Source organism: Battus philenor, unplaced genomic scaffold (genome assembly GCF_028537555.1).
Source record: "Battus philenor isolate CCGP_79_NKW_IND1 unplaced genomic scaffold, ilBatPhil1.0.hap1 SCAF_15, whole genome shotgun sequence".
In the NCBI taxonomy this organism is placed as follows: domain Eukaryota; kingdom Metazoa; phylum Arthropoda; class Insecta; order Lepidoptera; family Papilionidae; genus Battus; species Battus philenor.
The window spans coordinates 11,536,632-11,658,527 of NW_027181677.1; the positions used below are offsets into that span (position 1 = coordinate 11,536,632).

The following is a 121,896-nucleotide window of genomic DNA, read 5'->3' on the forward strand; positions in this document are numbered from 1 at the left end:
GGTAGAGAACGAGGGCAGCGCGTGAATGTAGCACCAAGGATCAGAGCAACACAGAAGAGAAGACAGAAGCGCGACAGTATCCCTTTTGAATTGCGACTGAACCGTGGCTATGTTGGCAAGGACATACAAATCGCTCGCTTCGGGACTATAGCGATGCAACCGCGCGACGGCATCGCTACAAAAACTCGCCATGTAAGAGGGGCCTTGCAATAGAAAATTCGAAGGTGGATTTATTTATCACAAAGTGACCCAGTTTATATTTCTCGGTCCACTCTGTTTCCGCGGACTCGTTTCAACGAAGCTGTAACATCCCGCAAGACTATCAGCGTCGACTTCAACAGAAAAAAAGGTTACCCAGTTGATCAGACCAATTCTTTCGTACACGATCTCAGGATTTGTTTGTTGACAATGATTCTGTTTTACAATTTTAATCAGTACGGTGGTAAGAAAAGGACTAATATTTAGCCACTTCCGCACATGCAGTAGTAGTCGTGGAACAAAGTGCACCGCCCGCCAGGCCACTGACTCTGTGTTTGGCACTTATCGGTGTAACATAACTCCTGAAGATGCCCCATGGAGGGGTGAAACACGTGTTGAGTGATTTGGCGGTGGCAGTTGTGTGATTCGTATTGTTTGCAGCATACGCATTTATCAGCGGGCTGGCGGGCGGTGCACTTTGTTGTACGACTACTACTGCATGTGCGGAATTGGCTAAATACTGGTCCTTTTCTTACTTAGGATTGACTTCCGCAAAGTAACGCCTGATTCCATTGAAAACAGTACGATGGTCTTACATTTATTCTTTTCACTGTGTCTCAAGTCACCATACCATCAGGTTATTAGGTGATTATGCGATATTTTTTGTAGTTGTTGACTACGACTACGTTTCTTATTAGAAATTGATGAAATTCTTATTAGTCTAGCGGTATACGTTTAAATTAAAATAATGATACGACTAAAATTTAAATGATGATGAAGTTTCTCCGACAAGTGTTCTTTAAATTGTAAAAATTAAAATCTCTTTTGTCGAATTCGAGTTTGTAAAACGCTATAGTTTTAGCGCAAAGACGAAGCAGGCGACCTTAAAAGAAGACGCACAAAAATTTTAAAAACTCCCGTGAAACAGGCCGCCGGTTAAAACTGTACAAAGGTTCACAAAAAAATTGTAAACGTCGGAACGGAGAGTCTGTTACGCACATTTTCGCAGCCAAAAAGGAACGGCCGCGATCGTTAAGGATACAAAGCAGGACCTTCCGCGAAAGTGCATCCAGTTAATTAAAACCATAAACCAATTACCTTAATTACCAGCAAGTGGATATCGACTTATCCGCGACACTCGAGCGATGCATTCATTGTCCAAACGCCGCCGTACTCTAAAGATGTTTTAGTGTAATTAAAATATAATTGTCTTAAGGCATAAATGTCTAATTAACTTCGCTTTTTTACATTGTGTAAGCACCACATGTACCACACTATAAAATTTTAAGAGGATGTTGGTCCAATTCCTAGCGCATGTATTATGATATATTTAGTAAAACAAGTTACAATTAAGCAGCCGTTAGCAATTAAGTTACGAATATTTGTACAATACTCAACTGTATTAAACATTTTTAATTTATTACAGAGTATTTCACAACGTGCGTAGTTAATCCTGGTAGTTTTTGAAAATAGCCCAAAAAAAACAATAATAAAAAATCTTTTGAATTTCGAAAAAAATCATTTAGTAATCTTTCTACTTATATTCATACTATCATTCGCTGAAGAGTCTTAAGTTACGTATGAGTAAATAATTGTATAATTCTTAACGGTATTAAGCATTTTAAATTTAATACAGTGCTTTTGACAACAAACAAAGCTAGTTAGTTTAGCTAGATAGTTTTAAGAAATAGCCAGTTTAATAGTAAGGTTTAGAAAATGATTTTAAATTTCGAAAAAATAATTCTTTACGAATCATCTCATGTACAAAAGTTGGCGGGAAAATTCAAAATTAATTTGGGAACTACAGATCTAAAGTCTAAACTCTTGTTATAATTACATAATCGTAACCAGTGACGTCATCAAGATGGTTTTTCCCAATGAATTACATAACTTCTTTTAACCTTTTTTTTCCGCAATATGACCCAAAACCGAATACAAAACAGCTAAAACAATATTAACAGTGCCATATGTACCATTTGTTGACACAAAATTGAGTCACCGTCGAATAAAAAAAATGTAACAAACGACTTACAGAGGCTGCACACGTGTGTTCCTTTGGCTCGATATCTGAAAGAAAATTAAAAAAATTACATCTATTTTCTAAAATAACCTCAAAGTTACGTGCATTTAAAGTTCGAATTTGAATAAATGAAACTTATTCGTTTTTACTGCAAATACAAATCTGTTAACTGTAAATACTAGCTAAATATTTCTTGTCATTATGGCCACACAAAATTAAGGAAAGTTAAAAAAAAAGTAAAACTCTTCGTCGACTCTATTCCTATAGCAGCAAGTTAAATTGTCAAATAACGTGCCAAGTAACAAGAACTCGTAATCTTTGACCCCGTGTCTATTTGTCTGGATGTTTATTTGGCAAAATGTCATCATTTTTAAATAACTTCTTAACTAGTAAATCTTTTTTTTGATAAACTCATGAGGATTTACGCCTACACATTAATGGCAAAAGCAATAAGTCATTATTTGAACACAAATATCCGATTACTACATAGAATTTTAATTATTTAAATAAATTTAATAATCTTTTTGGATTCCTTTCTTATATTAAATAGTATATAATTTTAAATATACGTATACGTATATTTTCGGCGTCAGCCATTTTTTTTCCACTGTAAAAAGTCGGACTCGTCGAATCGTAAATATTTAACTAATAACTTCTTTCTAGATATTTCTTCAACATTTCTCTTTCCTTCGTTTAATAATTTATGTTTACGATTTATTGTAGAATTTAAAACATATGCTGGTAAAATGCAATTATAACCTAACATAACTTTTGATGTTACTTAATAGCTATTAGGTTCCGGAGTGAAGACCTAATAAATTGGATATATACCGCTTCCAACCAGTCTTATTGGAAATCTATCGAGGGAGGCTTATGTCGAACAGCAGACTGTACCAGAATTGCATTGTATTTAATGTTAATTTTTTGGATTTGAACAGGTAAGAACTGAAGAACACGCTTAATCACGAGTTAAATATAAATAAGTTAAGACGCATCCTTACGTTATGACTGACCAGATAAATTTTAGATTTTCTGGTTTTAACTCCTCGTTGCCTGTCAAGATTTATGACAGGAATGTCATGCCATATGCCATCTTCACTTCACATATAATCGATATGTTTGTTTGCAGTATCACAATCTTCATATCAACCGTATATAAGGTAAATAAAAATATTGTAATTAGCTGCGCCTTACCCGCTTCGCGTGGCCCGCACCATCCATTTTTAGTAATTTTAATATGCCAAAAAAAGATTGTCAAGTTTTATAAATACGATTATAACAGCTATGGACCAGAAATATGTATGTTTTATGAATGCCCCTCAACCTCTCTTGCAGGTTTAGTTTCGTAAAATCGATTCGTAGCTGACATTTACTTACTAAAAAATATTTCTACCAAATTTCAAGTCTCTAAACCTTATGATTTCAAAAATATTGTGATGAGTAGTTACACCTATTTCGCATTAACCTGTATAAAGTAAGTACTCTAAAATATGTTACAATTATTCATTTTTTTTCTATTAGAATGCGATAGCTAAGCATAGTTAACAATTATTAATTTTAACATGTACTAATCCGAATTTTTAAAACGCTTTTTCATACCATATTTTTATTATTATTTATAATTTCTGAAAATATTGATTTTTGAACTGCAGAAGAGCTATTCACCACCCTGTCAATCATAATAACAATCATGTGATTAAATTATTGTTTTTAACAATGGCATTGACAACGTTTCAATAAACATTACAATAAAGATTGTCACTGTAGTGTATTTGCTTTTAAAAATACATGGTATAGAATTAACAATAGCGATTTATTTTACCAAGTAGTTAATCTTAGCGAAGAGCTCTGCGAAGGATTTTAACTCGATCAACGATAGTTATAAAAATTGGACAACAAAAAGCGAATTTACTTATTAGACGCTCCGGCAGTAAGACAAAAATGCGTATAAAACACATTACGATGCGACCTTAACGTCTACGCCACCTGATGTGAGTTTTTTAGCTACAGGTGTGGTTTGGGCGCGCAAAATGGCGGCCCGGTGCTGCCACCTTGCGGGCGTGACAGGTGGCCACGCACGCGCCGACATTCGGCAAACGGAAATTCCGCATGCTGTCTATGATAACAATTACTTTAATTTCCAACCGTTAACAACATTGTTTATTGTTCTACGACATCTATATTCGCGGGCAAAGGTGTTTTAAATTGACAATACAAATAATGTTACCAGGTTCTTGACAAATGATGATTGCCATTTGGCACTTATAGCTTTACCGAGCTGGAGATGGCAGATTGTAAAAATATAAATACAATAACCTCAATAACTCTCCTAGAAATCTCTGCGCTTGTCGTTGCATTATTTATTTTACTGGATGCTTCCTAATATACTTATTTATTTATCAATTGTTTTATTTATCTTCATAATAAGGAATACAAAATATCAGATGATATAGATTACAAATGAAGAATGTACAAAGTGCGGCCTTATTGCAAACGGCGATTTTTTCCAGAAAACCATTGAATGGACTTTGTTAATAAGGATAAATATAGCGGGCTATTATTATGTGATAGAATGTGTTTGTAATGGATATACATACATAGCTTAGGCTAGTCGTGCACTGCCCGTTTCGCTAACATAATTAATGCTCTTAGTGAGTGGAATTTTGTAAAATCCTTAATTAATATCTACTCTGCAAAAAAAACATTCCTACATAAATTCAATTCTATTAACCATACCACTTTAATTCGAATTTGTTAAAAACTAGAAACAAATCGAATTTCTGTAATGAAATTCTATAATGGCATCCTTCAACTCAAAACTACGAGGGTTCCAAAAGCTCACAACAAACTAAGACGTAATTTTACCAAAATCCTCACTACAATAGTAAACAATTTCATTCCTAAGCTTTATAATTATTAAAAAGATACTTCACATTAGTCGTCATTCGATAACCAACCGCTCTTGTCGGTAACTAGCTCGGATCGTACATCACAGGGGACGTAACCCACCCCCCCACCTCCCTAACATGCTTGATAGAAGCGTTCCTAGAGTTTCTTCTGCAACTTCTCCCAGCGCTAACACTTTCCAAAGAAGTAGTAGTAGTTGTTATTAGCCAGGCAATAGCAACCGGCTAAGCCGAGGTGTAATCCTCTCGAGCTCCCTGGTGTCGGAATTCTAAGCAGATAATACCCAACGAGTGACAGCCAAAACCGAGGTGGTTACCGAAGCGTTCTAAGAGCTCGGCGGCCTCCTAATCCGGTAAAATAGTAGTATGTAGCGACCCAAGACGAGGCTCCTTCAGGACCCTACGAGCTTAGCTACTATAAAGGCCTTAGACTAGGCGCTCTCTGCGCCCTGCCACCTGAACCCCCAAAATCTGCAAATGCCATTTGACAGTATTTCCTTACTGTCGGTCAAATAAAATCACACTAGGACAGAATTTTTCAATAAGATTTTGTTTGATGAATTTCTTAAATTTATTACGAAACAATTTAGAGATATACGTAGGAGATATTGTTATATGTCGTACACAAAAGAGTGTCTATTTTTATGAATACGCTTATTATAAAATTGTTGCGCAAGTTCGTCTGCGATCCAAACACTTTGAAATTTTACTAGATTGGAATTGGAGTTGGAATGGATTAATTTTACAGGATTGGAATTATTCTGTATGCGCTGTATGTGCGCGTGTTAATGTGGAAGCAAATAAATTTTTATCTATCAATTTTAGATCAGCTTTAAATAATAAATTCTTTCATTATTTACCTTTATTACCGCAGAAAACAAAACTTGCAAGGTCACTGCATCCTGAAGCTGTATCGATTATCTTTTAAATTTTAAAATTACCTGTTATTCCGTGTAACGTCAGAGTAACAGGCTTATTAAAATTGAATAAATTGATTATATAAATCATTTATAACGATGCAATTAATTTTGAAATACCTTTACTGTAAAAAATTAATGTCAATATTATATATTCGAAATATTGTTTATTTGTGTTGTATTAATTAAATATTAAGGGTGCGAAAATGAGTTAAAAATAGTTTTAACGAAGAGTAAAAATAGCGTTTTTAATCAACTGTTTTGTTTATTTTATTTTTCATCCAGCTATATTTACAGCAGCGAATTCAGAAAATATTTTTTGTGCGGATTTTGTACTCTGTCGTGTTTGTTACGTATATGGTTTCAATTGACCTTGGTACCTACTTTTTAAAATTTTAATTCATATTAATCAAATAAAATACTGAAAGAAATGTTAAGTTATAAAATTAAGTCTAATAAAAATTTAAAATCTAATGTACTTTTACATTTATGTAGTAAGTAATGTCTCATGTGGGGAATGTTACAGGATGATACAGGTGAAGATTGTCTCCGAAACTGTTCACTGCAGCCATGAAAGATGCCTTTAATGTCCTGGAATGACAAGGATTCAGCATTAATGTCAGCTTCAAATTCTTCACTCATAGATTTGCTGACTACATAGTTTTAATTGATTTGGCACACGATTATAATCACAGGATTAGGAGACTGGTAACCTCTCAGATGCGGACCCTTCATAGAGTGTCTTGGCTGTCACTCTGTACGCCTTTGGCATGTTCGACTCAGTCGGTTGTTTTTGCCTTACTAGCATTAGTGTTACTTCGGAAAGCGTTAACCCTGATGGAAGATGTGGCGGAAGTAACTCCAGCAACGCTTCTTCTTTAGTATTCTTCTCGAGGCGCACATATGTGATCACTGGAAACGAACCTGTGTGGATACAGGATAAAGAAATTATTCGGTCGCCGATCTTCAAGTACGCGTACTTACGCGAGCGTCACAAAAAATCAACACTTATATTTAGATACATCATATAATATTTCTGTAGTGTTGCCACTATCTAGAATTAGGGTTAATATTGAAACCGCAACCTTAGAGTTTTTATTACAAAAAATCGAGTGCCAAGTGGAACCGACGATAAATGTATTGGCACGAATCGATTATGCAACGGGTCAGTGATTTAGTGCGAGTCAAAAGCAGCTAGCTTGCGTTGCGGACACCGCCGACAACGCGGCGCCCTCTTCGGTCGATACCGCCCCTACCATTTGAAACTCGATCGTAACTCACACCATCCCACTCGAATTAACCAAAATTCAGAGTGATTAGTTAAAGGTGTAAAAGTTTTAATTGGGTGAATGCATAGCACACTTAGCTTTAACGCTATTAAATATACACCTATCCCCCGATTTACACGATAGATACGTTCCTGAGAAAAACGTGTAAATCGAAAATTAAAAATTTTCAAGTCAAAACCGTGTAAATCGATGATTGTGCTATTTAACAGTTGTGATTTTTTTCAATATATTTAGGCGTACACAGAAATAAAAAAAAATGCATTGACAAGTTAAAATATATAACATAATACGGAAACACTGTTTTTTTAAATTTAATTACAATTCATTAAACAGAAAAAAAAAAGAAATTACTCTCATTCTTTTTTTCGGAATCGAAAGTCCGAATTCACTTTCATCACTCGAAGTTATTTGTGCTGTCGATTCGATATTTGAAGCAGAAATATTTACATTATGAGAGATGGTAATAAAATCGGTTATTAAAACAAAAAAAAAACTTATTTGGAAAACCGTGTAAAAGCGAAAACGTGTAAAATAAGTACCATGTAAATCGGGGGATAGGTGTATTTCCAAACCCAAAGTATAAAGAAATCACTATGAAATATGTTACATTGATTTATAATTTCTATTGAAACGCGACAGGCGAATAAATTCTCTTGTGAAAAGTCTAAAGGAGGAGACAGCAAACAGTAATTATTATTAATGTGTAGTTATTCCATTTATTTGAAAGCGTATCTAACATTCATCATATCTAACATTAGATATTTATTTTTTTAAGATTTGTAAGTAAATAACTTTATTCATTCATTCAAATGCGTGTCATATTGTATGTTTAAATAATAAAATATTTAATTCAGAATTGTGCCAATGGTAGGGGACGTTAGTTGTGATTCCGCCTGTTGCCAGATGTTAGTTTGTTTACTTTCCTTTGTATAAAATACATATGGCTACTGCAACGGCTGCACTGACTCGCAACGTATCTTGTTGCTACAATAAACCAAATAAATAATATGTTATTTGATTTATGTAAACGAAATAATGTAATTTTCTTACGTACAAGCGCAACAATTCACATCTGATACGTTTTGTTTCGACGCCTTCGCATTCTTTTCCTGTCAGCAACTAACAAACAAAGTACACGCGTTTAGAAATCATAAATTGATCTTTCTTAAACATCAAAGTCCGAAAGATTTAACCATAATATCAAATACAAAGCCATTACTTGATTGCATTTAGCAATATATTTTGTGGTTATATAGAAAAGTAAATATTATCAAAGGTACTTTTATTTATAAATAAAAATAAGCAAGACGTATCACTAAATATAAGACGTAGTGGTAGAAGTAAAGAGAGTTCTTACAAGGCAGAAAATTTATACAACATTACCACTGGGGATAGATTTGACTTTAAAAAAACTATAATGTCGTAGCCGTTTACATATTTTCACTGCAAGGCATAGACCTCCCCAAAACATGTCTATGGGGGATATACGACAATCCGCTTACTTGGATGGCGATCGTTGTGTGGTATTATGGTACGCAGTGGACGCTGCCACCCATCCTCTGAAAACTTGTTTGTGAGCAGTGACAATCTAGACAAATATTTAATGCATAAAGTGTGAAGCATTGACCTACGATCGCAAAACTCAAATCCGACTACTTGGCCATCACTCCTCACTTTTGTATGTATTCAATTAAAATCCAAAATTATAATATAAATAAACTAAATGAAACTAATTTTAGAATTAAAGAGTTTTTACCTAATCGAAATATGTGGAACTTGGTCTGTTGATTTATTTCTTCTTCTTTTCAGCCGATGGACGCCCACTGCAAGGCATACGCCTCTCCCACTCTACGATAAAAGGTCCTGCGCTGTCTGCATCCAGTTACTTCCTGCGACCATAACTATATTCGCTCCACCTATAGGGAACTTACCCATGCCTCGTCTACCGGCTCGAGGTCGCCACTCGAGAACCTTTCGGCCCCAACAGCCATCGGTTGCATGGGCGAAGTGGCTACTGCCACTACGTACGTGCAATTCTTCGAGCTACATCGGTAATCTTGGTTTGTCTGTGGATCTCCTTGTGGCGTTCAGCCCCTTCTTACACTCGGTACATCTCATTCTCTCTCTGATGCGCCGCGCTTCCGAGCAGACCTGTCGCTTCAACCGCTGTTCAATAAAGGAAATACTTGTAATTTAGATTGAGGTTTATTGTTCTGTGATATTATAAGTTTAACTATCCGGCAAGTGTTTTTCTTTACATCGAATTATCTTTCACGGGACGAGGGGCCCGTACTAACGACTACCCCTCATCCTCATTTCTGATTCGATCTCGCAGCAAAACTCCTAACATAGTCCTCTTTATTAAGGCTCTACTGGTTAAAGTAAGGTGCTTAATAAAGCCTACTTGAAATAATAAGTATTAGCCTCGTTGTTTTATTAGCACCGAATTGTGTTCATAACGGATTAATTGCAACGGTAATAAGTGGTCGCAGTCATGCAATATTTGACAGTCTGCCAAGATGGCGGACTCGGGCGACGAAGGACAATTTATAATTAATCAACTCGCACATGGCCAATTCGTTACGCGCAATTCAGTTTTAATTGTAATCTTATTAAATTTTATTACCGGATCAGAGCGATTGTTGACGACAATTACTCGATTAATTTGAAAAGAAAATCCTTAATCAATCATCTATACAATAGGATGATTGACAAGATTTAAAAGCTTTTAAGGGGTATATGTATAGTTCATTTGTCAATCAAGCAATCAATTTAAAATATGTGACATTAATTATTTTTTTTTCTGTTGGAATGGGACAGGCACATAACTTTTTATTAACTTAATATTAACATGGTGTAATCCGAATAATAAAAACATTATTTTTCTTACTATATCAATATTGCATCATCATAATGCTATAACCAATCACCTTGTATTAGCTTTTGTCACGAACGACATTATAAAAATGTAATTAAAACGTAACGTAATATTCCTATTATATATTTCACATGACTTTCTTCATAATAATTATCTTTTTTTTAATAACGATAAGAATATACATGAACTGTCGTATAAGCAACTGTAGTCGTCCTGTCTCCTAAGACCAGGGAGACCACCAACATCAGTAGACCACGGACTAGACACACGCATACAAGAGGGAAGCCAATAGGGAGAAACTTAAGAAAAAAGGAAATAAATAATCAGCGAAACGGCGTAACAGCTCCGGAATAAGAGCGGCTTTCCTCATCACCACCCGGAAGGATAAAGAAACCGGATATCCGAGTTACACAGATGCGTCACATAATATCTAAGTGACGCACGAGAAGGTGCTGAACTAGTGGTGGGAGAAATCTTAATTCTAGCTCGCAGATTAGAGCTCAGAGCTAATACACAGGCTACCAAACAAGGCTAACAGGCAGACATCTAAAACTAAAGAGAGATCAACTTTCGATCAATAATATATTGATGAAACGTTGACGTAATTGCGTAGTTCACAAAATACTTCGTCGTAAACTATTGAAATAAACGCAAAAATAAATAAAACTTATTTACACTCTTTTCTTAACAGTTTTTGCATCAGTTTATATTATTTGAAACACAACTGTCTTAGTATTTAATGTTAATAATAATTTTAATCATCATATTTTATTAACTAACGTTGTGTCTAAATTTTGCTTATATTTTTACTATCGTACTCGTGTACCGGATATCTTTAATTGTAGGGCACATGTACTGAATAAACCTTATTGTAAAATTTCTTCAGGTTATTATTCACTTGAACATTTATAATAGCTACTTGTGTGCGTTATAAGAATGTCAAAAGACCCCTGTTTGGTAAAAACGAATCAAATTGAGCTTTCGTATCACCCAAAAAACTTACTTTCTGAACCGTGTGTCTCGAGGTAAATAACTCCATATGGCTGGCTACTGGTGTCATATTGTAAAAAGCTAATCATTACTTGCATCATTAAACTAAAGCTTAATCATAAGTAATATCAACATCGAAAACTGTCTTATGATAATTGTAGATATGGTGCAAATTGCGTTTGGTTTAACCAAATAAAAAAATTTAATGAGAAAGTTATGCAGGAGCATCCTTATGGTACATGAGAGCTTCTCATCCGCAGCCGGATATGTGGACGTTAAACTCTACTCTAACCTCCTTGGCCACCAAATTCAAATTTTGGATGATCACAATGATTGTTAAATGTTCAAAATGACATATGTCCTGGGCTGGCATTAGTGTGCGACATTTACTGCTATAACGCGGGGTCACGTGGCGCCCAAAACAAATGATCCACAACGGCCTTAAGGATCTGAAGTGGAGACCATGACCATGAACCTGCGAAGGAGGACCACCTTATGGGTGGACCGGTCGAATAAAGCTAAACCCAGGCCGCTTCCAACCAGTCTCATCGTATGTTACAACAGATAAAATAATTTTGATGATAATGATGATATATATATAAAACGAATAAAAAGATAAAACTTGGGACGCTTCAGCTCTTCTCTAATCACAGAAGCACTTCATCAACGCCCTCATAACTTCGGCAGTATCCGAAAGTGATCCAGTTATTTTGAGAAAGATCGTGAGGATTTTAACTGGTAGGAGTCCGGCTTTCGCTGCCCCAACAACAAATGTATCCCATAAAGTATTACCAAAGGTACATTAGGAGGAGACTACATGATCTCCTCAGCTTAAAACTCATGTACAGAAGTCGCCTGACTTTTAATCTGAAAAATATAAATAAATACTGAACAGACCGTCCCTTAATCTGACTAGAAAAAAATTCGTCATAAGATTTACATTTTTTTGGAGATTACAAATTCTTCACTAATAGCATGGTTTCAAATTCTGAACTAGTTTCATAATTTCCATTTATAACATGTTTTAAATATATGTCAGTTAATGTTTGGGTAAGAACGTATGTGCTAGGATTTACATTTTTAAGTGATTACTGCTATAGACATCTATAGTTGAATCGTTGATATTTAAAACTTAGCTTCGCACCGCTAGATGGCGTTATTAAAATAAAGCCGTGGTGGAATACTTGAATTTATGACACATGAATTTAAATTTTAAAAGTGTACTATGTTTTTTTAATTTTAATTTTTTTTCATAATTTTATTTAACAAATCTCAATATTCATGCAACATTATTAAACTATTATATACAAAATCTCTATAAAATATTTTGTTAATAGAAAAATAGAGTTTAATATAAAATAATGCAAAATAACAATTTATAAAGATGAATTTTATGTAACCATAGGCCATTGTTACATCATTGAATGAAACAGTATGTCGCGATAGACTGAGTCAGAAAGCACGTGCCTCTTTTGTGACATGACCAAAATTTGTAACATTTCCATTTTTAATTATACAAAACCTTCTTTAAACGCTTACCCGCAAGACTATACCGTAAGTTTTATTAAGACTTATATTTAAGTTTTAATGCCCATTTAAACTTAAAAATAACTAACATTGTGTTAATAATTTTTAGACTTAATGTTATTTTTGCAGATAAAACATTTTTAACAGTTTATACGAGATGGCGCTGAAACGAGTTCTTATTGTGAATACAACATTTCCTGCTGTCGGATTAGAAATATTAAAGAAGAAGTGAGTATTGAATTATAAGTCTACTGGCCTTAATAAAAATAATTATTTCTCTTTAACAAGTCATTTATACCAGTGTATAATATTTTCTAATATTTATAAACAAGTAAATTATTGAATCTCAAAAATTAAAACGTGTAATGAAACAGACATGTTATACACTCAGCGCAGGAATGTTTTGTTAACCAATAATAATTAACTTTAAAACGTCTTATTTTAAATATTAATTTAATATATTGTTGTTTATTAGAACACAACCTATTGTCCTACCGTACCTTGACTATGAACCAGAAAGCTTACCAGCAATCAAAAATGCAATCAAAGGTTCCGATGCTGTTATATGGAACACGAAACATCAGCTGACGGGAGAGATATTGGATTTAGCAGGTACCAAAATAAATATATGTCATTATTATGATGTACAGTTAACAAGTATTTTTTACCCGACTTCCGGGGGTGCGAAGGTTCCGGGCGCTGGGGGTGTTAAGCCTTAAACCTTATATAAGATAACGATGATGGAAGGCTCCCAGGGATACATCTGCTCTGGCCACTTGATACTACAATTTAGCATACCGGAACAATACCGAGTTGGGAAGCCGTGGAGCTCCTAGATCTTCCAGACGGACTCTCCAAGGATCTAGGTTCAGGGGTCCCCACGAGGGGAATACGACTTGGCCGGTCACTACTCGATAATAAGCATTCCGACTCAAGAGCACCCGAAAGACTCGAATCTCGACTTTATCAGTTGTTATTATCTGGCTAAAAATACTTCCAACTTGGAAGGCGCTGAAAGCTAGAAAAACGGGTTGGCGAACCTTGTACACGAGCCGACCTCGATTCGGACCAGGCCGTTTGGTGTTAGAACGACTGTGAAATGTTTTGTAGGATACTAGTCTTAAGTTCGTCGCGTCGATTGGACACGTTTTAGTACCAGGACGACGCGGGCCCGAATGTGCCAGGTGTCATTATTTTGTAGGTGGTGGTACCTACAATCGATTTCCATTTTAAGAACTATGCGATCGTTGCCAGTTCCAAGTCTGTGCGATAGAAGCACTCAAACGAGTTCTTATTGTAAATAAAACATCGATCCCACTCTCTGTCATTTGAAATTAGTAGGAGTCGACCTCAATAAATGTAAGAAAGTACAGACAATTGTACATATTTAAAAGGAGTGCAAGTGACAACTAACTTTTTTTTTCGTCTACTTCTGACGAAAAATGACGTTTCAATTATTTTGGGTTTTCCAATGTATATTTTCCTAGAAATATAAACAGTCATAAGTAAGGGTCTATCTTTTAGATCTATTGAAAATCGTGCCATAACAATTGCTTACTTTTGTCTATATCTATAGGTCCCCAGCTGAAAGCTATATCCACAATGTCATCGGGAACTGACCAAATAAATATGGATGAAGTAATCAAACGAGGTCTTCCTATTGGCAACACCCCGTGCGTGCTGGACAACAGTGTAGCCGATATTACGATCGGAATAATGATAGCAGCTGCCAGAAGATTTAAAGAAGGAATCGATGAGATAATGAGGTAAGTATACATGGAAATGTATTTGCGCCCAGAATACATTTTTCTTTTAATCTATGTAACACTATAGTAAATGTATATATCATTGTGTGATCGTGGGATAGCACTCGCCTCTTGGACAATATTTTCTTTAAGCGCCGAAGTGCTCATTGGATTCGTTTCGTAGATCGTAAGATCCAGTGACCTGGGTAGCCAGAGGATGTCATCCAAACTACTTATGAATCTTTCATTGACGAAACCACGAAGAAGCAACATAGGTTCTCTAGCCGTGTGAGGTGTGGTACTATCTTGTTGAAACCATAAATGCGAAAATCAGGATGTTCTCTTAACCCTTTCGTTACCAGCGCTGGAGTTAGCCGGCGTCCACTGGACGACCTTTGTGTACCAGCGCTGGAGATAGCCGGGATCCATCTTATAATGTGGGTTTATGTGTTTTAATATTTATGACAGCCAAATAAATTACTAAGAATTATCCTTACTTCAATTTTTAATTAATGTACCAGTAAATATTAGTAGTAGTTATATAATTTTTAAATGTGTAATACCTAAATGAGAAAATTCTAACATCAGCCTACCGCCATGCAATGTGACACTTCGCGGCACACATGCCAGGTTCAGTAGCGTCACTTCGGCGGAACGGACTGCGGTAAGGAAAGGGTTAATGACATAAAATAATCCTTCGATATTTGCTTATAACACTGGTCACAATTATTGTTAGCCCTTGTTGATTTTCGATTTTATAGCAATAGCCGGTTTTTAACAGATAACTACACATGTTATTTTTAATTTTCAGAGGCGAATGGAAGTATGGCGTGCAGTGGACCCTCGGACAGGACATAGCTGGAAGTACAGTGGGAGTGGTGGGCCTCGGAGGGATCGGCCAAGCGGTAGTGCGAAGACTAAAAGGATTTGATGTAGCTCGATTCTTATACTGCGGTCGTAAAGACAAACCAGAAGGTACATCTGAATATTTTACACCACAGGATATGTCATATCGTAGAGGTACAAAACTTTTTTTTTGTACAGTAAGCGTGTATAAACCGCCTACTAGGTGGATGACGTAATCAGGGTCGCGACAAGATGTTGGAAGCGTATAGCTCAGGACCGTTCATCGTGGCGATCGGTGACCTATGCCTTGCAGTGACCCTCTATGAGCTCATCATGATAGACATGTAGTTTGACAATTGGCCATATTCAATTGGTGCTGGACGCTGTTAGCCGATCTGCCTTTTGCAGCTTTTTCGGACTCAGTTTGGCAGTGATGCGACAAATGTGTAAATTATTTTTTGATTCACACTTAATAAGTTAACGACACTATCTACATTTATAATTTAATTCGTTACGTTATTTCCATCTTATTTTGTACTAGCTGTGGCCGCGACTTCCTCCGCGTGGAATTTAATCATACAGTCAATAGATCTTATTGAAAATAAATTAAACAAATAGATAAAATTTTAAGTATGTTAAAATGATTTTTACACTACTTATTACTTAACACAAAGATGCTTATAATTCAATATATTATTTTTAGAGAATTTTTTATATATTTGTGAAAACTTTTAAATGATCTCCGCATATTTATGTTCTGTAAGTATATTTAATCTCGCTATAATTTTTCTGAAAATAAAATATAAAGTTGTGAGCAATTTAATGTTTGCAATATTCAATTAAAATTTTACAAACCTATCTAATGTAGACGGATTTCCAGAAGACATCAGAATTTTATATATATATACAGTGTTTTACTATTACTATTGCTAATAGTGTTTACCTTTAATGTTAATTAGGTTGTGTTCAGATCGTAAAATTATTACAACACGGTAGTGCGTAGATATGGACAAGTGTTCACAGCCGTATTTAAAGATAACCTTGTAAAATGTTATCGCTTAACAATTCGCTCGCAATTAAAAAAAAACTAACTAACTAAGACACACACAAAGTGACACATTAAAAAAAAACTTCTAATTGAAATGTATGTCGAATATAACATAAACTTTTTTCTATGACTGGTATTAATTCTTGTCTATTTAATGGAATCAGGCGTTACCTCGCGGAAGTCCATCCTAAGTAAGCAAAAGGACCAGTATTTAGCCACTTCCACATATGCAGTGACTGTGTTTGGCACTAATCGGTGTAACATAACTATGGGGATGCCCTGTGGAGGGGTGAAACACGTGTTGAGTAATTTGGCGGTGGCGGTTGTGTGATTCGCATTGTTTGCCGCATACGCATTTGTCAGCGGGCTGGCGGGCGGTGCATTTTATTGCACGACTGACACTGCATGTGCGGAAGTGGCTAAATATTGGTCCCTTTCTTATTTAATTCTTGTCCTAAATGGACAGATTCCGAAAGTTTAAATGTTACAGTTTTAATGTGTACAATTTCTAGAATAGATCATCATCGTTTAAGCAGACGTCTACTGCTGGACAGAGGCCTACCCTATAGATTTCATATAAGTCCATTTGGAGGCGCCCTGAATCCGGACACTTCCGACAATCTAAACAAGGTAATCCGTCAATCGTGTGAGTAGACTACGCTGCGGTTGTCGATCCATGGTTTCCCTGCTCAAAATACTTCTTATGGCATCAGTTCTTTATTTCAACTAGTAATTTCTATTATTAATTCATTTGATTAACAATTACCTTTTAAAAATATAGTTTTTAACAACATTGAATTATTATGTGTAGCGAAGAATCTGGGTGCAGAGCGAGTGCCATTAGAAGAATTGCTTAAAGAGAGTGACTACGTATTACTATGTTGTCCGCTTACGGGCGAAACCAAGAATCTTATCAACGCCAACACCCTCAAGCTCATGAAGAAAAACGCTGTTTTGGTGAATATTGGAAGAGGAGGTATGAATACATATAATACATAAAACACTAAAATTCGAATTACTGTCCCTGCAAACTTTGTACTACCAAAATTTATGTCGGTCGCATTCCAAAAGAATTCCAGATTGATCACTTTATACAGGTAAATTTTACATGGGTGTTGCTTGAAACCTTTATACTGAACCACATTCTGTAACTAATTTAAACATCCTATTCAAGTTCGCAGAAAGAACTCTACTTTGGCGAGAAAAATAAAAGCCTTTAGGATCTCATCATCATCACCTAGAGGACATCGACTGCTAGATATATGCCTCCCCGATTAATTAATCTGCCTGGTGTATATTACAAAAATCACTTAAAATCGCGATTGAACAAAACACAACAGCGGCGACTATCTGTCAGCGTTTGATTTAAAATCGACGTTCGAATTTCAATTAAAATGACCAATAAATGAACCAACACTAAAAAGTATTGATGAACGTAATGGCCAGTAATATTTAAAGTACGCACTTGAACGCTATACCATTTTATCAGTGTTACCTAATACTCGAAAGATATATTATCTGTGATTGACAATATTTACTGAATGCTAAAAAGATATTTTACATAGAAATAATTTAATACGTTCTTAAGTAAGAGCTTTGTTTAAACGAATGTTTTGTATACAGAATATAAATAAAAATATACCTCACTTGCTGCCAAATCATGTACGGTACACTCCTTCCAAAAATCTTCAAAAACTCCACCCAAAAAATTGTTTCAGAAATAATGAATTATTTAATCATAGTATAATAATAAAAAGAAATTTTGAATTCCGAATTACTACAAGTAAATACTATTCATTATCTGTCACTACATAATTTGTACTGCCAGATGTTACTGTCCTTTCGCATTACAATATAAAAAAAATTATATAACATATTTCGGAACAATTATTTCATATAGGAAGATTTAAAACTTGTTGACAGATGAGATTCACCCATTTTAAAGGTTTTACTACCTGTTAACAATTATCATGTATATAAATAAGTGTTATTGTACAGGACTTGTGGATCATGAAGCGTTATATAATGCACTAAAGAATAAAGAAATTTTTTCTGCGGGCCTCGATGTGGTCACGCCAGAACCCCTTCCCAATGATCACCCGCTTCTTTCACTACCTAACTGCTGTAAGTATATTAAAAATAAAAGAATTTCTTTTTTAAAAGATAAGGATTGTATTTATAATAGATTTTATTACATAAAAGACATAGACCTCCCACAGACATCGCCACGATAACCGGTCTACTGCATGCATCCAGCGAATTCTCGCCAAGTGTGTGTCGTGGCTCCATTAAACGGGGAGCTACTATTTTTCCACAGATTAAAAAATAATTATCTGCTTAAAATTAATATTATGTTATCGTTCATATATACCTTCTGTATTTAATGGTATTATATGTAAAGATTCCGACATAAATAAGATTACTTTAAATAATTGTTATTTATGAACTAAAATATTTTACTCAGTTATAGTGCCTCACCTGGGCAGCGCAACAATTGAAACAAGAAACGCAATGGCGACTATTGCAGCGAACAATATCCTACGAGCTTTAGAAGGACAACAAATGGTTTGTCCTGTGTGATTTTACTTATTTTCTGGCAATTATGTGATGCCAGAAACAAATAAAGTATTTTTTATGTAATATATATTTATTTGTTTTTCGTTTAACTCCTTTCATGGGTGGACAGGATTCTTCTTAATGTCTTCCAATGTTTCCTCTAATTTCCTCCACAATATCTCTCATTCCTTTCCATATTTCCTTCTAATGGGTGGTTGTTAGTACAAGCCCCTAGTCCCGTAGTAGGTAATTCAACGTAAGCAAAACACTTGCCTAGCCCGTGGTGCAGCGCGTCAGAGAGAAAGAGATACACACAGTAAAAAGAGAGAGTAGAACGGTAGATGCGTTCTTACATAATGAGTTTGGTTGCGTTCTAATGAACGCCACACTTCCATACATACCTCACTTCCATCGCATTACCTCCAGTGTTCTACAATTTTGCGTTTATTATTTTTATTTCTTTTTTTTATTATTTTCATTATTCTTATAATTTTGTTGTAATATATCAAAAACAATCATAACGAGTTTTTACTTCTACATTTTTAACTCAACGCAATCATATCAAAAGCGAAAGGAAAACCTTGGGTATACTGAATGTATAATTGTGAATTTAATTAATAGATGGATTAGGATAAATATTTTATTCGCGGCAGTATAAATAGGGTAAACTGCTCTATTACCGCGGTATGATAAATGGACATTAATTACTCACACACGAGATATTTTCCGATGCAATAATTATAATTTGATTCATCTAGATCTCGTTAGTACTTCGTCATTGAAACAATTATCTAAGTTATCAAGCTTATATTATTGTGCATTGAAGCATAAAGATTTCAATTCTTCGTCGTCATCATCGTTTCAGTCGTAAGACCTGCCTGCTAGACATGAGCCACACCCGTAGATTTTCAATAGGACTGATTTAAAGTGGCCTATATGCCACGACTTCCGACAATCTTCACATGCTCATCTGGTACCAAGGTACTGAGAGGTACGGCAAGACGTACTAGGCAAACTATTAAATAAATTAATTTCAAGTCATGGATTACATCTCTTTTTGACTTTAAGATGAGTCTATCGCCTGGTCGGATGATAAAGATAAAAATATTCTTTATTCAAATAGGCTGTTACAAGTACTGTCGAATCGACAATCATCATAGAATGTGGGTATAGTCAATCCTGAAGGAAGCTATTACAGACTCGAAAGGCAGTTCTGCTATGAGCCGGCGAGAAACTCAACAGTTGCTCTTTACAAATATACTTTAATAAGGAGTCCATGACAATAATTAGATTCCTGAATGAGCATAAACATTTTATTCCACACATCAACATTATTTTTGTATTATTGGATAGAACAATAAACTTTTTTCAATAATTTGTTTTTGATTTTAATTTTATATTTCCCCAGTGGTAGATCTTAAATTGTTGAATTTCATTTCATGCATAACCTCCAATAGCTTATTTTTAGTTATATCTTACGACAAACCGGGAATACCGGAGCATAATGAACCCGGACTAAAGGGTTGGCTGGACGAGCACCGTATTCCCGATTATTATAGTCTCCCGATTTTGCTTAGCGGCTTCTTTTTTCGCGATGACGTTCTCGAAGGAGACCAGTGCTGCCCATATACTTTTTTCTAGTACAGCCGCTATTATTACTAGCAGAGAAAGGTCTTGCACAGTTTTTTAAGCCAGGTCTTTGCTTAAACACCCCAGTGAGACATTCGACAACAGATTAGCGGCATTGTGTCGTGGTTTAACGTCCAACTTTTAGGTACTAACCCAAAAACCCTTGTTTTTAGTGACGTGCATATTTTATCCCGTCCGAAGAATAATCTTTAATGTAACTGCACCTAATCTGACTAGGTTAATGATACTGATCAATAGATATTCTCTTTGTTAAAATATCTATCATGAAAAAGAGACTGCATATATTCTAGCTAAATCCCACGTTTTCATATTTCATTTAGTAAAATAAAAGCTAAAAAAATATTCTTTGTTTCCAATGAATTCAGAAAATAAAGCAAATGGCCTCAAACATTCCCATTATGACTGTAGCAGCATTTAAGAGAATTATATTTTATTAGGCGATATTTCCTTAAGCCCGACTAAAGGATAATTACGAAATATTTTAATGCAGATCGGAGTTTATGTCAAAAATAATATTTTTATAAACATTGTTATTAATATAAAGGAAGCAATTTTAGACGTATACAATACAGGTCATAGTAAATCTTATACGTTGACTTGAAAGTGAATGTTATCGTAATGTTTATATATTCAATTCTGACCACTTAAACCGGCAAGCGGTCAGTTTTAACCCTGGCCCTGTACGCTCCGGCCGTCCGACATAATCTCGTTACAGTTTAACTGATAACGATTTGTTATCAAAGCGATTTTTATGCAAGATAAAACAATGGATAACAACATTCGAAGGCTACTAACTGTCTTAGTTATCACGTCAGTATTACAAATAGCACGGTCATTGGACGACGGCTTGCGAAAAAATATGACGAAATCACTTAAAGTTCTCGTTTCTTCAAATGATTTCCTCGATAGTGGAATAAAAATTTTGGAAGAGCAGTACGTATACGTTTCTTTAAAATTACTAAACATAATTTACATTTCTATCAGCGAAACATTTTATTTTGTTTAATTATTTTGCTTTAATTTATAACATTTTACACTTCATAGTTCAAATTTTTCCAACTATAATATTAGATACTAAATTTTTATTATTTCACAATCATGAGTAAAATTTTAAATTATTTTCTTAATTGCACAATATAAGTTCTTATTAGTAATATAGGTTAAATCGTACAGACTAAAAACTAAATGTCATAAGCACATGTTCATAGACTGCTCAATCCAGTATGTGATATCGATACCAAAAAAATCGTTTCTTCTTCAAGTTAATCGATATATTTCTATGATTCGTTTTAAAATTGTGTTTTGTTTATTTTTAATTATAATTATAAATTGTATAATTGTATGGAGTATTTTAATAAATTTGAAAACACCATTCTAATGCAAATAATACCAAAATAATCCGAGATTAAAAAACTTTTTATATTTGTAAGCATTGATATACTACTTTCTACTTATTTTTTTAAAATTCTTATCTGTAACTCTATTATACTCATTAGAAAATATTCACAAGGTAAACAAGGATTTTTCGATCAGTCTAGGACAGACAATGACCTCACCTGCTATTTAATATTGGCAATGCATCGATGTTAGAGCTCTTTCGTCACTAGCCTAGTTTTTTTTATTTCCACTATATTTTGAAAACATTCTCATTCAGCCACAAACAATTTAAAAGTATAGTGTTTATTTATAATGTATTTTGTTTTATTTTAGTTTTACAGTTGTAAGATGCCCTTATAATAACTTCGGCGAAGAAGGTGCGACGAAGTGTCGAGAGGAATTGATAAACCTAATACCAGGATGCTCGGCGCTCATATGGGTGTCCCACTACCCAATTTCAAAGGAATTGTTAGATAAAGCCGGTAATTTTATTCTAAAATATTCATCTAATTAAATAGTCATGAATGTCAATTTAATCATTTAATTAAACTATTCATTGTGGACGTATAGAAACGTCATCGCAATATTGTCGCCAACGTTAATCTTCTTGACAGTTCTCTTGAACGTTCTGTCAATGTCAGATGCCCTTTTTTCTCCTTTAATGGCGTCAAATAAATGCCGCCTAAGTGAAATGCATTTTTAAGTCCGTTTATTTTTTTACACAAATTTAAATTATCCATTATTATTAACGGCACTATTTTTATTTTCAAAATTTAAATGATTTTTTTCGAACTTACATCCTTTCGACTAAATTCATAATTTAAAAAATATTGAGGAAGTAAGAAAAAATTTGCTTTTTAGGTTATTAGAGTAGCGGTAACATTAACTGTCGAGCAAGATTAAATTAAATTTTAAACTGCTGCCCAGGTCCTCAGCTGAAGATAGTGAGCACGGCATCAGCTGGGTACAACCACTGCAATGTACCGGAGCTAAAAGCACGTGGCATTAAACTTTCAAACACACCTGGCGTGCTGAGCGGAGCCGTTGCTGAGATAGCCGTGGGACTTATGTTGGCCACTGCTAGACGCTTTACCGAAAACCTTGACCAGGTGCATAGGTAAAATAGTAATTTTATTATATTATAAATAACAACATACAATAATCCATAGGTAAAAAGAAACCGTCATCATCATATCAGTTGATAGAAGTTCACTGCAAGGTATAGGCCTCCTCCAGGGATCACCACGATGAACAGCTTGAGATTGCCTTTAATTTTTTTTTCATAAAAATTACATATTTTTTTAAAATTACACGATTAACTGTGGATGCTAAAAGTATGCTGTATGCATTAAAATATTACACATTTAATAATTTAAATTAAGAATTTTAATACAAGGTCATTATACTCAATACTTTAACGACAGCAGAAATTGACTTGACAACGATTATTAAGTTCATTGTATTATTAGGGTTAGCAATGTTAAGAAAATTTGTAACAAATTATACGCGAGGTGATTAAACGTGGTCTCTCACTTTGTAAACATCACAGTCGCTCAACAGATCATGGTGAGCACTATGCTTTGGATTGATTCCTCTGCTAGATCGAATTACAAATGAGGAGATTCGAAGACGAATGAAAGTTATCTACATAGCAAACAGGATTGATAAGTTAAGGTGGCAGCAAGCAGGCCACGCACCGCGCATAGTGGACAGGCTGGAAGTTGGATGCAAGCCGCTTCCAAGTTTATAAAATGTATATAGCCTATAAACATCAATCAGTGAATATCCAAATGAATGAATACGCGAGGTGAACAGCCGATTGCGAATCCCTTGCACTTTATTCTCTCTGCCATAAAGTGCGGATAGTAACAATGTGATAAAGATAATGTAAGAAAATAAACCGACGTTATCACATGACAAGCGCAGAATATGATAACAATAAATTTTAGTAAACAGTAATTGAATGATTGCTTCGATAAGATCATTGATGTAATTATCTCAACTACACTACGTTCTCAGAAACGAAATTAAACAGGAAATAAAAATACGCGATGGATTAAAAAACCGATTGATAAAATCCATTATAATAATTTTTATTAATATCTCGTTATGAAACGTATATAGGCAGAAATGTACGCGTTTTATATACGTTTTTAATTTTACTGAAAGTAATATACATTTTTGAGGTTATATATAATGATTACAACTGTCGTACCAAAAGATCGAGAAAATGACCGGTCTTGCGCTGCCGACATCCGGCGACTTTGGAGACCTATACACGCTACGTCTACCGGCTTCTAGTCTCTATTCAAGAACTTTTCCGCCAGTTGAACTAGCGATGTGCCCCACCCAGTCACTTCGGACGGGCGACTCTTCGAGCTACGTCAGTCACCTAGATTCTTCTGCGGACCTGTTCATTTCTGATTTGATCTCGGCCCAATGTTACAATTTTATAAAAAAAAATATTTACTTACTTTTTAATCAAAAGATACTTAGAAAGACCTGAGTATAAGACTCCGGGTCAAACTATAAATAATGAAACATATTATCCCTGCTGAATCCTCCCTTGCTTTTCGCTGTCATGCTGATTTTATGCCACTTCAGACAAAGACAGAACCTTTTTCAGATTATTAGTCTCTAGATAGCATTCTTTTGTTCAGCTTTTGACAGCCCTGTAGCGGTATCGGTTGAATATTTTACAGTATGTGTGATCAATTGTGCAGTAGATATATGTGAACGGATGTCTTCCTATTGCTTCAAATTTTAATATAAAATAATTATTATTTAATTGAAGACTACCAGCATTAATACTGTAGGTATTTAACGTGTGTTTTCTAAATTTAAATTACATGACATAACAGAATTTACGACCTGATAAGTTTTGTACGCAATAAGTTTGTTTTCATTTCAATTTATACGGAAAATGCTTTCGTTATAGGTGAAAATAACATGTAACATTGTTTCATGTTTTAAATACATCCACGATTTAACTTTTTGCTGTGAAATATTTTAACGGCAAATTGACATTATAGGCAGCCAAAGATTGTTTTGAGATTCAAACAAGTATTGATATATATAACCATGTTCGCAAATTATTATAAGAAATTTTTTTTCAGAGGAGAATGGGACATTAGTTTTGATAAAGTTCTTGGTCAAGACATAAAAGACAGTACAGTAGGTATTGTCGGCCTTGGCGGAATTGGTCAGGCGGTTGTCAAACGTTTAAAAGGTTTTGAAGTTGGCAAGTTTCTATACACTGGCCACAGGGAGAAGCCTGAAGGTGAGTAAAAAAACTCATGTTGACCTATAACTTTGTCTATTAGGAAATATTTTTGTTACGAAAATCAAATATTTATTTTAATATGTTATACATGCTTTCGAGATTTCGAAAATTTATCATCGAAATTAAAAATTTGAAAAAAGACAGTTACGCATTAAAAATTTCTCATCTCAAGTCTCAGTGGGCTGGACACATTGCAGCCGACTGCTGTTGAGGTCGAAAGGATCTCGAGTGGCGACTACAAGCTGGTAGACATGAACTGCGTAGGTTCTCTTTGTTCTCTTTGCCTTGTATTGGCTAAAAAGGAAAAAGAGTTATTAAACAAAGTGTCTATCCGCCGAGAAGATTCTACCAGGAGCCAATGTTTGAAAATGGCCGCCATTTCCAAAGTCCCATTACCTAAATTTCATTTACAGATACATTAAATAAAATTTAGGCATTTGAATTAATGTTACCAACTCGATTAATATAAATAATCAATATGAAATCAATTCCTATCATTGATTATCACAGAGTGATACAAAAGTCTTGTAATTTTTTTGCAAATCATACTATATCTTTTGTACCAATATTTTTAACAAGTAGTAAGTCCATTAAAAACTGATTACATGTTAGATAAAAGTTAGATTTTAAATATAGCAAGTATTCCATTGAAAAATGACTCTGCACACATGAACCTTATACTTTATCGCCTAATTGCTACATCGCGAGTCCCGTCTGACGTCACACTACAAGAAAAGAGAGAAAGATCAAGAAGTCTTTTTCGAGAACCAAGAGAGTGCAACAGGACTATAACTCATACGCCATCCTATAGTAGGAAGGCATCATGATAAATATTGAATTGTGATGCGGTTTACTTCATACTCTTTTATCTCACTAAACATAGGAACCTCTCCCTTCCCCTAAGATTCCTCCTAAATTCCCTTATAGTAGAAGTATGACTGGCATATTTTTTTCTCATACAGCCAAAGAACTTGGTGCCGAGTTCGTAAACCTGGACACTTTGCTAACACAGAGCGACTTCGTGGTACTCGCTGTTCCATTAACCGATGAGACAAGACATATGATAAATCAAACTTCGTTGGCTAAAATGAAGAAAAACGCCATCCTTATTAACGTGGGTCGTGGAGGTAAACTATTGGATTATCAATATATATTTCATTATGTTTTATGTCACTGCGTACATGATTAAGTTAGAATCCATGCTAAAGGTCTTAGTAAGACGATAAATGCAAGCCGCTTTGAACCGGTTCTTTTGGAAATATGTGGGGGGAGGCTATGTCCAGCAGTGGACATATTTTGGCTAAAATAATAATGATGGTACGTGGTATAGTGTTTTCATGTTTGTTAAAGCAGTAAATATCGCTTTCCAAACTAGTTATTATTTTAGAGCATTCAAATGTCATATTGACGACTCTAATTTAAAACGCGGATTCGCAAAAAATGTGTTAATAGATATCTTTTCTAAATTTAACTGATACTTCACAATAGCCAAATTGATCACTAATTCAAATACATAGATCTAAATGTCCGTTAAAATATACATCTTACAGGAACTTCATTCCTATTTATTTGCCGTGTTTTCAACTTGTACGAACTTGTGCACGCTTATCGATTTGAGTTATAAAACTGCGACTATAATATTTCATACTGATATATAATTCGTCCATGGAACCAATTGCAACAAAAATTAATCAATGTCTTATAAATTTCAAATAAGAACTTCACTCAGTTCAATAGTTTTCGTTCATTCAAATCCAAAATCGATTATGATTCCAGAAAATCGATATCGTTACAATGGTAAACGCTAAGTTTAAATGTATAGAAATGACTATTTTTGCGATATTTACAAAACTTACATTTTCCTACCTTTTCGGAAAGTTATTGTTTACATTTATGGCATTTAATTATATTGGAAGTGGCAAAACCATAGAGCCTGTATCTCTTTTTGGTAATAAACTCGAGTCATTCCGAGGTCAACTAGGAACGGATTTTATGAAAGTTCACCCGCAATGGAATATTGAGGGGGCGTTTATTGAATTCGAGAAGCAGGCAGGGGGCAACTAATACAATAATATGATTTTACAGATCTAGTTGACCAAGATGCTCTTTATGATGCGCTGAAGAACAAAGACATCTACGCAGCGGGTCTCGATGTTACTTCGCCAGAGCCTCTACCCAAAGACCACAAACTACTTACACTGCCTAATATATGTAAGGGTTTTTTTCTCCTATTCAAGTTCCAGTTAAAATACGTTTACAGCTTTCTTATGATGTCATTATTAATTTGTCATAATTTCACAAAACATCTAATTGTTTTATTGAGAAACAGTAAAGAAAATTGAAGAGTGTTTGTAAATAAAATATTTCATGCCAAGATATATTATCTAGAAAGCTTTCTAAAATGTTCTCTTGTAAATACAATCAGTTTCTCTCACTCCTCGAATAGAACATCCACCTATGAGGTTGACAGATGATAACTGGACATCTGCAGATGCTGAACAGGGGCCTCTTTTAATTGGTTTTATTGGCAATCAATGGGGGGCATACATACAGTCGAATGATGATGATAATTATGAACCATCCATGAAAGAGTTATCTTCACTGACGCATTATAAACTGCAAATTAAAAAAAAAGTCCTTGTCAAGGACTAAAGCAATATATAACTGTAATATTTAAAAAAACATATCTTTAATTGCCCTTTGTATAGGGTAATACTAACTAGAGTTGCCAGTTAAAATTTGATCCTGCAATAAAAAACTCATAATCATTGAAAATAAACAAATGTTATCTATTTTTTCAGTTATCCTTCCACATATTGGCAGCGCTACTATAGACACCCGAAATGCTATGGCTATTCTTGCTGCTAAAAATGTTGTCAACGCACTCAATGATAAACCTTTAATAACACCTATTCTCGAATAATTGACTATTGACTAAAATAAAGTGGTCACAAATGAGGTAGCAATACCTCTAACAATTTTTGTAAGTCAACTGAAAGGAATACTATGAAATAAATTCGTCACATCACAAATTTATCAGCAATATCTTACAATAAGATTACTCACCTGCTGCATAAGTAATAAAACCTGTTATACCAAAATATACTTAATTTCTTATCCTAATTCATTATTTTTCTTATATGTAACATTGTTATTGTATTTCTTCTAATAAAGCTCAAAAAAAGAAAAAGTAAAAATGTTATTTTAATTATTATTTATATGTGACATTATTTACAATTTATTTATAACACATATATGGCAACATTGTTAAGGGCCAAAAAGCTATAAGTTTTTAACTACACAGGGTGATGGCTTATTTGAAACAATAAATATTTGTGTAATTTGTTTCATAAAGTAATCACTCTGCCATGTTTCATTAATTTATTTTTCCAATTGGAATACCACAGGCCAATACTTCTGGCAATACAAAATTTGTAGTATAGATAGTAAACAATGATTATATTTCATATGTAGTAATCAATTTTAATAATAGTAATTTTCAAAAAAAATGTTTTGGTCTAGTATAATTTTATTAATTTACATATACACTTATAACCAATCAACCTGTGTAGTTACCATGAGACAGACATTAGATTAGAAATTGAGCACTGCTAACATTTTAGAACTTTTAGTTTGATGTCAAAATTTACATGCAGCAATAAAATTATATAAAATAGAAACATATTAATTACTCTCATAATTATTAGTTTTAAATATTTAAATTTATTGTAACAATATTTATACAAATTTATTTAGCTTTAAAAAGATTATAATCAAGGCTATAATGAAATATCTTTACTCAAGAGTTTATAATATTTTTTGTCTCATATAGACAGAAGCTTTATTCTCGCTTATTAGATATATATTAGACATAATAATTACATATGAATAAGATCTATGGTGCATCCGCAACAACAGCCGCTAAGTCCTTTAAGAATGGCTCTATTTGGCTCTCTAGTGACAATATATGGCCAGTGTTACAGTTGTCACTTCCAATGAAGGTGATAACAAGCGGCATTTTATTCATTTGTATTACCTGTAAAATTAGAATTACCTATAATCTTTTAACTATAGTAAAGACATAATAATGGATACACTTCAGAGGATGAGTTATGCAGTTAAACTAAAGCTAACAGATGTTTGGTAACTGTTGTTAAGAAAGGCAGCTCAAAAGAATGTCAATCAATACCCATGGAGAACATCTGGCCGTAACTTTAATCTTACAAAAGACAATATATGTGGCAGTAAATGATAGTGTGTTTTGCTGTTTAAAGCTTGATTTGAGCAAAAACAAGTTTCTTGTATCTTTTACTTACCACAAGACTACACAAGTGGCAGTAAACACTAGTAATGTTCACTGGTTAATAAACTAGTTTTTAGCTGAATTTACTTATAAAAGTTTAAACTATTACTTACTTGGTAACTAGAATACATGGATATAATTGTTTTATTCCTACCCAACCCTAGCTTACTAGCTTGATCTGTGGCCATGCCGAATGTCGATATAAAATTAGGTCTAAGGGCTAATTGCGGAGCTCTCTCAGTCACCGCACGCACAACGGGTACCCCATCCCGATCCGTTATTAAAATGCAGTGAAGACCGTTCACTCTGTAAAGGAAATTTATGAAAATACATTTTTTATTTCTAATTCACTTCATAATTATGTCAACACATACTTTTCCAATAAATGGTTAAGATACTTTCTAAGATCATCAACCATATTTTATTAATCAATGTCAACAACGCGAATTGTGCAAAATTATATTTTTATCAAACCAATAACATAAAAACAAATAATGACATTGATAATATTTTGACAATGACAGGTTGTAACAAAGTTGGTTGACTATTACTTCGTGTCAAAATTTCTGCTTTTTCCTATTCATCACATGTTTATAATTAGCCTTCGAAAAACATTGTCTTGAATATTTGATTTTATGTTTTATACCTTTATGTATCATATTTAAGACAAAGTAAATTGCGATTCAGATATTTGTTTTCTTTATAAAAAATTTTCCTGCGGTATCTTATGGCATGAAATTAAGATATTAAATGATCGAATTAAGGGAACGACGAACAATTTAAAAAAAATTCATCAAAGCATAATCTTTTCTCGATTTAACCAGTTTTCTTTTTCTTAATTTTAACATTGATAGCAACATCAAGGCAATTAAAAACAAACATATTTGTCTATAGCTAAAATGGAAGAATCGAGTTGACAAGTATGAGATTTTCGTAATTTTATTTTTGGATGCGTTAATGTTTAATGCTTTTATAGATAAAAGGCGTGTTGCTTTTAAAGAGACAAAAATAGCGATACGTTCTTGTGTAATAAAGTATCTAAAATTGTGTACGGTGTGTTTCAATTGCTTAGAAAATAGTGTACGAATGATGATAACAAAAGATATAAAAATTCTACCTTGTCTCTTTGTATGTTATTTTTCATTACACGGATGCAGTTAAGATTAACAAGTCATGTGCGTTCGCAAATATATTAAGTGAAGTATGTATACGTAACTACGAGAAAGTGATTTTAAGGATTGTGACGTCACAAGCGAAAGACAATAAATTACATTTACCCTGTGCAATGTTTTTTGGTTTACATCCGTGAAAAAAAACGTGTTGGGAGTCGAGGTGAGGCCCGAGTTCGCGGTGGAGAGGTCGGCCCCCGCGAGGATGGGCGGCGATGTCTGCCCCCTCCGGAAACGCTGCGAGCCCCTCACCGTGTGCATGCACTAACATATCACTTATGCAATTGTTCCATGAACTGAAACAAAAGTTTCCAGTTGTTCCTGACCATGTTGTGTCCAATACAATTGAACTCTACTGCCATGATAAGCAAGCCTGTGAGACACATCTCCATAGCGAAGTCAAGGCCTCCTTAACACACGCTTATCATGCGTCTTCGTCAGCCGCAGCACGACAGCTCAATGAGCTCAAAGTGAACCCACCAATCAAGTGTCGCAACCAGCCCATTGTAAAACATGAGGTTGTCAGGTCATCTGCTGTAAAATCGGTAACTTGCCAAGGTCCACAAAAAGCTATTATTAGCTGTATCTCATCTGAAGATAATGAAAAAAAGGTCTCTACTGATGCCAATCAAAATGTGGTAGAAATTTCTAATGATAAAGGTTCAAACAAAAGCACATCACCAGTAACAATCATTAATATTGACAATTGTTATGCTAAATATAGCGCAGAGTCACCTAGTGATCCGGAGTTGACCAATGATAATAAAAAAGAAGGAACTAAAAATTTTGTCAGAGAAGAAAATAGTAATGATAAAGTAACCCCTGAACAAAATCAACCTGAAAGCACAAATTATAGAATTTTAAAAAGCAATAAAGTCAAGTGTAATTTGAATGAAAAGTTAGAAAGAGGAAAAGAAAAGAAAACTATTAAGAAGGAACCACAACCCACTAAACCAATTGAAGAAAAACCTAAGCGGCCAAACACTCTTGATTTTATAAAACCTAATCCAGATATTGCATTTAAAGAGCCAGTAAAGGAAGTGGATCCAGAACCTTGCAGGTCAGTATCACCAGCATCCACAACACAAAAGGACAGTCAGAGCAAAGAGAAAGCCAGCACTTATAAACGGGAATGTGGCTACCCATTAAATTTGTCTGTAAATGTAAACTGTCATATGGACTTGAGCCGTTCATATGTTGATCCATGGATGGAAGATTATGACAGTCCTAGAGCCATTACTTCAGTTAACTTAACGGTTTGCACACCAACTTCCAATATGGCTAGTCCAGTGAGAGAAATGAGGGAAGATGATGGAGGGTTTGAGGGGCATGTAACTGTGACTGTAAGTCCAAGTACGACCAGACCACCTCGGCGTAGGGCACCTCCACCGCCGGCACCTCAACAGCATCCAGGTACAAGATTGGAATCTCCAAGACCTACAAGAGCAGCTCCTGAACCACCAAATGGGCCGAATCATGTCACTATTGGTATGTATTCCAATTTTAATCATGGTAAAATAAATTGTTAATTGACCTTTCTATTTCCTTAATTACCTTTCCTAGATTGAATCAGGAATAAGGAGATCTGTAAATCTGAATAACTAAAGTAACTAGCATGGCCCAGATAAGTGGCAATGGCCAGGCCACATAACATATAGAACAGGTGTCCACTTCAACCTTAAAGTTTTCTAGTGCAAAATACAGACCAGCAAGCATCGCATAAGACAATCACCTACAAGGTAGACAGATGACCTAAAGTCATCGGATGATGCTGGATGCTGGTGGCATCTAAACAGTCTTATTGAAAATCTATCTATGTTCAGGAGTGGACATTATCCAGCTGAAATGAGGATGATGATGAATATTTCATCAAATCCATCAGAGAACCAACTTGTTAGATGTAATGATAACAATTAAAATAGTAAAAAACAGGCAAACTTAAAGCAGGATATCATTAAAATAATTTCAGATCATTCACTTATAGAAAGGCAAAAAGAACGCCTGTCAAGGCTTGCTACAGCATTAGCCCAAGAAAAAAGTCGAGTGGCCCAATTGAATAGAGAAACACAGATTTTAGCTGCACCACCTCCATCACCAACTGCTACTCAGAGGCTAAAAAATTATGTGGAGCGTCTACGTGATGAGTGCAACACATTGTCAAAAAGACTTGAAATGGCTAATAATGGTAAGACTATGTTTCAAATTTTTTTTCAATCAATTAATATGTTTTATATTTTTTGTCACTTGTAACATTTTAGATTTCCACAGAGAAACTAATTGTAACTTTAACTAATATTTATAATTATTACTCAATTCTCAACAGATTATAGTTTATTAAATTCTGTGTTCCTGATATTTCAAACCTGTTCACACCTGCATCCCAAAACCCAGCCATTGGCCATAAATGGTACATAGCAATTGAAATATCAGGAAAAATAAAGTAAACTGTGATATAATATGTTGGATATATGTTTTATTATATAAACTAGCATTAATATCAGTTTGTTGAATACAAGAAAGTAATAAATCAGTACATGAGGTATTATTTCTTTGTTCTTTTAGAATTTGTTTGAAGCTATTAATAGAGGATTAATTCATATTATTTATTTAGGTAGACCAAAGCTTAGTAGTAACAGTTACAAAAGTAGTATTGACTGTTGTGGATTAGTAACAACAATTTTCTTAACTATATTTACATAAAAAAAATTACCTAATTACTATATGACGGAATAAAACGCTATACTAATATGTATCACCATGTACTTCTCTTTATTTGGTAATTAAATAATATTACGCACATTCATATATCAATTTTAATTTATTCATATACCTGGCAACATGATGTCATACTGGAAAAATGTCCTCCATATATGATTAAAATTATGTTAATGTAAACAATTATTTTTACTTGCTATATATATTAATATACATATATACTACAATAATGATTCAATGAAGATGATGATGATGAAAGATATAGCCAAAGTGACAATGCAAATGCTGAGTACTATATATGCAATAAAAATTATACCACATTTCCTCTTTTTAAATTATAGAGCCTGATGACTCGGACAGCTTCTATAGGAACATCTACACAGGCCAGCGACCCAGTGCAATGTGGCAGTGTCACATGTGCACCTTCCGCAACCATGAGTTGCTGACCAAGTGTGAAGAATGTGAGATGCCCCGCATACTTGTAGGTATGTCACCCTCAAGAAACTACGATTCAGGTTTCGGATCCTTTAGAGATAGAAACCGAAGGGGTGTCATGGAAGGTACCACAGTTGATAGAACTGATATAAATGAGGTGCCCCATGTCATAGAATCAAATTATCCCGGCATGACTCAGGGCTTGAAATCACAAAGTATATCACATGCCCCTTAAGAATATAAGAGTTCCTTCATGTTTGCCTTAATAAGTGCCTATATTGATAAACTCAGTGCTCAGGTATTTTAGTGTTATTGGATTGTTGAACTATTGAAGATCAAGACACAGGACTACAGAATTGTGTTGTTGTTTTTTTGAACATTTAACCCTAGCATGTTTAAGAAGTTTGTAAGCATGGTTTATAAAGTTTTCTTAAAAAATATTGCCACTTAATATTTTGTGCTTTTGTTATAATAGGCCGTGTTGAAAAATTGTTCCTGTTTTTGTTGTTGAGATTTCTGAATTCTTTGCATGAGTGTTGTCATGTTTAATTGACTGATTTAACCATTTAGGCTAAGCTTATGTGTTTATATTCATACCACTTATATGAATTTATCAATGGTGTGAAGTATAGGGGATGGGATTAGGGATGCTATATTGAAGCGATAATTTAAGTTTACAAAATGTATAATATTAATGTAGTATTAGGTGAGCAGAAATTTTTAAAGTATAGTCCATATTGAAGGCTTATATTAGATTGAAATTAAGTGACATGCTATTTACAATGTTAGATTTGTATATAAGTTTTACTTGAAATAATTAGTTTTTATTCTGAACTAAGTTAATGTATTTATTGTTGGACATGGTGGACAGAATTACACATCACATCGACTGGTCAAATACGAGGCATCACAAGATCTCAATAATAAGACTATTGCGCCTTGCCAAAAACATTATATTGATTGTAAATAATTTGATAACAGAAAAATATTTTTATCTTTGCTCAAAGATTTTATCTATTGCTCATTTTACATATCTTTCCTTATATTGCTTTACACTTTCACTTATCTTGAATATCTTGAATACTTATACATACATATTATGTTATACATTATTCTGAATGCTTTAGAAAGTTAAACAAACTGTTATATATTTTTTTAAGTTCAATTGACTATTATTAATTAGTGAAATGAAAGCTAAATCTTTTTGTTGGTTTCCAATGATTAATTTTCAGTTATTTCCAAATTATTTTTAAAAAAATGGCCAGCTCTGGTAATTTTTAGAATAGAACTTTTGGCTGCACATATTTTTAAGCGGCTGAAATCATTGTACTTTAAATCAGTGTACTGTAACCTTTTCTCATCTAAGACACACTAAAATTTTTCCTAGAAGTGAACATGAAGTGCCACTGTGTCTCAAATGCAAAATATGAGCTTTGAAAAATTGTAAAATTTAAATTTATTAATTTTTACCACGGAACACTGGTATCCGACAAATGGCACACCGGTTGGGGAGCACTGCTCTAAATAACTTGTTGTTTAATGCACAGATTCATTTCAGTATTTAATGCAGATTAGAAACTACTTTAATGATATCAACTAAAAGTGATTATATTCTTAATTCAAATAATATTTATTCAGGCCATATAGCAGCTCCATAACAGGTAAATTGCCATATGGCCTAGATATAGCAAAAGGAGCTCAATACATCATGGCAACACAGTTACATGCTAACCTATACAATTTTATGAGTAAGCTATTATCAGTAGCAATTAAATTTTTCAAGTTATATATATATGGTTACGATTTTATAGTAATTTTTGCATATTTATAAAATAATTGTAATAATTGCATAATTCTTTTTATTATAATTTTATAGGATTTGATTTTTATGACGTCTTATGATAATAAAAATGATATGATATATAATGATGAAAAAATGTAATGATATAAACCATATATTTCAAAAACATTCTAGAAGAATTGAGGGTTTCCTGGCACAAAATAAAACACAAAAGGTACAAAAATGTTGTGGATATCATAATATACCTGAAAAGTGTTTATTGATGTATTTGTATGTATTTAATTCTTTTTTAGGATCTAAAATCACTATTGCATATCCATAACAAGTTTTCAATCTACCCTCTACAGGGTATTTACCAACTCTGTTACCAATTACTATGATTTAGAGTATTACAGCATATGTTGATTTGATTTTAGCCAGATGGTCGATATTATTCTTTTAAGAAATTACAATTTCATTCAATTATACACTTACTATATAATTTTAGTTTTTTAAAATAACTGTTTAAATGAAGCATCACAATATTCGTAAAATTAGTTATTTTTACGTTTTGGATTATATTGAGATTGTTTGTTGTAGTTGTTATAACAATTTTTAACTGTGATCGGTACAGAATTTTTTCTCTATTTTTAATCTACATAGTTTTTATATATTGTTAAATTTATTCTTATTGTATATTAGTGAAATTCTACACAAGAAAATTTTCTTCACAAACTTTTTATGATTAATGTGACTTATGAATTAATGTTCTATTAATAAATTATACACTTATTCACGGTAACACTACTACAGTTTATAGGCTGATAGTTTTGCTAATGTTAATGTTGTATTAATAGTGGATAGACCTGATCTGCCTTATACATATGCTACAAATATCCGACAAAGTAATTAAATAAGGATGTAGGTGTTTTTGAGCTTAAATATTATGAAGTGAATTGTTTATTGTAGATACAGCATGGACTGTTGTAGATTTGGCTTAACTTTTGCGGTCAGGTGTAGCAGCAACTTTATCACAAGTAAAATTATTTTCATATGGCACTGTAAAATTTTTTGGAATTTTATGAAACACACATTTTTCCATTTTTTTTACAAAAAATCGTGTTGTAATAGTAGGGCGGCAAAAATTGTATACATTTTAAGACAATACTTGCAGCTTTTTTTAAAAAAGGTATTCTAATTCGTATTTTTTTTTGATCTGTACTGTGCTTTCAACGTACGCTTACATATAACGCAATTGATGATGAACTTCGTTATTTGAAGCATCAGAAGAAGAGTATCATGAAGATTTACAAAAGACATGTAATCATTTTCTCAGTTGACGAAAAGTGATGTCTATATAAAAGCCTAACAAACACGCTTAGTCAGGATAAACTGGAACAAACAACAAAGGAGATCGTGTATGCATCGTACAAATGGCATACTTGTAAACGCATCCTTACGTCTGTATGACAATGAGATTACTTATGAATTTTCTGGTATTAATTCTGTCCGGCGAATACGGTAATTTTTTGTACCATGCAATAATGTGTAATTTTACAATAAATAGTGCAGCTGACTTTAAAATTTGAATGAATATTGAGTTTCTTGGTTCTTTTCGAGTTTGAAGCAATAAAATGGCGTTAAGTAACTCATTCTGTTAAATTTTCGTCGGGTACCTGATCCGCAATTTTATGTGGTGATAAACTTTTCTATGTATAGTATTAATACACAAATAATGTAGTTGTTTATGATCCTCACAGGTTTTCTTGTATATTTTGATTTAATATAAGTGTAATGAATATTGAATGTATTTTTAAATAGGCGAGCAATGTGATAGAATACAATTCTGTTTGTCAGATAATAAAATGTTGGTCAATTAAATTTATTGGATTGTTTTTTTTTTCGAATGCATAAGCTTGGTGTGACTGGTTTGACGAGGTAAGTTTTTTGTTTTAATAAATCCTAACACAATGTTGTCAGTGGAATGTTTTCAGAGTTATTTTCTTCTGTGAATTATTGTTTTGCTGTATCATTGCTGAGATATGTTTTTATTATTTTTTTATTCAGTTCGGGCTCCCGATGGGATAACAGTTCGCCTCATGCCCGGCCGGCGGAGTAAGTATATCACATAAACTAAATGCATCATCTTAAGACGTTTTTTTAATTATAATCACTTGATAATTAGCGGCAAATCATTGGCACAACTCAACGTGAAGTTTTTCATTTCCAGAAATAGTGCGGTCATGGGTTTTATGAGAAGCAATGAAAATTATTATAAGGTATAACTATAGTACTAGACTATCTTAAGTGCAGTGGCAAATAATATCAGTTACTTTATCTGTGATATTCGCATTTGGTTAATTAGAAATATATAGTAAAGTCTGATTTGTAAAAAGATTATTCTGGTTTAACACATTCCATGCGGGGCGATGGCGGCCTCTTTCATTATAGTGTGAGTAAATAATGAGAATGAATAGATAAATGGGCATTTGAGTTATAATGGCATTAGTATCTATGATGGGTATTGTGTTTCGTAGATTATTTGCAATGAAAAAGTTCGCGCCAGAGTCCCTGTAGAATACGCAATATAAAAATTTCGTTTCCTTTACCTTTAAACTTTTCCTATTCCCGTTGAGTGCTCTGTTGTACCAAATGCGAATAACTCCCTGTTATTTACATTTTAACACTGCTGCACTTAAGGTGGATAGGAAATTATTTTATATTTACAACGATTTATCTCTTTGATAGATTGCAAAGAAAATTTATTGTAAGAATCTGTTATAATTGTCAAAATGAAATTTATAAAACAGGGTTTTTAAAGCTAACATTGTAACAATGTAAAAAAATAATATCATACATGTTTTTTGAAATTGGAAAATGATATTTAACGAATTCATTAAACTGGTAAAAATAGGTCTTGTTGCTATTTTGTTAAAAGCTGTTTTATATTTCTTTATAAAATTCGAATAATATTAAAACGTTATCATATAAATGGCATAAAAATATGTCAACAATGCACTTTTTTATAATAATAATAACCTATTAAAGTTTTAAATCTATCGTGCAAAACAATATGACAGAGATGTTAAGTCTAATAATTGAAAAAAACGAATACTTTCTTTTCAAATTGCTTAAAATACATTTACATTATATATATGAGGCAAAACATCACATATTAGAAACACATGTTTGCAACAGTAGAAAATGTAAAAAATCATAATTATTAAAAAAAAAATTTTGAGTCTTCTAAGCGATCATTTATGTTAAGAGTAAACTTAGATGAACCATAAATAAAAAAAGTCCTAATATTTTATCAACTTCTATACATAAACATTTAATATTAAAATGAAATTTATGGAATTAAACGAAGAATTTATATATATGATTCCAAGGAATAATCCAATGACTGCTACAGAAATACGTTTTAAAATTGTTGTTGTTGAAAAAAGCTTTCTTCTAAATTAACAGACTACTTAATAAACTGTTAAATATGAAGAAGGTGGCAATTTTTAAAATAATATATTACGCGTCATTTAAATAAAAAGAAATTCTTTTCGTTGTTTTCCTATCGTCAACTTATTGGGACATTCATACAATAGTTCATTAGACTTAAGATTGTTTGGTAAAGTTGCTATAGAAACCGACGTAAGCCAAAATAATATGTAATTGTATAGCTTAACGTAACAGATAATCATTAATACAGATTTGCTACTTTTTCTTCAATTTTTTTAATCTATGTAAAGCTCTCTGGAAAAGGTCGTATTCCAAATTTAATACAAATATGTAAAAGAAATTCACAAATGTAAATAATATTAAATATATTCCAAGTATATATCAAATTATTATAAAACAAAGACTGTCAAGAATGAAAACTAAGATCCCATGATGAAAGGAATTAAATCATCCTGTCTTGATTTAAATATTAGAAAATTAGCACTTGAAATAATGTAACGCTAAAGATACAGTTTCAAAAAATTATATTTATTAATTCAAAAATCTTTCTTTTAAAATATTGACTCAGTATTACACGAAGATTGGTCTAGTATAACGAAGATGTAAAAACTAAAAAGATTAACTACACCGAAAATGAATAAAACTGGTATTTTTTTAAATTACAAATCACACGGTAAAATAATTTTTTTGTATATATTTTATTCACCGAATTGAATTAAGACCAGAAAATGTATAACTTATCGTTACTTAACAATACCGAGGTAAGGATGCTTTTACACGTAGGCAATATGTCAGTCTGCATCTTTCATTTGCACGGTGCAGAGGCTTTCTCTTTATGTTTAATATTTCTATTGACCCTTCGAGCTGGGGTAATTTAAGATTGATGACTATTAAATTGCTGATTTCGCGTGTTTTTTACATTTTTCGGACTGCATCTATTACATCAAAAATTTCAGTAACAAGCAACAATGAGATTTGGAAGGCAGGCATGTGTAAATGCATATTTAGATTTGTTTGCGATTGTCGCCACTCACTACAATCATCCTCTAAACTTTCTTACAAATATCCGGCTGAGAGTAACATTAACTTTGTCCGACGAATATAATCTAAAATGTGGTTTGCTTTCTCTTATCCTGGTTTCGAAACAGCGTAAGAAGTATTTTCTGTGCACTTGGCGATTGATAAGCTGATGAGGCATGGAATAGGGTTTGATCGTATACTCAACCTAAGTCAACGTAGGAAAAATGCAAGTCAATTCTGGCATCGCCAGACCTGATGAATTTTTTACCAAATATAAATATTTGAAACATTTTAATATGTAGAAAATTCAAAACGAAAGTGAATGGTACATTTTCTTAGCAACAAATATTAGAAGGAAAAATCTAATAAAAACGTTCACTGTGATTCTAGTCGATGCTCTAAACTTCTGATCTTGTATGTATTAAGAAATTAGCATTTCTCTTTGTTTAAACAATTCATGCTCATTGTATATATGACAAGTACTTGGTTAAGATTTTTATTTCTAATCAATTTAAGTTGTGTCTGTGCAGGTATTAAATTTTCACAAGCTCAAACATCGGTACAAAAACTATGTATTTTTTTCTTCATGAAAAAAATATTTAATAGTGATATAAAAGTTAAATGATATTACTGAAAAATCATACATTTAAATAGCAAATAAACTTGCACAGATACATGTAAGAATTTATATTTTTTAAACATTTAGTGCTTATTTAGAAATTTATATGTATACATTATATGTATTTGATATGTACTTACTATTTTTATCAGCACATGTATCAAAATAAACTTGTTATTGAAATTTGTTTAATTCAATTGTTTTAATCATTTCAAGAAAAAAAAGAATACATCCAAAAGAAACATTTTTATTGGTGGTAACAGCAAAAGTTAAATGTGAGGAGATACAGTATCATTCTTCTATCTTTCTCTCTCTTTTATTCCCATGGACTATACATTATAAATACAAGCACTTTCTGTTTTGCTCTGTCCCCTTTTGAAACTTATTGATAGGAAAACTGTCTACTATCCAATCTGATAGCACACATTATGTCGGACAGGAAGATTATGTTTCTGTCATATAGACCAAAAACTATCAATGCTAACACCCCCAAGTTCATCAAGAGAAATAGTTTTGGTCTATATGGAAGAGAAATGAATACACATGTATAAATAAAGGAATATTGGCTATAGGTGTAAAAGCTCTAAAGGCATTGACAAATAGCTCATTACCAAAAACCTTTTGGTTGAACGCTATAACTGTCTTTATAAGGACCAAAAATTATTATTTCAAATTTTAATAGACCTTGAGATCATTTTATTGTAATGCATTTTATAATTTTAAAACAGTTTTTTAATACAACTAATATTTTATATTACAAATGCCGACCTCTGTATGCAAACATGATATTAAACATATCTTATTAGTATTGTTTTTTTGTGTTATTTAAGAACTGCTGTCTATTGCAAAATAACTAACAGTTCTAACTTTGTAAGTTAATTCCTCATGGCATGTTCAGGACCAATCATGTCATGAGGAAACAACTAAGAAGAATAGCACCTGCTTATGATTATATTGTTAGTAATAATATTTACTATAGATGCCAAAAAGTTTGCCGTTTTAATGGTCAACTCTACACATCATAAAATTAATTTTTAACATTGTTTAGGGTTTTTTCATTTTTATAATACAGATTTAAATCAAAATTCTTATAAAAGTTATAAACTTCATTCTAAAATTCCTAGAACAACAAATTTGTACAACTTTTAAAAACTTTGTATTAAAGTCAAGTTATTATCATAGTGAAATTTATTTTATAATGTAATTGTGGATAGTGTAATTCCACTATAGTGAGTATCAGTTACTTCTTAACATTACATTGGGAATGTTTATAAAAACCAGTTGAATTTGTGTCATGTTATGAACTTTATTCTTACTTTATCAATCCATTCATTATGAAGAGCATTTAATTCAATAACAAATTTCCTTTTAGTTTTTTGAATAGTCATTAATAAATAAAAATTAGAACTTACATGTAAAAAAGGTATTGATAAAAAAAAAAAACCTGATTTTACCTATTCTTTTCACAGACAAATTATCTCCAACACTTAACATCTAAATAGCATGGTATCCATGTTGATTCAATAAAAATAACAATAAAATAAGAGTAACTAGCCTAGACCATTGGATAAGCAAATGAAGTGATAGTGGACAAGCCACATAGATCAAAAAATAAATGGCCACTGAGGCTTAAGAAGATTCTGTAGTGTAGACCTGGGACCAGTAAGCACAGCATAGGATGTCCATCCACAAGATGAACTTATGACCTTATTTAGGTAGTCGGAACGAGTCTCATGGCATATCTATTGAGAAAGCCTAAGTTCAGCAGTGGACATCTTATGCCTAAAATGATGGTGATGATGAAGATAAAATTGTTGAAATAGACGATTATGTACATTTAATACAGAAGTATTTACAATTTAAGAGGTAATCACTAATTATACATTAAATGGCAGTTCCTCTCTCCAGATTTTGTTTAATTTCAGCCGTATGTTCTCCATAGAACCTCTCCAACTTCTTGTTGAACTTTGCATTTCTTTCATTAATGTAGTCAATATCCGCATCATCGTTGTGGATGCGTCGACGGGAGTATTTCGCTCGCTTAGCTATCTGCCCTTCTAAGTCATTCACCATCTTATCAACTGCATCCTTCCGATCCTCATGCATACCATGAATAATAACGTTGGGTCCACCGTAAAATGCATCACCATACTTTTGTTTCTGCTTATCATACTGTTCCATATCCACTGAGGGCATATTCTTTACAAGTCGATTGTATTGTCTAACTGTAGCCTGTTCGTAGGTGGAAAAACCTTGATCGGGATTTTTTTTCTTTTTTTTACGTTCGAGTCTCTCTGCTTCTGTTGCGGAGATATTTAGTAATTTGACTCTGTCATAATCCTTTCCTTCTTTTGCAGCCTCTTCACGTTTTTTCTGATCTTCCATTAACCATTCCGCCTGCCGTCGTTTAGCTTCGTAATTTGGAGGAAGTTTGTTTCTAGCTTCTTCAGCAACAACTTCTTGATGATTGTGACTTCTTGCTTCATTTCTCGCTGTGTGGAGAGAACGTAATCTTTTCATGCGTTCGGCTTGTTTCTCAGCAAAACTCATTGCTTTACTTTCGGACGCCGAATCTTGTGCTACTTCTGTTGTGCTCATTTTAAAGATACTTATTACCGAGTTAAAATAATGTAATAAAAAACACAACGTGAATCTATTTTCTATTTATATTACGTTTATTAAACTAATGACAGGAGGCTATAGACTAACAATATTGTTGGATCACTTACCATAAAGGCATAGCATAGATTATATCAAAATTACCAAAGGAATCATTCTGTTATAAAATTTCAGTTTTACTCTGTTATTTAAACTTCAATGCATCTTTATATTAAATAATGTAATTTTTTTATTGTTTATTTATAAGTGTGTACTTATTAAATTAAATTAATTTAGGTATTGTCAATATACAACGACTGTTATTATGAAGTTAGCTGTGAAATGACTACTGAGTGAACTGAAGTGAGCCAGTTTCCCAAGCAGTCAATCGGTGTTGTTATACAGTGACGGTTGTGTGTTGTTGTGCGACAGAATTACATATAAATATAAATTCGAGTGTACTTTAAGTTCACGATGTCGGATGAAATCGCAGAGAATGGTACAGCGAACGGAGACGTACCTGAGATCGAGCTGATCATTAAGGTAAAGTAACATTTGCACGTGTTTATGCGCGAGACCGAGATCTGCAATATATTCAGTCAACACGGCAACGCGCAATCAGCTTTACAAGACTTTGAGGTGTTGGCATAAAATATTGCAGTTACCTCTCCACGCTATTATAAAAGTTAATAAAATTGTATTTTATATATACCCGATAGACGTATAGAACGTCGTCAAGTTAGTCATATTATATGAAAATGCCCATGGTACCTCTCCATGAAAGTGCATTTCGCGCATTCTTTTTACGCGTGATATTTGGGTCATTTTAAATCTCCATAAGGGATTCTAAATAGTCAATTATTTTCTAATCTGATCCTTATAAGATTAAGATTGTACAGAAAGTGATAAACATTTATTATGTAAAGTGTGCAAATGACTAAGGCAAATTTATATACTAGTATTGTGTTGTATTGTACAGTACAGTATTGGTAAAGTACTTCAGTCCGGCGTATTGTATTGGATTATATTTACTTTTTGAATTAAAGACTGTAATAAAAACGTAATAAAACTCATTTCTACTTAGAAATTTTATATTATATAATAGTTATTTACACACAAACTGGTGGAATACTTTAGAAGGTTTTCTAGAATTAATACTGCATTTAGTTTTTTTTTAACTGAAGATATTATTTTTATAGTTAATTTCATAAAGATTCAAATAATTTAATTAATTTTTTTCACTCCGTCATATATTATTAATATATTGCAAATATCTGTTTTTTTGTTACCTTTTTTGGTATTGTTTATGAGTATAGGTCTGGTTTTGAATTCTTTAGCTTTAATTCTAATGGAAGTGTTGTTTTTAGCAGAATAATAATGAGTAATAAAGAACATTCACTATAAAACACCTATCATGTGTATGTAAATCTATTTGGAGTAAAGCCAAAATGCAAAGTTTAAGATCCATTGTTTATATTCATGAACAAATTGGAGAAAGTAGTTTTGTGTGTCAGCCAGTCAATGTCAGACTCTTGTCTATGTAACAAAATCTTTGCATAGACCCCATTAATACAAGAGATTAGTGTATATGTCAATATGCTTTTAATGTTTTTCAATGTATTTTCTAATATTAGAATTTCTTATGATATTCTGCAATAGTTTTCCATATTACTGTTTAAAAAAAAGAGTTGGTTAACAAAAATGTATAACCTTAGCCTTTTGACTAATTATGTAAGTATTTATTTATTAAATGGAAATGTATTTATTAGCATACATAAATAGACAAGGAGTGCTAACCTACTACATGCATGAGCAGGTTGCCTTTAGTAATAAGTCAAAGGTAATCCTAAGATATCTCATATCATTTTTAAAATAGTGCATGAAACAAAATTTTGTCTATGAGGTATTGTTTAATGAATGAGGCATAAGTTTATAGAAGCAAACATTGTCATTTTGGTAGCCCTGAACTGATTTAAATGACTTTTACTGGAAAGCTCTAACAAAGACTTTTTTACAGTGATAAAGTTAAGTAATTAAGATGTATATTTATACCATTTAAAAAACTAATAATAAATGACTGGTGAGATGTTTTGTGTTGTAACAAAATGTTATATGATTTAATACATACTTTAAATTTTAAAAATTTGTTATAAAATACATTTAGAGTTCTTTGCATTTCCTATGTTGCCATTGAAATATAGAATTTTGCTTGATGTTTAATTATTTTAAATATGCAAACTGGTAGAAAATAATCTTTTAAGTTTGCCTATTGTAGGTGTGCATACAAAGCTATGACTATATTTATTGTAACTTATATTTAAGTATTAAAAATTAATGTAATAGAAAAACTATATTAAATAGCTCTATAAATAATAACATATGACACAAACAATTTATGTTAAATTGATTGTAGACAATTAACATATTATATATTTGGTGGCCAATGTCCTCTAATATCACAAATATTGTAAAGAGAAGGCAGTTCTGTTTATGAATATTAAAATCTGAAGCCATAGTTTTAATCTTTTCACTTAGGCGTCACTCATAGAGTGATATAATATTTGTGTTCTGAATCTCACAAGTCATATTGTACATAACATTCCAAGTGATATAAAAGAATTTGTGATATATATTTTTTTAATGAAAGTATACAATGGTAACAAATTATATAAACAAAATATGAATATTGTATGCTTCTTTTATAATTGCAAAAACTTAATGAGATATGATACTTCATATATATACAGTTATTTATAATGTACATACATTTCCTTCACTTCTCTTTACATATATGGCCTCCGAAACATCTATATTGAGAGTGGTGCAAAATTAGACAAATTTGTACAGAGGTCTTCATAAGTGTTTATAAATCCAATTAATTAAATTTAGGCATGTCATTACCTGAAGGACATGCCTAAATTTAATTGGTTTGTCTGAACATTTTCTGTCTAGACTTGTGTGGATGCTTTTACAGGAGGCCTAGTTAAAACTTAGTATCTTCATAAATATAAATTGATATGTAATAAAAATAATAATTTAATTTATTAATTGAAGATTGTTTTGTAACTTCAAATAATAAGTAAAGACACGAAACCAAAACAACGAAACCTCGAAAATCTAAATACGCACAGTGAAAATTAGTACTAATTAAGGGACGCAACTTTAAAAAAAAATTAAACTAAAACGACGCAAAGCCGAGGTGTTGGTGTATACGTAAATATAATAGTTGATATTTACGATTATTATTATTATCAATTATCGACTATAAAATGATGCAGATTAATTGCGCAATGAACCGATTCCTACAGCCTGCCGGCATTCCACGGGAGAGAGCGCATGTGCGCCTTTGAAACAGAAACCAGCTTCAGCGGGGAAAGTGACATCGGGCACGCCTATCCACTCGTGTAAAGCGGACCCAAGTCGCTGACGTGGACAGGTGCACCGGGCCCATATATCACGAGAATGCTAATCAAACCGATCAAGTCTGCATCGCCCCCGTATGCCGTGTTTATTTGCTATATGCTTTAATGCACTTTTCTAATAGTTAATTGAGCGTGATAAACATTCTAAGATAATTTAATTTGTGCAATCTGCAAGTACATTCGATTCGAAAGTTTTTTTTCGCTATGAAACTTTCATAGTATTTTAGTTTCTTACGTCGTTGAATTGATTACCGTTCATCAATCATTTCAAGTTTTTTACAAGGCAGAAAAAGGAAATCGTTGGATATGTTTCGCTATAAATTTGTAATTTAATATTTTTGGTCTCGCCGAAAATAGTAAATATTCTAGCTACTCCACGTCCTCTTTGTTCTAATTTAACACTATCTCCCACATCAATATAAAAAAATGTTTTCTTTTTCAGAGTAGTTATTTGTTATAATTTTGACTCAATATTTAACGATTATTTATAAAAATAAATTTACTATTTCGCACGCTATAAGACTTTAGTAATATTCAAAGTATTATTATTGTAATACTTTGCGATTTCTGTATTAATTTTAGTATTATTGATTATTTATTAATATTTTATATTACGTTTACCACGTCAGCTAGCGATAGGTGTTTTAGTTAACCGTTTCTTGTCTGAAGTCTTGGCCAAAAATATTACATTTTGTTAGGTTAGGTGTATTATTAGTAGATAAATTAAATAATCTCTCATATTAATCAAATGGAATGCATTTGTTGGCTTGGTTTCGGTTGAAGTTGATGCTGTTATCCCGGGGGCGTTTACAGCTTCATCGTAACTGAGTTCACGGAGCGGAAGAACTTAAAAATAAAACAGAAGCTAGACAGACGTATTCCAGTTGTACGATGACGTTCGCACGTAGTAAACCGCTCTACCCGAGTAGAGCTGTGTAGTGTTGATGTTGTGTATCGGCTTGGACGGCAGCGTGGACCACAGCCGTGCCAAAGATTGCTCCGAATCCAACTTCGGTTCGCCTACGCTGTTCGCAGTTAGAGATCGGGCGGCTGCCCCCTAAGACCGTGTGTTGTGGTGATTTTGATATATAGCGAATGACGCGATGTTCTCTACGGAGTGTCGCAGGTGAAGTGGTTGCTGGTGCTGTGAGGTTAGCGCTTGCAGTGTTGTTGGTGTCTGCAGCGAGTGTGATGTGGTGCGTGTTCAGTGGGAACCCTATGAAAGGCGTGAGCAAGAATTGCATTAATGTTGAAAAAACTAGATCGTCCGAGTGTCCATTAATATGTCAGTTCATTACCATACAACTTCGTATAAATATTTTTTTTGTCATTGTACCTTTCAAATCGATATCTCGATCAATCCAAAGATATCTCGCGCCGGCTCCAAGTCTTCGTTAACAACTGTCTTCGACGTTTTATCGGTATATACTGACATGAGAAAGTCTCACGCATAGATCTCTGGAAACGCTGCGGTGAGATGCCGATCGACCAGCAGATCAAATGCCGCAAGAGGAACTGGATAGGCCACACGCATCGGACCCTGATCACATACCGAGGCAAGCCCTGGAATGGAATCCTCAAGGAAAGTCAAGAAGTGAACGCCCAAAGCAAACCTCGGACGGACTCGCTGTAGAAGTGAAGGCAGTTGGAATAACGTGGAGCAAAATAAAGCGCGAAGCTCAAGGCCGCTCGGGATGGCGACGTACTGTGGACGTCCTTTGCCCCATTTTGGGGACATAGGAATAAACGATGACCTTTCAAATCGGTCGATTATAATGAAATTAGTGAGCTGTTTTTAAATGTTGTGTCTTAATTATTGTTGTAATTACTCATACACTTCTTGTCTGTAGAAAAGCGGACGAATTGCGTGTTAGTTTTTACAAATGAATGTTAAATGCAATAGCGTGCGTGTCGTTTTTGCAATGCCCTTGAATTGGCTGCACCGTAACCATAAACTAGTAAATAAGTCAAACTGTAAGCAGGCCATTTGTAAAGCATTGTGTAGAGACATAATGTAGCAGTTTGTGTCGACTTTATTCTTTATTCGTTTTTATTACGATTCTCACGATTGTGTAAAAGCGTTATTTTATTAAAATGTATTAAATATATTTGGTTTGACAATCAAATAACTAAGTCCTGAGTTTTTATCCTATAATTTTTATTAACAAATAAATTTCAAATACAAGAAAACACTTCTATTCTCGAGCAATCCCAACTTTGGTACAATAAATTATTTGCTAAAATTAATTATGTTCAATAAATAATTGTTCATCATCATGTTAGCTGATAGACTCCCATTGCAAGGCATAGGCCTCTGCCAATGATCGATACCATTATCGATCCTGCGCTGCTTGCAACCGGCGACTTTCCGCTACCTTGACTAAGTCGTAGTAATAATTTTACCTTGACTAAGTCGTAGTAATATACCACTCAAAACAAAATAGGGCCCACCATCATTTTGCCCCTTAATTTATGTGCATACATGATTATTAAATTTTTACAATTAGTCGATGTTGAATTAGGGTTTTACACATTAAGTAAACACAAAATAACGTTTGAATTGTTTAATTTTACCGCAATACACTCAAATACACATTTTTAGAGAAAATGAGCACTAAGTAGACTGTCAATAAAAACTTTTATAGTCACTGTTTGTTTTTAATAAACTTGCCGGGAGCTTTTCTTTAGTATCGAGTAGGACCTCCTTTGCTCCGTATGCACTCTGAGCCTATCTGGAACACTCTCAATCAGATGAGTGATGTTTTGGTTGGGTATTCATTCCCAACAGAGTTTCAGCGCGTTTATGATGTCCTGTTGGCTGTTAACGTGGCTATGGGTCTCTTTAAGACTTCTTTTCAATTAATCCCATAAATGCTCAATCGGGTTGAGATCGGGACTCATTGCTGGTCAAGGTAAAACCGAGATATTGGCATCAGAAAGTGCCCTCTGAGTGACCCTAGCTGTATGCGCACGAGCGTTGTCTTGCATAAACACAAAATTATCACCTACTCTTTGTGAATATAGGATGACATAAGGTCGGATTATTTGCTCGACGTAACTGGCTGCAGTGACCGTCCCTTCGTTCAAGATCACCAGCTCTGTTTTGCCTAACAAGCTTATACCGCCCCATATCATCACACTCGGGCCCCCAAAACGATCAGTACCGTGCATGCATGGTTCAGTCAAACGTTCTCTTACTCAGAAGAGTACTCAGACGTGTACGTGTGTGGAGAACCACACACGTACACGTCTGTCACCGCTAAAAAACTTAACTTTACACTCGTCTGAAAAGAGTACTGTCCTCCAATTGTCCATGGTCCAGTCCAAATGCTCACGCGCAAACCTCAAAACGTGTTGCCCGGTGAGCCCTTGTTAATTTTAAACGAATAACACGCATCCTAAAATGTTGCCCGTCCTCGTGGAGTCGATTCCGAATGGTTTGACCACTAACGCGTGTGCTAGTAGATTGCCTTAGCCGGGATTGCAAGGTCCGGGCGGTTGTCGTGCGGTCCCGGCGCGCAGTCAATCGAATGTACCGGTCTTCTTGAGCAGTTGTGGCTCGAATCCTTCCTGATCCAGGTCTTCTAGCCTCACTACCTGTCTCCTGGAACCGCTCCCATACGCTTCGAATAGCTCACCGTGACACACCAAGGCGAGATGCAACCGATCTTTGCGATTCTCCCTCTTGAAGCAAAAGAACTGCTGATTGAAAATATTGCGGGTATCGGTTTCTTTTTTATCTAATACAAACCATTCAGTAATTACATTTAGATATAATAACCGCCTTTAAAACGTTCATTTAATTTTAAATTGCAGCAATTCTAAATAAGTACATGTCTCCATATCAATTAACGTGACTTTGCTGGATTTATTACACGCTGTAATGTGTGTGCCGATAAAATAAACATGGCCGTGACGAGAAATATTTTTTTATATGACTACCTACGAAATATCTTATTAAAATTGTAAAAAATAATTCCATTTGAATTTAAATTAAATGACTAAGAATTGTTGAAATAAATGACTTTATCGGGCTTGGCGAGGTCTTTTGGTTTCGTAGGAGTATTTTGATTGTGGTACACACTAAGTACTGATTTAAACTTAAAGGAGTTTAAATAACGTCTAACCTCTTTGATTAGATTTGTTAGTCTAATTTTTTAATGGAAGAAAACTTAGTCCGGAGTGGTATACCACTCGTGAGAGGTCTTCCCAGCCATTCAGTGTCTTGACACTCGGGAACTGTTTATATTAAAAAAATATTATAAAGTTTTTTTTTAATAAAGTTAAAGGTGGACAAATGACAATAGGTACTAATAAATGTTGCCACTGAACGCATGTACACGTAATGACAACATAAAAGAAAACATGTTTCCCTATAAAAAAAAAAATTGTTTTATGACGGTACTCATTGATGTTACATCTGTTACATGGATTTTAATCGTTGTGTTTATTTATTTAAAAACTTTTTATACATTTTCGTATAACGGAGAATAATTCCGAAGGCATTCTCTGCCAGTTAACATTTTGGGCGATGCAGAGATAAATTGATAAGGTAGGTGAAACTAGTTAATATCATGTAACACTAGAAATAGAATAAAAAAGTAAAATCAAATTGAGATGGAAGGGAATTACATAAAAATACATAAATATGCTAATAGCTACTACAATATATATATATATATATATATATATATATATATATATATATATATATATATATATATATATTTATATATATATTTATATATATATATATATGTACATTGCACTAATATCTATTTAAATATCTACATATACCATTTATATAAATATAATAAAATTTAGCTATGGTGATGATTTCGTCAGCTTGTCAACCAGCAGTTCTCGAACCTTCGCTTTGCGCAATGATTCCTGATCATCATAATATTTACTTGTGATTGTAAATAATTTAATAGACACTGTAAACTTAGTGACTTTACTTATATTATCATACCAGTCGTGTACTCTTGCCAGAGTGGTCGTGATCAGATCATGACCGGTTCTGATGCCCTGGCTGCTCTAGTTATGCGTCGCAGTTCGGTGTTTGGCGGAGTGAGACAATTTATTTATCGAGTTTTTAGTTTCACCATCATGCTGGAGAGCGTTCATAAGATTGCTTGCCTCCCACTTTGCCTTGCACCACGGCACGTTCCATTGAATCCTCGCTACGGGTGACATGTTCAAACAACTTTAGTATTCGTATTGATACAGTCAGCTATCATCTCTATTTTATGTTGAGTTCTTTATAATCATTTAAATAATATCAATGGAGTAAATTAAAAAAAAAACCAAATAAAAAATTTTCGACATGCAATTGACTAAGCAAGAAAAGGACCAATATTTAGCCAATTCCGCACATGCAGTGGTAGTCGTGCAACAAAGTGCACCGCCCGCCAGCCCGCTGATAAATGCGTATGCCGCAAACAATTCGAATTACAGAACTGCCACCGTCAAATCACTCAACACGTGTTTCACCCCTCCACGGGGCATCTTCAGGAGTTATGTTACACCGATTAGTGCCAAACACAGACTGTCTGGGGTGGACTGTGCGGAAGTGGCTAAATATTGGTCCTTTTCTTACTTAGGATGGACTCCCGCAAGGTAACGCCTGATTCCATTAAATATTTAAAATGCAATTGACTGCCGTTAGGGCCAAAAGGTTGTTGGGTGGTGACCACGAGCCAGTAACCAAGGCGTGGGTAGACCTCTAGGTAGACCAACGAGACAGTCAAGGTCGGTAAGGCGCTGGAAACTTGCAGCGCAAGATCAGTTATCTTGGCCATCTTTAAGTGAGGAAGAGAGCCTTGACAGAGCGAGCCTGATGACTGTAAACTTGGTATCTTCATTAATTAAATATAAAATATAAACAGGTTTTATTTCATTAAATTTAAAACAGAGTTACTATTGCAAATTGTAACTATTTTATATAAGTTGATAGTAAATTGTTTTTTCATGTTCAAGGTTAAAGATTTTAATAGTTTATTGTCTCGAATAATCTATTGTTATTGAAGACTGCTCTGATGTATACAGTTATCTATTGTTTTAGTAAAAATAACCTATAGATCAATGCTATGCTTTTATTTGATATTACAAACACTTTGCGAGCTATCTACGAGCGTTTGATGTTCGTAGAGAAAATCTGTAGTTTTAAATTAATAAAGTTATGCATCACCTTTCTATAGCTTATTCTAACCTAACCTAACCTAACCTAACCTTTAATGTTGGGTGAAAAAGATGTGATTATGCGAGAATAACCGGCCGAATTTAATTTTTAGGGTTTGGGAAAATGCGTATATGTAACGTATTATAAATTTATTTTGTAATAAAGTTCTTCTGCAACGCGAATTGTAAAGCACTACGAGACGCGGGCCGAAATATCGGCTCCGGTACTTTTCGCCAGGGTAGCAAGAGCCGATATATCGTCTCCCGGCATTAAAAGGGTTAAAGGGATAAAATTTTGCATGTTATATTAGTCTGCGTCATAGTCTGTGGATTTTTGAATATATGAGTCATTTGATATAATATATCCCTTCCAGGTTACTTTGGCTTCTCATTACAAAGATTTACCATAAATTTATCGAGGTAGTGTTTATATAGGAGATGGCTATGATCGGATTTATGCTGCGAGACCGAACCAGATTAAAAGAGATCTACAGAAGAATCAAAATCACTGGCGTAGCTCGAAAAATTTCTCATCTGAAGTGGCAGTAGGGGGGTACATAGTTCGCGCAAACGATTGCCGTTGGAACCGAAAGGTTCTTGAGTGGCGACCACAAGCCGGTCGAAGCGACGTGGTTAGGATAAGCCCATTAGATGGTACGGCAACATGTTAAGGTCGAGGAAAAAAATAAGATGCCTGGTACCAGGTCACTGCTGCCCCAAAGATACGACAAGATTTACCCATACAATATTTAGAAAACAGCACATTTCGAAGCGACACCAACCACATTTCCTAACCATACCAACAATGGCGAGGTGATTTTTTAAAAGAAAAATTGCCGTTACATTAATTTATTCTATATTACTTCATTGGACTGTTGTTGGTCTCGGCACGTATGCCTTTCTCTCGCTTCCCGCCAAAATAGTCGAGTTTTTTATTTTTTAAACGTTCTACTTACATTCTTAATTTATTTACCGTAAATGTAAATATAACAATATATTATGCAGGTTTATTAAGTTAAGCAACTTTGTATTCTGTTTATGTAATGAAGAAATAACAAATTTAAAATGTGTATAAATAAATCACTGGATCTTATTGGCAAGCTCACCCTACACGATCTATAAATCTATCTAGATCTATACTCAGGGTTTCTCTAAGAGTTCGAATCAGGAATGAACAGATATATAGATGAACAATAATATTAGACATAGCCCAGTGAATTGGCAAATTGAACTTGCAGTGGGCAAGCCATTTAACCCAAAGTTGACAGGTTCAAGGACGCACGCCATCCACAAGGCTCCGGGGCTAAAAAAGGAGGAGGTCATCGTTGTCCGTCGAATAACAGACACCCTCTGACTGTATAACAATGTCCATCATATGGTGCAATATAATCACACGAAATCGTGCGTGGAATACACGGATGTGACTCAAGATGCGATCGCAAGATACATCGATGTGAATACAGCAACCACCGCACAGATACTGGCGCACAACCTTAGGATGGCAATATGGAGTAGGGATGAGGAAGTGGTCGCACGAACCGAAATTTTTATGGCGTCATTAAAAACAAACAAGACACCATTGATTTTAAAAACAATAATCATAATAATCGGTTCACTTCAACTTAGTTTTAAATATTTTACGATTTAAGTTAGTAAATGTTTTAAAAGATTTAAACACTAACATGCAAAATAGTGAGTAAAAGAAAGTTCAAAGGCATGGACAATTGTGTCTTTGGAATATAGTTCTTTAAAAAAGACACCACGGAGGAACTTTAAGTCCTTCGGAAGACGCTGAATGTAAGTCGATTGGAAATCTAAGGGAGTGCCATATGTCCAGCAAATGGCATCTTATGGCTGAAATGATATTCATAAATAAATCAAGCATTTATTCAGCCAAATAATGTACGTGAATAATTGAAAATATTATAGTTGAAACGATAAAATACATTTATCAGTATTTCAATTATCAGCTGATAACTTAGTTCAGATATGAAGTATGGAATAACGATGGATATATTCGTGTAATATTCAAAAACCAAAAATTAACAGTTTGCTTCATGGCAGGTGCCTAACTAATTAGATTTCTCTTTTAAATCGCCCAGAGAGTCTAAACATTTTTACAGTAATTTATGAAGCTAATAGTTATTATAAGATCTAACTATAACATATTTTAAAATAAAAATTAAATTATCAAATTTTGTGTTATGGTAAATACCAACATTGATATTTTAAATCTAAACGTCACCCGTTTGCCCACAGATTTTATGTTTTTTTTTAGTAAATACACAACTTATTGAGTACTAATAATGACATAAAATATAATATAATACACAGGACTAACCAATTTCTAATTTTATTTGAAAAATAGTGACAGATACATGATAAATACAAGAAATAAAAATAAACTTGTAACGTACCTACATTTCGATTTAAAAATTTAACAAATCTTTCATTGGAATGGATGTACGTATATATATAAAGTTCCACAAGATATCTTAGACATTTTGTTTCTTATTTTTAATTCTAAAAATAAAAGTATATTAATAAATATATCTTATTAGCATTAAAGAGTTTTGGTTAGAAACGTGTGGAACTTTATTGGCTTATTTACATGATTATTATTACAATGTATATATGAAAAATAATCGATAAATTTCAAAAACAGCAACAGTTAAGTTTCTGGTCGACTTTTAACAAATCAACGTTCCAAGCAGGTCGTAGCTTAATCCTGTGTTAAAATAACAGACGATTCAAAAGCACATGTAAATGTCTACTAGAATATTTTAAAGTTTTTATTTTGAAGACTGCTACCCAAATGGCGCTTAGCTTCATCACCACTATTCATCATTTCAACTATAGGATGTCGAATGCTGAACCTGTGTGTCCTCCATAGATTTCCACTATGATCATCCGTACCTTTCATTTTTATGGTAGTAATTTAAATGGTAAAGATATTTTAAACTGCTACATTTTCTAGAAGATATTTATTGTGTTTATTCTTACTTGAAGCAACAATTAAACATTTATCAATTTTTAATTAGACATCACTATTTTTCTTTAATATTTTCTGAAACCGACTGTATTACGATGTTTTAATAGCGATTACGTGATTTAGGCAACATTCCGTGACAGTGAGCAATTATAAAATTGCATTTGTTATGCGAACCGATAGAATTGCGAGACATCGATGCGTGTACCCGATTTCGCGAATACCATCTATCATCTCAAGCTTCGTGTAAACTAAATATTGAAAGCAAAAACTCTTAATGAAACACGAACGCATGCTCAAGGCTCCTTCGCTATTGTCTTGTGTACGTCAGATAAATTATATCTATTCTTAAGTTCCTACTCGGCAGAGCAATTCAGCTTGTTTTAATCTATTCACTTTGATATACAGGCTGATTTATTATAAACTTTAAAAGGGTCCATCTACAAAAATCTTTACAACTTTTACATCTATTTACAATCACCTTGTTTACGTGACATTATACAGGGAGAGCGTATCACTAGACATGTACACAACGATTTGTTATAGCTGTAAAAGCTTTAAAAGAGTGAATGTATAGTTGGGCTGTAAGTAAAAAAATTTAAAGCCTTTACACCAATTACCAATATTTCTTTTATATTACAATGCCACAGCCTTATTACTTCTGGCAACACAAAGTCTAGAGTAGTGTGTCCAACCTGGGGTAATTTGCAAAATGTAGTCGATGCGTGTTTAACCCTTTCGCTTTAATATAAAAATTATATATGTTACATAGTAAGCGTAAGAATTTTAGAAAAGCCAAGGAATGGCATATAAAAAGGTTGGAACACACTGGTCTAAAGGAATAGACAGTAAACAATAATTAATTTAAATATGTAGTAAGTTTTTTCTTACTATATAATCATTAAGGTATTTTTTTACCTCTAAATCCATTAATATTTGAATCGGTTGTACCATACGATTATTTACAATAAATGGACTAAACATTCACCCCTTCAAAGCTTTTATATCTATAAACAATCATCCTGTATGCGTGTCTATCCAAACGCGATCTGTTATTTTGAAATGTTTTACGTAATCGCGTCAAATGTTAGCAAATCGGGTTGTGAACTCTAAAAATATATTCCGTTTGATTCGTAACTGTGTAAATGTCGGTCGCGAATGATTTGTGAAAGAATCTATCGGCTTACGGCCGTATGTCACGCGCCAGAACCGGTCGCTTATGAAAAATATGTACGAAACTCGAGCCATTGTAACCTCCGCAACATTATACACAATCAGCGTAGCCTTGTTTACAAAATGTCATTATTACCACAGACTATCCTCACTCGACATTTTCCAACGTGCCAGTTACTTTAGAAGAGCCTTTTATTTTTTTTTTAAGCAGTTTAGATTGTGTAATGAGTTTTTATATATTTCTTTTTAATTAGTTATATAGTAATTTAAAAAGATTGTTAATTTACAACAGAAATTATTATTATTCCTTTTTATACTAAATATTATATTTTTATATAAAGTATACTTAAAGTTTAGGTGTATTATATAACATATAGGTTGATTGGTGTAAAGGCTTTAAAGGAGTGAATGTGTGATATAGAAATCTTCTAGACAAGCATGTACCATTGTAGACCTCGTCGTCGCTTAACATCTGACTAGACAGAGGTCAAATCGCCTATAAACCATATTAAATATATAACTTTTTGTCAGCAAAAAGGTTTATAGTATTATATAATAGTATATTTTCAATTATACTGAAATATGAAACGTTTTAATTTATATTGGAATGCGACAGGCAGTATAAATCTTAGGCAGATAATTAACAATAATTAATTTTAATTTTAAGTAATTCGGATTTTGAAAACGCTTTTTTTTAACTATCATTATGTTTTTATAATCTCTAAAACCATTATTATTATACATTAATGACGGCTAAAGAGTAGTACGTTCACATCTTTAAACCTTTTTACAGATAACCTGTCACCTCTGTATAACAATTAAAAAAAAACCTTCCTAAGATAAAGTTTACAATGTATAAAATATTAAAGGCAATGGTCGTAAACAGCCGTATTAAATGTGCGAATAGTAATAATTACTTTTTACAGTTAGGTTAGGCGTCGAAAGTGAAAGGTTACATTCGATTATTGCATTCATGACTATCGAATTGATGTTCATGGCCGTCCGTGGATCGAGACGTGTCCGATTTACGAGTTGCGATGCCATTACGATATTTCGAAATTAATCGATTATACAAACTTTTTAATTTCTACACACCATTTTGTCTCGCTCTTGCTTATTTTAAAATACGTTCGCATCTTATTATTTATAAACACGGCTGTGTATGGCTACAATCATCATGATCATAATATCAGCCAATAGACGCCCTTTGCAAGGCATAGTTTGACATGTAGTGACAACAGTCAAACATTTTATAACTGGTTTTTTTAATAGTTCTTTAAGCTGAAAAAAAAACGAACGCCGAATGAGACGTACAATTTTTATATATAAATAACTGAAGAACTAATAGTATACACCCACCATCATCATCATAGAGAAGCCTATGCCTAAGATGACCGATCTTAGGGGACACCAACCCCCGATCATACTAGGTAGAAGCGTTGCTAGTTTCTTTTGCCACTTCTTCTCCTAGAGCTAATTCTTACCGAAGTGGTAGGAGTGATATTAGTCAGGCAATCGCAATCGGTCAAGCCGGGGTTTGGCCTTCTCGGGCGCTTTTATGTCCGAAAGCTATCCGGGTTTTAGCCCAAGCCAATCTCAGGGGACACCAACCCTCGATCATACTAGGTAGAAGCGTTGCTAGAGTTTCTTCCGCCACTTCTTCTAGAGCTAATTTTTTCCGAAGTGGTAGTGGTGATATTAACCAAGCAATCGCAATCGGTCAAGCCGAGGTTTGGCCTTTTCGGGCACCTTTATGTCGGAAAGCTGTGCGGGTTTTAGCCCAAGCCAATCTTAGGGGACACCAACCACTGATCATACTAGGTGGAAGCGTTGCTAGAGTTTCTTTTGCCACTTCTTCTCCTAGAGCTAACACTTAACGAAGTAGTAGTAGTGATATTAGCCAGGCAATCACAATCGGTCAAGCCGAGGTTTGGCCTTCTCGGGCGCCTTTATGTCCGAAAGCTATGCGGGTTTTAGTCCAAGCCAATCTTAGTGGACACCAACCACCGGTCATACTAGGAGGAAGCGTTGCTAGTTTCTTTTGCCACTTTTTCTCCTAGAGCTAATTTTTACTGAAGTGATAGTAGTGATATTAGCTAGGCAATCGCAATCGGTCAAGCCGAGGTTTGGCCTTTGAGCGTCTTTACGTCGGAATGCCAAGCTGGTTTTAGTCTGAGCCGAGGTGATCACCGAAGCGATCTAAGATCTCGGCGGTCTCCTAATCCGGTAAATAGCAGTGTGTAACGGTCCAAGCCGAGGCTCCCTCGAAAGCCTGTGACCTTCGCTACTTTAAAACAGGTCTTAGGATAAGCGCACTCTACGCCCTGCTACAACAAAACTGCAAAATCTGCAAGTGCCATTTGAGCAGCATTGACAATTCGGTACAAAAAAATCGAAATCATTTCGACCTTTGTACAATGCTATACGAAAATAATATAATCTTATGATATGTTTTACTGTTGGCGTGCCTATCTAAAATAAATTCAAATATGTGTTTCCAATATACATTAACTACTTTTGTGTGTACTTAAAAATAACTGTTCTTTTACTTCACGCATATCGTAAATTTGTTAAGTCGAGGCGAGGAAGAACTACTTTCAAATCAATTAATCAGTGATGAGAAATTTTATATCCTAAATCACCGCGTAAATTATTATTTCGTGACTCTAGTAGCCATAAAACAATATTTTAAATTTGTAGAAAAGTAATACCTTCTCCGGTTTGTGTTTGAAAGGAAAGAAGTGTTGTTTTGGATATTTGCGTCAAATTAATTTAAAAAAAATTGAATAAATTTGAATCATTCAAGCCGTTCTCCAGTGCCCTTAATATCATATGTGGTGTTTCATTTTTGTTTATACAGGGTGTGTAATGAATTCATAATACTAGAGGTCCTAGTAATCTCTTATTGGTCGTTTATTTTCATTGCTTAAGATCGAGCCTATCTTTGAAAGCCTTTGGTCGTGGATTAGACGCTCCTGTTGCCTCCACAGATCTCTTTGATCAGCATTTCTGAGCGCTTCCGTCACTGTGAGGCCCGTCACCACCCGCACAGACATCACCCACCTGGTTGATGATCGCCCTCATGGTCTATTTTTTTCTACCTTTCCATCGAAAACCAGGTTATATAGACCTAGCAGTACAGTAAGATTAATGAAAAAGTTTTTTCTTTGAGAAACTTCTTATTTTGGACAACGATTGTAATATTTGTTAAATTTTTTCATCTTTTGATAGCTGTACTATTAGACATTCTAGCATAATCCATTCTTTACGGGTCACCCAGTATACTACCAGTCGATGAATGAGTAGATTTCGGATTTTCATATTACACAAAATAATTAAATTCTACTTTTTACACGGCTCATGTTTTTTAATAACAATTTTTTATTGGTAAAATAATATTTTAATGTTAATTATCCTTTTACGGACGAAAGCAAATATAAAAATCGTAAAAATGTGTTAACCTAAGTAAGTATCCGTTCGTTATAAATTGTGTAACTAACACAACTTTGTTTAATACAATGTGATTTGTTATATTTGTGACTGCTTTAAAGGGGTGAATGTATAGCTCATTTGCTGTCAATTCATCTATGTTATCATCCTATCTAAAAATCATTGTTTTCAGAAATAATAAATTACATAATGGTTTTTGTATGTATATATTTATATATATATATATATATATATATATATATATATATATATATATTATATGCATTTCAAAAGAAAAAAATATTTTTCAGTGTGATCACTTTCCACAGGTTGATTGGAAATGGTGAAAAAGTTTTTGAAGCAATATTGCTGATAAATGAACTGTTCATTCACTAGTTTAAAGCTTTTACACACCGGACTCTGTGTTTGACACTAATCAGTGTAACATAACTCCTGAAGATGTCCCGTGGAGGGGTGAAACACGTGTTGAGTGATTTGACGGTGGCAGTTGTGTAGTTCGCATTGTTTGCCGCATGCGCATTTGTTAGCGGGCTGGTGGGCGCTGCACTTTGTTGCACGACTACCACTGCATGTGGAAGTGGCTAAATATTGGTCCTTTTCTTACTTAGGATGGACTTCTGCAAGGTAACGCCTTATTCCATTAAATATTAAAGATTTTACACCATTCAATCACCACCGTATATAATATTGAATATATGTGTAACAGTATGACAGTATTTATATATAGATACGATAACCTTCTGTCATATATTTTTTCAAAGGAAACAGGTGACAGTCTTCCCCTGTCGTTAGGAAGGGGACGGCGTGTGCGTCGGTTTTAATTTGTTGTCGATACAAAAGAAATAGTAGGGGTTGCGCCGCCTCAATTATCCGTTTGCACCTTGCGTGGTAATGCCATTTTATGAATAAGTCGGATCAGTTTAGACACGTTTTGTTTGCCTTTAAACAGTAATTGCCGAGTTTAATTATATCTAAAAATATGTGGTTTTCAAATGTACATTATTCGTCTATAATTAACGCGCTTATCTTAATTTCGAATATCGAGAAAATAGCTTCGGTACAGTACCCGGCGATAAATATTGCACATCGACCTTTGGATAGAGACAATCGGCCAATTTCGGCTTCGTAGAGCGTTATCTCTGTCCCACATGTCTGTGTCATAGGTAGTGTGGGACAGAGATAGTGCTCTACGAGGCCGAAATTAGCCTATTGTCTCTTTCCAAAGATCGATGTGCAATATTTATCTTCGGGTATTGTAGCGTGGCTTTGCGGACATTAATAACATTATTTACGACTTCCGATATAAAATAGTTTTCTTGTGTTCCAATAACAGTTTAACGTTTTGAGAGATCCAAAGCTTCTGCAGATAAAGCGACAACTCATGTTATTATACACACAAAACATATAAATGTGTTTAAACCTCTTTTTCTGGGGAATACTTGTATGGAATGTGTCTCCGCTTCGGGGGCAACGAATAGGTTATCCTCTCCTACCGGCTCCATGGTCGAGACGCCTTTTGTTAAAACTACAGAACCGCTTTCTCAGACTACCGCAGTTTTAACGGCGGTGGCCTAATGCTCCAATTCCTTAGACTAGAGCTGCAGTCCCTCTCCTCCCATCATAAATACGCAAGAGTTAGTTCACGTGCCATCGCAGGGCCATGACAGACTTGCGGCGGATGACCCCGAATCCATCATCAAGGCCATGTTGTGAGTGTTGGAGAAGGGCGCGGTATAAATGTGTTTAACTCTGCTATAATAAAATTTCAGCAATCAAGTCACAGCTTTCACGCCGTCATATATTTGTAGTTTATTTTTTAAATAATATTATTCTATTTCTTTTGGTTGTTTCACTCAGGCCTTGTGTCTCTTTTTAACTCCTTGATTCTATCAATTGTGTTCTGTTGCTTGATGAGTGCTTCCCTAATCGATGACTCCAGGTCCTGAGATATTTGGTCTGGCCAGCGTTACGACCTCTGGGTATCTGTTTTTTTGTTTCACTTTCCCTGTCACTACTGTCGGTTTCTTGGTGTCAACTGTTATATAGATTAAAATAATAATTTATCGTACTTTCAATTTTATCTGGAAACAGAAAACATAACATAAAAACATAAAGTAAACAAAAGTGACATGAGCGCTTTTTTATTTTTTTTTGTGGTCAAAATGCATTTTTTCTAGCATCAAGCCATTGATTGATTTGATTATAAAGTTGTAAGTAAAAAAAAACTTGAAATAACATAGTTTTAAGCATGACATATGAAACACTTACCTTATATCAATGCAGTACATGTTACATGGAACGTATTAAATTTAACAACTTCATGTAGTTTATAACGCCAAGCCCTTAGCCTGCGGGTACACATATGGCGGACAGTTCCCGCGCAGCTGACGGCCGTTACGACGCTTCCATATTCAAATTCGAAGCGATGAAAAAATCGTATTATAACTTAGCTAAATGTCACGTCGATTCTGCCACGCCTTTTAATTGTATTAGTGGCCAATAATAGGTAAGCCAATTAATTAGTAAACTTTATTTGTATTTATTTTTAATCGTTTTCTATTTTGGAACCTGTTTGCCTTGCTATCGTAGGTCGCGGTTTCATTCCCGAGATACAATCTTAAATTCATACTTTTGTTATAATCTTATAGAATTGACACTGCTTACAAACAAGTTTCTAGAGAATAAGCAGCAGCGTCCTCTGTGTACCATAATACCACAGTGCGATCCCTAACACGCCTGCCAAGTGTGGCGATTATGGTATATCTCCCCATAGATATCTTTGTGGGTTGAGTTTGCTTATGTAAAGTTATTGCATATGGACGCACACTTTATTTTATAACTTGTCACATTTCTTTGCCCTGTGATGACGAGATGTAGACATCATACTCCAACCTCCTTTAGCACACTAATCACACTTTTTTGAATAGAATTTACCATTTGTTGACAGCAAATGAACTGTACATTCATCCCTTTAAAGCAGAGTTCCCCAAACTTTTTTGTGTCGTACACCCCTTGCCATGTTTTTACGTGTTGGGTAGACCCCCTACTTACCTGATATTGATTTTCTGTAAATTTATAACTGTAGTGAAGTTTATTGTTAAAAACTTGTAACGCACGACTCTCAGGTTTTTCCAAATTCAAAATGTATTGTGACTACAAAACGAATACCAACATCCTACAACTTACAAAATTTTATAAACATTTATAATATTTTTTTTACTTCAAAGGTACTTTTATAAATAATGTAAATGTTTTGATATTATAAGATAGTATGATGTAAGTAAATAGGTAATATCAGTGTATGTGTTGAGATCCACTATCGTGGACCTCCATTTTCATTTCATGGACTCCCAAATTTTTTTTCGTTGACGTAGACCCCTTGCAGGTTGTCATAGACCCCTAGGGGTCGATATAGACCACTTTGGGAATCACTGCTTTAAAGTATTTACAGCTATAACCAATGACACTGTATACAAGAATAATAAAGATAATCATAAATCATCGTAGCAATTCCACTAGGAATGCCTTTATAGTGTATTCAAGAATCTTCATTAATCGTCTCGCGTGTTCATACTCCACGCCCACAATAACTTTCAGCATACATTTGTGGATTCCATGTAAACAAGGCTCGTGACAAGCGTCCATGTGCCTGAGTTACCTTATATCATTTTCATGCGTCGATAACATGAATAATGTATGTAATTTTTTTATATGAAATCATCGTGACAAACCGTCGGACAGTTCGTCTGAAAGTGTTTTCTCCGATGGCCATAAAAACTGGTATGAATAATATGATAAAAATTGTCAGAGAAACTTGTTATCGGCTGACAAGTTTTTGTTTTGGTAAGTGATACGTCGAGGAGTAATATTAAAGTTAAGCTTATAGTCGTATGTGATCGCATCAGATGTGAGGAGTAGACATTCGAAAGTAATCAACAGTCCAGCGAATTAGCAAGTTGAAGTGACAGTAGGCAAGCTACATAGCGCTAAACAGATGGCCACTGTGGTTTCAAGATTTTGTAATGGAGACAACGCACCGGGAAGCGCATGGTTTGACTTCTACCTTGTTAATGTCGTCTGAAGATGTGCAATTCAGGCTTTTAAATAGATCCGATTGGAGGCCTGAACCAAGCCTATACCCTGCAGTAGACGTCTTATGCTTAAAATGATGACGATCGTAAATAGTAAACTAAATAAAAGTACAGTGTGTACCATTCAAGTCGATAGCGCCCCCGAGCTTATTTACTGCAAAGTAGACTGTCAAACGTTATTAAGATGCGTTTCAACCACATACGGGAATGCGTTCGAAAGGGAAAAAAAGGTGAATTAAGGAAAACACTTTGTCTAATTAGGATAAGCTATACAGGTTGATTGATATAGACGCAAAAGCTGTAACGATGTTTATATGTAACTGATTTGTCAGCAAAGAGCTTTAAGGCTTTTACACCATTTCCAATTAACCTGTTTAAATCTTTATCATCACTCTGAAATATCTTACATTTATTTACTTTTTTATATTGGAATGCTTCAGACCAATAGCCCCTGACTACAAATTCTGCAGGGTCATAAGAAGCTATTTTTAGTATATTATCACTTTTCCGTGTACCACTAAAAGTTCCATTGAGTTCTCATTACAGTTTATATGTCAAAAATACTTGAAAATTAATATTTGCACAGTCGACGATAACTTCTCTTCTATGTTCAATTCTTTGACGGTCGAAAAGTTGGTTAGGTTGGTTAGGCGCCGTGCATGGGATTTTGAGCTTCCGTCTCCAGGACCACATCTCCCGGGCGTCAATTTTTTGCCGATTCGGAATCTTCAGCGTCCAAGTCTCAGCTCCGAAAAATTGGAAAGATCAGGCTTCTCATCAGTTAATTCTATATAAGCGTGTGTAGAAAGATTACAAAAAGAACGAATTTTAAGCGCTTTGAATGGATTTTCATTAATAAATATTAATTGTAAATTAATCTCAAGCCACTTGGCGTCAAAGCTGTAATGATAATACCCACTAGCCTATAAACTTAATCACTTTTTTCTATCCGCTGCCAACGTAGTAATCAGGCAGGAACATTGACGGCAACACGATAACGTATTTAATAGAAGGCACTATTTTCCTAGAGAATAACCGTGCATGTTAATGATTGCTTTTATCATTATTTAATGACTGTTTTCAAGCTTATAGTTAATTTACAGCATTAAAATGGAACGTGGTATCTATAACTTTAAAAGCAATACTAATAAAAACTTTATACAATTATAAGAAATTGTATGTATTTAATGTTTTCGTTAGCAAACCAATATGTAATGAATTTTTATGCAATGGAAGAATGACCAAGAGGAATAATGGCGATATCTCTTTTTATCCTGCAGAAGGATTCAGGACTGTCGCTATATTTTACCTTTCTAAATATTTTACATCTATAACCACCACATCTATTGGGGGGACTGGAAAGTAATGTCGTTTCTGTCGACATATTTTACAGAAAAACCGACTGATTTTTACCGCTCCGTCATTAATTTTGTATACCAGATGGCAAAAGGTTGTTTATAACAAAGGTGAATATATGGTTGATTAGAAATAAAACTTATTAAAAATGTAGTCGTGTGAATTTAACTTAAGAAAGCGACTACTTTCCGGTCCCCCTAATTAAGAAAGTGTGACTTCAAAAATGAATAAATTCTTTGACGTCATTTGTTTTTTAATTAAACTATAGTTATTCGTAAACAGATATTCTGCCAGATATACTCGTAAAAAAAATCAGGTCACTGTGTAAGTTATTTTAATCATCCGTTAATCTTTTGCGTCATTTTGGTCACAAGGCAAAAAATTTAAATGAGAGTCGAAGGAGTGATATTTACCTAAACCAGTGTGGTTGGTTATAGGTGTAAAAAAAGCTTATAGCATAATAAAATGCATAAATGTATAGCTCATTTTCTGACAGTTAATATATGGATCTATGATTTCAGAAATAATAAATAACGTAATATTAATATAGTAAGTAAAATCTTTTAATAGATTGGAATTAATTAATGTTAAAATTAATTATTGTATACTAGAATATCTATACTACTAGAAGTTATTGACTTGTTGCATTCTAATAAAAAAAATTTCAGAGTTATAATTTGTAAATAGTATAAAAGCTTTAAGCTTTGCATAGAGTCGAGCTATATATTTACGTCAGACTCCAATGCTTATAATAATTAGTAGACTTCAACTTCGTTTTAAATAGTTTACGAACCTTCTTCGTTTCAAAAAAAGATCCAAAAATTCATCGATGTGGCAAATACTACCGCACAGATACATTACCCGGCGATAAATATTGCACATCGACCTTTGGAAAGAGATAATCGGCTAATTTCGACTTCGTAGAACACTATCTCTGTCACACACTACCCGTGTGACGTTTCGTCAGTCATATTTCGTGCGATATGTACTGGCATACAACCTGAGAATTGCAATATGGAGTAATTTTTAAAACTGGACATTTTTAGTTCGTCTTTAAAATAGATTAAGAGACGTACTTTTTTTACTTAAACACTAGCATTCAAAATCGTGGGCAAAAAAATGTAATTATTAAACGTATATAATATAGTAAAAAACAAAAGCACGGACGCTATTGTCTGTGGAATATAGATTCTAATAATGAAAAAAGGTTATACATTTACTACTGCTGGTATATTTATTGTAATTATAATTGCTTAATGAATAGCATCTCGTAATCCTATATTGGTTGAGTTGATTTACACGCGACGAAAGATTTTGATGTTTCAATTGTGCAAAATTTTACGGGAAGATACAACGGTTGTATGGTGCACGGAGAATTGCGGCTTACTACTAAGTCTGGTTTGGCTTCGGATCCGGTTTTGCGATGAGTCAACCGACCTCGCCGCGACCTCTGCGCAGTCCGCGTGTCCTCAGCCTGTGTGAAGCTGCGATCTTATCCTTCATTATCATATTTATTCAATGGAACACGTGAATGTGTGAAACAACGACATAACAAACGTAAATTTATCTATATATTATATTTTAACCCTTAAATGCATGACTTTCATTTATACTTTAAAAAATATATTTATCTTGCAGATAAGTACACTAAAATGCAGGGCAAAAAATAAAATAAAAGGTATATAATATTTTTTAAACTTACTTTTTAAAAAAACCTTATGTTGCATATATACAACACTATGCATTTACTCTCTCATTTTACGTTTAAGTGGTATGTTGCAGTTTTACATCATTATGCATTTAAGGGTTAAATAGATACGTCAACACCAGTAACATAATATAACTATATATTAGTTTCTTTTAAGAAATAAATTTCTTATAAGTTAAGATATGTAGTTGACTATAATTTTACACATGAATTATTTCATTAAAAAAGTACAAAATTAAATGTCTAATGATAGTGTACATAGCCTCGGCCAATAAATAAATTGTCTTATATCTTAGCATTTATAACAGAGTGAAACGGAAAACAATAATAAACAGCTCTATGTAATATATAGACACGATCTATTCTATACTAAAGATATTACAGAAAAAAAAAAGTTTTTACGTAGAATGTTTAAAATCAATGTAATGCTCAAATATTCGAAATGTTTTTAAATTAAGAATGCTCAAATACTTTTCATAAATTATTTACACTTTTTCTTCTGTGATATCGCTGTAACGAAAGTATAAAATCTATAAATAATTTATTGTAGTTTGTTCGTGTCTTTTATTATTTAGAAAGCCGCTTAATATTGTTTTTCCGCTTTATAGATTTATTAACGTTTAGATATTATCTAGCATAGTTATGGAGTTGGGTACAATAGACAAAGATAAAATATGAAATTAATTGAAACTTATTTTTTGTTCTACTATTGGCGTGTTAGAAATAAATTAATAGATAAATCGTAAACAACACTTGACAAAAAATGATTTTTTTTATAAATAGATCGGAACGCATGCAGATCGTGCTATGAGGGATTGCATGACACGCATATGGATGCATTTGAATAATTCTTTATGAATTAATATGAAATGTCTTTTGCGGGTAATTATAGTTTTGGATCGCTAAAAATGTTCGATGGTCAAAACTAACTGAGCCGAGCGGTAATTAAGACTTGTCGATCGTAAGTCACGGTTTCGATTAGCTTGATACAATCTTATATAATTCATATTTAGTACATTAAATATATAGGATAGTCACTGCTCGGAAATAAATTTCCAGACGGTAACAGCAGCGCCCTCTACATACAAAAACATCAACTCGCCTGCTAAGCGTGGCGACTAGGCCATATCTTCCACTAGATATTGTTAGTGGAGACCCATGTAGTGTGCGTTTGATACAGTGATACCCATCACAAGTACAGCTTTGATTAATCATTTATTCACATATTTTTTTTATTATTTATTTTATAACTTTTCTTACGTGCTTGTTAATAATATCTCTCACTAATTCATCTTTTATCCGTCACATTATTTTCCATTCCTATCAATTTCTTTACTTTTCGTACCTTGCCTCCTATGCTTCACCGATCCTCCAGTATTGCTACTTTACAATTTTGATTCATGTATTTCATATTTTGTTTTATCATCACTTATTTGAATTTTTTTAACTTATGAATATATCACAGTATTATTATAAATCAAATTTACCTATTTTGTTTTCAATTACTACTGCGTTTTATTACCTTTTATTACTATATTTACTTCCTTCTGGCAGTAATCCAAGAGGGTCGTGCGGCTTTCCTCTTTACATATCAGTGAGATGATATTCCCTTTTTCTATTCTTTGCAACCGAAACTGGCATTCAACCTCATTTAATTTATCATTGGTATGTGTCAATGTTTACTTTTAAGAATAAAAGGGTTAACCTATTTAATACATAAAAAGGTATGAGTTTTTAAATATCTATTACATACGATTTTGTGGATTACATATTCTTTATAAATAACGCTTTTATTTTAAACAAAATAAAAATGCTGTAGGGTATTTAATTTATTCAACAAATAAACCGAAGTATTATCTCATACTTTTCAAACTAACTTCTCTTTATTTTTTTATAAATCTAATTTTATACCTCGTTGCTACAATGAGTCATATATAAATGTATACAATCCCACGCTTTTTTGACATTGTGTTTGTTGATGTGGTATCCAATTCTGCACCTATCGACCGCGCCTTTTTATTTTATAATATATTAGGTAAATTATTGGAATGGCGTGTATTTAATGTCAACTAGTGCTAGTTTGTTTTTAATTAACATATCAGTAAGGCGCTGTTGTCATCTTTATTTGCTTTCAATAATCCACTAAAACTTCGCACTGCATTCAATGTCATATAGGTTGTCCGGTGGAATTAGATTTTCATAGTTAAATATTTAAAAATCTGCAGAATATTTACATTTATTTTAATGACTAACAAAGAATTGAAGTGTGGATTTTATTTCTTAAATATTATTTCGTTCAAATGACTGACTGTCGCGTTGATTTTCTGTTAACGTATTTGAACATATTATTGCTTGGTTTCAGTTGAAGTTGATACTGTTTAGCCAGGGGACTTTTACAGCTTCATCGGAACTATAGGGTTATAAGTTTTACAAATATCCTAATCCATTACATTTTTTTATAAAAAGAAAACTTTCTTCCTAAACTGATTTTATTTATTTTAACAAAGCTACTATTCTTATAATTTCTTCTTAATCTTACATTATACACTATTTACTACATACTTTGTGTACGCATGCACTTTATTTAAGAATAGAGTGCACTGAGACCGCTTTTAAAAACTAAACTGCCATTGTCTATTATTACTTTTTCTATTTATACAGAATTCAACCCTTTAAATCATGGTTGCACAGACTTATTAAGACTAGGGACCACTCGGACAAATCATGAACTGATGGCAGGCTGGCCGCCAGAAGTATAGGTAATTAAATTTTTTGGTTTTATTCTGGAACAGAATTAAATATTTTTCGAATGTACAAGAGTATTATTTTTGGGGCCGACGGGCCGCGGTCCGTGTATCCATGCTTTAAATGATTCGCATGTGTTACCGTGTTGAGATATATTTTAATTGCGCGAAAGCCTTGATATAATAAACAAGGTTAGTCGGTTGTGACAGGTATTTCATGATCACTTACAATGTTTTTAACGATGACGTCACCACGCCCGTGCCCCGCACCATGTACTGCGATAAGCTTGCACGATAAGATATGGCACGGAGTGATAACGACTGTGTGTCGCCTCTGCCGGATAAGCGGAACAACATATTCCTATATTTGGTTTTTATGACTACAGTACATAACCAGTGAAACTTATCATCTTACATAAACATGCATAACACATCAATTTTCTTTGCTATTTTAACGTCCGTTTCTGTTAATTCAACTGTACTCTTTTTTCTACTTAAGTAGCGGTTTTAATCCTTATGGTAGCCCATGCTGAAGTTTTATTATTGAAACTAGAATAATAATTAACTTCTCTACAAAGGCATTTTCAGCCTAAATTTACAAGGGTTCGAAACACGTTCTGTTCTGATATGAGGTAAATTCATAATGGAGTTACCAAAGGTCCTTACACCGCGCAGAGGGCGACCACTGAGAAGGTTTTAGTGGTTCTGAATCATGGCAAGGTAACTTGAACATCCACAACATTTTTCCCTTCCACTCTTCCGAAACCAAAAAAGAAAAGAAAATTAGAAAGCGAAATACTTTGATTTTAAAAACATTCAGTAAATTGCAGTTAGTAATCATATTCATTGTGTTTAGTAACTAAACTGAGGTAATTCCCCGAGAGTTGATTTTGAAACTCTCATTTGTAAGGAGTGATTCCCCGTGATCCTAAACATAATTCCAGAGCATCCATATTTGATAGAAAATAGAATCAGATTAAAGTTTGTTTTAATGGGATCTTTTAACTCAGAGCTACGAGGTTCTGTGGTTTGAGGAGTATCCATAACAAAGCCAGACGTATTATTTTTCATTTTTGCTTTCAATTGTAATAAATGATATCGCAAAATATTTAAAAATTTTGTAGATAAAATTACGTGACTAAGCGATTCGCCTTGTAATTAAATATTCGCTCAGTCAGTACCAAAAACCCTACGGCCGCACAACATAAAACGGTACTTCATATTATAAAGATCAATTTGACTTTTATCTACTGTCTTATCTTTATACTTATCGATAATCTTTATATTCTATTGATAAGCGTAAGGACGCTTTCTTGGATGTAATCGATTCATTTAGTGTTATAAATTACTAAGTATTTAGGTCATATAATTAACAGTTTCTAAAGATATATTAACTTCTAAAGATATATTAACTGACGTTGATTGTAAATTTAACGTATTTATATTTGATATCGAATTAGTAATGATGAGATCCGTATAGGAACGAAAGCATCCGATACTGCTAAGAGTATAGGTAAGTTAAAGAATGGACGGGTCACAAATGTCAGCAGGGCCCTTTAGGTTCTGGTGTGGAGACTTCAGACCAGCAAGTGCAGCGTAGGATGTCCATTTACAAGGTGAACAGAAGACCATGTTAGTCATTGGAAAACAGTGTATATGTCGTTGCTCCCACCGAATAAACGCGTATTATACTATTACGGGATTATTTCGTTTCTGTCAAATTCGGCATTCAGGTAGTTATTTAATTTTTTTTAATATAAAATGAATGAAACGAAATTCTTGTAAGTAGAACAGTAAGAGCGAGTACGGTGTTATTCGGGGGAAAAATGCCACATGCTACTTTTGTACTTTTTATGAATATATTTATAGTAACGTGTTATTACCACAATGTATTTTAAAGAATCAATCACAAACTAGTGGAATGTGACACTAAAAAAACTATTGCAGTGAAGGAGTTGGCAGAAATGTACACGTGAATAATATCGTATTGCAACATTACTGACGACGGTCAACATAAAATTTCGCTCGAATAAGAACACAAGAACTACTCTCAAAACGTTCAAATCTAATTCCAGTAAAAACTATTTTCCGTGATAGCTTAGATAATTTTCGGAATATGTAAACAGAAATTAAATATATGGATGCAGAAAAAATAGCTTTGATTTGGTATATAAATTACCCCAATAGGTTGAATGTTATTAAAGAAATTAGTTTTTTGTTGTGGCCTGTGCCCGACAGTTGACATCTTACGACGCAATTGATGTTCGAGGCAGATCTATACTATATATTTGAAGTTATCGACGTCATATCTGTATCCATAACAGAATTTTAATTGAATATTTTTAAGCACACAGACTTGAAAGAAGCTTGCGCTCCGGAGGAAACACTTTCAAATCAAGAGCTCTTTTGATGTCTAAAGTCGTAAAATAGATGTTTCCTCTTACATGCGTTCACTTTTCCCTTCAATCTTTATTTGGATTTGATGTAATTTGACCTTTGTACATTTTAGAATATAATAATTTTTTTAATTTAGTGTCACCTATAAAGGAACACAACGGAACCATTATTTATACGGTTACATTTATTGTAAATTAATAAATGTTTCTGTAATGACGTTTTTTTAGATATTTCTAGATGACACTATTTATATCCCAGTTGCTTTTAGTAGTACACATACCTATTTTAAAGAAGGTACAATTGAAATAGTAACATACCGTATCTATACTATGAGCCTTAATATTGAACTACCTACATTTAGGTCTCAGGTAAAGAAATAAACAGGTTTTAGTTTATCATATCAAAACTAGACAAAAATCTCTCTATATTGTGTTAAACACTTTTTGAGTGATAAGAGCTTGGAAATGAATTGTTATAACTTTATTTATATTATTGCCGGTAATTGAGGCGCCCTTTTGTGGAGGTCTATGCCTTGCAGTAGGCGTCCATCGGCTGAAAAGTAGAAGAACCGTATAAAGGGCATTAGTAAAAATGATTACAAAAGAAATAAATGAGTTTGTTTTTCACGGCGTGGGACGTTTGAGCTTTAAGATTACTATGTATGTGCACAATTTGATTCTCTAGAACCTTGTTCGGAAATGTCACGGTAATTGACCTAATTGAAAAATAAAGTGAATAAACGAAATTAATTTTGTCATTAGATGAATCCGTTTCTTTAAGTGTCTTAAAGAAGCTAGCGAAACCAAAAACGTGTATTAGTTGACACGCCTTGTCTTCTCAAGAGGTCTAGAATATACAAGATCAATGCTAGAGCCTTTTCGTCACTGTGAATGAATTAATCTAAGTCCCCATACGTGTCCCAATTTCTTATTAGATTTACAATGTCGCTGTACCTATGATGAGATTACTCAAACATCAACAATGTTGTCATCATAATCTCGGCCATGTTTATTCTTCCCAGGTCGACGTTTTCTAATCTTTACTGTATTTTCTCTAAGTAGCAAAGATAAGCGTCGGATTATGTATCTTGTCCCGTCACTGGTTAATCTATGACTCAAACCATACAGTGCATCGGGTTGAGTACTGTACAGTTGAACACGCAAAATTCAAATTCGAAATTTATTTATTCATTTGAAGGATTACATTTCTTATTTTGACGTCTAGTCTACCACTTGTTTGAATTATAAATTTTACAGCTAAAAAAAACAGGTAAAAGAAACTAAGCAGGATAATATATATTTAAAAAAAAATTACTTATATAAGTACTGAAATAACCTATGCGCAAACAGATCATTCTAAAGGTGTGCTATGTTCTAAATACAATTATAGTAACCCTCAGCTCACAAATGTTCTTTGCCACAGACCGTGATGCACCTGGTAACTGATTTTCCCGTATTTGGAAGACTTCGGTCTACTGAAGAGACAGAATTGAGTAAAAGTATAAATACTTAAAACATCACCTTCTTAGTGGGCGACGAAAAGAGTCGCCCTGTGTTCCAGATGATTTGCAAGGCAAATATTCAGAGTGCAATACATAGAAATACAATCTAGTTACGTAAGCATGGTCGGGTAAGAACCCACAAACAGAGGCAATCTTACTGCGACACAACATTAGAATTTAAAATAAATAAAGATGTTGAGTGTTTATTAATAAGAAGTAAAGGAAAGACACTAGTAAAATATTAATATATTTATATCATTTATTCCTGTCCCCAAGATGGGGCAGAAGGCGTCCACAGTATCTCGTTATCCCGAACGGTCAATATATGTATATAATGTATTTTAATTTTAGAGAATAATGGAGACGTCTAAAAGAAATGTAAACAAATTAAATTAATGTAAAGTAAAGAATATTAGAATTTGTGAAGTAAGAATAATAGAAAAAGAAATTGTTAAACATGGAAAGAGAAAACAATATAAAAATTTAGTCGTAAAAAATTCTTAAACCAAGCCCATATTCCACATGTAGGAGTAAACGAGAGGTAAAAAAAAATCTTTATATGTATACTGCTAGATATATAACCTTATATCTACCAGTAGACTCATTCTGAGCAAATGTAGCGTAGGAAGTTTACCCACATGGTGGACACATGACTGCCTAAATCGATAATATTTAATGTATAATAATATATCTGTGTCCGATGTAGAATCTATACATATAGATGTGTTTGATGTGGTGATTGTCGGTATAATTGTGATGAAAGGAGTATATGTGACTGTTGTGGCATGTATATTCGGTGTAGTATAGGTGAAGGTGGGTGGTCTACGTCAGATATATAACATAGAGAGAGAACATCAATAAAAGCACGCGGTGCGCCGCATATCGATCGTTCACGTGACACTATGGCGTCGCATTGTTCGCACGGTCACTAGAACAGATCGCGTACGTTTTTGCGCCGGTAGCATTACGCCGTCTGCTTGTGTAATGATGACAATTATGGGTGTAACGTTGCACTTACCTGTGCCCATATACGTCGCGACGTGGGAGCAGGGAACTGCGCGCCGGTTACTGGAATGCCGAAACTACAATATGACTTTTTTACAGATGTATGCGCGGCCGAATTTGTCTGTATTACACAAGTACTGGTCTCATAATAGTAAAAACTTCATTATTCGTAAAAACTCATTTGAGTTTCATATGGGCTCTTACATCTGAACCCGTTTGAAACATTCGCAGATCTGGTTACTATCAATTTAGGGTCTTCTATCATGCAAGTCATCAATATAAGTGAACCTTAGTGGATAATTTATAAATTGTCATAGTATGGATCAATTAGCGCGGTGGGTAGTCATGCATCTATTTGAGTATTTGTCATAAACAAAGATTGATCAGTCCAAAAAATATTTATGATGTGGATGGATAATTAGGCTAGGAAGGAAGGTAGAGAGTAGCAGCATTGCCTCCCTGATGGAGGAAGCAGGATGCCGCCACAGATTCTAACAATACTGCGAGGAGGTCATAAACAAAGTCGTAACTATGAACAAAACCTAAGATCAAGTAGTCGTAATGATTACTATAAGACCAACAATAGTAATAATAATAATAAAAAACAAATAAAAACCTTAATAATAAAATAGAAAATAATAAAAATGTAAACTTGTAATAAATGTGGCGACGAATAAAAGTTATAGAGTGAAGGATGGATATTGTGAAGGAAGGAGGAAGAGAAAATGCGAGATTATGTGAAGTATGGAAGAAGAAACATGTAGAACAAAGACTGAAAACATAATTTCATAAGCCAAGTACCTGTTATAGATTAAGATAGAAGAACAAGAGGCTCCCAAAAAGAGTATCAAATAAATAAGAAATCTTGTGGATATTATTTATTATACCCTGTGGTTCCTTTTACATTGTGTTCCTTAACCCCTGTTTAACCTGTCTGCTCAGGCTAAATGGACTGTCTTATTAGTTTTTTTCATTTACACTGTATACGCGACCTTCCGAAGAAATAGACACTGTGGATGCGCCTAATTTTATGATGTACTACAAAAAAAACTATCACCAATAAAACAATTAAGGGCAGATGTACTTTCTTCCATGCGTCATACAAAAATCATGATGATACATGATTCACATTGATTCTTAATTGAAGAGGTATTGTCGCTAATACGACACTCTCTTCAGAACTGAGTTACTAATCATCTATATCTGTATTTAATATTAGCTATTCCGACATACTCTGTATTGCAGAAGGTTTGATCAATCACCATTCAATTAGAAATTGATGTAACATATTTACAAATGTACACTTAATTTATTCTATAAACTAAGGGATTTGTAATGGTGGACGTGGACAGTAAAAGCTTTAAGTGGGTGAATGTACAGCTTAATTATTAGCAAATATATTTCAATCTTTTCCACTAATCTTACCAGCCTTTTTAAATTAGTTACTTAGAAATATGTTACATTAATTGTATTTAGTTGTAGCGAAATAATAGCAGATGTCAAAACGCTTTCGCTTATCGGTCAATCCATCGATCTACGCATGCGTAAAATCTCAGGACGCGCGGTGATTGGTCGGAAAGTAAGCGGGAGCGTACGATGTCCAGTCTCTAAAATTGCCTAGTAAACCTATTAAATACCACATGGTAATCTAAATTATGAAAACGATTTCTTTTTATATTAACATTATATTTATTACTTCTGAAACCATAGGTTTTTGTATAGGGGGTGTACCTTATGACTTTTACTCAATGTTTAACCCTTAGTAGCCTGATTTATAAAAGTGATTTTTTTTAATATTACTGAGTTTGCTTAAGGGTCTAGATGAAGGGAAAAATAGATTTTTTTTTAATTTCCTCGGAAAGAATATTATACAATGGTAAAATTCGTACAGCCAACCTATAAAAAAACTAATAGTAATGTGAACATTCGGTTTAAAAGGTTGGTATCAAAATTGAAACTCTAGGTTATTGAGGGTTAAAAACTTTTGTCTTAGTGAAATTTTTAAATATTTATAATTCATTTAAGCGTCTCTAGGTATGGACCGTTATAGTGAGCCGCACGCAACGCGCAGTGGTTTTTGAAACCGCAAACTGCTCGATTGCCGTCGTCGTTGCGAAGGCTTTCGAAACGCAAGCTTCTCTTTTGTTTTATTTCATCGATTCGCCCAACAGCTTTCTGTTGTTCCTCTCAATTACGCCCGGTCGTTGAACCCGGCCGTAATTGTTCAGTAGTTGGCCGCCGTTGACAGTGGAGCATGCTCTCAGTCCGGGTTACCTTATAACGGTACGCGGTTGTTAAATGTAACAGTTATTTAAATAACATAAAATAGATAACCATTCTACTAGTCTTGACAATAGATTGACTACACTAAGGAACCATCGACGTTGTTTGTCCCAAAGTACCTATCCATGCTTTATATGATTAACTTAATATAATGCTGATAATTAGTTAAGTGTGAAAGATTAGAATAAAGCAATATTAAATATTATTTACTCTCTACCTTTGCAGATTTTGTACTGCTAGAAACTATTGGTATTTCGTATTCAAATAGAAAATATAAATTAATGTATCAGAGTGATCACTTTATACAAGATGTAAAAGCCTTAAGCCAAAAATACATAATTTTTATATTAAAGCGAAAGGGTTAAACTCGTGTCAAGTCCACTTTCGAATTGTCGCCCTGTGCGGCGTGGACCCCGCGTTGCGAAACATTGTTTTAAAGCTTTCATACTGTATTTATTTAAAAACAAAAATTAATATGGTTGACATAATATATGTTTAATAAAGTTCTAAAACAATGATTTTAACCCCATGACATACAAATAAAATGTGCGTCGACGCATTAGAAGCATACCGTTTAATTTTGCCTGCCTTGCGCGCTAATAATCTAATAATCAGTGTATTTTATGTTCAAACTTACATTGCTATATGAAATCTAATAAAGTTCATGTATTATATTGCTAGTTTACAATAAAAGTCTACAGCGGCACATGAAATGCGCGACGAGTATGTTCCGTCGTTGTATGACAAGAAGTTAATAATGAAAGAAAACATTGTGTGTGACAACGTAATCGATAATATTACGCGCGAGTCATAATTTCGAGCAGGATGTTACATCAAAAGGCGCGCCATAACGACCGATGCGGTGTCGTCAAGGCCGTCGCAATTATCGAGTGCACTACGCCGGCCAAGTGTTAAACATGTAGTCGTGACTAATGAACCATTACGTGACACTGTCACCTAAATTTTAATAGGAAACTGGTAACACTGTTTAGTGCCTCAAATTTAATATATTCAAATCGTCTACATTCAGTTCCATTCAATTTTAGTCGTAAAATTTGAATGTCTTGTGTGTATGGATCCCGTAAATCAACGTCAAGAAATCAAATGATAGAAGGTGTTATGACTAATTCCAGTGAATGTAATATCTGGCCATAAATACAGTTATAAATAGAAATAAACAAAATATTACTTTTAAATTTGGAATCTGTCATTTTATATAATTGTACATGACGTTTTTGTACTTTCGCGCCAATATGTTATAAAATATTTTGAGATATTAAAATGGAGTGAGGTGATAATGAGAACCGAATCACTTTGATTGCATTATATGAAGTAGGTATGATGTCAAAAACAATTTATAAATTCTTTAGATGAGAATTTTTTTACAATTGAGCAATATTTTAACAAACAAAGTGACTGTTTTATGATAAAAGCTCTAATAAAAGTTTTTCAATTAATAACCAGAGCATAACGTGAGCATTATCCTACTTCAGCGATGGTTTTGTGGGGCGTTAGGTATGAAGGTTCGACTGAGCCGTATTTTTGTGAACAAGGTATCAAAACATCGGCAAAAGTGTATTAAGATATCAATCTTTTGAAGGTAGTTAAACAACTTAACAACACCATGTTCAATAACTAGGATTACTCGCCGCCAGTCATAAAGCTTGCCCAATCTTGGTTAGAAACGTTCCAGATTTCATCAGAGCTGATCACTGGCTGTTATCTAATCCTTAAATTTAGACAGTAAAGCTTGCTCTCGCCATGATAATTTGGAGTCCCCAAAAACAATTCATATGCTTGTCAGTGAAGAATTTTCCTGTAGAAAGCATGCATGGCTGCCATTGATAACTAGCTTTAACTTTTAAAGGACTGTTCTGCAGTCAATGGAGACCACTTCGATGAGCTTTATATATTTTAATGGTTTAATATTAATGTATTAAACTAACACACTGTAATAGTCATAAGATTTAACGTACAATTTTTTTTCCTTTGTAATAATATTTATGGCAAGAATAAGCTGAAACATAAAAAATTGAGATAGGATAGATATTTGTTGGCAATAGTACCAACAAAAAATGTTTTAGTTAAGATTTATGTATGGTTTGGAGAATCGGTAAAATATGTTTTTATTTGTGCTCTCTCTGCTCCCTACCGCCACCGAGCACACGTGTTTTCCTTTCCTTGTAAAATTAATTCTTAATAAATTAATTCATTCTCTGGACCAAGGCCTTCTAATTAAATACAGTCCACTAAAGTCAATCCCAATCTTATACAATATTCTTTTATATATTATTCACACAACAGTTTCATTCGTCAACATAAGCTTTATGTTATAAAAATAAAAATCTAGTTGCATTGCAAGTTATTTTAATCGTAATTATTAAATAAATCATTTACGTAATTTGGTCAACAGGCCAAAAAATATTTATGGAACTTGAAGGAAAACCGAAACAGTTACATTGTTGTTCGATAAATCATAGTAGATACATATACTTATAATAATTTAAATATCGTCTTTTGGAATAAAGACTACATACAGATCGCGTTTTAAACTCGGCGATGACGTCATGCGCCGCGGTCGCGGACGCTTGAATGTAGATAAGCTATTCCCGACCCGCGTATGACCGTTACTACATACGTTGCGTTGTTTGTCTTTTTTTTTGTACATTACTAGCTATTATTACTGCCAGGCTCATAGGACCAATAGGAATGTGATCATCTGTTATTTATTTCAAGCTATAAATATTGAAATGGCAGTAAGGGGCACATAGCTGGTGCAATGCAATGTGCACAGGTCGATATAGTTAAGGTCACGAGTACTGGATACGTACAGTCCATGACTGGTCATCGGTGATCTTTGGGGAAGGCATATGCCTTACAGTGAGCATTTATCTATGATAATGATTAATTCAGTTTTATTTTTTACGCGTTAATAAACTAGTCAGGTGGAGAGAAGGTGAAGTAGCAGAGGGTAAGCCATCGCGCACAGAACCGATGAATGCAAGGATCTTAAAGTTTTAGAGCGGGGACCAGGGAACGACAAGCATACAGACAGAACGACCACCCACAAGATGGACACACGATCTTGTTAACGTAGTAACAAGACACGGGGTGCAAGTCGCAAATCTGTAGAGGTCTATATACGCCATTGAACCTGCGTCTGAAATTTTGATGATACTTGAAATTAATTTGAATATTTTAAAAATTGTGTCTACCCATAACAAAGCAATAATAGATGTCTGACAGACTTTGTGCTGAAATAGTCAAGCCGTTATTGTGATTTGCATTTACCAACACATTTGGCTGCATATTTTATACATTTAGATTTAGTTTAATATGATCGATGGACTTATGACGGTTTTCATTATCTATGTATTCATTTTAGAGTTAGTAGTAATAGAATATTTCTTTCATTATAAGGCATATATTATGAATGGTAAAAGCTTCCTTAAATAGAGGAAGATCTTAAAGCCGTCTATTATAAAATTATAAGAACGAAAGCGGAAGAATTAGACACGCTCGCGAAATTATCACTGCTTTCAACCGGCAACGTTTTGTTTGGTGTTTTAAAAAAGTATTCGTTCAGACATTTTAAATTTCTATTTCATTTAACATAGCTGATTTAACCCCAATTTCTTTTTTTTTTGTTACAGGTAAAATATCTCCGGTGGTGATGAATGTAAATTTAATGAAAAAAGGAATAACGCGATACATAGTAGATGACTTGTAATTTATATATATTACATTTTTTAGCTTGTGTCGTGGACAATGTTATACATCCGTTGGTATTAATAGTTTAACAGGGTATGTACACAAAGGTGTTATGCATTACGACAAGACCGCGGTTTAAAATCGGGTATTTAATGGAATCAGGCGTTACCCCGCGGAAGTCCATCCAACACCTACCCTACACAGAGTCTGTGTTTCGCATTAATTGGTGTAACATGACTCCTGGGGATGCCCCGTGGAGGGGTGAAGCACGTGTTGAGTGGTTTGGCGGTGGCGGTTGTGTGATTAGCATTGTTTGCCGCATGCGCATTTGTCGGCGGGCTGGCGGGCGATGCATTTGTTGCAAGACTACCACTGCATGTGCGGAAGTGGCTAAATATTAGTCCTTTTCTTGCTAAAAATCGGGTAATTGTTAAAAATTATTTTTTTGAGGTAGACATATATTTTGTGTATCCAGGAAATCGAACCTGTGACCTACGATCGCTATGCTCTACCGCTGAGCTACCACTGCTCAAATAATATATATATATATACCTATAATAATGCATATTAGGCTGCGATTTTCCAATAATATTTACCGTAATAAGAACAAAACACACATAATCTATTTTATTTCTCAATATCAGTGTAAAGTATATTTTATATTTAGTCGTAAAATCAATAACATAAGGTTTAGAATTGAATGTATTGGAAATTATTCACTTGTAGAGTTTTTATCTCTAACTGCACCACAACGTGTGATTAGCTCAAGTTGTAACCATAAATATTGTTTTGCATTTTGTAAATCACGAAGTGACGTGGCGTGACTATATTTTTTTGTTAAATAATCGTGGGGCAATGTATATCCATTAGGAAGCTACTGACCGTCACTGTGCAATAGAAAAATAATAAACACAACGTATTTCACAGTGTTGATCACTTAATTTTTTCTTGACTTAATTCGAGTTAAAGAAATTCTTTATTCAACGTACGATGGATATGAGGGTAGTATACGAAATAGAAAACATCATTTTAAACATTATTATTTATTAATGGTAGTGTGTGAAGATTTTTTGTATGTACCCACAAAAACATAACGATATTTATTATGACCGCTAAAGTCTTTAGGTTTTCGTGGATAGACCACCTTTTAAAAGGCGACGGAAAATACTGGACGCAGTGTTTTTCCAACCGGACGTATTGAGAAAGGCCTATGTCCAGCTGTGGACATCTTACCTTTCGAAATTTTGGTGATAATCATAACTTCTTATTTCCATTAAGATCACATTTTTGGCAACGCGCGGTTTTAAATATACTTCGTGGTGTAGTAAGAAAAGTGTTGTTTTAATTTATCGCAATTTTTCAGTTTTTCTCTGTGAGTAAGTACTTTCCTTGTACTCTAAGGAAAAGTAAGTGGGACCGTTCCCGAGTTTTTTGTTTATTGATAATGGCGATTCATTTTTAGATATATGTGTTTATAATGGACTTCTTTTTGAACCTAAGACTCTTTTACTTAACACTGTGACGACGTTACCGCATTAGAAGTCGGACGTTTCCATGTCGTGTGGACGTGAATGCATAGTTTCTAATCGCAGTAATCCCCATTAGCGTGCTCATCAGTCCTCGAGTGCAATTGAGCCGTGGCTAAAAAGTGCTTCGTCTAATTATTTTGTAGTGCTTTTTGTTCACCCTCATTTCACGCCGGCTATCATGCGCGCAGTGCATCCGGCGCGTTGTGTCAGCTCTATTGATAAGCGATGCAGAAGGGACTAGGCGTCTAACTGGAAACGAGTCGAGTGTTGCGGCGATCTGCATCTTGATCAATATTTCAACACGCGAGTCATGCGCTATTACCAGCGATAATCCGGACAATAGTGGGTAGTTGGAATTGTCATACACACACGTAGCTTTGATGACACTCACTCTGATATACTTTTTTTTTTAATTTCCTTGTTAAATCTTCACATGTATAATATATAAATGTTATTAATGTAGCCAGAACGGTTTGCATTAAAACCTTTAAAATAATTATTAATAATTTATTTATGATAAATTGATATTAAAAACAATATGAAAGAACATGTCGAAGCAATGTATGGAAAAATAAAAAGCTATCAACTTGATTTTCGGCTGCCATTTGACACAATCGAGCTATATGTGTAATAGTGAAAACATGTATGATTTCCTAAATTAAAATTAACTTGGAAATTTCTACATATCTTAGAATTTTTTTCTAGTTTCTTTTCATATAGAATTCGCTAATAAATCGCCACCTGAATTTTTTTTTTTTTGGAAAATTCAACTCCTCTCCATGTTATGTTAGTTTCTTCGACCATATATCGTCAATATCATATAAATTAAATTAAATTATAAATGTTTGAAATTAAAAGAAATAATAGTTTATTTACTGTTGAGATATGTATTATTAACATTAATGTATTTCAACGGTGATCGTTAAGTTTTCCTAAACAATCTTTTCCCCTCGTGTCTCCTCTTGTCACATTAAGCAAATTGAAATTGGAATGCGACCAATAATAGTACAAAGTCTGTGGCAGTAGCTATTATTTATATAATAATAATGATTTTTATCATTTACCAATTATGACGAAGGAGAAGATCGTCGCCATGTGCACTTTGCAAGTGGCGCTGATTACAATTATTTATAATTAAGCTAACTACGGTGTGCGGCTGCGACAATTGGCTCGGTGTTCTCGGAATCGTTAGAGATTTTCACCTGTTCCCGCTGAGGAATTTTAAACGTCGCTCGCGCGGCTTGCTCTCGACTATTTTTCCATGTCATCAACAAACATTGACATATATATTGATTGGAATATATTCGATGCCGATTCAACCAGGTGGATTGATCTTCCACTGAATCCAACGCTCTCGTAACGTTATTAAAATGATCACAAATAGTGAAGTGGGTGAATAGTGAAAATGAAGGGTATTTGATTCGTTCATAGAAGAGTGAGTGAGATAGGGTAAAACAGGGTAATGGGGGTCACTTAAGCGAGAAATCAAATAAAAATTAATTATAAAACAAAATATTTATTGCAACCACCTTTAAATATAATATAACTAATATACTATCAATTGAGATCAGTTTCAATCACTTTGGCAATCAACTTTGAAAATTATTCAAGTTTAAAAAAAAAACAGATTTGACTCCCATTGCACCGATATGAGGGTAATGGTGGTCACCCTGGGGGCAATCAGAGTCAATGAAACTCTAGCACATATCACAGACATAACCTTGAGCTGAGTCCCACCCAGTGCATTCCGAGTGAGCCCATAAACCACATGAGGTACATCTGAACCATATTTCATTGTTTCTGCCGAAATCGTTGCATACTGGGCACTTGTTTCCCACATCTTTTAGGTCATCATCCTCATCATGCTGGCACAAATCGTTAGTACCAACATCAGATACAGAGGTTTCATTCGATTCTTGAAGTATTTGACGCTTTACCTTTTCAGGAGTCTTCTTCACTACTTTACTTTTTTTCCCTGACCTTGACCTTTCCATTTCTTATTTTCTTTCTGTGTTTCTCCTTTTTTCTTTTCTTTCTTATTTTCTTTTTCTACAAGGTTTTCTTTCAATGGCGTTGAAGTTAAAAGTGTTGCATGTTGTTTTTTTCGGCATTGTCTTGTATTAATAATACGTGTCTTCTCTGGTAACTTGATTAAATCATGCAATGTAATTTGACTTGAAGTGCTAGGATCTGATGAGTTAATCGCAGACACTGACTGTTTTGGTGTGCTCGGTACTATGGGATGAAATTCTTTTGATGTGCTCGGAACTGGTGATTATGATTCTTTCGATACATGATCATTCGTGGGAAATGGGAGTCACCCGACTCTCATTACCCACTTCTACACAAATTAGAAAAAAATGAATGAAAATAAAACTGTAACATATTAACACGCTAAGAACTGCACATCACAATTTTGAATGTCTAACTAAGCACGTGTGAATGTCTTAATCGTATACTGCAAATTATTCGACACTTACCTTTTAATTTACATTGACGAAAAATTAGATCAGCGAAGCGAAAAAACAAAATACAGCCATATCTCAGAAGTGCGGGCGCCAACTGGTGCGAGACTTTCGAGGCAACGCCTGGGGGCCAGGGCAGGGTATAGGACCTCATTTACGAGTCGCTCTCGTGTACTGTTTTGTGGATGTGTGGGTGATTCTCATTACCCACTGACTCTCATTACCCTACTCTCCCCTACGTAGCTAATAAAATTTTGGTCGGTTTGGTTAGCAAAGCTTACAGGCAGTGTCGATTTAATATCACATATTTACCACAGTAACGATTAGGGATTCCCAAATTGGTTGATATTCCCTGTTGCAGTTGAATTGGGTTTACCCAGGTAAAGTTGTGAATACAATATTGATTTTGTGGGTAGTTTAAAATCGACTATTAACACAAGTACATTAGAAAATCACCAGGTTCATATATCGCAACGATTTAATTTATTTTTCTTTACTTTTAGATTTTGATTTTTTATTACACATAAGTATCAAGTTAAGTATTTTGACGTATTTTTTTTATTAATTATTGTCAATTACACTTGATAATTTCTGAATGTTTTGTCTATTTATTTTGTTAAATTATTATTAGAAAATTATGTGCAGTTTATTAACTGCAAATTTAATACATATTTTGTGTCTATATATAATACAGAATTTAAAAAGTAATTCGGTTATCTTTGGCAAAAAATTTGACCGTCCGTTTCGTGTACGTAATGAAAGCCCCTAAACCCTAGCTGGTGAAGTTTCATGATATCTCGTCTTAGCCGACTTCTACTATACGAAGGGAAATCCCACCAAATTTCAAATGATTTCTATATGAGTCAGTATATGAGTGAAAATGTCTTATTTATACGTTCGTATCATATATATGATTCATAGATAGATAAAGACGTCATGGCCCTATTATATATAGTTAAGAAGGAAAATGTTCTTAAACAAATATTCGTAGTAGCCTTTTATAGTGAATTCGTTGCACCTTTATATCAAGATGTTAAAGACGAAGAATTTCCTCATCTGAGGGAAGGAGCTCCGTAAAAATGTAACCTAATGGCAATGTACCTTATGACAGAAAGAGGTTAGGGAATTGTTCTATGGCACCTTCATATATGTAAAATCATTCTAGAAACTAAAGTATATTTATCTTATACCACAACGCAGCGATGTCTTGAGACGAACACTTAACCTTCGTCGATTGCGTAACGGTTAAAGTGCATTTATGTTTACACGCTTGACGTCTTCAACGTTTTCTTGAAGATACGGCTAACGCGTAGAAGCTCATTTTTGTTGGTCTATAAATAACCCTGACAACCAGTGTTGAGCAATGTTAGCACCGTAGAGAACAATATACAATCTCAATTCACACTTTGTGCATTATATAAGATTGCAACTGATCACAAATAAGTTTCCAGAGAATGGGCAGCAGCAATCTCTGCCATGGTAGTACATTGCAATCGTCATTCCACCGATAAAATATGTTATATCTCCCATAGATATTATTGGAGGAGGCCTATATCTTGTAGATAGCGTCTATGGTTTGAAACGATGGCCACCAGAGTTGAAAGAGGTTTTAAAATTAAAGACAAATAGTAATAGCCATCAATGTAATATAAGCAATAAAAATAATCTTGCTGTACCCGCTATTACGATTCATAGTGTCCCACTTATTAGTAAGTTAATCTAATACGATTTAATAAATGTATCTCTTTGTAAGCATTTAAGCACAGGCTCTGTCAAGAGGTATATTACTCTATTTCAGAGTATTTTCATGGCAAATATGTTTGAAAATGAATTGGTCTAATGTTTAGGGAAAAAATTGCTAAAGGAATTGTAAAAAAAAATGACGAACCCTTCAGAGTTTCTTATGAGTTATTTTCGGTAGAAGGCGCGTTAATAACTTATGTAAAAGTTAATTTTAAGGTGTCGTTTTTAAATGATTGTAATGATCTCATTAAATAAAGCTTGAAGTAATTTTAAAATCTAGATTACCAAACTCATGATACGTCGATCTAAACCATTACATGTCATTAAGGTCATTATTATACATTCTCTACTTATCATAATGGGATAATACGAAAGATAACACGCATGCAAACGTTACACGGGAAAAATACGTGAGCTGGTCGGTCGCTGTTTAAATTTTACCCACGCCTCTGGCCCACATTGCCGTAACCACTTATTTCTGACATATAACCTTAATAGTAACCAAGGCATGTTTAAAGACCACGGTCACGTAGAAACAACGTAAAGAAGAGTAATGTGAACTGCAAAACTGCGAAATAGCTTTCGATTTGCGATAGCGGCCGGCTGCGATACATTTAAAAGCGTTTAATTTTTATTAAACCTTTACATCAGCTAACAAATGCCGTTTGTTGTAAAAGGTAAGGAATTAACACTAATTATCCTGTTGAAACTACACGTTTACTACACTTCGACACGAAAGCCAAAGCTTAAAGCAGCTAAAATGTCGCTTTTACAATGGTTCCATAAAATATCATACGCCAAGATAAATACTAGTCGACATTTATTTTAAGCGGCAAATAATAAAGTTGTTTGCTTATAAATTACACCTGCATGACGATTAAATTATCGAAGAACGCATCTTAAATGCAGTACAAGTGTTTTTTTCGCTGGACTTACTACACTGCTCAAATGGTGGATAAAATTGCCAAGGGTTCGATAGGGCAGGTCGTTAATGGCGCCTAGCTTAAACCTATTTTACTTGTAACAAAACTAGAAGGCTTCCTTTAGAACCTTAGTTCAGATCGCTACATACTACTGTATTACCTGATTAGGCAGCCCAGCTGATAGCTCGTTCGGACAGTCCATAGAGGAACCTTTGCTTGACCTATCTATTTATATATACAAGTAAGAACAGGCATACAAATTGACATCTTTTTAAAACTTATTCCTAGTAGTCGAATGAAAGTAAGATATAGCCCAGTGAATTTACAAGTTGGATTGGTAGTAAGCAGGCCGTATTGCGCTTAGAATAAAGTGACGCTGTTGTCTTAAGTCATGCACACACTCCATGCTAAGACTCCAAATGATGATCACCAGATGGCCTTGTAACTTGGAGGCCGATTCCAACTAGTCTTATTGACAACTTAAGAAGGATGCTTAGGTGTAACAGCGGACCTTCTACTGCTGAAGTGATGATGATTTGTCTTGGCTTTCTATCAGGCTTCTTAGGCTGTTGATTTAAATAACAATTTCTATAAGACTAATAAAGCCCAAGTATTAAAATTACAATTTAAGAGACTTTATTTTTATTTTACGTCCATAGCATAGAAACTCGGGTAGCTAGGTTTCTTTCAATAGGTATTCAAAATGTAAAATTTTAAAAATAGAACACACCTAAATATTTAACTGTAAAAAAGGCAACATGTTTAATGCATTCGAAGGTCAATTATACAATTATATATAAAAAGATAAAAATTTTCCAGCGTTTTTATCCGATCTTTTAAAGGATCTACACCTTATCAGATGTAGATAACGGTGTAGATAAATTACCCAAATACCTAGTAATTAGCAAGGGCAATATGTAATCGAACGTGTAGGGAAAATGTTGAATACTTTACCCTATATATGTCTGATCACATGCGAGACTCATTACGACTTATACACTCTACGCTTTGTACAAATAAGTAAAGTACAGTACCTATTGCTACAACAATACCCTTTTTACCGCCTAGTGCAAACGTTTATTACGGTTTTTAGGGCGCTAACAAGTGAAATTCGCTCGCTAATGTGACGTGCTATATTTTCTTAAAGAAAATGCGAACATGGAAAACTACTTGGGGCGTAGTTATGCAAAGAAATTTCAAAACAATTTTTTTATTCAAACATAGTTCTTCACGCATTATTATTATATATCTGGTGTCGTATACAGGATGTTAGGTGTAAAAATTAAAAAGGAGAGAGCGTCTAGTTCATTTGCTGTTAATTAATGTACAGTATACAGTACTTTATTAAATAAAATTATTATTAAATTAATTAAATTAAAATTTTTGGATCTGCAGACTTTGTAATGCTAAAAGTTATTGCGCTGTTGCATTTCAATACAAAGAATTAATTACTATACATGGTGATTGGAAATAGGTGTAAATGCTTTTAGGAATGTAGATGAGGGAAATAAGGTAATGCGCAAGAAGATTAAAATGTAACGAATGAAATAAATTGTGAACAATTAAAAGAGAATCATTAATAAAAAAATGTAAATAAAAAAATATTTGACCAGATATTGTAACGTCCCTGCCCCACACAAAGCAGGGGGAACGAGAAACCTTCAAAAGCGTAGACCATTTAAAATGAAAAAATAAATGCTTCAAAACTCTTCATATTTTTAAAGATTTTAGTTATATACAGTATAATAGTTTAGTTGTTAAGTAAAATATAAAACTTTTAACCAACACCTCGTTCGCTGACTGTGTCGTATTCGATCAAGCTGTAAAAGTCGACAACGCCAAATATGAATGAAGTGATTGTCACACAAACACGTTAGAGACGCGCCCGTGTCCAACACTTTGTATGTACGCAAGAGCATGAAAGTTCTTTGTCGAACGGCGCATGAGTCAGCAGTACATCCGCGGCCAGGGGTCAAAGGGCCCCGCATGCAACTGATGGGTTTATGCTTGCGGACTTTCTAAAAGTGTTTCGCGTTAAAGCGAAGACTTTAACGTTGGGAAAGAAGTTTGTAGTAAATAAGTATTTATACAGTACATAGTGTAAGTAATTATACAGACCTTTTTAATGAATTAAGAAAAGATTTAAATGAATGAATTAAGAAAAGATATAATTACGAAAGAGAATTTCTAATACAAAAGCAGGATGATTGGGGATAGTTGTAAAAGCTTTTGAGATGTGAATGTATAGTTTATTTGCTTCAAATTAATATATGGTATGACCTATCCATCCAAAATAAATAGTCTCAGAAATAAATGATAAACTAGGAAAAATAGCTTTTTCGAAATTCGAATCACTGCATAATTAACAGTTAAAGTACTTAATTTTTAACTATCTGTACCTACAAACTGTACTGCCAGAAGTTATTTGCTGTCGAATTTCAATATAATTTCAGAGAGAGATAATTTTCTTTTTGGCACCCGTTTGTGAGGACATCTCGTGCTCCACTGCTATGTGTAGGGAGAAACCCAAATAAAGGATACGGAAGCTTCGCTTCGTACCTGCACTGATTCTGACTAAAGGACGGCTCCGTGTGTGAGTGCAGCCAGGATGTGGAGGAAGGGGCATTGAACTTGTTGGTAGACTGTCCGAAGTACGACCGGTGCGGGTAAGACTTGGAGTCAGCGACAGCTAGATGGTTAGACATCGGCGCGTTATCGGAGGTACTCTTCAACGTGGCGCTTAAGTCGCATTTCCTAAGTGAGAACCAATACCTCATGCTGCGTCGTGGTTCCGTCCCAAAAAAACGCGACGCAAATTGAAACTACGCTGAGTGAATTAAGATTTTCTATAGCAAACCATGTAAAGGTGGAAGATAGGTTCCAGGGTTACGAAAATACTACTTAAGAATTAATAAATTGGTAAATTGGAATAATATTTACCTTTTTTGTAACCACAAAAAATACGTAAAAATTTATAAAAAGCACAACACACAACACTACGTAATTGAAATTGAATTTTAAAATTTGCAAAACAAAGTGAAAATAAAACTGTATTAAAGTTGCGTTGATTTTTAGTTAGAAAGGGAATCCCCGAGTTTTGATGACATGGCGAAATTAGAATCAAGTGTTGTTGCCAGAACACTTCCTCGAAGAACGCAAACTCGAAAATCCAACGACGCACAGTGAAAATTAGTAATTAATTAAGAAACGTCGCAACTTTGAAAAAACGCAAAACGAAACGACGCAGAGCGTATTGGTGCAATGCGCAAATCTATATGCTAAGACATTTCAAATACTTAACTTAAAACGTAGTAATAACTAACTGGTAGGTTTATTTTTGGAATGTATTTATTTTTAAAATAAATAACACTGCGAAGAACAGTGAACTAGAGCCGGGGTTGTTAATGAAAATCAGTGATTTGCATCTGGGACAGTATTCGTCACGTTACGTTGGCCGAACAGGCACGTTTTTATCGACAATATCTAGCCGAGCGTTCTGCTCGGAGTTGTTTAGGGTTGTACCGCGCGCCATTAATACACTTTATTATCGATGGTTTTCCAATTGGACGATTCTCTACGCTATTGTAAACACGCAGCACTCTGTCTCCGCTCACAACGAAAACAATACGCATTCTATTTATTCTATACTATTCACAGACTAAAAACAACAAAGGGTTAGGCACAGACAAAAGTTTTTATTTACTTTATCGAGTTTTGGTTATTGTGATTGTGACAAATAAATTTTACATTACCTACAGCCCAATCATGTAGAATATTTATTGAATTGTATCTAGTGTAGAAAAATCTTTTAGTCTACGGTCACGCATCGATTGCTCCAAGTACCATTTTAATGTCTTTTTCAATCATTGCTTTTCTCTAGGATAATTTCAGGATCTCCAGATTTATGAAACCTTGGACACTATTTAGCCTAGAAACCTGTGGATTTTTGTAATACAAAGGACTAAAGTCCACTGGAGTAAGGAATCATTGTTAATATAAGCCTTGTGTACTGGTACAGAATCCTACTGGATTAACCATGGCCGCCCTCGAAAGAGGGTTGATAATATTTATTGGTTTTTACCTCTTGGTAACGAAATAATACGAGACTTTTAACCAAATAATCACTGACTACGAGTGATGAACTTCATTTATCTCCGGTTATTTTGTCTATCGAAAGATTCCATAATATCAATTTTTTTTATTTCACCAAGATATTACGGTGCCTATGTCTCGCGTAATGTTTGACAACGCTCTAGCTCTTTTCATACGTATTGCCTTCAATTGAAGGGAGAGGAAATGTTTTGTTTTACAGGATTTTTTGCAATTCGCGATTTAATTTCTTTGATCAGTGCTAGTTTTTTAACAGATCGAGGTCTGTCAGATATCTTAAGACTTCATTCTACTGACAAACAAATCTTTGCGTGATATTTGAATTTTTGAGCAAGTTTAAACCATAGTTGGCAATTGACCACACTGTAAAGCAACTACTGCTACTCGGTTCTCTTTAAGCGTCCACCGCATAAAAAAAATAACAAAATTGTCTCTAATATTAGCGGCATAATGTTAAAAAATATTTAAAAATGAAACGAATACAAAAATATTCCATTTATTTTTAAATTATATTTTCGGTGCCAGATAAAATATAGTGTAGTATAATTTTTAATTAATTATCATGAGAAAATACCGGCGCTGATGCTGTGGCCGACACGATTTATAAAAGACTTTTTATCTCACGACCTCGGCCGCTTAAATCCCGTTACTTATGTTACTAAGATATCTCCAGATTAAAATTTGAGGCAAAAAGTATTGCAGTGTTTAAATTAATGCACACTTGTTGTTGGATTATTTTATTTTTTACAGAAATCGCCTTTAGTGGTTGTAAACACTGATAAATATAAGGCGATTGTTTTTTTTTATGACAAAAAGCTTTGAAACTTTTACATATTTCCGATCAACTTTTATAAAATAGTTACTCTGAAATACGTTAATTTTGTTTATTCGAATGCGACAAGCTTATAACTTCTGGCATTAAAATGTCTGCACGGATCTCTAATTTATTCTAATATATAGCAATCCGAATTGTAAAATCGTTTTTTCTTACTGTATTATAATTATGTTATTTATTTTATCTGAAATAATAGATTTCTAAATATACCAAACATTAATGGGCAGAAAATGTTATACAATCATTCATCACTTAATAACTTTTACACGTACAACCTGTCTGTATATTGTTATAACTTTGTTTCTCATGAAAATCCTTGAAATCTTCTGTAAGTCGCACCTGAAAAGGAAAACTCAATTATACACGACATTGGCTAAACGAGCACGTCATCATGCGCTTGTGGATGTCCTGCCAGGTTGATGGTAATTTCCTTAAACCTCGTTACGTTGTCTATCTCCATTAAAAGACAATCGGTTGCAAAATGAAATAGTTGTAAAAGCTTTAAAGGGGTGAATGTATAGATAGATCATTTGCTGTCAATTAATATGTAGTACCGCAATGCATAAAGGCTAATGTCTTCGACCAGTGTGTGTGGTCTGTGATAACGTGTGAATCCGAGACGTGGCCGCTTACGGTGAGACTTATCAGAAGGCTTAAGGTCACTCAGAGAGGAATGGAGAGAGCTATGCTAGAAGTTCGCTGCGAGATCAAAGATAAACCCCCTCATTCGATGGACTGATGATATAGTGTTGCGGGAAGTCGCTGGTTGCAGGTAGTGCAAGACAAGTCATCGTGGCGGCACAAGCTGATAAAGAAGTAGAATATATAGAAGAATGCATATCCATAAATCAATGGTTTCAAAAATAATAAATACAGTAATGACAATATTTTAAGAACAAACATTTTCAGAATTCGATTTACTATATAATATAATTAATTATTGTTTACTATTAGTGCCTAAAGACTGTGCTGCCAGATGTTATTGACCTGTAGCATTCAAATAGTTAAAAATTAATAAATGTTACATGTTTCAAAGCGATCACTTTATAAAGGGATGATTGGTAATAGATGTAATCGCTTTAAAGAGGTGAATGCAGAGCTCATTTGTCAGCAAACATACTTACATTTTCTAAAAGTCCTTACAAAGGACTTAGAAATGATTTTCAAAGGTCAAATATAAAGCGTAAAAGAATAGCAGTCAAATGACTTACCTTTATGAAACTAAGTTACCGGAATGAATTTTATGATGCGACATTGTCGTCTTTTTAAGCCATATTTAAAAAAAATTTCTCGTAAATGTAATTCGAAAATGGAACAGGCGTTTGTTTTAAACATACTAAAATAAATCCATTGTCACCGTTCAATGAGTGAGTGGAATAGAAACCCGGTGCGATGGTGCGTAACTCGGCGTACACAGCCGCGTACGCGATTAGAAAACTGCAAAGCGACACCGACGACATCCGATACGCCGGGGACCTGGAAATTATATGCCAGCACTTCGTCGTACCGACATATGATTTAAAATCAAATAAAACTTACAATTTGCAATCAGTGTTACAATAGATCTATCTATGCAGCTATAACTTCTATGAACTTCAACAGGGCTTTTTATCGAAGGATATACAATATTTAAAGAAAACATAACAATACCCTAATTAAAAAGCAAGGAGAATTTGTTAAAAAACGTAAATTCTTTTTTATTCTTCAAAATATATTTCATTCCGTTCAAAGCAATCCCCGCCAAATAAATCGCACTTTTGCCAATGCTTTTTCCAGTCCACGAAACAGAGTTTTCCAAAGTGATCCAGGTGGACCCTGTGGACTCAACAAGGATCTACGTTGGCGAGATAAAGATGGGGACACACGAAGAGTTATCTGCTTTCAACTGTGAAGATATTCTATCTTATAAATGGCATAAGTGGGCAACCACATAGCGCAATGGCCGCTGGCTTCTTAAGATTATGAAGCGGTGATCGCAGATCAATAAGAGCAACGTAGGACGTTCACGCACAAGGTGGAGAAATGACTTTGTTAAGGTCGTCGGAAAACTAGTTACATACCGCTTACTTCCGGTACTATTGGCAATTGTGGACGTTCCACGTTTGAAATTATGATGATGGTTATAAAGACGAAATGATCTTCGATCATTCTTTACGTACTTATGTATTTTTTACCACACGCACAGCCGTTATAGACAGCCTTAAATTACATAGCCGATTGATTTCTTGTACGCAGTCACCTATTGAGTTCACACCTTTAAGCGGCTTTCGTAGAGGTAATAGAATGGCCACAGTAAAAACGAGGGCGCCTAGGCCTATCGAGTGTCTAAGGGCAAGGACCTCCGAGGTTTCCGTTGAGGCTGTCACTTAATGCGTGTTAAGCATTATGACTGAATGGTACCAAAGATGCCTAAACTTCGACTTGATCTATTGCTTTTATGGGGCTGCTATTACTACTACGATAGCTCTGAGAAAAGGTGTTACATCACCGTTCGTACCCACTCTTAGATAGGAGATATGAATCCCATCAGTGACAGTGCTAAAAGGTTAAAAACAAGTATGTTAAAATTATTCTACATTTTTTAACCTAGGAGAGCGAGAGAGACAGAGATATGTGCGTCGGAGCGCGACGCATTGCACATCATCGGACACAAAAACGTAACAAATGAACGCCAAATAATAGCATTACCGCGGTAGGATGAGATGTAGCGTACGTACCCAACCAGCCGTGGCAAACAAACATCAGAGTCAATGACACCCCAACATATAGGCACTTTCGGTTTCGTGAAAACGAAAGCAACACATCTCCCGTATAACGCAAGACGCGCCATTTTCGCCAAGATGGCGGCGAAAAAACTTGGTAATCCGTCACGCCGGTTGCGCTGGCGCATTCAGCGTCCACCAATTTATCTTTATTTGGATTTGCGTTCCGCTTAGACGTTTGTTTCGAAACGCGATCGAAAGTGACATTAAACGAGTTATATAATTATTGATATCACGGTAACGTAATCCATTATACTGTTAAATTGTGCCATAATTTGCAACAGCTTTATAGAAGATTATCCCGAAGACATATAACTCATAGTACTTATTAGAGCTTTTTCCCTGACTAAATTAAATCTATAATTCTTACCACAAAATATTTTGCTAGGATTTAGTTCTGTAGGGGCAACATTACTTTATCGTCAGCGGCGCATCGAAAAGGGGAATTCCACAGAAAAAAAACTGTTCATTTACATCGGTAAAAATACAGGCGCAGCTTGAATGAATATACACATTTCTACTTCGGACTTCCGTGTTGTTACTACCTCAAGACTTACTAGCCCTAGGAAAAATCCCACATTTAATTTACGATAATTTAAAAAAAGATCATTTGGACTTTTAACTCGATAATTTGATATCTTTTATTGATGCAATTACAGATAATCGGTCTATACATGCTATCTTTACTGTGTTTTTTTATTATGTACTAAGGTGCATTATATGGTGACATATATGTGCTATTTATATAATATAATATAATACCATAATTAAATATATATTATAATACCATAATTAAATTTTGTTAATAAGTATGAAAGACGAAAGGATTCCCATAGTAACACAGGAGGTTCAAACAAAGAGTCTTGGGGACAGTATTACGTACATTGATTAAAATTAAGATTGGCTTTATTTCTTAAAAGAGCAAGACACAATATGGAGTATACGGAGATTTATAAAATTATATTCAGGAGATCAGAAGCACAGATACCAAATTTAAATTGCCGTCAAGTTGTACACATAAAAATTAATTGTTGTTTGATCGAAAGAGTTATTAGTCAAGTTTTCATGTAAGATATATATACCTTTCTAATGCAACTTGCGCTGCGATGTGTAGGGCGGGTTTGGTGGGTTCGCTAATCCTTAAACCTGTCCAGGTATCGGAGCGGTGCAGTGACCCGGACAGTGAAATGCAACACTTGATTGCGAACCGGCCCGCCGACCGTGAAAGTGTGGTCACCTCTCTAATAACAACCGTCTTGTTGAATGTGGAACCTTCATTTGTTATTGATAATTATTGTACTTTAGCGAACTTTGATGAAACACGTCTCTTCAGTTACATGAATAAAGTTTTACTGTCCAAAGGTCATCGTCGGCAAAGTATCTGGGCGTATGATCATCATCTACATCATTCATTATTTCAGCTGTGAGATGTCCAGTGCTAGACATATTCTTCACCTATAAATTTCAACTAGGACTAGTTGAAAGCGGTCCGCATACGAGGTTAACGAAGGACTAAAGCTCGTTGCGCCGCTGCATTAGCCGGTGACAACCCTAGAATCTTAAAACCACAGCGGCCAATTGTTCAGCGCTCTATGTGGCCTGGCCTCCCTACTATCACTTCAACTTGCCAATCCACCGAACTATGTCGGCTGCTTGCGATCTTCTTACAAATATCATGGTCTCTATTTTCTTCCGTTCCAGACTGACCTTGCTAATAAAGCTCAAAGTGAGAGACGACGTGTCTATTATATCTTTAGACGTGACGCCTTGCAGAATTTTGACTGTATTGTAGACAGCGTTGAGTTATCGTAGGGACCTTTGTAAAGTACTTCTCGTCATTTTTAAAAAAAGTCACTTGTTCTCATAATTTTAATGCTTTTTTATGTTCGTATAGAATAAACGATGTTTACTGTCATTTATGTCAGGTTATCTGTTATCCAGTTTAGCCTTTATTTATAAATGTAAAGCGAGCGTTACTCGATGACTCTACTTTAAACTTTCTTCTAAGATCTTCCAAGCTAAACTTGTAAATATTCCATGGCTAAAAGAGATGTACACTAAAAAAATGAATGTCTTTTATAATTAAATTACGCTAGTTTAACATAGATAACATATATAATTAATGCGTAATATTTTTTCTATCCGTTAATACCTGGTTAGATTATGTCTGAGTTATCCCGAGAACGCCGGCAGCGTATCGGAATGACCGCTTTTGATTGACGGATGTACGAGTTGTGAAATGGTTAAAAAAAAGTTCGCGTGACGGCTCTCTCTTGAAACAACGGCGGATTTCTTCCGCGATTTGGGCACTTCTATTACCTCGCTTTGTCTATTGCAATAAGGAATGATCCCAGATTTCACCATTATAATTTCCGGCGTATGTACGCGAAATGCCGGTCATAGGCTTCCTCCATATATCTCCAATGGCACCGGTTGAAAGCGCTCTGCCTCTCTGACATCAGTATAACCCTGGTAAAATATATCATTTCAAATTATTAATCATATAAGCCGATAGAATGGCATATAATATACCTATCTCAAAGATTACCACGATGGCCAGTCTTAGACTGACACAGTCGTCTGGTGACATTGCTTTTGTAACGGACGGCTATTCATGAATCGGAAGGTTCTCGTTTGACGACCACGAGCCGGCAGACGCGGCGTGGGTAGTCCTCACTAGACCATCGTCATAGTTCAGGTCGCTAGATTCGCTAAATGCGGGCAGCGTGCGGTATACATGTTATCCAAATGTAACAGTATACACATTGAATTATTTACTTACATCCAGCTTGGAATATACATAGTTATTTTTATTTTAACCCTTAATTGCCTAGAATTTTAAATTTTGATACCAATCTTTTAAACCGAATGTTCACATTACTATTAGTTTTTTTTATAGGTTGGCTGTACGAATTTTACTGTTGTATAATATTCTTTCCAACGAAATTAAAAACACAGTAATATTAAAAAAAATCACTTTCGTAAATCAGGCTATTAAGGGTTAATTGTCATGTTGAAGGCGCTTTGCTTCTGCTTCTGGTGCTTACCTTCTTCTGACGGTGGACACCAGGGACGACTTTAGCAAAGTGGTCTGTCCACCGGTGGATGTTCTACGCTGGGCTTGCTACACTCCATAACCAACTAAGAAGTACGTAAGAAACTGAAAACTCAAAACTTACCGATGTTGAACCACATACAGGTAGTGACGGGGAAAGTGAACTAGTATGGCTCGATCGTTCATAAATGGATAAACTTGTTTTTATTTATATCGGCTACTTATAAACTAAAGAAAAAATCAAATAACTTTAACGTTTTACTATTATACACCGATTTAAAGAATTATCTTGTGTAGTAACGAAGATAAGTATAGAAAGTTATTTACACCGGGCGTAAACATATAGGGTAAGTGAACAGAAAATACTGTCTGTTTAGGCGCTTCGGGAAAGTATAGGGCAACACTTCTAGAAAATTTGAAAACAACATTGCTTACATCCCCACTTTGCTAATTAAATTACTTCGGATTTGATCTTATAAAGAAATCCTTAACATGGCCCACTCTATCTATCTTCCATGTTCGTTAAGCGACATTTCAGTACCATATGTCATCACGGGTAATACACACTAGTCTTAGATTTACATCTTCAGGCACTGAGAGATATTTAATATCTCTCAATGCAAGAATTTTCTAGCTTCCCGATTGCTCTCCTAATGAACTGGATTTAACTATGAACATCTTTCTCGAAGTTTAACATATAGAATGAGATTAGATATCACTCTTTACTGAAGAGGTTACATACACTGCTAACAAAATTAATTAGTTAACAATTGGTAAACGTCTACGATAAACTGCAATAAAGAAATCTTAATTGTCTTGTTAAGTCTGACTTATATCCTGGAATATGTTAATACATCTTAATGTGTAGAGTTAAAATAAAAAAAAACGTGTGAATTCAAGTTAATTAAAATGATGACTTATTCGAATTTTATTTTATAATTTTTCATACAAAAGATTTTAATTAATTTTATTACGTAAAATAAATTCACACTACACTTTTTTAAGTTTTAATCCACTGATTGTAGAAATGTAGTTACTAAGAATTATAATATGAAATTTAAAAAAAGAACTGTAAATATATTTATATTATTTGTCGAATTTGTAACGACATCCCTATAGTCTTATCTAAGTATTCGAATGGCTCTGAATTCTAGATATATATGCTAAAGTCAGTTAATCAGTTTGTGATTGCATCAAACTGATAGGAAAAAACTTTGCTTTTATGATTGCTATTTGATACACGTTCCACATGATATTTTTTTCGTTATCGCTTGCTAGTCCGCCTTTGTTCACCAACTCGCTTATTGGAAAGCAACGACGTGGTCGAAGATGAAGCACGTAGACTCAGTAAGTACTTGTTCACCATGACCTTGAAGATACCAGGGTTATATTTCTCATGAAATAAGGAACCCGGCAGATTGTTCCACACTCGTCCTGTGCGAATCTGAACGTATATTATTTATTAGGTTTCAACTTTGTGTTCATAGTCATGTGACTTTAGCAAAATAACAATGTATTGACATCATTGTGGTTAAAATTTGCTATGACTTTCTACAAATAATGAAAAAATAGGAATTTATCATAGTTTATATAGTGACTGTTAATTTTAGAATTTGTTTTGTAAATTAAAACGATACCCGTAGGCAAATGAAAGTAAACAATGTAGTTCAGTGAATTGGTATGTTTAAGTAGACAGGCACCAAATCGCACAGAACAAATGGCCGCAGGGGTCTTAAGGTTCCAGCGTGGAGACCACAGAGCAGTAAGCACAGCCTTGGACGTCCACCAATAAGGTTGACAGGTAACCTTGTGGAAGAAGTCGCCTCCATAACGAAAAATAAAGAACGTCACCACAAATTTTAAAAATAATGAAGACAGTGATAGTTAAAAATATAAACAAAAATTAAATATAAGGTCGAGTAGCCAAAAAAAAGAATAATAATAGAAACAAGGACAAAAAAAGAATTTAATTGTGAGACTAAAAGAACGCGGGAAGGAAAAGAGACGATGTATGTAAAGATTTTGAATGAAAGAAAAGACTGTACAAGAACATGTAAAGAATGACGGAAGATATAGTAAGAGGACTCGAGAAGATGACAGAAGAGAACGCTAATAAAAAATGTACTAAAAATTATTTGGAACAAGTGTTTCTCATTGTTTTAAGATAGGGGAATGAAAGAAGAAACTCTTCTGGAAGTCGACGGTCAAAATGCGTACATGATATATATTAGTTTTATAACAGCGTTAGATAAAACCTACTGGAGCATCTATTAAAATAATTCATATGTAATATATCCTAATTACTATTATGGCTTGACGCGTAAATGGTGTCAATTGAGTCCCATTGACCTACCACATGGTTTTGGTGCGGATGGAATATTGAGTCACAGAAATATCTATGTAGTGAACATATAAAGACAAAAGAGAATAAAAATTATTAGTAAATTGAATAATCATCCTCTCCGTAAATTTCACATAGGACCGGATCGCAGTTGTTTATTTCTGAAGGTCGTGTCCGTCTTGAAACGCATTGATGTCCTCGATAAGATGCTCTTTCCATACAATAAAGTACTGCCATCTGTTTACTCGCCAGGGCAGTTGTGATAGAGAGTCCAGTTATAGATTTGACTTGATCGGACCATCGTCATGTTTTATCATCTATTTTCCTGATAGTACTAGTTTAAGGAAGTTGTCTTACATGTTTAAAAAAATATATTTTAAATAACATATAAAGTTAGAAATGTAACGGAATCATAATTTAGAATTTAGAAAACAACATTTAGAATCAACAATAGTTTTGATCCATGACGTAACATCTGTGAGTTTCATTGAATACAAAAGAAATAAGAAAAAATATATAATTTCCAGATGTAAGACGTGCTCGCATGTTCCGTGTAATGTAAGCGCATGCTATACAACACTCAGTGTTTGCTCAGTGACTCAGGTTTATTTATAAGCGTAACTTAAGGGAATTTAAAAATGCCTGACGAAGTTTCTAGAAATTTACTCTCAGCAAAGTACATCACACGCCTATTAATCCGCATATAATTTTATTTTGATGACATCATCCATGTGTATGCGGTGTGTGACATCATAGCCTTGGCTTAGTAAGGCGCTTTAAAATAAATCCTTGCCTAATATACAGGAAAAATTGCCTCTAACTACAAATAAATTGTAAAGTTTCCTATATAACATTGCTTGGAAATGTACGAGTTATTTGTGGTTGAAAACTGATTCGAGAAATAGACTTCTAAGCGTAATTTAGTATCAGAAATTACCAGTATAATAAATTATCTCTTTGTAATAAATTGTAAATAGCTGTTAGGACTTTACAATGTAACATATATTGTACTAATAGCCATTTCGCCTATTAGTTTTCAACATTTTACTATTCTTTTTTTATTTCTTTTAGTTCCCATATCTTGTTTTTGCTTTTGCTTTCTATTTTCACCCTCTCTCTCTCATCCCTCACAATTTTTCTCACTTTCTTCCCTCTCTCATCCTTCATATTTTCTATCATTCTCACAGCATTCATTAACATTCACGCATCGCCTCCCATCCGTCGCTACATTTCTTGAAATTTCAATGATTTACATTTCCAATCTTCTATTTTCGTTTCTCTTTCAATTTTTCCATTTTTTGATTTTTTATGCAATTTCTTCTTAAAATATATTATGGTGTCCTCTGACATGGTTTTGTTACACCTAATTACGTCACCTATTCCTTTGTAACAAAACCATAAGAAAGTGTGGTGGCTCTCTTCCTCCTCCAAAAGGCAAGCGATGCTGCCGAAAGCAATGATTTTACACGCTCCTATTTCAGGAGCCACATCTAAATTTTACTATACTTATTATGCTTTACTAACCTGATAATTGTACAAAAAGTTACCTACGTAACTCTGAACATTACACTATTTTAAGCGGTAAAAATGTTAATTTATACCTCGGGATATTTTGAACAGTGGCTGTAAAGTATATAAGAAATATATCGACATCAAAACTTAAGACGTAGCATGTCCATGTCCACTGTTAGGCATTGGTCTCTTAAATTTCTAATAAGATCGTAAAGTAGACTACATCTAGGGTTATTAGAAGAACGTAATCTTCGCCGAATATCCTACGCTTGCCGGTGCGTAGTCTAAACTGCAAAACCTTAAGGCTCCAGCGGAAATGTTTTGCGGGCTGTGATCTCCCAATTGCTACTTTAACTTGCCAATCCGCTGGACTACGTCAGTAACTTCTTTGTCTATAGATCTTCTCTTACCTGAACGACCTTGTAGAAAAATCCCAAATGGCCCAACAAGTCTCGTAGAGTAACTACGAACTATCCAACAATATCTACGATAGGGACAAGATCGTAAGATATGTTGAGTGTGCGATGAAGTCCAGAGAATATATTACAAACCGTTCCTTCTGCAATAAGCCGCCGATGAGTAAGTGTAAATACTTGCAGTCGAAGTCACGAACGCTATTAGTTTTGTATTAACTGTTATCTAACTGATAAGATAACTGGTTTCTTTTAAGTTGCTATTTATTTTAATGTTGCTTCATTAAACGCGATAAGCGTCGAGGAGTTATTGTAATCTGCTGTTTTTCCATTCCACTTCTAATTTCTTATGCAAAGTAATAATTGATATATTTTTTGTAGAGTTCGACATTGGAATCACCTTTTAGGACCTCTTTTACGTTAAACAAATCCACTCTTTGTCCGATTACAATACGAAAAAAACATTTTACTGATAGCCATAACATTCATTACGTTTGAAATTCGAATCGTAGTGACGTTTCGGCTACGAATATTTAAATACTAGGCAAACTCGTAAGTTAGGTTAGAACTGTGTTTACTATAATAATTAAAGATTATTTTCCAACCAATTAATAACAAACAAGTAGCAATAATAATAATATAAAGGTTTTATTATTTTATTGTTAATAAAATGTGTCTCTCAACCCAAGACCGTCTGTATAAACGTACCTAAAGCGCATCCAAACTTGACTAATCTTTGAGATATGTTAATAATTAATTTATTACGTGGATAAATCATTATCTTGTGTCATTATGTTAGCACTGTTGTAGGACATTTCCGGTAATTTGCACCATATGTTGTTCCATTTCGTTATAACATATACAGGTTCATTGGAATCAGGTGTAAAATCTTCAAAGGGGTGTATAGATAGCTTATTTGCTTTCAATTAATGTGTGGTAAACCCAATCCAAAAATCAATTTACGAAATAATAAATAAACTAACTCTACGTATTAAAATAATTATTGTTTACTATCTGTATCTTTAAAGTTAGTACTGCCGGAAGTAATAACCTCTCTCATTGCAAAAGAAAAATGTAAATTAATGTTATATATTTCATATTCATCATTGTGGGCAGGTGATTGCGAATAGGTGTAAAAGCTATGAAGCTTTTTGTTGAAAGCTATACATTCACATTTTTTAAGCTTTTACATTCACCAATAATTAATGTACGATAGTACACGCTGGTACAATTTTTAGTTCGCTATAGAAAGGACAAACGAAACGATATAATGCAGGACCATGACCCCGCAGCCGCCGCGCCGGCCCAGCTGATCCGTTGTGCAACGTCCACTCTCGAATTTCATTACAGCCCGGTACACGCGAGCACGAGTCTGTCCCTAGTACATTTCATTCTCTTTGACCCTGGTAACTCTCCTATATAACTAAATATACCAAACCTAGTGTGGGTGGTCTGGATATTCAAGCTACCCTATGTTTGGGAGGAAAATAGAGTTATGTTGACTACCTATCCACTAAAAGATCCTCAGTTTTTTTTTTATTTGACTTATAATGCTATCCAAGTGGTACTTGTAGATTTAACCCTTAATAGCCTGATTTACGAAAGTGATTTTTTTTTAATATTACTGTGTTTTCTTGAAAGTCTAGATGAAGGGAAAAATAGATTTTTTTTTTAATTTCGTTGGAAAGATTATTATACAACAGTAAAATTCGTACAGCCAACCTATAAAAAAAAGTAATAGTAATGTGAACATTCGGTTTAAAAGATTTGTATCAAAATTGAAATTCTAGGCTATTAAGGGTTAACGGGTTTGAGGCAACATGGTGGATATAGGACAGGTCGATTAGTCTCGAGGTTTCGAGGGTTGAAGTAGCAGTGGACGTACGGAAACCACGAACCGGCAAACTAAGAGTAGAACCATCCATAAATCCACCCATCAAATGTACAGATCCTTGGCTGGTCTTTTTAGAAATCTGGGGGAGGGAAAAGGGGAGGCCTATGTATAGGTAGTAGTTCTAAGTTGAAATAATGATGGTGACACGATCTGATATTTTTTGTATTAAACAGTGACGATGTAAATATAGTTCAATTGATGTTAAATGGAGCGGCAGGCTTATAGCAGTGCGGTGCTATGTAGTGGCAGTCTGCAGTGAACTCAATACGTGACTAAGCAACAACTGCAAGTCATACGAGAGGCAGTTTGATCGGACAATTCTTTTTATGTCAAAACATTTCTCGTATAAGGCATTAAAAAGGGAAAAATTGCCAAATAGTTCATTGTTAAGTGGTTATGTTAGAATATTGAGTTTAACGGTATGGTATGTTACTAAATATGACCGGAATGAAAGAAATGCTAAATTTGAGAAGTTACTGTATCTTAGGCACGGCTTCCAAAAAAAAAAAAAGATTTACCCCGCCATTTAATTATAGATAATAAATGGTTGTCTAGTAGAGATCGCCTCGAGCGATAAGACCGCCTCTTGGACCATATGAATTTTTCCATTTTTTTAGTTATAGCTATGGTGTACAATAAAGTTTAAATAAATCAATAATTTTACTAATATAATGAATTTTAAGGAAAATTAAAAGTTCTCGAATGGTAGCCCAAAGATGAAGAAGGAGAAGAAGAAGAATGTAGACGCAGCGTTAGTAGGATCTCCGCTATGGGGACCAAAGATATAGTTAAGGTCGAGGAAAGTCGCTGGATGCAGAAAGCGGAAGATCGGACATCGTTACGATTTTAGGAGAGGCTTGTGCTGTGCAGTGGGCGTCTGTTAGCTGAAGAGAAGAAGAAAAATTGTTAATATGTGTCTATAAATCAGCCAAAGCTACTTTGTATTGTTGTATATTGCGAACTAGCTTGTGTTAAATTTCAAGTTAACACATGTTTCACAGCTAACTGATAGCTTGATTAGATTAACGCAAGCTTAAACCAATCTACCATACCGTATTAAGACAGAGTTAATAGAGCATGCGCGGAAGTGCTAGTAACCGCCTGTGTTATGTGATCACAGAGACTAATCCGTCTCGATCGTAATTGACAAGACGCACACGAGATATTTCAGGTCAGACGGCTTTAGATTTATCTATCTCTCCTATCCTGCTGCTTACATATCTCATGAGGTGAGGACATGAACGCCATTTTTTGTCAACCGAGAAAACTATAAAATATGTCCATATGAGGCGAGGTATGAAAGGAATATAAAGAATGAAATGAAATACAAGAATTTGTGACGAATAAAAGAGGAATGAATGGTTGACATTAATACGGAACGAAGAAGAGTATGGAAATAAGAAAATTTAGTGATTAAATTATTATTGTGACTGTGAACTCTTTGTACCTAGAATAGGGGAAGTACGACAGGTCACCAATAGCGGAGGCCTTAAATTAAAAAAGTATGTCCAGTTGCTAACATTATAAAATTGCCACATGGAAACACATCTTTACCGTTTACAATTATAGATCAGTTAACAAGCATCAGACTATTGTCTTTCCCTTTTATTCGTTCACAAAGGAGCGCTGTACATTCTTTTCGTGAGATATATATGTTCCATAATTGTCTAAATTATCAAATAATTAAGTATGTAAGATCTTACATACCATAGCTACTGAAACATACAAGAGTCGTCGCGATAACTTATCACTGATAAAATTAATATTTTTCAACCTTTTATCTGCTCCTAAACAGTGTCGAATACACTTTCAATTTGCCCCCCTGAATAATCAAATTGTTCCCCTGTGGGGCGTGGACCTCACGTGGGAAACACTGCATTACATTGTAACTGAACAAAAGGTCAACCTTAAATGAGTTTAAGGTAGTATCTTCAAGTGACGAAATCGAATTTGAAACAGTTTACCGCAAGGGACTTCATTATGTCATCAGCATATTATCAAACTTGTGAGACTTTATGCGGTTCCTATTGTAAAAGATACTTTTTAATAGGCTTCCGAATTTTTTTTTTTATACGAGCTTTAGAAATTTTTAGTGATTTTTATATGCGTTTTCTTTTATGCGATCTTTATATCGAACGAAAAGTGATTTGACTGTAGTAACGAGTATAGAGAACAAAGTATATTCATATTTAGAGTATAAATAAATAGTGTTACGGAGACCAAACTTTTGAATACACTGTTTGACCAGGTACCCTCGTGATGAACTCAGCCTACACAATTAGCCACGCTACGGTATAATACTTTACAATGGCCTCATGAATACTCAGCGAAGGTCTCGTCTAACATACGCAACCTCGGTGTACTTATTATGTTGCTTATAGTACGTCATTTTAAGATTTATTTCTATAAATAAGCAAAACCTGAATTCTTATATTGGACTTAGGGCCTCCGGTTTCAAAAGCACCGCTTCAAACATCTTCCAACGACATTAACCTAGTCATCTGTCCAATTAGTGGGCGGATGACTTGTGCGGTTTCAGTCCGTAGCCTCAAATCCATTAAAGCCCCAACGGCCATCTATTCTGCGCATTCAGAGGCGTATCAACTGCCACTTCAACCTGCTTATTCGCTATATTACTGTTCCGTATTGTGGGTCCTGACTCGAAATGAAACACCACTGGTTCACGAGGAGTCCTTTATTCACAAATCAGATAGTCACCCTACTTTAACACAAAGTATACTTTGGCTTAGTCCAAACTACGCTTTCAAATCGCTCAATAAATCACTGTCCAAATAACGTACTAAATAGTCACTTTATATCACTGATCATAGATTCTAATCTTATAACTCGAAAAGCAACACTGAACTGTCGTCATAGGTAGTATACTTATTTATACTACGGATTAGGTTCTAGTAACTTCGAGATAGTACTCGGTTAGAATTTCCGAGAACCGTACACATAAATTTATAAAAGTCACACGTGTTCTTGATCCTAGTGTTCAGTGTTTATTGTTAAGAGGGTTCTGTATCTCGTGCTTTATAACAGTACTATAATTTGGACCCATGTTAATATAGTCGCTAATTACTGAAGTTTATGATATCCTATAAAAAACTACCAAGTTAAATACATTTTAATTTAATTCAAGGTACATTAAATACAATAGCTTGTCTTACGACGATTATTCTATCAGGTATAATATAGATAATAAAATTACCGGTTTATATATAAGACATTGTACACTTAAATTTAATAGATAATATTCTGTACGGGTAATATACATTTCATAGAGGAGCCATGAGGATAAGGCGCCATTACTCTTAAAGACGCAGGTCAAATGTCTCGTTTCCAGTAATTAACGTCTCTGACCAATTAAACTCGCGCGATGACCGTCCAATAATAAATTTCAAAGAGATATTAGGCAACTGTCTATTTAAAAACATTTGCTTAACTAGTTAGTAAATCTTCCAGAAACAATAATAAAATTTAACGATTAGAATAATTACATCCAGCAATAAGCTAAGGAGGCTTACTAAAGTATATAAGTCTTAAGAAAATAGTAATTTATAGATGTTACTCTAATTACCCATGAACCTTATTAGACCGGAACCACTGTACCGCGCCTTAGGTATGCACGCGGCGAGAGGGGGGCGTATATAGTTCCGTCAGTCTATCGTCAACGCTCGCAGCAGTGTGTCAGTTTTTTTATGACGTGGTAAAGCGATTTCGGCAGCACAATAGTAAAATGTTCCTTTTTAAAACTGACAAAAGTCACGTCTGTACCTTCTTAAGGCTTAACTTTAATTGACCAATGGGCTTACTATTACAATAATTTATAATCTAATTGTTTTACCAGTTATTAACTAAATAAAGTGACAATAAAGCAACTATTAAGATTGTGAAAAAGAAAGTCGGTACTAACAATAAAAGACAAAATAATAAAATTATAGAAAATTATTTTAAACATCGGAATAACTAGGAATATATGAACGAGGCAAGGCCTGTATCTTGGTTAACCAATTAGTGTTGCATAGCATTACAATATAATTAACTTTATTTAAAGTATTATGTCATTTAACCTTCACGAACACACGCTTGATTTATTAATGTATACATAATCTGTCGTATTCAATTTCTACAAGTTTTAGAATAATAATCAATTAGGATAAATTCAGTTATTATCTTTGTTATTTTCTGTAAAATAATTTTAATAACAAGCCGAAAGATGCGGCGTGGGTGGGTCACCACCAGGTGGACTTCCCACGCTGAAAGTTGACATCGTGGTAATCTTCAAGGGAGACTTTTACCTTGCAACGTAATAATTTTAGACGTCTTTCCGCTAACGAAAATGAATTATATCGTATGATAACAAATACATCGGAGATTTGCCGTTCTCTAGTATCAATGAGTCATCAAATGCGTTGAAAATTATATGTTAGTTATGGATCACATTAATTTTTCTTTTTTCTATAATATTATTATAACGAAAGTATAAAATCTTAGCTACTATCAATTTAACATATATTAGATTCTTCTTGTCCTATTTTGTAAATATTTAGAGAGCTGTTTAATATTGTTTTACTGTTTTACTGTCAGTTGTCAGTTGTCAGTCAAACGGTAACCACTGTGTTAAAAACCAGCCTGATTATTATTCAAATAAGTTATTAAAAAGCGATCAGTTCTCGTGTCTATCGTTGTGTGTGTGTTACAGTCACTTAATTTTTCGACTACTATAATTTTTATCTGCTAACTAAGATAATATCTAGTACAAAAGTTCAAAAATAATAAACAACAATCATTTCATAGTGACGAAGCAAATTTTGGTCGCCGTTGCTGCGCGTACAATTCAAAACATTGCGCACTATAGTTAAGTGCGAATATTGTATGCACCGTGACCCCGGCCGGCAACTTGCTCTGTGACGCTCGCGCCAAAGACTAAGTAGCGCTAAGTTGGAGCAACGCAACCTTGTCCCCGCTTGTCTCTGAGAAGCAATTTTATAATTTCAGACTTTAAATTACTAGTATACACATACTATAAACATGAAGTGTGCGGGATGCGCTAAGCTTATTAAAGAACTGGGCTCCATTAAATGTACCTCGTCAACATGCGGAAAAAGTTTTTGTACACTGTGCATAAATGTAGCAGCCATAACCAACGAGAAAAAACATACATGGAAGTGTCCTGAGTGCTGTGCCTCACAAAAAAAGGGCGGAGACAACAGCTTCACACCCATCCGCTCTGCCCCAGAAAACATTACCCTCCGAAAAAAGCCTGACCAAAACGGATCTGAAATGAGCCAGCTAGTCAGCTGTCAGGTGAACTCAGACGTTAGTAGGCGTAGCTGTTCAGTCGAACAGCTACGCCTACTAACGTCTGAGTTCACCTCAGTTAAAAATAAACTGGATGACTTAACACATCGATTGCATTTACAAACGAAAGACTAGAGGAAGTAATGCTTAAATGGAATGCAGCAGAAGAACGGATTAAACTTTTAGAAAAGCGCGAACGGGAGGTAGAATCGCTACAGGTTACAGTTCTAAGTCTACAACAGGAACTTTCTACCCAGACACAAAACAACTTAAAAAACGAGTTCGAAATAGTTGGTATGCCCGAAACAGCTTCTGAAAATCTATACCACACGATACTCGTGACCGCAAAAAAGGTGGGGGTAGAATTAGAAGAAAAAGACATAGACTGGATCAGCCGAGTTGGGCCGCGTCGTCCTCCGGTGACACCAGCCTTACCAGAGGATGGAGCTAAACTGCCACGTCCTGTTGTAGTACGCTTCCTAAAGGCAATAAAATCAAGACGGAACTTGAGTAGTTCCGACCTCGATATATCTGGCTCACCAAAACGTATATTTTTTAATGAGAGACTGACTAAAGAAAATAGAGCTTTATTTCGAGACGCCCGTCTTAGAGCTAAACAACACGGCTATAACTTCTGCTGGTGTATACATGGTGCCATATACGTCCGACAACGCGAAGGGAAACCGGCGATACTTATACGATCCCACAAAGACCTGGAAAATCTTATTCATAAGTCTGTGTCTACTGATTCTTGTTAGATGTATTTTTTGTTCAACTATCTGTAATGAACATAGAGAGATAAACTTGAGTAATATATCCGACAGTGATTTAAAGAATACTTTTACCGATAAACTAGGTTCAGACCTAGACTCCATAAATCCTCATTGTCAAACTGTGTCTGACTGTACTAGAATTAGAGAATTTGTTGTACCGGACCATAATTTTAAAATTTTTTCATTAAATATAAGAAGCATCCATAAAAACTTCGATATCCTACAAGTAGCCCTAAAAAATATAAAAGTCCCTTTCGATATGTTAGTCTTAACTGAATGTTGGCTCCATGACTCACTTATTGTTCCACAATTGCCGGGTTATAATTCGTACCATACAAAAAAATATTTAAACCAAAATAGCGGAGTGGTTATATATGTAAAAGATACTTTGAATGCAATAGCATTAGAACCATCAATAGACGATGCAGTCTGCTTAGCGATAACCGTTCCCAAAATGATTCACGTACTCGGCATATACCGATCCCCATCTATTAAAATCATTGACCCTTTTCTCACTTCTCTAGAAACATATATTAATGAAACTGATCGAAACAATGTACCGTTTGTTATTGTTGGTGACATAAACCTAAACATACTGAGTACCTCAAACAATCTACAGAGCTTAGAATACCAGTGTTTTATGGCAGAACGTGGTTTTCTCCCAGCTATAACGGAACCGACACGTGAGCTTTCATGTCTTGATCATATTTATGTTAAAGGGGTTAGTTATCAAAACGTAGTTGGTGTAGTATGTCAAAGTGATATAACAGACCATTATCCAGTAATAGCTGGCCTGAGGATACAAAAACCAAGACACCATTGTGTAAATCGTCTAGTTATCAAAAGGGACTTTGTTGCAATTAAAAAAGCTCTAAGTGAAATCGACTGGTCTGTCGTTTGTGATATAAACGATGTTAATAAAGCAAATGAAACCTTCAATTGTATATTTACGGATATTGTTAATAGACATTCGAAGGAAATTAAAATAAGCAGAAGCAAACAAAACTTGAAGCCCTGGATAACACCAGGACTATTGAAGTGTATGCGAGTTCGTGACCAACTACACTTAAACTCTAAAAAAGACCCCGACAATAAAATACTTAAGATTACCTACACACGTTACCATAATTTTCTCACAACCCTATTACGTAAGATAAAACAGGAACATCAAGAAAGGGAACTGACCACAAACCTAAAGAATCCGCGAAAACTTTGGAAATCTATAAAAGACATTTGCAATATTACTAGTCAAAATAAAACTGCAAGAGAATTACTTACACTACATAACTGCCAAAGCATGCAACAGTCCGCTGATTGGACGAATATTCATTTCGCGACAGTTGGCAAAAAACTAGCTGATAAAATCCTCTCAAATCTGGGTAAAAGAGAGGTGGATCTTATGAAAGAAATTAAAGTGCGAAACGCACCAGCAAATTCATTTTTCATTATTCGAACAGATCACGAGGAAGTTGAAAAGCTGATTATAAATTTAGAAAATGGTAAAGCACCCGGCATGGATGGTTTTGGAAACTCATTAATAAAGTATACCAGAAATGAGATTATGATATCACTAACTCATATACTAAATTTAAGCCTCTCAAGTGGCATCTTTCCACATGACTGGAAAATTGCTTCGGTGTGCCCAATTTATAAAAGTGGACCAAGGGATACTGTGGAAAACTACAGACCGATCTCACTGTTAGGAACCTTTTCTAAAATTCTTGAAAAACTTATGAATAAACGTCTTGTTGGCTATCTTGAGTCCCAAAATTTAATTTCTGACCACCAATTCGGTTTCCGTAAAGGCAAAAGTACTGAAGATGCAGTTACTTTACTTACCAATACAGTCTCATCACACCTTGATAAAAAGCAATGTTGTGTCAGCGTATTTCTAGACTTGGCAAAAGCCTTCGACACTGTCTCTGTCCCCATACTTTTACCAAAACTGGAGAACGTTGGAATTCGTGGAACTGCTTTAAATTGGTTTAAAAGCTACCTAACACAACGGAGACAGCGTGTAAAGATTGATAGTATTACTAGCTCGGAACATTCTATAAATTTCGGCGTTCCTCAAGGCAGCATCTTGGGTCCGACTCTTTTTCTCCTCTACATTAACAATATTCATGAGCTCCCCTTAACAAATGCCAAGATTATTTGCTACGCCGATGATACGGCAGTGGTTTTCCACGGCCCCTCCTGGAACTCTGCCTGTAATGCTACTGAACGAGGGATGATACTTATTTCGCAATGGCTTGAACAGAACCTTCTGACTCTGAACAAGCAGAAGACTCAATATATATGTTTCCATAAGTCAGCGGCCTCAGCACCGGATGAAACCTCTATCAAAATCCATCATCCATGTCCTGGAGGAGTTTGCTCATGTGAGTCGCTTAAACGTACGAAGTGCCTCAGATATTTAGGAGTTCATATTGATGAAAACCTTTCATTTAAATTCCATATAGAGGCTCTCTCCTCAAGAGTCAGAAAGATTATATCAGTAATGAGAAGTGTTAGAGATGTAGCAAATCGGGAAACCCTCAAATCAATTTACTACGCATTGTGCCAGTCAATAATAACATATTGTATAACATGCTGGGGGAGTGCTGCCAAAACCTTCATGATCCAAGTCGAGAGAGCACAAAGATCAGTCCTCAAAACCATGCTTAGGAAGCCATATAAATATTCTACAGACAAACTGTACAAAGAGGCTGACGTTCTTAGCGTAAGAAAGCTTTACGTTTTAAAAAGCACGCTGTTGACGCACCGCAAAATATTATCTGCCCCTGATGAGTACAAATATCTACGAGATAAAAGGGTCTACAGAGTGAATATGCCAGTGGTGAATACTGCCTTCGCGCAACGCCACGGTCTCTTTGCCAAGGCGTTTACATATAACAGAGTGGCGATGCAATGTAACATTAAAAACAAGAAAATCTACGAGGTAAAAAATATCGTGACAAACTGGCTTGCCTCGTTGTCCTATGGCGAACTCGAGAATAACCTGGATTTAAATCGGCTAAAATAAAAAAAAAAAAAAAAAAAATTAGTGATAACTCATCTATACATAATCCTCACGACACAGGCTTAGCCTAGTGTGAGGGTTATAGGAAATAGAAATTTTAGAAATAAGTAAACTTTGTTAATCTATATCGCCAAATCTAAACTGTAAATAATTTTTGTCAATAAATCTTTTCATTTCATTTGTTTTATAATGTTATTTACTTTAAATATAAATTAGCATAAATATCGCCAGGGCTGTGCGTGTTAGGCGACAAGAATTAAACTTACTATATTCATTTTGTACTTTTTTATGTGAAATTAATGTAAGCTTATGTTACATGCTGTTGGTGTACCTATTTGAAATAAATAAACAAATAAAACTAAGGTATCTATTGTTGCAGGCATCGACGATCGATGGACGGCGAAAGGGAGCATGTCTATTCTGCCAGGAGTACTTCATGGACCTGTACCTCTTAGCCGAGTTGAAGACGATCAGCTTAAAAGTGAGTTTACATTTATTCATTATTGCATTGAAAAAAATTTGCATGAACTAGAAGTTCATGCAAATTTCAATTTCATTATATTGTTCAGTTTATATTGAAAGGGATAGATTAGATTAGACATAATGATCCCAGGTGCTTCAGTGATCATGAGGATGATGTATTGACGTGGTCTAGAATCATCATGATAACAATAAATGGCGAGAACTTTGAACAGCTCTCAAAATAGGACAGCGCGAAGTACTGCTGCAAAAAAACTATACCAGAGATGTTATCGGATTCCTTTACAAAGTGCACGGGCAATCACCGAAGCTTTTGAGTGAATAAAAATTGCATATAACCCTTAGGCGTAGGGGTTGATGAGCATCTAAAAGATTTCCCTCGGAAAAAAAGATTACGTTCTTGATATAATCTGACCGGAACCGCTGTACCGCGCCTCACATAGTTACTTGTAGGAGACATGTGGATAGTTCTATATACTCTCTAAATTTAAATATTCTCAGCTAGAATTCATTAATGATACTTTCAAGTAGTGTTTTATTAAAAAAATATAACAATGTTCTAGGTGACAACAGTGGACATGCAGAAGCCACCGCCAGATTTCCGTACCAATTTCGAAGCGACGCATCCCCCGATCCTCATCGACAACGGACTGGCAATCCTTGAGAACGAGAAGATCGAGCGGCATATCATGAAGTCCGTGCCTGGCGGCCACAATCTATTCGTTCAGGTAATTATGGGTCCTCAGGCGACTCTAGGGTATACATTGGTATGAAGAAGTGAAATGTGAAGAACTAAAATGTTAGCATTACTTCACCTATCAATGTACACAGATGACATTTGAAGAAGCTCAACAACTGTTACTTGTAAAAATTGATATATTCCAATATCAGTACATAAAATCCGTAACGCAATTTTCAAATTTAGATCTAATGTTTACATTTTTTGTCGAGTTTTTAGAATATAGTAGAAATGTAGCTGCAGATAGTCCACCAGAACGAGTTATATTTTAAAAGTGGTTTATGGGTAAAAATCTGGGAAGCTCTGCTGTGCAGTTTTCAACTGCTGAGACACAAGCCTTATCCGGGTGATAAGGTAAAGTCATAATTAGCTGCATATTCGTAGCGTGGCTTGAATGACTTTAAATATCTTTCGGAACTTTGCTTCCAGAATGTGATGTGATTTTTTACTTCTCTGTTGCCTTTGTAGCTAAGCATATCATTATTTAGGTGATAATACTTAAGAATGAACAGTGTCCTTTATCAAATCAGGCATTTCTGTCATTTTTTCACTTTTATACAAGTGATTACTATTAAACACTTAAAGTGGAATATAACATTGCTACATCAATATCATTCTTACGTGATCTTCCTCGTCCTCCTTTCATGATATAACACAACTGGCGATCGCGATTTGTAATAGAATTTTTGTCGCGAACTATCTTACAATATCTGTGCCGATATCGAACGTGGTTCGTGCCTGAGATCGCCTCGTGATAACCGTCAATTCACAAATTAAAAAAATCAAAACCTTTTCAAGTTGACACATCAAAACAACTGATGTTAAAGATGGCTGTGTACCTCTTCATTTAAATTAATTAAAAAAATCCAATCCTAATTGGAACTTCCTTTCACATTCAGGATAAAGAAGTAGCCTCTCTGATCGAGAACCTGTACTCGAAACTGAAGCTGGTGTTGGTCCGCAAAGACGAACAGAAGTCGGCCGCCCTGCGCGCGCACCTGGGCCGCATAGACGCACTCCTCGAGCGCCGGGGGACGAGGTGAGTCCAAGATATGCGTATCAAACAATTACGTCACGACTTGTCCACTGCAATATCGTCCAACACGAGAGAAATTCGAAGCACAATCGCGTGGAAAGTGTATATGGTGTATCTTTTCTCTCCGGAAGCTTTGTGCTAAACACCTATATTTGTACACCTTTTGTGAAAATTATGTAAAAACTTTTCAAATACCATAACACAACGGCATTGCCATTAAGAACAGATCTAGAATTGTCCACGTGATAAATTACCCCTAAATCCATCGTCAGGCTCAAAGAGGAAAAATTGTGTAAACTAATGGTTATATTTACAAACAACAATTTAAGTATAGGTTAAAAAATTAGATCGTCATCAAGTAGTTTTTTGACAATTTCAGGTTCTTGACGGGCGATACGATGTGCTGTTTCGATTGTGAATTGATGCCGCGTTTACAGCATATCCGCGTCGCGGGAAAATACTTTGTGGACTTTGAGATTCCGGTGCGTATTTTTTTTTTAATTTTAAAAACTGTTCTAAAATATTCAATATTTGTTATGATAATGTTTCTTATACTCTACAGTACAACCAGGAGTCATTCAAGACACGAAATTATTTATTTGTTCATTAATAGGTGTCAAAATGTTCACACGGATAATATATTTCTTTACAGACAAGTTTCCGCGCGCTCTGGCGTTACATGTACCACATGTACCAGCTGGACGCGTTCACGCAGAGCTGCCCCGCCGACCAAGACATCATTAACCATTATAAACTTCAGCAGGTATACAACGCATATTTATTATCTGTGCGCCTGGTGACATTTTCAGAATATTTCCCGCGCTTTTAAACGTCAAGTTAAATATATTTTCAATTCCTTATTTTTATAATTCTTTGCATAAGAAATCGAAGTGTTTTAATTTAAATTATCAGTTAACATCTGAAAATGTTACGTTAATATTAAGGCCAAATGGAATTAAAATGGAGTAGGACCCAATATCTTCTCGTAAATCATATAAATACATAGTTTCACAGAATACTAAAAATAAATTAGTGTTAAAGGAAAAAAAAAAACAATATTTTAAACGTAATAACAATATTTAAGATAAATTTGTAAAAATGTAGTGTTTCTCCATATTTAATTCTTCCTGGTCTAGAACGTCGAAACCCTTTTCAGTAAAAAAAAAATCTCTTGGTATTTATGTTCTGTTATATTGATTTCCATTTCGGGGGCTACGGCTCTTACTGTCTTATTTCTCTATTGATGTATTTGTATGTACAAAAAATATTCTAAATTTGGGATGACTATGGTATTATCTATTTGTGCGCCCCTACTTTAACCTATGTCTCTACTATGAATATCGTCTACAGTTATCGACAAAAGGTTTGCTCATGTCGCCGAAGCCGACACGACAAAGGATCGACGACGACACGACCTCGGTACGTTGCGGGTGGAAAGTTTGCGTCACTCACTTTGCATACCTCCCATCGCGCCACTCCATACTCGTCTAAAGTTTATATTCGAGTGTCCAATATCACTTTGACTGCTTTGTGCGGCTGCGGCTTTATCTAATCTTGCAGACATACTACGCTTTATATATGTACATTACATTTTTATAATCGGACTTTCACTGCTGCCCTTGTGGCTTTTGCGGATTGCAGAACCTCGATTCGAGCCACTACATTCTACTATTTTTAACGATTGAAATGTATAGGTACATTACGATTGATTCGTATACTTTTTTCGTTCTGATAAACATCGAGAAATGTACCTTAAATTAGGAAACTCTACCGATGCCAAATAATAATTATAATCGACGAATAATTTAAAAAATAGCACAAAAACTTCCTTTTTACACATTCCTAACATAAAATTAGCTTTTTAATTGACTAAGGTCTTTTTTGTCATCGATATAACAGGAATACGATTGTCCAGAGTAATTTTTTTTTTTTTTACAAATTACATGAAGCTGCAAAAAGTCAAAATCGGCTGGCAGGTTTACTTCAGTCACATCAAATGCAAATGCAACTCTTTTTATGTGATCATAGTAAAAATGTAATAAATATCCAAATAATTTCCATTTTTATATCAGTTGATCTGATGATCTTTCTTGTTAGTGCTGTTCCTTACCTAACTTTATTAATAATTTGAAGATGTACATGAATCAATAATTCTTTTAAATATAGGGTGAGTGTAGAAAGAAGTATAAAGCATTTTCAATGGCAAAAGTATTATAACATTTCTACTAGCAGTGCTTACTACCTACTACGTATTACGAGTAACACATTAATATTCAACAATAAAATGTTATATCTCTATGTACTCTGTAAATACTGCCAGCTGTCCCTAGCCCACTTGGCGAGACCAGTGCTGCCTTTTGTAGGTATAATTTAAAAAATACAATCCTTGGTAATATAATATTTAACAAGCCAAAAAAATATTCTCGCCTACTTTACATTTTTAGTGATCTCCTCTTGAATCCTTTGCTGGTTAAACATGTATCATAAATTTAATTCGTGCCGCATCTACTTAGCGGGAGGAATATTCCTACCAAATTGCAAGTCTACATCATATAGTTCCAGAGACATTGTGATATTCAGAACATAGATGAAAATCTCTGTGTGCAAAACCATTCAACGCTCATCGCCTGGGGATACATGGGAGATATACATTTCATTAATCGAATTTGTTTCATTAGCTGTGGAGTATTCAAATGAACGAAACGGGTTTTATTGCGTTTATTATATTAGGTTATTTCTCTTATATCCAGTTCTTTTATTTTGTTGGCTCAAAAACATCTAAATCTGGCCGTAAATACTGTAAAAAAATATTAAAAAATTGAATTTACCTATGGTTAAATATTGTTTAATTCATTTAATTGCAGAAGAACTTATTTTTAGACATTTAGAAAACTAATTTATTTTAAAATTTTTCTTTAAAACACAAGCATGGGGTGCAAAAAATATACACTTGTAACTTTTATTCTCATACCCTCAAAAAAGAAATGACAAAAATTTGTGTATATCTAAATACTTTCCACACCTATTTGTATGCATTAAGAAAGTAAATATTTTGATACATAATTCTTGCGCTCTTGAACATTTATTATTTTTAACAGTAGTAACATACTCAATCTGCTACTGTTATATTACCTAAATTGCATTGGCATTTATGTATTTTTGTAGGCATCGAGAAACAATTCATTACAAGTGCGACATTAAATATCACAAAATATTGTATGATCCTTATTTAAACTTTTCGTCCTGTCAGCGTCACAAAATCGTCGTCATGTCTAAAAAATAATGCTATAAAGGAAACAACTCACATAAACCTGGTCAGCGGGCGCAGAGCTAAAAGCTCTAATGCTTCATCTCATTAATGTAACCGTGTTGGCAAAAAACCCGTCCTATTGTCATATTAACCTCTCCGCCTTACATCGGTGTTGTGACCTTGACTCGGTTTTGGTTTTATTATTAATATTACATTAACATTTCTGTTTAAATTTTATACATGTTTTAGTGTTTTTTTTTTTCACAACTAACTTATTATAATATGGTGTTATGAAACTGACCCAAAATAAGTAAAATTATTATTATTCTTTGTCTGTGTTACAAATATACTTTTACAAATTTATATCGGATGTAATTGTTAACAATAGTTTTGTTTAGGGTTGTTAATGCTTGTGTGTTAATTATTATGTTGCAGGCGACAAAAGGAAGCTTCAAATTTGCAAATTTAATTTCATAAAAAAATCTAATTTCCGTACGATAAGTAATTATAAAAATATAGTTAAATAGCCGTAATTATAATTTACAGGCGCTTAAAATGAAGAAACATGAGGAACTAGAGACGCCTACCTTCACTACGTCAATTCCCGTCGACGTCAACGATGTGAGCGCCACCGAATAATATCCAAATGTGTTGAAGGCGCGTGGAGCGATTTTGAACCTTGGTACAATAGAAATTAAGCAGAATATGCTTCGTCAATATGTAATAATGCCGATACAAGTCCCACTCACATTGCCCGCCTAAACCACATGCAGAGTATATTTTATATCCATCCTCGAAAATTCTATCTACTCTATAATTTTGACATATATATTGTATGTGAACGAGATGATTTTGTAATTTTTATACCAAAAAAAAATATTTTTAAAATTATATAACCATAATACATTGTTAGTACATTACTATTATGTGTGATGTGGTATAATCTGAATTGATTATTTGGTGATTGTTAATTAGTTGCCCATTTTTAGGTGTTATTGAATCAAATGGCAAGTTTCCTTTTTGCCTACATTAATCTATAATTGTTAGTGGGATATGTTTGGCGGTTATTCCTTTTCAATGTGGTTTAATTATTGCAATAAAATTAATAATTTGGCAGAGGTGTTACAAAATTCGACTTTCCTATTTATCTTTTACAATAAACACCTAATGTTTATTAATTGCGATGCAATTCACTTATGTAGTATGTAATACTTCGATGTTGTAAAACATGTTCAAACACAACGAATAGGCGGCATTCAGACATTTTGTATTATATTCACAACACTAGTATAGTTGTAAGTTTATTTACAGTATTTGTTTTCCAGTTTATAATTTTTAGGTTAGAAAGTTTACCGCCAATTTGTTATTTATGCCTCTGCCTTTTCATATGTCATATTTTGAAATTATAATTTTATTTTAAAAATTGTTAACTGTCAGCGCTCTTGCCTGCCTCAAAGTTACCTTTTTAAAGGTACATTATAAGTACTTATATCTTTTTCTTTTATTATTTATCTTCAACTTACATTATTTTAAAAATGACGAAGCTCAATGTTGAAATTATAACCTTCGTTAAATACATGACCATCTTACCATTGTACTTCATGAATCCATAATTTTTTTTTTAATTTATGTACATTTAAAACCAACATAAATTAATGACACAGTTTCAAAGAAGCAGTTTTTTTTTAAATTCTTTAACTTTGCTAAAGAATCACAAAGTTATGTTTTAAAGCAAACAATTAGAAATATGTTATTGTTTTCTAAATTTAAAGAATTGGTACATGCACATATATTGTTGTGATTTAAAATATTATTTTCAAATGACAACTGATTACTTGTAACATTTTTGGTAAATAATTTTAAGCTCAGAAAAAAACAATGACTTTTACAGACAAGCTACTAAGATTTGTTTTCTACATATATAGTACACATCCCTGACAAAGATGATCAACAAATCGCATTTTAAACTATTTTTTTTTTGTAAAAATATTGAACTTGATTGTCAAGTTCAACAATTCGCATTACATTTACATGGTTATAAAGTGTTATTAGATAATAATTTAAATGTTAAGAAATAAACCTGGATAAATATTATTAATTTTTTTTTTGCGTTTTATTTTGCATGCCTTTTATACATCGCATTTTATTAGTTTTATTTCATTTAAATGCTTTGTCGTATTTTTGTTTTTAATTTATTGGAATATTTACTATACTGCTCTGTCCCAGAAAACATAATTTAACAAAATCAATATATTTTAAATTTACAACGAAATAATCTATAGTCGCCATCTTGTTAGTGTCACTTGTATACACAATTTAAATATAAGTACTATTATAAAGGAGAGGTAAGTATTTGTTCAATTACTTGCTTCAAC

The 121,896-nt window shown here is 34.1% G+C and overlaps 6 protein-coding genes across 8 annotated transcripts; 4 read left to right on the forward strand and 2 right to left on the reverse strand.

The window, feature by feature from the left end:
* The first annotated feature begins 12,652 nt into the window (after positions 1-12,652).
* On the forward strand, positions 12,653-18,969 carry LOC137918897 (glyoxylate reductase/hydroxypyruvate reductase-like). The gene is made up of 8 exons (XM_068761828.1): positions 12,653-12,752; positions 12,855-12,953; positions 13,201-13,337; positions 14,302-14,491; positions 15,282-15,445; positions 17,176-17,340; positions 18,363-18,488; positions 18,829-18,969. The coding sequence occupies exons 2-8, from the start codon at positions 12,883-12,885 to the stop codon at positions 18,942-18,944; spliced, it is 969 nt and encodes a 322-aa protein (XP_068617929.1). The 5' UTR covers positions 12,653-12,752; positions 12,855-12,882; the 3' UTR covers positions 18,945-18,969.
* Positions 18,970-21,231: 2,262 nt separating this feature from the next.
* Positions 21,232-28,405, forward strand: LOC137918637 (glyoxylate reductase/hydroxypyruvate reductase-like). The gene is made up of 7 exons (XM_068761472.1): positions 21,232-21,503; positions 22,281-22,429; positions 22,875-23,064; positions 25,064-25,227; positions 26,193-26,357; positions 27,316-27,441; positions 28,032-28,405. The coding sequence occupies exons 1-7, from the start codon at positions 21,322-21,324 to the stop codon at positions 28,151-28,153; spliced, it is 1,098 nt and encodes a 365-aa protein (XP_068617573.1). The 5' UTR covers positions 21,232-21,321; the 3' UTR covers positions 28,154-28,405.
* On the reverse strand, positions 28,359-30,035 carry Lamtor3 (Late endosomal/lysosomal adaptor, MAPK and MTOR activator 3). The gene is made up of 3 exons (XM_068761477.1): positions 29,908-30,035; positions 29,647-29,839; positions 28,359-29,266 (listed from the first exon to the last, which is right to left on the reverse strand). The coding sequence occupies exons 1-3, from the start codon at positions 29,949-29,951 to the stop codon at positions 29,126-29,128; spliced, it is 378 nt and encodes a 125-aa protein (XP_068617578.1). The 5' UTR covers positions 29,952-30,035; the 3' UTR covers positions 28,359-29,125.
* A 413-nt stretch (positions 30,036-30,448) lies between these two features.
* Tab2 (TAK1-associated binding protein 2) lies at positions 30,449-38,454 on the forward strand. Of its 2 annotated transcripts, XM_068761605.1 has the most exons (5): positions 30,449-32,190; positions 32,672-32,887; positions 33,759-33,902; positions 37,700-37,747; positions 37,863-38,454. In XM_068761605.1, the coding sequence occupies exons 1-5, from the start codon at positions 30,918-30,920 to the stop codon at positions 37,886-37,888; spliced, it is 1,707 nt and encodes a 568-aa protein (XP_068617706.1). In that variant the 5' UTR covers positions 30,449-30,917; the 3' UTR covers positions 37,889-38,454. The 2 variants fall into 2 exon arrangements, with proteins under 2 accessions (XP_068617706.1, XP_068617705.1); XM_068761604.1 differs by lacking the exons at positions 37,700-37,747; positions 37,863-38,454 and having other exon boundaries at positions 33,759-37,498.
* A 4,090-nt stretch (positions 38,455-42,544) lies between these two features.
* Positions 42,545-43,420, reverse strand: LOC137918638 (pre-mRNA-splicing factor Syf2). Its single transcript, XM_068761473.1, has one exon. The coding sequence runs from the start codon at positions 43,320-43,322 to the stop codon at positions 42,609-42,611; it is 714 nt and encodes a 237-aa protein (XP_068617574.1). The 5' UTR covers positions 43,323-43,420; the 3' UTR covers positions 42,545-42,608.
* A 294-nt stretch (positions 43,421-43,714) lies between these two features.
* Positions 43,715-121,624, forward strand: Clic (chloride intracellular channel protein 5). 2 transcript variants are annotated; one of them, XM_068761486.1, is made up of 8 exons: positions 43,715-43,865; positions 114,396-114,497; positions 115,060-115,224; positions 116,135-116,274; positions 116,651-116,753; positions 116,924-117,034; positions 117,622-117,690; positions 120,068-121,624. In XM_068761486.1, the coding sequence occupies exons 1-8, from the start codon at positions 43,797-43,799 to the stop codon at positions 120,158-120,160; spliced, it is 852 nt and encodes a 283-aa protein (XP_068617587.1). In that variant the 5' UTR covers positions 43,715-43,796; the 3' UTR covers positions 120,161-121,624. The 2 variants fall into 2 exon arrangements, with proteins under 2 accessions (XP_068617587.1, XP_068617588.1); XM_068761487.1 differs by lacking the exon at positions 117,622-117,690.
* The last annotated feature ends 272 nt before the right edge of the window (positions 121,625-121,896 follow it).

Coding starts and splice junctions, on each gene's coding strand:
- LOC137918897 (XM_068761828.1), top strand. CDS start 12,883: ATGGCGCTGAAACGAGTTCTTATTGTGAATACAACATTTCCTGCTGTC. Junction 15,446..17,175: donor TCGTAAAGACAAACCAGAAG/GTACATCTGAAT, acceptor TATTATGTGTAG/CGAAGAATCTGGGTGCAGAG. Junction 18,489..18,828: donor TCTTTCACTACCTAACTGCT/GTAAGTATATTA, acceptor TATTTTACTCAG/TTATAGTGCCTCACCTGGGC.
- LOC137918637 (XM_068761472.1), top strand. CDS start 21,322: ATGCAAGATAAAACAATGGATAACAACATTCGAAGGCTACTAACTGTC. Junction 23,065..25,063: donor AACCTTGACCAGGTGCATAG/GTAAAATAGTAA, acceptor ATTTTTTTTCAG/AGGAGAATGGGACATTAGTT. Junction 27,442..28,031: donor ACTTACACTGCCTAATATAT/GTAAGGGTTTTT, acceptor CTATTTTTTCAG/TTATCCTTCCACATATTGGC.
- Lamtor3 (XM_068761477.1), bottom strand. CDS start 29,951: ATGGTTGATGATCTTAGAAAGTATCTTAACCATTTATTGGAAAA. Junction 29,840..29,907: donor CTTAACCATTTATTGGAAAA/GTATGTGTTGAC, acceptor TTTCCTTTACAG/AGTGAACGGTCTTCACTGCA. Junction 29,267..29,646: donor CCATGTATTCTAGTTACCAA/GTAAGTAATAGT, acceptor CTAATTTTACAG/GTAATACAAATGAATAAAAT.
- Tab2 (XM_068761604.1), top strand. CDS start 30,918: ATGTCTGCCCCCTCCGGAAACGCTGCGAGCCCCTCACCGTGTGCATGC. Junction 32,191..32,671: donor GCCGAATCATGTCACTATTG/GTATGTATTCCA, acceptor AAATAATTTCAG/ATCATTCACTTATAGAAAGG. Junction 32,888..33,758: donor ACTTGAAATGGCTAATAATG/GTAAGACTATGT, acceptor TTTAAATTATAG/AGCCTGATGACTCGGACAGC.
- LOC137918638 (XM_068761473.1), bottom strand. CDS start 43,322: ATGAGCACAACAGAAGTAGCACAAGATTCGGCGTCCGAAAGTAAAGCA.
- Clic (XM_068761486.1), top strand. CDS start 43,797: ATGTCGGATGAAATCGCAGAGAATGGTACAGCGAACGGAGACGTACCT. Junction 114,498..115,059: donor TGAAGACGATCAGCTTAAAA/GTGAGTTTACAT, acceptor ACAATGTTCTAG/GTGACAACAGTGGACATGCA. Junction 117,035..117,621: donor ACCATTATAAACTTCAGCAG/GTATACAACGCA, acceptor TATCGTCTACAG/TTATCGACAAAAGGTTTGCT.